This window comes from Pseudophryne corroboree, chromosome 1, assembly GCF_028390025.1.
Source record: "Pseudophryne corroboree isolate aPseCor3 chromosome 1, aPseCor3.hap2, whole genome shotgun sequence".
Classification (NCBI taxonomy): Eukaryota; Metazoa; Chordata; class Amphibia; order Anura; family Myobatrachidae; genus Pseudophryne; species Pseudophryne corroboree.
The window spans coordinates 504,126,279-504,244,630 of record NC_086444.1 but is presented as its reverse complement, the minus strand read 5'-3'; the positions used below and the strand labels follow the sequence as shown (position 1 = coordinate 504,244,630).

The 118,352-nt window shown below is 45.3% G+C and overlaps 1 protein-coding gene across 2 annotated transcripts; it reads left to right on the top strand.

Annotated features, from left to right (window-relative positions):
- The first annotated feature begins 5,840 nt into the window (after nucleotides 1–5,840).
- On the top strand, nucleotides 5,841–52,256 carry LOC134895820 (annexin A1-like). Of its 2 annotated transcripts, none has more exons than XM_063913867.1 (13): nucleotides 5,841–5,948; nucleotides 10,542–10,615; nucleotides 16,634–16,721; nucleotides 18,393–18,487; nucleotides 23,908–24,021; nucleotides 28,103–28,193; nucleotides 30,408–30,487; nucleotides 31,784–31,840; nucleotides 39,680–39,773; nucleotides 41,568–41,663; nucleotides 44,201–44,259; nucleotides 44,430–44,552; nucleotides 52,049–52,256. In XM_063913867.1, exons 2-13 carry the CDS (start codon nucleotides 10,556–10,558, stop codon nucleotides 52,103–52,105), a joined length of 1,014 nt encoding a protein of 337 aa, XP_063769937.1. In that variant the 5' UTR covers nucleotides 5,841–5,948; nucleotides 10,542–10,555; the 3' UTR covers nucleotides 52,106–52,256. The 2 variants fall into 2 exon arrangements, with proteins under 2 accessions (XP_063769937.1, XP_063769938.1); XM_063913868.1 differs by lacking the exon at nucleotides 5,841–5,948 and adding an exon at nucleotides 7,968–8,020.
- The last annotated feature ends 66,096 nt before the right edge of the window (nucleotides 52,257–118,352 follow it).

Below are 118,352 nucleotides of genomic sequence, written 5' to 3'. Positions count from 1 at the left end.
GTATATAATGGTTTCTTTCTAGTTTCTACCAACTCGGTGGGATTCCTTATTTTTCCCCCAAGGGAGTGTTGGTGTCCAGTATAAAATATATGTAGGTTTATAAACACATAAATAAGATTATAGACTGTAAAATACAGAGTGGCTGAAGGGGCTATGATATTGGTAAGGATACGAGTGGTCCCACCACACTCCACAACAAAATCCCCAGTAGAGGTACAGTAAAGACAGAGGTAAAGGGGGTGATTCAGAGCTGATCATAGATGTGCTAAACTTAGCAAATCTGCGATCAGTTTCTCTGACATGCGGGAGGACGCCCACCACAGTGCTAGTCTGCCCCATATTTCAGGCCCTGCCCCTCCACCCCCCGCAATGCGGCATTGCTTTCGCTTCCGCCAAGTAGCACCCTGTCTGCACTGGCAGATGCCTACCTGCCGCATCTGGGTAGCAGTGGCTGAGTGTGATGTTATGCAGCCGCCTCGGCTTGCCCTGCATCGGTCCAGACAAGCCTTCATTGTCTGGACCACGCCCCACCAACAACGTTCTAACGCTGTTGGCACGCCCCCTCCCCCCCAGCGACTGCCTCTGCCTGTCAATCAAGCAGAGGCGATCGCACCAGTGAGATGCTTTTGCATCTCACTGGCTGTTCATGCGCACGTGCGCACTGCGCAAAGGGATTCAGAATGCAATCGCTATTGAAGCAGCGATCAGCTCTGAGGGGATGATTCAGAGCTGATCGTAGATGTGCTAAATTTAGCACATCTACGATCAGTTTCTCTGGCATGCAGGGGGACGCCCAGCACAGGGCCTGTCCGGCCCACATGTCAGGCTTTGTCCCCCCCCGCGCGCGGGTGCAAAGGCATCGCACGGCAGCGATGCTTTTGCACCCGCCAAGTAGATCCCTGCCTGCACAGCCTAACTGCGCTGGCAGGCGTCTACCTGCAGCATTCTGGGTCGCAGTGGCTGCGTGTGACATCACGCTGCCGCCGTATCCCGCACGTGCGCACTGCGCAAGGGGCTTCAGAGTGCGATCGCTGTTGTAGCAGCAGTTGGCTCTGAATTAGGCCCTAAATTAGGCCCAAATATTTTTAACACGTGTGTTGTTATGCAAATTTTTCTGCATTATTTTTGGCACATTACCGTTTACATATGTATCTCTTTAATAAATAATAGTTTAACCCATTATATCATATTATTATATCATCTAAGTATTGTGTTTTTTTAATTAGTTTTTAGATAACTCAACTACTCTGGTGTTATTTATATAATTATTGTACATTTTTGGAGATTCAGGGGTAAATTTACAAAAGCTTCTAAATCAAACTATTGGTGATGTTGCCCATAGCAACCAATCAGATGATGGCTTTCATTTCTCTGTTGCCGTTTAGAAAATGATAGACAGCATCTGATTGGTTGCTATGGGCAACATCACCAATTCTCTGTTTTAGAAGCTTTAGAAAATGTACCCCTCAGTGCAGGGACGGACTGGGGACTCCGTCCAGCCCTGGCATTCGTGCGCGTGTGTGCCGAAGACACGCGTGCACAAGAAAGGGGGCGCACGCTCCATGTAAAGGGCGCGCGGACACTGTAAATGGGGGCGTGACGCGAGTCAGGGGGCGTGGACTCGCAGCACGCCCCCATATTGCTTAGCAACGGGACATGCCTTGCGGCGACGGCAGCAGCTGGGGACAAACCAGAGAGCCGGTAGCTGCACTGAACTCAGCCTTCCCAGCTCTCTGTGGACCGGATCGGCCCACTAGACCATCAGCCCTTCTGGCATGTGCCAGAAGTGCCAGATGGCCAGTCCGGCCCTGCCTCAGTGCCTGATTTATTACATCCTTTTTTTTCTTTGCTACAGTAGAATGGTAAAGTACCCAGATCTGAATCTGTGGCCCTGCCAATGGTAATGGCTTAACCGTGCTGTCTTTGTAACACTGGGTTTGAATGTCAGGTTTGGTGACCTCATAAACAGAGGCGGGCTGGCCCAGGAGGCATGGTGCCATGTGCCTCCCGGGACATGCTACTGCCAAGGGTCACGGGCTGGCCGCCACCTTCCACTAAACCAGCGGTGGCGAATCTGCGGTTCTTACTATCTCCGCATGCGGCTTGTAAGCTCCTGCGGCGCCTCCCGCTACCCTAGTCTGCAGTGCCCGGCGCTGGCCCATGAGCCAATCAGAGCTCATGGACCGGCAGCCAATCAGGAGTCTTAGCTGCTGGTCTGCGAACTCTGATTGGCTCACGGACTGGCACCTAATTTGAGAGAATCAACGCCGCCGGAGAGTGGAGACTGAGGGGCAGGAGAGACGCACGCTGCGCTCTCCTCCCCTCACAAGCAGCAGACTGAGCAGAGCAGCAGCGCGGTGGTGAGCAGCACTTGGGGGGGGGGGGGCGCACTGTGGGGATATGTTTATCTTACACTGGCAGCATATCTGGCACTAGGGGGACGTGTATCTGGCACTGGGGGCATATCTGGCACTGGGGGGACACGTATCTGGCACTGGGGGCATATCTGGCACTGGGGGGGACATGTGTTTCTGGCACTGGGGGCATATCTGGCACTTGGGGGGACGTGTATCAGGCACTGGGGGCATATCTGGCACTGGGGAGATGTGTAGCTGGCAGTGGGGGCATATTTAGAACTGGGGGCATATCTGGCACTGGGGGAACATGTGTATCTGGCACTGGGGGGATGTGTATCTGGCAGTGGGGGGCATATTTGGCACTGGGGGCATATATGGCACTGAAGAGACGTGTAGTTATCAGTGGGGGCATATCTGGCACTGGGGGCATATTTGGCACTGGGGGGACATGTATCTGGCTCTGGGGAGACGTGTAGCTGGCAGTGGGGGCATATCTGGCACTGGGGAGACGTGTAGCTGACAGTGGGGGCATATTTGGCACTGGGGGCATATCTGGCACTGGGGGGACATGTGTATCTGGCACTGGGGGGAATGTATCTGGCAGTGGGGGCATATTTGGCACTGGGGGCATATCTGGCACTGGGGAGACATGTAGCTAGCAGTGGGGGCATATCTGGTACTGGGGGCATATTTGGCACTGGGGGCATATCTGGCACTGGCAGAGCTGTCCCTAACCAATATGATGCCCTAGGCAAAATTTTGGCTGGTGCCCCCTAGCACCACCGATGGTTCCGCCTCTGACCTTGCACCTCTTTCCCAGCACCAAAACAGGGGTGTGTTTTTGCTGGCAAGGGGCATGGCCACACAATAGTAACCCCAATTCCAATTACGCCACACAGTACTGCAACTTTATTCACATTTTATCTTGCCATAGTGTCCATAATTCATATTACATCCCACATTAGTATCACTTTACCTTATAAACGTTACTCCTCACAGTAGAGCCCCTTATTCACATTACATCACACTGAATTGCTCCTTATTCACATTACACCACACTCTATTGCTCTTTATTCACATTAGATGACACAGTAGTGCCCTTTCTATATGCAACGCCACAGAGTAGAGCACCTTATACACATAATGCCACACATTAGTAATGCATTTATACACCTAATTCCACACATTAATGCCCCTTATACATATGAGACACCTTATTAATGTCCTCATAAACATAATGCGCCTTACACATTATGACAACCTTTATTAATGCCCTTTTACACATAATGTCCCTTACACATATGCCGCACATTACTAATGCCCTTATACACATAATGACAAACATAGTGTCCCCTACACATTTGCTGCACATTATTAATGCCCCTATACACATAATGACACACATACAGTAGTACCCTGTTACACATATGCCGCACATTATTAATGACCTTATACACATAATAACACAAATAGTGCCCCTTACACATATGTTGCACATTATTAATGCATTACATGACACACATAATGCTCCTTACAATATTCCGAACACTACTGTACAACCAACCCACTCACATGCACACAGCACTCACACTGCCACTAACACTGTGACCTCTGCCTCTGCTTGGATATAGATGTGTCCCCATAAATCTTGCCTCAATGCTAACATCGGGCACACCTTTTTTTATGAAAATGCATCTTATTTGCATTGCTATGTGGCTAGGATGCACAAGCAGCTTCTGCTGATTAAAATGATATGCAGCATGCCTATATACTGTGTGAGACTGTGGCTGTATCTGCATATGAAATGCTACACACAGAATATAGGCATGCCGCATATCATTTTAATCAGCAGAAGCTGCTGATGCCCCTAGGCATATCAAATGCCCTAGGCAATTGCCTAGTTTGCCTATGCCTATGGCCGGCTCTGGGCACTGGGGGTACATGTGTATCTGGCACTTTGGACATATCTGGTACTATGGACATATCTGTCACTGGGGGACATGTATATCTGGCACTGGGGGAATATCTGGCACTGGGGGGACATGTGTATCTTACACTGGGGGCATATCTGGCACTGGGGAGATGTGTATCTGGCAGTGGGGGCATATCTGGCAATGGGGAGATGTGTATCTGGCACTGTGGGGGCATATATGTATCTGGCACTGTGGAGGAATATATGTATCTGGCACTGTGGAGGAATACAGTATATGTATCTGGCACTGTGGGGACATACTGTATATGTATTTGGCACTGTGGAGGCACCCATTTTTTGGTGTTTTTATATGTATGTGGCACTGTACATGGGCTTTATTTGTATGTGGTACTGTACAACATGAGTAAAAATGGGGTTATGACACAAGGTCATACTCCTACAAACGTCAAACCGAAAGGTGTGCGCATAAAAATGGGGTGTGGCTTTGTGACAACTATACCACGCCCCCATTTTTGCTTGCGCGCCTTCGGTGCACACATGATATGGCTCTTACCCTTGACTACAGATCTTTTCTGGCTCTTTGACACTGACTGGTTAGCCACCCCTGCACTACACAGCTCTGCTGAAGCCGCAGCTGTACTGATAAATTTATAATAAAGTATCTTTGGGATAATTTACACCAGGCCTAATTTTTTTTTATTAATAAATATTTTTTAAACAAAAAAACATCCATTTAAGATGGCGCCATTACTTATGGGCCAGTGCTCTGGACTTGCCCCCCAGGCTAAAAGTTGCCATCCAGCCCCTGCTCATAAATATTGTATTTTATATACAGTACATACTGTATCATTCACGCATACAAACAGGGCCACAGCCAGAACTTTCTGGGCCCTGTAGCAATATTTTGAAGGAGCTCCTGCCTCAATATTATTAGAGAGACACCTCTCTCTGCAGCTGTTGTACATTTTATTCCCCATAGTAGTACAATAGTTCAGTTTATGCCCCATTCAGTGGTAGCTCCCTAGTTCACATGCTGCCACAGTTCACATTATACCACAGTGCCTCCAGTTCACATTATGCCACACAGTGCCCCTAGGACGTATTATGCCACACTGTAGTGCCTCAGTTTGTATTGGTAGGCAATGTGGGAGACAACTATACAACCTGGGTGCAGGTGATCCGGTCACCCTAAGACTCCCATAGTAATGCACCCACTATAGCTACACCCATGCATACAAATAACATAAAAGAGCAGATGTAAGTATCCCATCCACAGCAACCTCCTCAGTGAGTGGCAGGGTTTTGCTAGTTACATGTTACATAAACACTTTGTTACGATTCTTGTGCTTTCCATGAGAAATGACTTAGTGATAATGAAAAAATATTGAGAAAAGTCTACTGCATTCCAAAACATTAGCAGTTTACAATGCAACAGGCAAGAAAGAAGAAAACACTAACATTTTACTGTACATGGAGTTTACTTCATAGGGAGTGATTTGCATGGCATCTAGACAATGCAACAACCAATCACAGGGCTGAAGAAAATATTCTTGTGTTGCTAGGTGTGGTTTTGTAACCTCCTTAAAATCAAAAGCCAAGGGCTGCATTCTTCTGCTTAGCAATTTGTGAAGCAACTCCACAGTCCCTCTTCTTGTCCAGTAAGTTTTAACTTTTTTTTTTGTTACTTTTTAAGCTCTGTTTCAGTCTTTCAGTAACTATTTTATTTTGTTCTTAACACATGTCATTTGTGTAGTTTATTAATTAACTGGATATAAGTCTAGTTGTTTTACATCGATCTATACATTTTTAAATGATAATAATATGTGTAGCTTTCTATGTATAGTAGTTTTATAGATATATAGCGTTAAGCAATGTTAAAATGACTGTTTAGAATGTTGGCATTGGTTCCTCTTTCTGAGGTTTCTTTCCATGGAAACCGTTTCGGGATATAAACCATACGATGACTCACCATGTCCAGGCTCAGAACTTGGAAAATTATTTAAAAGTCATATTTTCCTGTTTTTGATTGCAGTATCCCAAAGAATGTAACTCTGTACACTCCTTATTCAGTTAGATTTAAAAAAGTAGATAATGCATGTATTTACTTGTGAGAACATTGAGCAAGGTAGATCTTAAAGTTAAAACAAGCAGACTCTTGTTTGTATTGTCAGTAAACTGGTTTTTCAACTTGTGAGCAACATTGCTAAATCTGCTGCTAAAAAAGCAATGACTGGGAATGTTATTATTACTGCTACATAGCACATACTTTCCACTTCCAATAATCCTTTAAACAAGTCTGCAAATGGGTGAATATAGGGGGTAATTCCAAGTTGATCGCAGCAGGAAATTTTTTAGCAGTTGGGCAAAACCATGTGCACTGCAGGAGAGGCAGATATAACATTTGCAGAGAGAGTTAGATTTGGGTGTGGTGAGTTCAATCTGAAATCTAAATTGCAGTGTAAAAATAAAGCAGCCAGTATTTACCCTGCACAGAAACAAAATAACCCACACAAATCTAACTCTCTCTGCACATGTTATATCTGCCTCCCCTGCAGTGCACATGGTTTTTCCCAATTGCTATCAAAAATCCTTCTGCGATCAACTCAGAATTACCCCCATAGTACTTTATTTATGTGCACACAAAGCTTGTATCTACGTTGTGTATTCAGACAGACAGTTTGGCAAGGCAGGGGGTGTGGCAGAACTGCAGAACTGGACTGTGTGGGGGCATGATGGTGTGATCACTTTACCGGGTGGGGCCACCATAATGTGATTCAGTGCAAATCACGCCAACAGCGGCCTGGACTGCCCACTTCACTCGAGAAGTGGGCAGCTTCCGGGAGACTTGACTTGAGTCTAGGAAAGACACACACGATTCTAAAGCACCCTGGACTTTGAGGGAGATTAGGCAAGTTAAAGTTATTGGGTGGTGTTATGTAGTGACGTGAGGTGAGGTTAATGTTGATGGCTAGATTTATACACACATATATGAATCCAAGGGCTCATATGGGCATTATACAAAGGTGCAGCATTATATACTGCTGGTTATTTGGTGAGTTTTAAACAGTGATGTGCGGGAACGGTAGGCAGATGAGGCACTGCCTCACTTCTCATAGACCAGTACACTCCAGAGTTTTGACAATAAAAATGATTAGAATAATACAAAGAAAATATTAAATTTTTCTTTTTATTTTTTTAGTCAAAACTCTGGGGAGTACTGGAGTATGACAGGAGAGGCTCTGCCTTACCTGACTCCACATCACTGCTGCTATGTATGTGTTCTCCATAAATTTAAGCACAGTTGTGAAACACAGGTAGCAAGAAGTTCTCTCAGGCTGATCCTCCTGCTCACACACCCCTCTGACACCAATTTTCAAGTTGGTAAATGAGATTGATTTACCTGTTATGCATGATAGAATTGGCTTCTTACCAAGCAAAATCATAGCATGTAATGGCCATGGGGTCTGGCCAGAGAGAGGGCAGAGAGGGCAGCGTCTTAGTAAAATATTTTATGTACGTGACTGTGCAGCTGTAAAGTGAACAAAGACTTTTTTTTACAATGTAAAAGCTCTTACCTATATCTCTTTCAATGTTAGTAGCTGTTACATGTGAGGAAATTAGATACAGTTGTCCATTATGATGTATGACTTTTTTCTCTCTCTCTGTACAGGCTGAGGAAATGGTGGTATGAGCAGGAAATGAGTCACTTCTTCTATCACAGCTATATACTGTATAAAGAGAATACATGTTAACTAAAATGTTGTTGGATATAGGTTTAGGGTGTTAAAAGAAAATTCTAAATTAGTAAAGTTGTTTTTATGGAGATGAGTCTTGTTCATTTGCAGATTAGGCTCTAAGTATCCAGCCCATTGGTAAAATGGAATAGCCTGCGAGAAGCAGGCTGTGTGAGATTTCGTCCGAGCCTGCCCAGACTTTTTATGTGGCAATCATTTACATGGCAAAACTATTCTGGTTTTGCCATGTACTGTAAATGATTGCCAATTTAAAAATCTGGGCAGACGTTTTCCCCAACTGTGTTCTATATACACACGCTAGTAAATCCTGAAGCTCCTGTCATCTCCTGGGACCTGGCTGCAGTAAGTTATTTCCCTAGAGCTATCTCCACTGCATCAAGCCAAGTCATCAGAGTTAGGGGGAAACAGTGGCCTATCAATAATGGGTGTTTGGTGCACATGGGCACCTGGGTCCAGGGGGGCCTACACCACACAATGGGCATCTATTTCTTCAATACTTACCGCTCTGGATTCCCACGCCGGTAGCTGCAGCGTTGTACAAATCACCAGGAAAATGGTGCAATGGCTCTCTATGGCGTGATACATACCCCCTTAGAGTACTGTAACTAAAAATTGTCTCAAACCATTCGGTTCAAATAGATGGCAAGCCAAAGACAAGGGACGTCTATGGCCACTGACTATGACAGCAGCATTGAGACCAGTTAGTCATACTGTATATGTACTATATTTGAGAGAGCATACTGAGAATATTTAAAAGATACAATATGTAAGGGCAATATATGCAAAACAGAACCCCCAGTATGCAATTACAATTCCCCCCATCTTCCCCTCCCTGACTACAAATAAATAAATATTCACTTTAGTGAATAAATCAGTTAACATCCACATTTTATGACTAATAAAAAGTACTGTGTAAACTTATTGTTTATATAGTTGCCTGATTAAATTTACAGAGTAAACGGTAGCTATTTACAAGACACACACAATCATTTCCATTTCTGCAATATGTGGTAAAGGTCAGCGACAGTGATAGCATGTGATATTGCACAAAGTTAGACAAATAATGCACATACTGTACAGTACAGTATACAGTAGTCAGTCAATATTTGCTAGCATAGGTCACTGTATAAGATACTTCTGTAGGAGTCTCAGACATGGATAATTAACCACTTAACTGACATTTTTCTTATACATAATGGCCCTAAAAATGTATTTAAAAAAATATGCCTATTGTAACAGAAGTCTTCCCCCCCCACCCCCATGACCCTATAGACCCCCACTGACTTTTTACCTTCCACCACCTAGTAGCAATATATCCCCAGTCAAGGGCATAGCCAGAACTTTGTGGGCCCCAATATTTTCTACATGCCCCTGTCCAAATACTTCTAGAGAGACACCTGTTTGCAGCAGTTGTTAATTTTATACCCCATAATAGTGCCTTAGTATATTTTATAAAACCATAATAATGCCTGATTAATATTATGCCTCATAATAGTGCCCTAGTATATTTTATGAACCATAGTAATGTACTAGTTCACATTATTTCACATTGTAGGGCTGCCAGTACACATTATTCCACACAGTACCGCCAATTCACATTATGAAACAGAGTGCCTCAACTTCATAATGTGCCACATTACAGTGTCCAAGTTCATATTATTTAACATAATGCTCTCCAGTTAATTTTATACCAAATTATAATGAGCAGGTCCAGGGGCGTAACTAGATGTATTGTAGGCCCCAAGGCAAAAGATTATAAGTTCCCCAATATACAACCAAATGGTGAAAAATTTATATGACACATGTAACTGTGACAAGGAAGGTGTGCCAGTCTCAGTTTTGGGCCCCACATCAGCTGCACTCCCTGTACCTATGGTACCTATGCACTTGTCCCCAGTAGCATTACCACCAATTGATACCTCACAACATGACCATTTTCAGGAGGGACAAAATGCTCTGCTCCTGGAGTTCCCTCTTTAAATCATCTGTGGTGAAACACCTTTCTTCTCATTTAACTAGTTCCACACAGGTGACAGCAATCCTAAATTTAGAGGGAAGTCTAGGAACAGAGCAATTTGTCCCTCCTGGAATGTTAAGAGGTATGCCAATTCGCTAGTGGTAATAGATCCCTAGTGCCATAACCTCTACCCAGCCACCCACCATTATCCATAGATCTCCATTATTTAATTGCCCCTCCCACCCCCATCCAGTGCCCTCTAATTAAGTATTTTACACCCCAATCCCACCCCCAGCATCCTCTATGTAGAGTATAAAGTAGACTTGCAATAAGAAGATTGGTGTATAAAGGAAATTAGAGGTACATTGGTTTATAAAAGCAATCTGATTAATTGTATTTGAAGAAATGATGTACTTAAAAATGTACTGCTGGCCCTTGCCTAGTGGTGTAACTTGGGTGGGTGTCACTCAGTGCGCAGTACTTGCCCAAAATTTTGCTTTATCCTTTTTATTCAGAAAACTGTGTTTTTGTTTCTACAGAAGCTCAATTTACCATGTCTATCATACAAGAGTTCCTGAGACAAGCCTGTTTCCTGGAGACTAATTCTGAAACGGTATGTATTTAATTCTATTGAAATAGACAAATGATCATAATCGTTTTGCTTTCTGTTAACAATCTTTACATGCTTTTCATGTTGTAGAAATAGTCTTATTGAAGTCTACAAATTGCACCCACTGAAACTGAATGCCTGAGTAAATATATATATGTTACATGCTCCATCTTCACTAATTATTCAAATGACAAAACAAGTACAGTACATCTAAAAGCAGAATTACAACACTAAATATTGAAACACACTGTTGACTTTATAAATGCTGAGTGCCTTTGAGAAATTACGAGAGTGGTTCAATAAGTTAGATAACAAGTCTTCTCATGTGTGTAATGTTCTCTATTTCATTCTAATTCCCACCAGGCCAGAGCAGGTAGACCACTGCTTTCCCTCACAGCCATTAGCCCGCACCTCAGTTCAGTCATATATTCCCAATGCCAGTTGTAAGATTGCTGGACTGGCGGAAACATGATCAAACATTGAGGTGTGTAGTGTGATCCGATTTCCACGTCTAAAAGGCACATCAGCAGCTGAAATTCATCAACAACTTGTCAAGGTGTATGGTGATAATGTCATGTCAAGGAAACAGGTTTAGGTTTGGTGCACTGTCTTTGATAATGGGAGGACAGCTGTTAAAAATGAGCAGCGATCCAGTAGGCCAATCACGTCCACCAAACCCATACTTGTTTCTGTGACATGACGTTATCACTGTACACCTCCACAAACTAGCAATGAATTTTAGCTTCTGATGTGCACTTTAGATGCAGAAATCCACAGCCCACTTCAACCAACCAATGTATACCAGCACAGGGGATCTTCCTAACTACCTTCAGTAGTGGGTGCCAGAAAAATACTTCAGTAAGTGAAAAAGAGACATACTGTAGTATTATTTTTCTGCAAGCACTGGAGGTCATTGACTGCTTAGGCACACCAGTGCTTGTAGAACTACAAGACCAGCATGTGATTTCTATCAGGGCAGTGGAACATGTAGTTCCACAATGGGTTTGGTACGAAATACCATCAGTTGTGATCCCAACGGCCAGAATCCTGCTACATTCCGGTAAGTATTTTTACACTACCCTTACCCCTATCCTTAACCCAAACCTCCTCCTCCTGCAGCCTAACCATCCACCACCCACAGCCTAGACCTAACCCTCCCCCAGAGCCGGCCCTAACCATTATGATGCCCTAGGCAAGATTTTGGCTGGTGCCCCCTAGCACCACCGCTGGTTCCGCCTCTGACCTTGCACCTCTTTCTCAGCACCCCCACCCCTCATCCATAGCAGTCCTTATTTTGGTGTTTGTACCCCCTATATTTTAAATAGGAACAGTTCGCACATTTGGCACACAGCCCAAAAAGGGGTGTGTTTTTGCTGGCAAGGGGCATGGCCACACAATAGTAACCCCAATTCCAATTACGCCACACAGTACTGCAACTTTATCCACATTTGATCATGCAATAGTGTCCATAATTCATATTACATCCCAAAGTAGTATCACTTTACCTTATAAACGTTACTCCTCACAGTAGAGCCCCTTATTCACATTATATCACACTGAATTGCTCCTTATTCACATTACACCCCACCCTATTGCTCTTTATTTACATTAGCCGACACAGTAGTGCCCTTTCTATATGCAATGCCACATAGTAGAGCACCTTATACACATAATGCCACACAGTAATGTCCCTTACACATATGAGACATATTATTAATGTCCTTATAAACATAATGTGCCTTACACATTATGACAACCTTTATTAATGCCCTTTTACACATAATGTCCCTTACACATATGCTGCACATTATTAATGCCCTTATACACATAATGACACACATAGTGCCCCCTAGACATTTGCTGCACATTATTAGTGCCCCTATACACATAATGACACACATACAGTAGTACCCTGTTACACATATGCCGCACATTATTAATGCCCTTATACACATAATGACACACATAGAGCCCCTTACACATATGTTGCACATTTTTAATGCATTTTTACATAACACACATAATGCTCCTTACACATATTCCGAACACTACTGCACAACCAACCCACTCACATGCACACAGCACTCACACTGCCACTAGCACTGTGACCTCTGCCTCTGCTTGGATACAGATGTGTCCTCATTCATCTTGCTTCAATATGTCATGCAGCTCCCACCCAGCTCTGCTAATGCTGTGTGCCTTTTTTTTGCAGAAAATGCATCTAATTTGCATTGCTATGTGGCTAGGATGCAGAAGCAGCTTCTGCTGATTAAAATGATATGCAGCATGCCTATATACTGTGTGAGACTGAGGCTGTATCTGCATATGAAATGCTACACACAGAATATAGGCATGCCACATATCATTTTAATCAGCAGAAGCTGCTGATGCCCATAGGCATATCAAATGCCCTAGGCAATTGCCTAGTTTGCCTATGCATATGGCCGGCTCTGCCCTCCCCCTAGTGCTTAGCTATAACCCCAACCCCTGTACTTAAGTCCGGGATCCATTGGGATACTGACTGGATCCTGCAGTTGGCCTCTGACTGTTGAAATTCCGGCTGCCAGTATTTTGACCTAAGCCCTCCACAATGGTATCTAAGAAAACACACAGATTTTTAAGCACTTTAAAATAAAGATTCCATCAAAACCCTCATTTACCTCTTTATTAGACTCCTAAATGGATTAAAACTAAAGAGAACAATGCGATCTGAGAATAAAGCTATTTGCTCAGAGACACAAATGAATGATTATGTATATTGACCCCACAAAAGTAGCCAATCAGGAGCAAGCCAGTCTGGCTTTATACTTGTTGACCCTTTTAGTTTTATATGGCAAGCACCAGTCAATGGCTGCCAGTGATTGCTATGAATTGACATGCTACTATATGTAGAACTATATGCATGAGTCGCATACACTAGAAGCATTAGCTGCAGGCTGACATTCCCGAGGGTTGGTGGTACCCACTACCCACACATTTTTTGTGGCCTGATTTCCTCCATAAAATGTGTGTACTCAATTCTGTTGCTCTTACATGCATAATGTGCCCAGTGTGGAACAGGTTGGTGCTAGTTTCCACACAGGGTGACCTCATATTAATAATATTAATAATCTCCCTGTTTTAGTGCTAACCCACCCAGAGAAAAGCTCTGGTGCTGGTCACTAAATTTAAGAAGTGGACTGCATCATTTATTTCATAAAAAAATGTAAACAGTAAAGATACATTTTAATGCTGTCATAAGTACATATCTCTACACTAGGAGGCACACCCGGGGATGCAGCAAGTGATATTATTCTGCATCTCCAGTGGTATGCTTTCATGTGCATGCCCCTACTGAACGTCCGTCTGCATGATCCCAACCTTTGTTTCCAGGCACAGTATAGGTGTCCCAAGTGTGAGTTACTTCATAGTAAAAAAAAAAAAAACAACAACACAATTTTATCATATGTGTGTAGTAAAGAAAAGTAGATTTTTGCACACATGCCCCAATCTGTCCGCCTGATCCATCAGTCAACATTTTGGCCACTTGTGCTTTGCCAAATCTGATACTTGGCTTCTGTGTTCATGTCACTGGCTGGATAATTCCTCAATTGTGGCTGAAAGAGGATAACACAGAGGCCTATAGTGGCCTCTGAATTTTGCACAATGCAAAAATATAAGATTATTATTTATTATTTTATCATTGTAACATTGTGATACTATAGATGCTCTCATGGGATCTGGTCTGAAGATCGACAGTGTCTAGGTCGACAATGTTTAGGTCGACCACTATAGGTCGACAGGGTTTGAAGGTCGACATGGTATCTAGGTCGACATGTTCTAGGTCGACAGGTCAAAAGGTCGACATGAGTTGTTTTTTTAAATTCTTTTTTAAAACTTTTTCATACTTAACGATCCATGCGGACTACGATTGGGAATAGTAACTTGTGCCGAGCGCAGCGGTAGCGGAGCAAGGCACCTTGCCTGAAGCATGGCGAGCAAAGTGAGCCATGCGAGCCATGCAAGGGGACACGGTGCACTAATTGGGCTTCCTGGTCACTGTACGGAGAAAACGACACAAAAAACACATGAAAAACTCATGTCGACATTTTGACCTGTCGACCTAGAACATGTCGACCTAGAAACCCTGTCAACCTTCAAACCCTGTCGACCTAGTGACTGTCAACCTATAGTGGTCGACCTAAACATTGTCGACCTAGACACTGTCGATCTAATGATCCACACCCGCTCTCATAATGGCCAAATTGCCTTTTATCTCATATTTTATCTCATATATTGCAGTGTGTGGGTTTTAAATTCTGTAATGACTGCCAGGGCCTGAGTTAAACTAAACTGACACAGTGTAACCGTCTAAATATAGTATGTCCAAAAAAGTAGAAAATAGTTAGAAATGAAGTAACTGAAAGTGTCTAGAGATGGTAGATTAGAAAAATGTAATCCCAGTAAATAAGGGGCAAAGAGGGAATTTTTTAAAAAAAGGAATCAACACAGGTGAGGCTTAGTCATCATGCAATTAGCAACCCAGCATGGTCATTAACGTGATCAAAAATGCTGGATGGCCCTTGTTACCAAGAATTACTGTTTGTCTAGCATTGCTGTAATAGAAGACCACACTGACCTTGGAAGAAGACTAGTTACTGAGGCACATTTAGCTCAAGCATCAGTGACCAAGCAACTCAAGTTGATTATGTATGAACAACAGTGTGTCAAAGGAGATATCACCATGGAACACTGTCCACCACTTTCTTCTGGAATAAAGCTGCCATTTAGCTTCTGCAGAATTCAGGCAATGATAGATTCTATGCCTTGACACATACAGCCTCAAGCAGCTGCTCTGTTTCCATGGGGGAAGGGCAACTCTAAGTTACTTTTCACATTCTGCAACCTCCCCTTCTCTTCCTTACCTCTGCTCCTCCCCCTCAGTGATCCCTTCCTGCTCTCCTTCAGTGTCTTGCTCACAGGTTGCGGCCCGGCACTCTATTAATTATCCTTTCTCCAATATCTGATGATGCACTCTGATGATGATATCTGGATGATGCACTCTTCTTGCAGCTTATGGAATTTGTCACAAACAAGTATTACTGGAACATGGAAATCCCTGCTGTTAGTTTTGGCTCATTTCATAAAAAGGAAGTTGTGCTATATATATAAATGTGACATTTGTATTCAATTTCTAAGCTGCACTAGCAGAAGAACACAGAGAAAGTGATTGCAGGTTACAGCACATTTGTACAGATGTGACCTCCTAGACCTAACCTCAATACGCCATTCGGCTCAAGATGCCCGATGCAATGGAGCCTATCTGTGAAATATGTAGCTTAGCATCTTTTTTTATTTTAACTTGTTTGTGTTATTTGCATCACAGGCACAGTTAAATACCACTCAAAGTATACTAGAGATGCTGGGCTGCAACTCTAACTGCTCAGGTGTTAGTTTTAAAAATGTGCAAAGTCGCAGATGAAGAACAACGGAACTTGGTGTGAGAAAAAGCTACAGATGCTGCATTGAAGCACTTCTTACACAGATTCAGACTCATTCTGTCAAACATCAAATTGATCAGCGTAGTCTAACAAAGCAGATTGGTTGCTTCCAGTTGTGTTAGTGGGCAAATAAGACCCACAGTTTGAATGAAAAAGATGCTTGGCATGGCCAAATCACACAGAACATGGTGCTTTTTCGAGCAATTAAAGCCACAGTGTGTGACACATCTGTACAGAAAGGCAATAGAGAGGAGGGGGAAGCAGTGCAATATATCATTCCTATTTCACAGATAACTTACATACTGTAATGTATCATAATTTGAATATTCTGTAACAATAGAAAATGATAATGAAAATACAGGGAGTCTGGTCTATGGATATCAGGCAATATGTATCCATAGAACTTGAATGAAATTTGTCGTGGGGGGGGGGGGGGGGGGTCGGGTGTGGGGGGGTGGGGGGGGGGGTGGGGGGGGGGGGGGGGGGTGGGGGGGGTGGGGGATCTGCCTTTTATTTAATGTCTAATGTAATCGCTTTCCAGCAAAAAGCTACTGGTGGCCTTAAGGGAGCTCCAGGTTATGATGCATCAGCAGATGCTGCCGCCTTAGACAAAGCCATGAAAGCTAAAGGTATGTCAAACTTTTACTTCACATTTGCTTTCTCAATTAAAAATAAATAAGAGTTGTCCAAATTTGACACCCATAGAAATACTTAAAGAATGAATAGCCTGTGGTTCCATTTGCCATTATAGTTAGTGCATATTTCATTCCCCACTCCCCCCTTATTTTTAGTTTATTACTTATTGATCAAACAACTGACTACACCTTGGATGCAAAATAGATGTTTTTAATTTCAAAGTTATAGAAGTTGAGTTCCCACTAGACCTTGTAGAGTATTGATAAGGTTGCAGGAACATAACCCACAAAAAGAGAAATAAAATATTCTTACTATACACAGGTGCTTAAGTGTACAAAATCCGACTCTCCATGGTATTGTTAACTCCATTGTTAAAAATATCAAGTTGTAGCTTAAGATACGGCTAAAAACTGTCTAAACCTCATATGAAACAAATAACAATGAAATAAAAGCTGACATTAATAAATGGAAGTGATTAGACTAATATAAAATACAATTGTAAAGTCCAACCTAACTATATCAGCTTAGTATAAACTTCACTGATTCATTAAAATTTAAAAAGATATACTAATCATCAAACTTCTAATAATCAAGTGATATATGCAATATAATCAGTCAGTTAATAACAACGATAATACAGGGTGAGTATCCCTTATCCAAAATGCTTGGGACCAGAAGTATTTTGGATATCGGATTATTCCGTATTTTAGAATAATTGCATACCATAATGAGATATCATGGCGATAGGACCCAAGTCTAAGCACAGAATGCATTTATGTTTCATACACACCTTATACACACAGCCTGAAGGTCATTTTAGCCAATATTTTTAATAACTTTGTGCATTAAGCAAAGTGTGCATACATTCACACAATTCATTTATGTTTTATATACAGCTTATGCACACAGCCTGAAGGTCATTTAATATAATATTTTTAATAACTTTGTGTATTAAACAAAGTGTGAGTACATTGAGCCATCAGAAAACAAAAGCTTCACTATCTCACTCAAAAAAGTCTGTATTTCGGAATATTCCGTATTTCGGAATATTTGGATATGGGATACTCAACCTGTAATATATCCTCATTAAGATAACGATCACTCTTTACATTTTAAAATAGGAGCAAATGTATTTATTTAAATTACACAGGAACATAACATGTGCTGTTAAATTGCAATATACATTACTGTATAACATTATTGCTCTTGAAGATATCGCCTGTAAGAAAATATCAGCAATCTAACACAGTGATGGGTATTTTTAATAAACACATTAATACCAATGGCAGCAAGATTAGATTTTGTATTAATCAATCAATCAATCAATCAATCAATCAATCAATCAAATCAATACCCAAATTTTTGGTATTGCAATTTAATAAATAGATAGAATAACTGTAAACAACAGTTAGTAAAATAATGCTAATGATGTTTTTTTTTTTTTTTAATATAAATTTCCAAAACCATTGCCAATGCTTGTTTGTACCATGCATTGTTTTGCAGTTCTAAAAGCAAAATCCCAGTTTGGTAAGAGGGCACAGTGATTTTATAATTTGCATGTGTTTTCCAGTTAACTACATATACGATCAAGTACAGTATATTGTAAGTTTTAAGTTCTGCACACCAGCATTATACATCAACTCATTCAACTCTTAATTTTTAAGGTGTTGATGAGGTAACTATTATTGACATTGTGTCTAAAAGAAGTAACGCTCAGCGCCAAGCCATCAAGAGTGCGTACCAGAGTTCTACTGGAAAGGTGAGCAATGAGCATCTCTCTCTCCCAGTAACCAAACTGCTTTACATTGGGAAGATATAGTCTCAGGCAGCCGATGAAAGCTATCACTGGCGATACCAGGAATAAGGACTCTTCTCCCTATAATAAATAGACTGAATGCTGAATCTTGTCTAGATCTAGTTTCTATCACTACACCAGACGAGTAAAGTGCACATGGAGGATCTGATTCAGTTAGGTGCAGGATATATAGGATATACAGGATATACAGGTAATCCAACTTTTGTCTTTCTTAGGGCAGAATTTTTCACAAACTGCATTTTTAATACAGATGTGATAAACTATTTTAACCTAAAAGGTGAAAATGTAAATTTTAAAGCAAATTTAGTAATTTTCTCTTGCTGGGAAGAGCTAGAAGAGCTTATGCTATCACGATGCTTCCTGCTTTGGGTCCACTAAGGATGATGATTATACGCAACCATCAGCCAGCACATTCATCATTGGGGTCAACAGAGAAGGATCTGGTGATAGCACATGGAGGGGCAGATGTATTAACCTGGAGAAGGCATAAGGAAGTGATAAACCAGTGATATGTGCAAGGTGATAAACCCACCAGCCAATCAGATCCTAACTGTTAATTTACATAATGGATCTGATTGGCTGGTACCTTTATCACCTTGCACATATCACTGGTTTATCACTTCCTTATGCCTTCTCCAGGTTAATACATCTGCCCCGGAGTGTGCTACTGTGATTCCTTCATGATGCTTCTGTGTGAAGCATTTCATCCTTTACCACGATGGCCACCATTCTTTAGTCTGTGCATGCACTGCACCATCTTGTCAACGGTTTTGAGAGCAACAGTAGTAAATAGAGATATACGGCTTAGCTTTGTGGGATACCCTGAGTAATACTGTGATCCTGCCTTCATACATAACCAAATGGTCTGCTGTGTGCTCCACTCCATCTCTGTTAGCTGTGCACATAACTGTGAGTACAGCTGTACTGAAACTGTGCAATAATAAATCCAAGCTTCCGGTTAAGTTTATCTGGCTGGTGTTTCTACCAAACTTTCTGCTGGTGTCTACTATTTAATAATTGTGTACAACACAAAACAGTACACATATCAGACACCCTAGATGCCATAGAATGCTGCATGACAGAAAGGTTGATCTGGAAGCTGCAGAGTGTCTCAGTGTATAAATATATATACAGTAACTGAATCCATGATGGGCTTTTTTCAACTTAATGACTCAGACAACAACAGTATGCCACATAGATGTTCCCAATGGAAAATGCAACTTAAGTGAGAGAAGCATTGGAAAGTTACAATTAATCCAGGTTTCAGTACAAATCAAGATAATGTAGAAAAAGCCATGGAAACAATAAGTCTAAGTGTTTCCTGGGAAATGTCAGCATGTGACATGTGGACATCACTGCAGGTAGCATATGAGGGTAAGGGTCTCATGATAAGAATTAATCTGAGCCGAATACTGTATAACACTAAGTAGAGTGAATGCACAAGTTTTAGGGACTACATTGATAAGATGACTTCCATACTTGGACAATTAATGTCTATATGGGTCCCAGTCAATGACAAGGAGATTGTTATAGTGATGCTACAGAGACAAAACTGTTACAGTTTCAAGAATGTATGCCAGATGAATTAAGTGCTTAGAATACTGCATTATACACTATAGATGCAAAGCTCAGAAAACTCAAATACAAGTGCTATATGTATGTAATAAGGCCATAAAGCATTTGAATGCAAACTAAGAAATGTCAATGCTGCCCAGAAAAGGAAGTGTAACAGCAGAAATTAGTCAGCTTTAAGAGTCACAGATGGTCATAAAAGAGATTTCTGGTATATTGATCTAGCTGAGGCACCCCTGGAACTGGTGTATACTTTATACAGAGGTGGTTTATGAAAAGGGGGCCCATGAGCAGGCTTCCTCTCAGTGTTAGAGTAGTGCCAGAGTCTACAGTCTATGGGGTATATGCAATTACGGTCGAATTCCCGAAAATGTCGAAAAACGGGACATTTTCGCCAAAAAAAAAATTCGACAATGCAATTCAGTACTTTTCGTCAAAAAAACGGACTTTCCAAATTCGACTTTTATGAAATTCGACATTTGTCAAATTCGACATTTCTGCAATGGTACAAATGCGGCAATTCGACAAAAGTATATTCAATTGAAGTTTGTAAATTCGACAACAGTGCTTTTAGACAGTAAATTCGTCATTTTCAATCCGCCACACTTTGCTGGCGTTTTTTTTATTGGTAATAGCATATCTATTTATATTAGAAGGGATTAGGTACTTGGGGGGTAATTCCAAGTTGATCGCAGCAGGATTTTTGATAGCAATTGGGCAAAACCATGTGCACTGCAGGGGAGGCAGATATAACATGTGAAGAGAGAGTTAGATTTGGGTGGGTTATTTTATTTCTGTGCAGGGTAAATACTGGCTGCTTTATTTTTACACTGCAAATTAGATTGCAGATTGAACACACCCCACCCAAATCTAACTCTCTCTGCACATGTTATATCTGCCTCCCCTGCAGTGCACATGGTTTTGCCCAATTGCAAGCAAAAATCCTGCTGCGATCAACTTGGAATTACCCCCTTGGTTTGTCTATTTTGGAGGCACAAGTATTATTTATATATTTTTAAAAATATTTTTTTTATTTTTATTTTTTTATTTTTAAATGGAATGTTAAAAATCAGAAAAAAAAATTGCGTGGGGTGATCCCCTCCTAAGCATAACCAGCCTCGGGCTCTTCGAGCCGGTCCTGGTTCTAAAAATCTGGGGAAAAAACTGACAGGGGATCCCCCGTATTTTTAAAACCAGCACCGGGCTCTGCGCCTGGTGCTGGTGCAAAAAATATGGGGGACAAAAAGCGTAGGGGTCCCCCGTATTTTTTACACCAGCATCGGGCTCCACTAGCTGGACAGATAATGCCACAGCCGGGGGTCACTTTTATACAGCGCCCTGCGGCTGTGGCATTAAATATCCAACTAGTCACCCCTGGCCGGGGTACCCTGGGGGAGTGGGGACCCCTTCAATCAAGGGGTCCCCCCCAGCCACCCAAGGGCTAGGGGTGAAGCCCGAGGCTGTCCCCCCCCATCCAAAGGCTGCGGATGGGGGGCTGATAGCCTTGAGAAAATTGAAAGAATATTGTTTTTTCCATTAGTACTACAAGTCCCAGCAAGCTTCCCCTGCAAGCTGGTACTTGGAGAACCACAAGTACCAGCATGCGGGAGAAAAACGGGCCCGCTGGTACCTGTAGTTCTACTGAAAAAAAAAAACCAAATAAAAACAGGACACGCACACCGTGAGAGTAAAACTTTATTTCACACATGTCGACACACACATACTTACCTATGTTCACACGCCGACCTCTGTCCACTTGTCCAAGTAGAATCCACGGTGTACCTGAAAATAAAATTATACTCACGTGATCTAGTGTCCTGTGGTCTTTTATTATAATCCACGTACTTGGCAAAAAAAAAAAAAACGAACACCCGGACCAGGCGGACTGAAAGGGGTCCCATGTTTACACATGGGACCCCTTTCCCCGAATGCAAACCCCCCCCCCCCCCCCCGTGACTCCTGTCACAGAAAGGTCTCTTCAGCCAATCAGGAAGCGCCACTTCGTGGCACTCTCCTGATTGGTTGTATGCGCGTCTGCTGGCAGACAGCGCATCGCACAGCTCCCTCCATTAGTTTCAATGGTGGGAACATTGCGGTCAGAGGTGGGGTTACCCGCGGCCAGCCGCTGACCGCGGGTGACCTCACCGCTGACCGCAAAGTTCCCACCATTGAATATAATGGTAAGGCTTTGCGATGCGCTGTCTGACAGCTCAGACGTGCATAGCCAATCAGCAGAGTGCCACGACGTTGCGCTCGCTGATTGGCTGAAGGGACCCTCTGTGACAGGAGTCACGTGGGGTCCCGGCATTTGTGGAAAGGGGTCCCATGTGTAAACATGGGACCCCTTTCAGTCCGTTTGGTCCGGGTTGCCGTTTTGTTGTTTGGCCAAGTACGAGGATTATTTAAAAAGATCCGGACGCTGGATCAGGTGAGTATAATTTTATTCACAGGTACCCCGGATTCTTCAGTGACGAGGGGGGCGTGGCAGTCGGCGGGTCAACATAGGCAAGTATGTATGTGTCGGCATGTATGAAATAAACTTTTACTTTCAAGGTGTGTGTCTACTGTTTTTATTTGGGTATTTTTTTTCCAGTAGAACTACAGGTACCAGCGGGCCCGTTTTTCCACCCGCATGCTGGTACTTGTGGTTCTCCAAGTACCAGCTTGCGGGGGAGGCTTGCTGGGACTTGTAGTACTACTGGAAAAAACAATATTCTTTCAATTTTCTCAAGGCTATCAGCCCCCCATCCGCAGCCCTTAGATGGGGGGGCAGCCTCGGGCTTCACCCCTGGCCCTTGGGTGGCTGGGGGGGGACCCCTTGATTGAAGGGGTCCCCACTCCCCCAGGGTACCCCGGCCAGGGGTGACTAGTTGGATATTTAATGCCACGGCCGCAGGGCGCTGTATAAAAGTGACCCCAGGCTGTGGCATTATCTGTCCAGCTAGTAGAGCCCGATGCTGGTGTAAAAAATACGGGGGACCCCTACGCTTTTTGTCCCCCGTATTTTTTGCACCAGCACCAGGCGCAGAGCCCGGTGCTGGTTTTAAAAATACGGGGGATCCCCTGTCAGTTTTTTCCCCGGATTTTTAGAACCTGGACCAGCTCGAAGAGCCCGAGGCTGGTTAAGCTTAGGAGGGGGGACCCCACGCAATTTTTTTTCGTGGTTTTTACCGTTTTTCACGTTTTTTTTTACATTTTTACAAGTCTAATCAAAATCCGTCAAATCGACCGTTTTTCGACAGCGGGACTGTCGAATCCGTTTTTTATTGAATGTGTTGAATTCCGGCACCCACTTGCCGGAATTCGACGGTCGAATTGTGTCGAATTAAAAAACGGGCGAAAAATTACCGCGATTCGCCGGCAATTGCATATACCCCTATGTCTCTGTAACATGGCACCAATCATGTTTCCTAGTGACTAATGTCTACAATGCATATGCAAATCATTGTGAAAATGGACACTACATCATTTTCCGGGTGATTTCTGCTGCGGCACTGACACGAGACTGCGGTAAGATAGGTAATTAAACTTTGGTGCAGGGTGTGCAGTGTGGGTTCCCCTGGACCTGGAGGACCTGATGAACCACACACACTGCACCCATTATAGATACGCCAATGTGCATATTGATGTGTGTGGTCCAATGGAAGACAAATATTTTCTCCAGCTGGGGAAAATACATTTGTACATTTAATAAACAGAGCCCTTAAGCCTTAATTCTTTTTGACTGCCATGTCATGCATATTTATTATTATTATTATTATTATTATTATTATATCATCTTTTGTTTCAAGCCTCTGGAGGAAGCTCTAAAAAAAGCTCTCTCAGGAAACTTAGAGGAAGTTGTTTTGGCTTTGCTGAAAACCCATGCTGAATTTGATGCCCAGGAACTTAAGCACGCCACAAAGGTACAGTAAATAATAATTTAAAACAAATAGTTGGTTATACACTATGTTAACATAACTTTTTTTTATCATTTTTTATTGAGACATTAGAAATCAATTGAATAACAGTATTTAAGAAATATTGGTGTCACAGCAAAATATTGACATAATTTGTTCATCAGAGTACAATAAACATTTTTATTACAGCAAATTTGTGCTAATTGTTGTATAATCCATCACAATTACATTGTGGGTGGACCTGAATGAACCAAAAAGAATACATAGCTTACATAGAATTTTACTTTAACTAAAGACTAAAACAGTGGTATAAACTCCTGTCCATAAGGACAAATCCATTCTGTGTATACAAAAGAGAAAAAAAAATTATATATTTGAAAGCAATAACAATTATTTTAGCTGCAGCTCTAAATCATATTGGGGGCCCTGAAGGGAGATGCCAACTAGTACCATATCTGTTTCGAGAGATGGGTGGATCTTGTACCACCACTCTTGTAAGACACCAGGTGGTATTTTTAAGAATATGGTGGATTTGTTGTCTAGTAGTGAGGGGGAGAGTGCCAATTTATGATTCTCATAGTGTAAAAAAGTTCCACCTGTTTCTCTTTATTCAGAATATTTTCCACCCAATCCATCCTCAACAGAAAGTAAAGTTTATACAAAAATAAAGGTTTCTTAAGGGGTGTACTGTCAGTCCAGGCCTGTAGTATTGTCTTCTTGCATGCAGCACTTAGGGCTAGCAATAACTTCTTACTCTCCAAGGTCATTCTAAGGTTTGGGTAAAAAAAGGCTAAATATCGCCTATCTGGAGTGAAGGGTACAAAGTTTACAAGTTTAGCTTCCTCATAATGACGGATGAGGTGCCAGAAATATTGAATGATGGGTCAAGCCCAAAGGCAGTGATATGTATCTGCCTCCTTTTGATGGCATCTAGGGCAAGATTGGGTCTCGGAGGTTCACGTATGGAAACGTCTAAATGTCTGAGTGGAGAAATATAACTACTGTATTATATGTTTAGGAAAAGTTCAGTGTACATACTAGCCAGTAATGTTTTCTGTGAAAACCAAAGAGCTTTTTCCAGAATAGGTAAAGATAGGGTATAAAAATGGACTAACCACTTGGACATGCCTCCAGATATCTCAGTATAGTCTAGAATATTCCTATAATGGACAGATATGGCTTTATAATTTAGGCACTAGGTGTGTCAAAAGGCAGTCCAATGAGTTACTGCAGTGCCCCTTTGAAAAATGGCCCTGCACAGAATCATGTAAAAACGTGCTTACAGAAAGGCTAAAGGATAGGGGCTAACCATAGCAAATTGCGAGGATACTTAAGCAACGGTCAAAAGCTGCTGATTATCTATAGAAACTAAAGATCAAATATTATTGATCCCAGTCAACTTCCACATAGTGAAGGGGCAAGCAGCCATGCCATCCAGAAAGTTGGGATTTTGAATTAAGGGTAAATGTAGGGAATTAATTGGATTCAAACCAGTCTTATGACGCTGGATATGGCACATTTTTCTAGTTGTCCACAAAAGTGGGTTCAGTTTCAGGACATCTGGTACCTCCTGTTCATGTTGGCAAAGAAAGCATATTAAATCCATGTTACCCAGGAAACCCTACTCCAAGGGGGGTTTTAGTATACATGGATCTTTACAAAGCCAATCATGTAGATGTCTTAAGAGGGCCGCATGATTATAGGCCACAATATCGGGAAATTTATGCCTCCATTTGATTTTGGTTGGCTAAGTTTCTGTAGAGCTATATGGGCACGACTTCCCTTCAAGATAAAGTAGCAAAATAATGTATTAAATTGGTGCATGTCTGCTATTATCAAAAGTTCCTGGAGTGATTGCAGTGGGTATAACAGACAGGGAATAGATACCATCTTGAGCAGATTGGCTCTCCCTTAATAGGACAATGGGAGGTTTTCCTCCCAACTAAGGTTGACCATGGCAGTGCAGCTCAGCTGCTCTATCAGGCGGTCTGACGCCATTTTTAAAATCAGAGTGGCTGCGTCTGATGTCACACAGCCACCCCGAAAATGTTCCTGCCCTGCAAATGCCTGCCTCTGTCAATCACATTGCGGTCGCATCCATTGGGGATGGGATCGCAATGTGTGTGCCTGCGCAGCCACAATACAGCTACTGCACTGCAGGCCACACCAACGGCCAGATCTGAATGACCCCATATGTACCGTATAAATACAAATATAAAGCATATTGCTGAGATAAGCAAATATTACGGCAGCATTTTGCCTAAATAGCATTAGTGATTAAATCTTCAATTTCCTTTTTTACTATGCTACTCCACATACTATTTGTCAATGTGCATTTTGTGAAATGAAAAGAGTAGGAATTAGGATGACAACTTTCAATTTTGAAGGTGATTCGGGTAAGACAGGGAACGCTGAAAGTCTTATTTCCCCCGTAAAACATACGTAATTTGGACAATGTAGAATTAAGTGAATATTTTGTGAAACAAATTTGAAGAGTTTGCTCGGCTCTCCTAATATACCATATTTATAAAGCAATCAAATAAACAAGTTATAATCTAGTGTAAATTGGTTTTATGGCCACATGTGAGATATAGACCTTTTGTATTCTGAAATTAAATGCTTAACATTGTTGTATATACTGTTATGTACTTTCAGAGCTGGCCCTAATCAATATGATACCCTAGGCAAGATTTTGGCTGGTGCCCCCTAGCACCGCTGCTAGTCCCTCCTCTGACCCTGCACCCCTTTCCCAGCACCATCACCCCTCACCCATAGAAGTCCTCATTTTGGTGCTCCTACCCCCTATATTTTAAATAGGAACAGTGTACGCATTCGGCGCACAGTCCAAAAAGGGAGCATGTTCTTTTGGGAAGGGGCATGGCCACACAATAGTAGCCCCAGTTCAAATTACGCCACACAGTAGTACAACTTTATTCACATTATATCATGCAATAGTGTCCCTTCTTCACGTTACATCACACAGTAGTACCACGTTACTCCTCACAGTACTGCCCCTTATTCACATTATACCACATGGAATTGCTTCTTATTCTATAAATTTTGTCACACAGTAAAGCACCGTATACACATAATGCCACATATTAGTAATGCATTTATACACATAATACCACACAGTAATGCCCCTTACACATATGACACACATTGTTAATGTCCTTATAAATATAATGCACCTTACACATTATGCCAAACTCTATTAATGCCCTTATATACATAATGACACACAGAATGCCCCTTACACATGTCGCACATCATTAATTCATTTATACACATGACAGACATAATGCCCCTTACACATATGCCGAACACTGAGGATAATTCAGATTTGGGTTGGTTATTTTATTTCTGTGCAGGATAAATACTGGCTGCTTTATTTTTACACTGCAATTTAGATTTCAGTTTGAACACACCCCACCCATATCTAACTCTCTCTGCACATGTTATATCTTCCCCACCTGCAGTGCACATGGTTTTGCCCATTAGCTAACAAATTTGCTGCAGATCTGAATTAGGCCCACTCTTGTAGAACAAACCTACCCACGCACAGCACTCACACAGCTGCTAACACTGTGACCTCTGCCCCTGCTTGGATACAGATGTGTCCTCATTCATCTTGCTTCAATATGTCATGCAGCTCCCACCCAGCTCTGCTAATGTTGGGTGCCTTTTTTTTGCAGAAAATGCATCTTATTTTCATTGCTATGTGACTAGGACCTACAAGCAGCTTCTGCTGATTAAAATGATAATTAGCATGCCTATATTCTGTGTGCGCCTGTGGCTGTATCTGCATACAAAATACTACATTACAGTGATTTCCAGGAATACACTGTAATGTATCATTTCATATGCAGATACAGCCGTAGTCACACAGAATATAGGCATGCTAATTATCATTTTAATCAGCAGAAGCTGCTTGTGCCCCCAGGCATTCCAAATGCCCTATGCATTTGCCTAGTTTGCCTATGCCTAGGTCCGGCTTTGTGTACTTTTCTTAACTGGCTACAAGCAATCTTTTTATGAAAAAATGTGCTTTATTGTACAGGGTACGTAAACCTGTCGATTTTTTTAGGGATTGGGAACTGATGAGGATACACTTATTGAAATCCTTGTATCAAGGTCAAACTCTGAACTCAGGGATATCAACAGAGTTTACAGAGAATGTAAGTATTAAAGAGGACTTTTTCTAAATCTTCTTCCCTCCAAAATAAAAGAAATGTAGTGTTTTTTCCCCCATTATCAGTGCCCCATCCCTCCCATATGTGCTAAGTGTTGGGGCTTAAAGAATTTGGTTTGGGTACGTTTGTTGGAGAATATAATGGACATACACAACAGCCATTCATCAAGATTTGTCTCTGGTATCCTTGAACAGACCCACTCACAGTCAAAATGCTTTGTAGTTAGAGCAGAAGTTGTTGTTCGCAAACATTTTAACTGTCATCTCCTTATCTTAATATATGCAACACTGAACTTATTCCAGACCATCTTGGTTTTTGGGGTAGTGGATAAGTAGGACTCCTCTGTGTACCTGTATCAAACAAGTGGACTCTAAAGAGCTGTGTTGGGTGTAAAGATACACACACCTTGTTATAAGACTACATGTATTGTTCTTATGCTATGCAGTAGATGTGGCTTAGTCCAAAGGTTCAGAAAGAAGCTTCTGATAGATATTAGCTGCAACCAGAGGCGTCAGAACGGGGGGGAGGGGGGGGCAAGGGGGCAGCATGACCCCCCCAAATGAGATGCAGGCGCAGCTGAGGGGGAATGCTGTCCAGGCGCTACCCGCTCAGCAGGGTCTGCAAAGCAGGGAGGCGTTCTCCCCACTCTGCGACCTTGCTGATGTGCGCCGCAGCATGAAGAGCAGCTCCCCTCTCTCTACTGCCCTACTCATGGAGCCGCACTGTACTGCCTGCCTGCTGCTGCCGGCTGCCGCTGCTGCCACTGCTTGTCACACACTTATCACAGGCAGCAGCGGCACCAGCAGCATGATGAGTGGTGCATGCGCCGCCCTCACCAGTGTTCCAGGAAGACCACAAAAGCACAGGTCCACCTCCGAGTCCTGTCCCAAGCCCCGCCTCCTCTGTGGGCTGCTTTAGAAGGGAGCTACAGCACGCAGTAGCTGAGACTCACGTGTGGGTGGGTGAGAAGGCACAAATATCTGGTAACGTAAGTGACAATTGGGGGGGATTTACAGCATTTGTTTATGTACCCTCCATGTAGCTCCCCCCTCAGCATCCATGCCCTCTCCCTCCCTCTAAATCCCCAGTCAGCATCCCTGCCTTCACCCTCCCTGTAACTCTCCCTCAGCGTCCATGCCATCACCCTCCCTGTAGCTCCCCCATCAGGTGCCCACACCATCCCTCTAACTCCCTGTCTGCCATAATATGTAAAAAGGGGGACTCTGTCTGCCATAATGTGTAAAAAGGGGGACGCTGTCTGCCGTAATGTGTAAAAAGGGGACGCTGTCTGCCGTAATGTGTAAAAAGGGGACTCTGTCTGCCGTAATGTGTAAAAAGGGGACGCTGTCTGCCGTAATGTGTAAAAAAGGAACGCTGTCTGCCTTAATGTGTAAAAAGGGGATGCTGTCTGCCATAATGTGTAAAAAGGGGGATGCTGTCTGCCGTAATGTGTAAAAAGGGGGACTGTCTGCTGTAATGTATAAAAGGGGCTCTACCTGGAGTAGTGGCGCTACTGTGCAGCGTAATTTGAATAATGGAGACTACTGTGCACCGTAGTATGAATTGGTATTATTTTGTGGCCACACCCCTTCCCCATGAAGCCAAACCCCTATATAATTTTTGCACACCTACGGCGCACACTGCCCCTATCTTGCATGGGGGGGCGCCAATGCAGTTTCTTGCACACAGCGCTAAAATGCCTAGTTACGGCACTGGTCTCCACCCTCAGTGCCCCTACCCTCACACTTCTTGTAACTCCCCCCTTAGCGTCCATGCCTTCACCCTCTCTCTTAATCCGCCATCAGCGTCCCTGCCCTCACCATCCCTGTAACTCCTCCCTAGCATCCCTGCCCTCACCCTCCCTGTAACTCTCAAAGTAGTGGGAGTAAGAAGAGAAAAGAGGTGATAGAAAATAGGGACATGGGGCACAGCAGGCAGCACACTGATTTTACAAGAGGAGTCGCCTGGAGGTAAGCGCTCACCTGCACTTGGGAAGTTGGTGAGGTTTGGGGGGGGGGGGGGGAGCCAAAATGTAATTTTTACTACGCTCCCCCCCCACCCCCCCCAACCTCAAAACATTCCAGCACCCCTGGCTGCAACACAGTGCAATAAAATGTGTCCCAGCTCAGTAAACATACCTTCATTATTAAATTCATAGCATGTCACAGTATGACTAAGTGTCCATAATCTTTGTTACAGTGTATAAGAATGATTTAGCAAAGGATATAACTTCAGATACATCTGGAGACTTCCAAAAAGCATTACTGGCACTTGCAAAGGTAGGTATGTATGTATGTATGTATGTATGTATGTATGAATGCATGGTTATACAAATCAACAAACTGCTCACTTTCTTCTTTTATGTTCACAAACAGAAAATTGAGACTGGTGATCTTATGGATTCCGTTACACATGCAGAAGTGCTAACATAGTAATGGCCCATTCATTATTACTGGCATGATGGGGCCACCTAATGTTGAACAAACTTTGAAAACTTATGCTTACCTAGCAGTACCTATACCATCCTCACATAGCACTGATTCCTAGAGCCACACTCTTCCTATTGGCTGGAGCGCCAAGTTGCAAAGAGGGTCCCTTTAGACACTCTACACTGCATGCCCTCTAGCAGTGAACATGCGCACTAACTAACACTGCCATGTACAGTTCTGCTAGCAATTAGTGGTGGAGTCAGGGATCACAGGTATAGCACCTTTTTAGACCATTCTCTTTATCAAATTGATTACATACATGTATACTGTATCAGTGAGCACTATTGGAATAATAATAATAATAATAATAATAATAATAATAATAATAATAAAAAAACAACCATAAATAAATAAATAAATATAGTAATACAGGTTGAGTATCCCATATCCAAATATTCCGAAATACGGAATATTCCAAAATACGGACTTTTTTGAGTGAGAGTGAGATAGTGAAACCTTTGTTTTTTGATGGCTCAATGTACACAAACTTTGTTTAATACACAAAGTTATTAAAAATATTGTATTAAATGACCTTCAGGCTGTGTGTATAAGGTGTATATGAAACATAAATGAATTGTGTGAATGTAGACACACTTTGTTTAATGCACAAAGTTATTAAAAAAATATTGGCTAAAATGACCTTCAGGCTGTGTGTATAAGGTGTATATGAAACATGAATGCATTCTGTGCTTAGACTTAGGTCCCATCACCTGATATCTCATTATGGTATGCAACTATTCCAAAATACGGAAAAATCCCATATCCAAAATACCTCTGGTCCCAAGCATTTTGGATAAGGGATACTCAACCTGTAGTAGTATTTGGCTGCAGTCTAGAATCCGTGTGGTTCTCTTGCAATTAAATATTTAGTCTATTAAATAGTTAAAGTGTGTTCTGTATTTATAAGGAATGGGTTCAAATTACAACAACATTATTAACCACGGAGACAAGGCAGACTACTAATGATTTCTTTATGATACAGTAAAAAGTAATCTAGGCAGACATCAGTTAAGTAAAACAATAACAGATGTTTTATATATATTTCTAAATATTATTTGTCATAAACAAAATCTCTATGTATTATAGGGGGACCGTAGTGAAGATACCCGTGTGAACGATGAACTTGTTGATAATGATGCCAGGGTAAGAGATTTGTTGGGCTCATTTGTATTTGAATGTTTGTGTCAATGAAACACCTTTAGATCCAACATGTTGTATATGACATTCAAATGACTCCTCTGTATCTTGTTACCAATTGTTTACTTGCTGATACATGTTTGAGGTCATAATAATAACTACAACTGATAATGACCTGAGTCAATTGGATTTAGTCATTTCATTAGAACCTGCATATTACTAATAAAGCTGATTTTACTGTAAATGCTGTGTTCATGGCTTATAAGAAGATTATGGGGTAAATTTACTAAGATGGGAGTTCTATTTAAGATGGGATGTTGCCCATAGCAACCACTCAGATTCCAGGTATTATCTTCTAGAACAGGGGCGGGGAACCTCCAGCCCACAGGCCTTATCCGGCCCAGACAGGCATTTTGACCATCCTGGAGGCAGCCACTGAGTGTAAAGCCGTACACGGCGCACGGCTTCCTGGGAGATGTAGTTTTCTCACACTGTGCCCTGTATTCAGAGTACAGTGTGAGAACACTACATCTCCCATGATGTAGTGTGCCATAGACGGCTCCGAGAGATATGAGGCAGCTGTGTAAAGCCATCTGCGGTGCATGGCTTCCTGGGAGATGCAGTTGTCTCACACTATGCACAGTACTCCTTTGATGCAGTCTGCGGCAGATGGCTCTGGTGCAGTAGATTGCTCTGGGAGATGTACCTGCTCATTTACATTCATCAGTTTTGGAGAGAGACAGCTTTGGAGAGAGAGGGAGCTCTGCTGGCTCTGGGCAGGAGGAATGGCTTTCCTGCAGTGGTGGTGAGTACATATTCTATGCCATTATGAGGGTCATTCCGAGTTGATTGCTCGTTAGCTGTTTTTAGCAGCCATCATAAGTGTGCGCAGGGGGGGTGCCTGGTGTGCATAGGCACCCCCTAATGTCTGGCACCCTGATCTCACATGCCTGATGCAGCGATCGCCGAGCAGGCTGATTACTGTCCCCTCTGCGCTGCAGCCTGTCAGGACTGCATTACTGACCGGACGCCTGGGTTAATCAAGGGTGCCACTGCCACTGGCTTTCAAACTCGCGGCTCCACCTCCATGTACAAAAACAGCGTGATGTGATGTGATTACGTCATGCTGCTCGCACGCCCACCTGCCACACCCGCCACATGCCCACCTCTCTCCTATGCTATGCCAATGCCAGCCACTGATGAGGAGCAGCATGCAGCCAGCATTCCTCTTAGGAAGACAAATTCAATACTGGCAGGCGGTCGGCAGTAGCATTGACACGTCACCTGTTTTTCCAGCAGCAGCAGTACTAGTCTGCGACTGTCAGTGACAGTGAGTGGCTGACTTGTAAGTAAGCTGCTGCAGCTTGCAGGGGAAAGAGAGGGGGAGCCAGACCAGGCTGAGGAGGAGCAGTGTAATTACAGTGAGTGCCATCAGGGGTTTGTTTGGTGCACACCACAACATCTGACAAAGGCCCTCATTCCGAGTTGTTCGCTCGCAAGCTGCTTTTAGCAGCTTTGCACACGCTAAGCCGCCGCCTACTGGGAGTGAATCTTAGCATTGTAAAATTGCGAACGAAAGATTAGTAGAATTGCGAATAGACACTTCTTAGCAGTTTCTGAGTAGCTCCAGACTTACTCGGCAACTGCGATCAGTTCAGTCAGTTTCGTTCCTGGTTTGACGTCACAAACACTCCCAGCGTTCGCCCAGACACTCCCCCGTTTCTTCAGACACTCCCGCGTTTTTCCCAGAAACGGCAACGTTTTTTCACACACACCCATAAAACGGCCAGTTTCCGCCCAGAAACACCCACTTCCTGTCAATCACATTACGATCACCACAACGAAGAAAAAACCTCGTAATGCCGTGAGTAAAATTCCTAACTGCAGAGCAAATTTACTTGGCGCAGTCGCAGTGCGAACATTGCGCATGCGCAATTAGCGGAAAATTGCTGCGATGCGAAGAAAATTACCGAGCGAACAACTCGGAATGACCATCAATGTACCTACTTTATTAGGATTGGCAGTGGCGGAACTAGCGAGCGGTGGGCCCAGGTGCGACAAAATGCTTTGGCTACCCCCCCCTACACATCCCATCCAAGTCCACCCCCTCACCCCTGGAGAGGATCTGGTGAGGGGGACCTGCTCAGGGCCGGAGAAATGGATACCTAGCAACAGTGCCGTAACTAGACATTTTAGCACTGTGTGCAAGAAACGGCATCGGAGCCCCACCCCTGCATGCAAAACAGGGGCAGTGCGCGCCGTAGGCGCGTGCAAAAATACATAGCGGCGTGGCTTCGTGGGGAAGGGGTGTGGCCACAAAATAATACCAATTCACAAAACGGTGCACAGTAGTCTCCATTCTTCAAATTACGCCGCACAGTAGCACCACTACACCAGGTAGAGACCCTTTTACACCTTACAGCGGACAGATTCCTCTTTTTACACATTACGGCAGACAGCGTCCCCTTTTTACACATTACGGCAGACAGCGTCCCCCTTTTTACACATTACGGCAGACAGCGTCCCCCTTTTTACACATTACGGCAGACAGCGTGCACTTTTTACACATAACGGCAGACAGCGTCCCCTTTTTACACATAACGGCAGACAGCGTGCCCTTGTTACACATAACGGCAGACAGCGTGCCCTTGTTAAACATAGCGGCAGACAGCGTACACTTTTTACACATAACGGCAGACAGCGTCCCCCTTTTTACACATTACGGCAGACAGCATGCACTTTTTACACATAATGGCAGACAGCGTCCCCTTTTTACACATTACGGCAGACAGCGTGCCCTTGTTACACATTACGGCAGACAGCGTCCCCCTTTTTACACATTACGGCAGGCAGATTCCCCCTTTTTACACATAGCGGCAGGCAGATTCCCCATTTTTACACATAGCGGCAGGCAGTCCCCCCTTTTTACACATTGCGGCAGGCAGATTCCCCCTTTTACACATTGCGGCAGGCAGTCCCCCGTTTTTACACATTGCGGCTGGCAGATTCCCCATTTTTACACATTGCGGCAGGCAGATTCCCCCTTTTTACACATTGCGGCAGGCAGTCCCCCTTTTTACACATTACGGCAGGCAGATTCCCCCTTTTTACACACAGCGGCAGGCAGATTCCCCATTTTTACACATAGCAGCAGGCAGTCCCCCCTTTTTACACATTGCGGCAGGCAGTCCCCCGTTTTTACACATTGCGGCAGGCAGTCCCCCATTTTTACACATTGCGGCAGGCAGGTTCCCCCTTTTTACACATTGCGGCAGGCAGTCCCCCATTTTTACACATTGCGGCAGGCAGATTCCCCATTTTTACACATTGCGGCAGGCGGATTCCCATTTTTTACACATAGCGGCAGGCAGTCCCCCATTTTTACACATTGCGGCAGGCAGTACCCCATTTTTACACATAGCGACAGGCAGTCCCAACAAAGAAAGAAAGAGACAGAAAGAAAGAATTATACTTACCCTCTCCGGCGTCTCCGCTGGCTCAGGCTCCTCGGTGCAGCGTCAGACGATTCCTGGGCTGGAGAGAAGGAGGAGGGAGGTGGAGGAGGGAGCAGCAGCAGTGCTGTGTCATTGGTGGAGGCGCTGCTGCTGCTGCCCCTCTGCTTCACTGTAGGCTGTTCTCGGAAGACAGCCTATAGTGAAGCAGAGGGGCAGCAGCAGCAGCGCCTCCACCAGTAGTAAAGCGCTGCTGCGGCTCCCTCCTTCGGCTCCCTCCTCCTCCTTCTCCCCTGTACCGCTGCTCCTCTCCTCTCTCCGGGCGGCTGTGCGCTGCGGGCAGCGGTTGCCCGCAGCGCACAGCGGCATGTAATGAGTCAGTTTGACTCATTACATGCTTTGGGCCCCTGGACAGAGGCGGGCCCCAGTGCAACGCACTGGTTGCACTGGCGGTAGTTCCGCCTCTGAGGATTGGTACAAATATGGATATTTTATATTGCGTTGACCGTCAATAGATGGTGTTAGACACGCCCAAAAGGCGGTGCTAGACACACCATTCCGACAGTGCACCCCCTAATAAAATGTGCTGCGCACGCCAATGGCAGCCATGCAAACGCATAGTCGCCGCCCACGGGGGAGTGTATTTTCGCTTTGCAAGGGTGCGAACGCCTGTGCAGCCGAGCTCTGCAAAAACATTTTGTGGAGTTTCAGACTAGGTCTAGACTTACTCAGCCCTTGCGATCACTTCAGTCTTTTTGGTGCCGGAATTGATGTCAGACACCCGTCCTCCAAACGCCCGGACACGCCTGCGTTTTCCCTACCACTCCCAGAAAACAGTCAGTTGACACCCATAAACGCCCTCTTTCTGTCAATCTTCTTGCAATCAGCTGTGCGTATGGATTCTTCGTTAAATCCATAGCTCTGCAACGATCCGCATTGTACCCATACATTGCGGTGCATACGCATGTGCAGTAGAGACCTGATCGCAGCACAGCGAAAATCGGCAGCGTGCGATGAACTCGGAATGACCCCCTATGTGTGAGCAGCTAATAAGGTAGCCACGCCCACTTTCCTAAGAGAGAGCACACATTGGTGGTGGTGGTGTGTGTGTGTGTGTGTGGGGGGCGCTTAAAAAATGGCCCGCAAATGATTCTGAAAAAATACACATGGCTCTTGGCAGGAAAAAGGATCCCCACCCCTGTTCTAGAAGATGCTAGATAAATGAGAAATAAAATCTGGTTGGTTACTGTGGGCAACATCCCATCTTAAATAGAACTCCCATCTTAGTAAAGTTACCCCAATGTGTGGAGTTTTTAAAGATTCTCTTTACAATTTTATATGTCATTTGTGAATATGAAGGGTAGAGGTGTCTTAATATAGCTATGCTCAAATTCCGATCTTGTCCCCTCTGCATAAGACACAAATGACCACGTTTTTACATCACATTGTCATCCATCCAGTAAGCATCTACACACAGAGCAACTGCTGGGTGACAGTGTACCAGTCTATCAGTGTTGTAGATCTGCCAAAGAATACTACCTTGTGATAACTTACGATCATTCAAAGTCAGAATTGTTATGTGAAGCCAAAATGACTGTTAATGGATGACATTAGAGCCCTCATTCCGAGTTGTTCGCTCGTTGCCAATTTTCGCTATGCTGCGATTTGTTGCAAAATGCGCATGTGCAAGCCACATAGGGCGCATGCGCTTAGTTATTTAACTAAAAACTTAGTAGATTTGCTGTGGATTCTGCAGCGCTTTTCAGTCGCACTCTGATCGGTGAATGATTGACAGGAAAGGGGCGTTTCTGGGTGGTAACTGAGCGTTTTCCGGGAGTGTGTTAAAAAACACAGGCGTGTCAGGGAAAAACACGGGAGTGTCTGGAGAAACGGGGGAGTGGCTGGCCGAACGCAGGGCGTGTTTGTGACGTCAAACCAGGAACTAAACGGACTGAGCTGATCGCAATCTGTGAGTAGGTCTGGAGCTACTCAGAAACTGCAAGGAATTATTTAGTAGCAGTTCTGCTAATCTTTCGTTTGCTATTCTGCTAAGCTAAGATACACTCCCAGAGGGCGGTGGCCTAGCGTGTGCAATGCTGCTAAAATCTGCTAGCGAGCGAATAACTCGGAATTAGTGCCTATATACAAAGAAATCACCTCTAACTTTGTATTACTTCAAACTATCATAAACTCTTTTGGTCTGACCCATGTAGTTTTATAGCTTTGTGCTGAGACATATATTATCTAGGTTATCTGCAATCACTAATAATAGGCCATCATATCACTTAGTATTAGTTCTTTCCCCAGGATCATATCATGTCACTAATTCTGAGTTGGATGCTGCAGCACCTGTGTCTTCTTTTTTACCAGTTGTACATTTGTGACTTGGGGGAGATTTATCAGATCTTTGAGAGCTATAAAATACCAACCAATCAGCTCCTTATTGCCATATTAAAGGGTGAGTTCCAAAAATGACAGAAGTTGGCTAGTTGGTATTTTATCATTATCTACTTTATTCAAGATTTGATAAATCACCTCCTTTTTGCTATTGCAACTACAAAGCCCTACCCTGGTGTACAGCCATGCATCTGAATGTGCAAGGACTTAAGTCAGGGATAGAGAATGTTTGGCCCTCCAGCTGTTGTTGAACTACACATCCCAGCATGCCCTGCAACAGTTTTAGCAAAGCGGTAGCAGGGCATGCTGGTATGTGTAGTTCAACACCAGCTGGAGGGCTAAATGTTCCCCATCCCTGACTTAAATGATCACTTTCAGTGTCTATAGATGTAGCAATCTTGCTCGGTGCGTCTTTAGATGCCACCATCGGCCGCACCATCGAAACTTGCACCAACCCTATGGCTGGTACATATTTTCTACCTGAAATGACCTCCAATGTGTGAGCAATTAAAGGCCTGATTCAGACCTGATCGTAGCAGCAAATTTGTTAGCAGATGGGCAAAACCATGTTGCACTGCAGGTGGGGCAGATGTAATATGTGCAGAGAGAGTTAGCTTTGGCAAACTGCAATTTGCCAAATGCTCAAAAATGGGCAAAAATTATTTTGATCTGTTGATTTTATTTTATGACATATATGATCTGCCTGACCCTCAATCAGCTGCTATCTTCCACATTTTTCAAGCGTATGGTACTTCACGATAACGTCCATATGAAATGTCACCTTTGCAGGTGTACATATGTAAATATCCACCTACAGTATGTATATTACACTGTAGGTTTTGAAAAAAATAATAATAATAAAATGCATATGGACACTTCCTAAATTATAACCAGCACTAACGCTTTTAGTCTAGAAGTGGTTACCCAAAAATAAGGGGAAAAACCAAAGTGAGGTCCCGCTCAATTTTTTGGCTTACCAGACGTAACTAGTGGAACCATAGATATGAGACTCGTAGTGTGGGGGACCCAACAACTTGATTCCAACCAACCCTAGACCAATTGGCACCAGGACTGGCTTCAGTAGATGGATCAGGTCCGCCAAAAAACATGTGGGCTGCCCTTCCGAGGTATTCCTTGCCCTAGTGCCATTAGCACTAATGCTCTTTCCTTACCATATAGTAGTGGATAGGGAGTAATAGTTGTAGAAAGAAGAATAAATACACTTGGAAAACAACAAGTGCTAACGAGCACCAGGGCCCACTGGCACTTGCAATGAGCCAATTCCAAAACAGATCTTGTCTTCCCTCCTCCCCAAGTAACTACCTCTACTCAATCTTATTTACCCTCAACAATAACTCTATTTCCTCAGTCTCATAGGTCCTCTGCATTGGTGCTGACCTTGATACTAACCTAATTTTTTCTCTCTGTGCTCTACATTTGTCACAGTAATGTGCAAATCACATTTCTAAAAAACTAAAGTTTCCAAAATCTAATCACTCTCCATCACCTAAAAAGCTCTCCACAACACTACCCCTTTATATAGTACATCTCAAATGTAATCCCAAAATATATTTCTTCATGCCCTCTTAGATTTAACTGTGATATCATATCCTTTCTAACCTTCTCTTACTCCAAACTTCAAGACTACTACTTTACAGCTACCCACTTGTAGAACTCCCTACCATATCCAGTCAGACTCTGCCCAGCCTTCCAATATTTATATACTCTCCGAAATCCCAACTCTTCATTAGATCTCACCCAATTCTCACCTACACTACTCACACTAGTATACCTTCACAACAGTCCCAGTCTCCACTATGAGCAATACTCTCTCCTCTGCATCCTGGGCCCATTTCCCAATAGATTGTAAGATAATTCAGCAACAGTGCCCTTCCTTCTCTCTGTTTTCTTGTCTATGTTTATTTAGTTATCTTGCATATGTCTGTTCTCATTAGGGCATTGGGGCACATTTCAAATCAAAATTTTTTTCCCCTAGGCGCTCTATGAAGCTGGTGAAAAGAGAAAAGGAGCAGATGTTACAGTGTTCATCAACATTCTAACCACTAGGAGTTATAACCATCTCCAGAAAGGTGCGTTTATCAGTTTAGAATGGATTGTAGTATTTTTGCAGACAGTGTATACAAGGGAAGTGGATTACCAGGGTACATATTTCAAATTGGATTCAGTGGCGCTACATCTAAAGTTGCTACATGGCATCTGCTCCATTTGTGAAGCCAAACTTAGCAGAAGTAGGGACAATTAATAACAAGCAGTCCAGTATAAGCTTCAAGCAATTTGGACTAGCTCATGCAATCTCTACCACCAGCATCCTCATCATCAATGTCCTCATTAGTGATCGGAGGTAGTCCTTCCAAAAATTGATTGGGGGGGCAAAACAAACCAAGCACTTCAGCCACAAAAGTGGCTTAGTTTGTTAAACTGTGCATGTCCTTTTTAATATCCAACATAAGGGTGGGTGGGAGGGCCAAAAGACTGTTCCATTTTGCACTGCTTTTCATTTCTGCCACTGCTGTGTGGCAGTGTTTCATAGATGTGCTAAAAACTTTGCTGAAAACAATATTATGAGCTGTGAGATGGTCAAAGTTGACTGGAAATGAACGTTATTGAGGTTAATAATACTGTAGGAACAAAAAAGGCCCAAATTAAGTTATTTTAGCAGTTTTCATCAATTTAAAAAAAATATAGATCTAAAGCCAAAACACGTGAGGGCAGTTTTGGAAAACCCAAAACTCGATGACAAATTAGAACCAAAACAACAAAAATGGTTGGCGGACATCTCTTATATTTTGTTAATATCAAAACAATGTAGATAAAACTAACAAAAAAAGTGAGTCAGACACAGTGTTGATGCAGCACATGGTTGACTGGCTAGCACGTGTCCTGATTGTCTGCACTTAGAGACACAGTACAGCATTGGATGCAGACTCTGTAGATTTTAGTACGAGTTCCTGGGAAGTAACAGGGGATGGCAAAGCCAATGTGGACATGTTGTGGGTGCATCACTGAAAGCGGCTGCATCCAAAGGCACAAATCCACTCACACAGGACACCATATCCAGACAATCTCCATTGGGCTGATGCAAGATTCGATGGTGCGACTAATAGTGCATCTAAATACATACAGAGACAGAAATACACAGTCTAAAGACGTTGCAAGTGGGCATCTCGGTTATGTAAATCGGCAGTGGCATGAGCATAAGACACAGATGCGACTGTGGCAAAATATGTCGCCACAATCTCTGTCTGACTCAGAATCAGACCCGTAGTGTATAACATCATTTACTAGTCTTGTGTCAGAGTGCAGTGGCAGAACTTCCTGTATGATGCCAGTATGTGACCAAATAGATCTAACATATTTTCTCCTCAGTTATCTTAATGGAAGTTTGAATTCTCAAGAGGCATCACAATTCAGTAATTTAATTATTCTCAGATAATGAAATGGTGCTCTTGGACTGACTGACACTACTGGTTGAACATGGCCAACCACTAGCAAAGGAATTCCCACAAAGTCTATAGCCTATAGTCAGTACAACATCCGAATATGCCTATCGCTGATTGGGTGGCCTGGTGACCACAAGCGATGGTACTGCAGTTCCTTTTAGGGGATATGATAGGAAATCTAGCAGAGCCTAAGAAACCACTTGGAGACATTTAAAAACAAAACTGTACAACACTTCATATTACAGATACAGTAGACAAATCAACATGTATCAACTACCACAGAGCAGGCAAAATCATTGCCAAGTGTGAACAGACTTTTTTTTTTTAACCTAAACCCAGCACGCTGATCTCACCGAAACCCTCAGGAATATATAAGCAAGTAATTAACAAAAGTGTAAACATTTCAAAATGCTCTTATTCCAGTTCTACAGAAATACACAAAATACAGTAAGCATGATGTGAACAAAGCCCTGGACCTGGAGCTTAAAGGAGACATTGAAAAATGTCTTTCAGCTATTGGTATGTGTTCATCTTTACTTTCGAATGTATTCTAATGTTTCAAATAAAGGGTGATTCTAAGATAAGGGTGTAAAACACTCATGTACAGTAACTACATAAAAAGGAGAATTATTTTTTTAGTACAGAAAAATAAAATGATATAATTTACTTACCACGGCAAATGGTTCTTTGAAGGATTCCAGTTCCTTTTATATCCTATGCACATTCCCATGTCAGCATAATTTACTATTTTATAATAGGGGATCCACCTAATAAAGTAATTGAAATACTGCTCCCTCTTTTAACATTAGTAACTGATTTTATTATGACTTAAACTTTACAGGAATAGTTTGTATTGGCATCAGACACTTTAGCTTTACATGCAGGCTGCCATGGCAAATGTATTAGCTAGTCCAAGCCTAGGAGGACTGAAGATAAAACAAATAGCATTGAACTGAGGTTAGCTGCTACTTTGGCAGTGTAGGAGTGATACTGTTGAGTTCTACATGAGTAAGGGAGGAGATCTCACCTGTGGGTAAATTCACTATGTAGCGCCTTTCAAAGAAACCACTTCTGAATATTTGCTTGTTGGATTTAAAGGCGTAATTTTTTTCAATATAAAATTAAGGCATGTTTAAATCAAGCTGCCCAATCCGCCATAGATGTGATAGATTTGGAAAGCGCTGTATAGTAAATTTAGCTCCTGGAGTATTTGGAGCAGAGAGACGCAGAGCTTAGACTGTACACTGGGAGGAAAAAGAGATTGTGACTGTGGAGCAGAGGGTGATAATAGGCAGGAAGAGGAGCACACATCCAATGTCTTCTTTCCCATCCTATTGGCTACCAGTAATTAATGTTCCCTACTGTATCATTATGCTACATAATATTGGTTATTGATTGGTTGTAACACCAAGATTGGAATTAAAAATAAGTGGAGAGAAAAAAATTGCATACCCACAGATTTTTTGATTTGCCTAAAATAGAATTTTCCCTCTTTTTAAGAATGTGGGTATATTGGTCTTACTTTCACTAGGATCCAAATGATGGTTTTCACTTATAGGATGTTCATATCAAAATAATATCATTGCTCTAAAGACAACTTTCTCCATGATTTTCCGAATAGACTCTACCTAAATATTTTATATAACAGAATTGCTGTTCTTGAGTTAGATGCATGCTGAGATACTGTACTGTATGTGTGTCTTGGTGAATGCATGGAGATATGCCTTTTAGCTATAAACTTTCTGCCTAGACTCAGGCTGCAAATATACTTAATTAGTTTTCTACTTTTTTTTTTTTTAAATAAACAACAGAACTATAAACCCAAGTAAAATATGTATAGTCTCTACCAGTGTTTTTTTTAATCTGGACTGTTCAAGAGACGTTTTTTACTGTACATGTATGATTTCTAATATCAGTGGTTCAATTGTCCACCAGAATTCTATATTCCTCTTTCAAACTTAGCCCAGCTAATAATTATTCTTATCTCCCATTGTATATCCATCAATAACTGCTAAAGTAATGAGAGTCCCTATACAGGTTGCTCAAGTCGTAGCTAGTATGCATCAGAAGAAATATTTCTCCATCAACTGTGTTAAGTAATCAAAAGTGTTCTGCCATGAATCACATATGGGGGAACATGTGACCCCTTTAAGATGATGTGGCTTTTTAGAAACCAAACACTCTGTTAACATAATCATATTGAATGGACAGGCAGTTATTGATTTTACTCCCATTACAGGAGAAGTTTACAAAACATGTGGGCATACCTGTATATTAAAACTTAGAGAGAGATAAAGTAGAGAGATCAGCTCCTGTCATTTTTAAAACACAGGGTAGATATATGATTTGTCGGTATGGAGGAGAAACGGTATCAGTGCACAATATGTGCGCTGATACCTTTTCTCCCCCATGTATGACTGTGGTGGTGTGTGCTCGATAGCGCCCCTGTCTATCAGCGCTGCTATCTAAAAGATATCATGCCGATTTGCTAGTGTTCCGACACCTGCAGCTATCAATTTTGACAGCAGCATGTGTCATTACCCAATCACCACAGAAGGGATAGCTCTGTCCCTGGCTGCGGCGGCGGCCAGCTCTGGGCTAGCGAGACATCACGCAAGCGTACTGAGAGACACAGCGCATCAGGTGCTGCAGGAAGAGCTATAGCATCACAATATGTGCCACTATAATACATCTACCCCTCAGCCTATAACATGGCAGTTAGAAACTGATTGGTTGGCACTTTACCTCTCTTTAAGCTTTTATACATATGCCCGATGGAGAGGATAAGGGTTGGTTTTCAGGTCAGTACAGTATGCAGATTGTTTTCTGTATTGGAATCCCTAGTTTAAACACAATACACTATTACAATATGTACTCTTTTTTGTTTATTGACATGCTTTATACGAGCTCATTTTAAAACTTGTGTACGAGAACCAGCACTATCAATTAAGTGGTAAAAATATTGTGTTTGAGTAGGATTACATTAGTCAGGACTATTTTTTATATACTGTATTTATATGTATAACTTTTCATTTTTCCTTTCTTTTTTTTTATAGTGAAGTGTGCTGTAAGCAAAGCAGCTTTCTTTGCAGAGAAACTGTATTTGTCAATGAAGGTATAGTATTTTGAAAACTGTGTATACTTGTCTAGAATGATAACTTCCCAGTAAACAATTTGATAGATATTTGCATTTTTTTTAAAAGAATTATATGATATAAAACTCGGTTTCATAAGCAATACTCATTTCTATCTTACTAAACAACATTTCCTTTATATTATAAACAGGGCTCTGGAACTCGGCACAGAGAATTAATTCGAGTCATGGTCTCCCGTTCAGAAATAGACATGAATGAAATCAAGTTCCATTACAACAGAATGTATAAAAAATCTCTGCGCCAAGATATTCTGGTATGTATAACAAGTATTTCACTATTAGTAATGGGTATGGTTCATTAGGTCAACCCTATTTTGGTCAACAGTCACTAGGTTGACCCTATATGGTCGACATTGAAAAGGGTCTACATGCTGAAAAGGTTGACAGGTAAAAAGTAGACAGTGGAAAAGGTCAACAGGTACAGGCGTGTGCTCAGGTCTCCGGGAACATTGCACCCATGCTGCGTTCCTGGGGACATCTTTATTGTGCATGCCCGGATCAAAAAGCCATTTTCTGAGTGATGTTTGCCGCTCTGGAGCAAGCGATGGACCAACGGAGAGGTGAGTATAGTTAAATGGGTGCAGGGTGTGCCGTGTGTGTGCACCGCACTCCTTGCACCCATTATAGATACACCAGTGTCAGCAGGTACAAAAGGTTGATACTTGAAAAGGTCTACAGAAAAAAGGCTGACACAACATTTTTATGATTTTTTAGTGTAATTTTCGCCGTCAAAGCACGTAGAACCCACATTAGTGTACAGCGTCCACTTGCATAGCTGCGGGCAAGGTGCCTCATCAGCTACCGCTGCGCTTGCTTGGGTTACTATTCCCAATCATAGTCCACGTAAATGGCAAAGTATGAAAAAGTTGAAAAAAATGCAAAAAACCCTAAAAAAAGCTGTGTCAACCATATGTGTCGACCATTGGCATGTCGATGATTTGAACCTGTCAACTATTTTACCTGATGATCATAAGCACTGTCGACCTAATGACCATGTCCACCTAATGCATGTCAACCATTAGCGGTCGACATATTTGACTGTTGACCTTTTTATTGTCGACCTGTAGTCCGGATAACATTAGTAATAAAAACAAACATGCATTAAAGTATGTGTCAGAAAAATCGACCATGATAAATGTTTAATATATTCTGGCTTACATAAAATAACATATTTAATATATTTTTTACAAAAACAAGACAAATTAGAGTACTCCATGTTTATAGAGTGGCAATCTTAAAACTAATTGTTCTATTCTTTTGATTGAATAACAGTCTAACAATAATATACATAAAAATATATATGTTACTCTCTCACATTTATGGGTAAATGTATTATCTTTCGCTATGGGGGAGAAGCAGTATCAGCGCACGCTATGTGCACTGATACCGCTTCTCCCCATGTATGGCAGCGGCGCTGCTATCCAACTGATAGCACACGGATATAAGGCAGCATTGTAACATAAGGGTAGATGTATTAACCTGGAGAAGGCATAAGGAAGTGATAAACCAGTGATATGTGCAAGGTGATAAAGGCACCAGCCAATCAGATCCTAAGTGTTAATTTGCATATTGGAACTGATTGGCTGGAGCCTTTATCACCTTGCACATATCACTGGTTTATCACTTCCTTATGCCTTCTCCAGGTTAATACATCTACCCCATAGTAACATAGTTACATAGTTAATGAGGTTGAAAAGAGGCAAAATGCCCATCGGGTTCAACCTGTATTCTGTATTAAGCTGTGCACATTATAATGCACCAGCTGATGTAGTGGTTTCGTACCAATTGACAACTATATTTCGTACCACTCCCAGATACTTAATGACAATATATTAAATGCTATAGCCTTGGATACTTTTTTCAGCTAGAAAACTGTCCAATCCATTTTTAAATGCATTTACAGAGTCCGCCATTATTACCTTCCCCGGCAGGGAATTCCAAATCTTTATTCCCCTTACAGTGAAGAACCCTTTCCTACGATTTGTACGGAATTTTCTCTCCTCTAGCCTCAGTGAGTGCCCACGTGTTCTATACAGAGTTCTATTAATAAACAAATCCCCTGCTAGCTCCTTGTAATGACCCTTTACATATTTGAAGATATTAATAATGTCTCCTCTTAGTCGCCTCTTTTCTAGTGTATACATATTTAACCTAGTGAGCCTTTCCTCATACTCCAGTGTCTCTAAGCCTTTAATTAGTTTATTAGCTCACCTTTGAACTCTTTCGAGCTCCCCGATATCTTTTTTATAATATGGTGCCCAAAAGTGAACACAATATTCCAGGTGCGGACGTACCAATGATTTGTACAGCGGCAGAATTACATCCTTGTCCCTTGTCTCAATACCCCGTTTTATGAACACAAGGACTTTACTTGCCTTCTTTGCTGCATTTTGACATTGTGTACTGTTATTAAGCCTATAATTTATGAGCACCCCCAAATCTTTTTCCACTACTGTTACCCCTATATTTTCCCCATTAAGTGTGTAGGATGCAAGTTTGTTTTTAATCCCAAAATGCACAAGTTTGCATTTTTCAATATTGAACCTCATTCCCATTTAGACGCCCAGGTTTCAAGTTTATATAAGTCATTCTGTAGAGACTCCACATCTATTTCTGAATTAATTACCTTACACAGTTTGGTATCATCTGCAAAGATTGATACTGTGTTTCCCAGGCCTATTCCTAGATCATTAATAAATATATTGAACAGTAGCGGGTCAATTACGGACCCTTGTGGTATTCCGCTGACTACTGGTGCCCAGCTGGAGAACATCCCATTGACCACTACTCATTGTACCCTGTTATCCAGCCAATTACCTATCCATGTACAAATAGTATTTCCTAGGCCAAGTTCCCTTAATTTGATGATCAGTCTCCTGTGAGGCACTGTATCGAAGACTTTTGCAAAATTTTAATATACCACATCCACTGCTTTTCCCTGGTCAAGATTATCGCTCACTTACTCATAGATTCTTATTAAGTTAGTTTGACATGATCTATCCCTCACAAACCCATGCTGACTTTTGCTAATAAACTTACTATTCCGCAGATAAACCTCTACGCTATCCCTCAAAATTCCTTCCAATATTTTACCTAATATAGACTAACTGGTCTATAGTTCCCAGGATGATTTTTAGATCACTTTTTAAATAATGGCACTACCTCAGCTATACGCCAATCCCTTGGTACCGTACCTGATTGAACTATAGAAAATCAAGTATAAGGGTCTTGCAAACTGTGCCCTAAGCTCCATAATAACCCTCGGGTGAAAACCATCTGGGCCTGGTGATTTATTAATCTTTATGTTGCTTAGTCTCTCCAGGACTACTTCCTCACTTATACAAGCATCTAGCCAAGAATCTTTACCTTCACTGTCGTTATGCACTACTATCACAGTCTGATCCTCCCTGGTGAATACTGATGAAAAAAAGTTGTTCAGTATATCCGCTTTTATTTTGTCATCGTTTATCAAGGTTCTCAGTTCATCTTTTAATGGGCCTATGTTCTCCTTTTTTAACCTTTTACTGCTTATGTATTTATAAAACTTTTAGGATTGGCTTTACTCTCTGTAGCGATTTGCATTTCTTTACAATTTTAGCTGCTCTTATTACTTTTTTGCATCCTTTATTGCATTCCTTGTAATACTGGAATGACTCCTCCCCTCCAATAGATTTAAATGTTTTGAAAGCACACCTCTTTTTAGCAATTTCTTTTTTGACCTCCTTATTAAGCCACATTGTTTTGTGTTTAGTACTCCTGCATTCACTGCCCATTGTAATGAATTTGTGAATATTGCTATCAAGCAACCCTTTTAAAGCACCACACACATCCGATGTGTCCTTACCATGAAACAAAACCTCCCAGTCCATGTCGTTTAGTGCCTGTCTCAGCATATTGAAGTTAGCTTTTCTAAAGTTTAATGTTTTGGTTGATCCCTTATAGCTATATTTCTTGAAACTGATGTTGAATGTAATCATATAGTGATCACTGTTTCCCAAGGTCTCCCCAACTCTAATGTTTGATATAATGTCCACATTTTTGGTTATAAGTAGGTCCAGAATATTATTACCTCTAGTTGGGTCCTCGACTAATTGAGACAAGTATTGATCCTTTAATGAGTTTAGGAACCTGCTGCTCCTAGCTTTTACACATGAATCGTTATTCCAATTTATATCAGGATAATTGAAATCCCCTATCACGAGGATGTCTCTCATTCCCGCAGCTTTTTCAGTTTGCTGCAAGAGTTGTTCCTCCTCATGTATGCTAATATCCGGTTGTTTGTAGCATGTGCCAATGACTAGTTTTTTTTGCTTCAATGTCTCCACTTGTGATCTCAACCCATAGTGATTCCGCGTTATCTCCAGTCCCCTCATAAATAACATCTATTAAGTTTGGTTTTAGAGATGGTTTTACATGGAGACATACCTCTCCTCCCCTTTTGGTAGCCCTATCCCTCCTGAAAAGTGAATATCCTTCCAAACTTGAAACCCAGTCGTGAGAGTCGTCCCACCATGTTTCATTACAAGCTATTCCAATTCCCCCATTTTACCTGATAGGCTTCTTGCATTTGCAAGCATACATTTTAGCTTAATATATCCTTTGCCATATGTCTTAATTGTATCTTATCATTATTTACAAGTGCCTAGAATTTCTCTTACCGACTGTTATTCTCTTCCATCCCTTACCACCCCCATCATACTTAATACAGCCTTTCTTACTACTATCCCTATTTGACCTATTAGGTATTTCTAACCACCCCCCCTTCCCCCCATGATGTAGGTATTTTCCTGTATTCTATGAACATCATTTTCTATATACCGTACTGTTGAACCAAAGTCATCATAAATTAATAATTTGGGCATACCATGGGCAATACCTACTGTATGTCAGTAATTCCTGTGTCAATGCCCCTGCAAATACCCTTGCCGGCTGATCTTCCCCTCCCCCCTTCACCACCCTCATTTTGTTCACTACCCTCATTCTTACTGTTCTCACTGTTTGACCCATTGCTTCTAGCTAAACCCTCTCCCCAGGCTCCTAGTTTAAAAGCTCATCCAACCTTCTAACCATCCTGCCCCGCAGGGCCGCAGCCCCCTCCTCATTCAGGTGCAATCCATCGTGTCAAAAAAGATGGCTCCTTACAGAGAAGTCCACCCAGTGTTCCAAGAACACAAACCCCTCCTTCCTACACCAGGCTCTAGGCCACACATTTACCTCACTAATCTACCTCTGTCTCCCTGGGCTAGCACATGGCACTGGTAATATTTCGGAGAATATTACCCTAGATGTCCTTGCCTTAAATGTCTTGCCTAATTCCCTATAGTCTTTATTATGGACATCCCACCTACCACTAACTTTGTTATTGGTGCAGACATGCACCAAGACTGCCGGGTCTTTACCAGCCCCTCCCAACAATCTATCTACCCTGTCCGCAATGTGCCGTACCCGAGCACCCGGGAGACAACAGACCATACGGTGATCTCTGTCCCGGTAGCAGATTTCCCTGTCTGTCTTCCTGGTAATAGAATCCCCTACCACCACAATCTGACTAGGTACCTCACTATCTTTTTTCCCAGCTGTACCAGAGGGACCGCTCCTCCGGTTGCTAGAGGGAACAGTCTCCTCCGGCTCCGTCATTTCCTCACTGCCATCTTCAGAATCCTCGTCCAGTCGGGTGAATTTATTGCGGTTTAGCAGATCAGAAATGTCCTGTCTCCCCCTCCCCCTCTTCTTCTTCCTTCTAACCATGACCCAGCTGTCTACCTGATCATCCTCGTCTACCAGTGTTCCTCCCTGCAACTCCTCCACCATTCTATCTGAACTTTGCTCGAGATTGTGAATTCTCCTCAGTCACGTAACGGTCTACATCAGTTACCTGGGCTTCCAGGGCAGCCGTTCGCTCACATCTCGCACAGATGTACCCACACTCAGACTGTTGTTCCAGGTGCGCATACATCATGCACGACACGCACTGAGTGAGATTCTCAATCTCAGCCACCCCCATTTTTGATAAGTGCTAACTCCCTGTTACCTTCAGAAAATCAAGAAAAAAGAATACAGAATGAGAATAAAAAACGATATATATATATATATATGTATATATATATATATATATATAAAGGACAATAAAGGACAATAATAAATAAAGGACAAATTAATTACAATGAAATACAGAAACAGACAAAGGGAGAACAATCAATTATATAAAAAGGTGGGAAAGCTAATACTCATCTGCTCTCTGCACCTCTGACACCACTTGCTGGTGAGCACTTCTGCCAGTCTCACTGGTCCTTCTCTGTTGCAGGCAGCCCCCTTTTCGGCTTGCGCAGATCTTGCTCAGGCAACTCTGTTCCTCGCACCTTGACCCGGCTCCCTCACTATCCGACTAGCAGTTGCTAGTAGTTGCGGCTCAGGCTGTGGGAAGTGCTGGATGCCCACTACCCGCTCGGTTTACGCCACCCTGTCCCTCCGTCCGGTGCCTTGCTCCCCTGTTCCTGGCTCCTGGCTCACAGCACTCGCTCCGTCCTGAGCCCTGCGCTGTCCCACGTGTACACTTGCATGTGCGCATGCTCATCACTTCCGGTTCCGGTCAATGTTGTGTCTTCTCAGTGTCTCTGTGACAGCAGTAATGACAGCATTTTTGGGAACTTTCATGAAAATGAAGCCTCCATGATGCTGCTACCATCGCTGACCATTCCGACACCTGCAGCTATTTATTTTGATAGCTTAACTCTTTTCACTGCTTGATATGTCATCCTCTTATTTGCTTTAAGTGATGCAGCTCATTAATATAGTAGCATACTTAGCGACACAGCACAGACATAAACAGCACATAATAGTACACAATGAAACCTCACGGTAATACTTCTTGTTTAATACACACAGGAAAGCAGGAAAGTTTATTTGAGACTGTACTTTTAAAAGACACGTGGGGCAGCTGCGTCTAAAAGACAGAAACCATGTAACAAGGATCATTTGAAACATCAGTTTTGCAAAGTCATCGTTTCACACTAAGGGGGTCATTCCGAATTGATCGCTAGCTGCTTTCGGTCGCTGCGATCAGGCAAAAAAAAAGGCACTTCTGCGCATGCGTATACGGCACAATGCGCACGCACGTCATACTATTACAATGAAGAATGTAGTTTCACACAAGGTCTAGCGAAGCTTTTCAGTCGCACTACTGGCCACAGAGTGATTGACAGGAAAAGGGCGTTTCTGGGTGTCAACTGACTGTTTTCAGGGAGTGTTTGAAAAAACGCAGGCGTGCCAGGAAAAACGCAGTCATGGCTGGCTGAACGCAGGGCGTGTTCGTGACGTCAAAACAGGAACTGAACAGTCTGAAGTGATCGCAGGAGCTGAGTAGGTCTGAAGCTACTCTGAAACTGCACAAAATTATTTTGTAGCTGCTCTGCGATCCTTCGGTCGCACTTCTGCTAAGCTAAAATACACTCCCAGTGGGAGGCGGCATAGCGTTTGCACAGCTGCTAAAAACTGCTAGCGAGCGACCAATTCGGAATGACCACCTAAACTGGTTGCACCTTTATTCTTTCTGTTCCCTGTCAGTTATTTATCCTCTTTTGACACATAAACATTATACAGTCATTACTATATTGATGAACAAAATTTGTTGCAAAGGACAAAAATATGAGCAAGTACAGTCTCAAATAAATATTGGTTTTAGCTCTTGTAACTGTATTTTACTTTATTCTTTTTTTTAATGTCATTAACTGTGTTATTCTTTAATTTGTAGGATGATACCAAAGGAGATTATCAAACCATTTTGCTCAATCTTACTCTAGGTGATTAAACAATATCTGAATATCACCTTAAAGAAGAATACAATATACTTACTGCAGCCACTGCATGAAAACAAACAGCTTCAATGCGATAATACTGTACATTTCAAGAGCTCGAAAAAGCCCCCAAAAACATTCCATTAAAATTTGTTTTGAAACATATTTTATTATTTGCCTTAATCGTACATTGTTGTATGAGGTTGGGTATAAAATGTCGGCTGTCGGGATGCCGGCGGTCAGGAGACCGACAGCGGCATCTCGACAGTCGTAATCAATGAACATTGTATTTTTACCAGAAAGAAGTTGCATGTTCAACCTACAGACTAAGGGGAATATTCATCATCACTTAATTTCTACAAAAGTAGGTGAAAATGAACATTTTCACCTACTTTTGTAAAAATTAAGTTTTGGGGCTATTTATCATGAAGGTAACACACGATATATCGATATCTCCTGCTTAACTTTCACTTTTGATCCGGCCCGAGATCCCCATACACTAGTATGGGGACCTCATTCATCAAGCTCCGAAAATACAATACTGTGGGAGCATTTGCCGTCTACAGAAGGCGAATGCTCCCTCACCCCCGCTGCTTACCTATTGGAAGCAGTCCCGGCTTGTGAAGAAGGATCCGTCTGGATCCCTCCATCCCTGCTCGGCTTCTTCCACTGTATACTGGGAGATTTGTGCATCTGCGCGTACAAAAGTAGCATTGAAAGAATTTGTGGAGACAGCTGATTTTCGGATTAGCTGCCTCTGCGTCAGAGCAATGATGAATTGCTGTGGCGCTCGCGACAAGTTAGAATGTTTATTATCGGAGGCCGCTCGGCCCCCAATAATTAACATGGTAAATATGTCCCTAAAAGGTGTGATGCAGGGTGATTCTACACCAGCTTTAATTTCTGTATAAGTATATCATTAAGCACATGCTAAAAAATGCAGACCTATATACATCTGACCAGGGATGGGTTGGGCTGCTTTACAGCGCTGGCATGTGAGTATGTGCATGCGCTGCATACATATCAGGGGGCATGGCCACGGCTCACAGGGCATGCCATGAGTCAGGGGGGCTGTCCTCGCAGCACATCTTCATCTATCCTTGTGCCACTGACGGTCGGGTGAAGGGGAGAACGAGCAGTGAGCCGGAAGGCTGCGCCATGCGCGACCAGCCCGGCTCTCTGTGTGGCCAGACCTGACCTTCTGGCATTTGCCAGTCTGCCCCTGCATCTGACTGAAGTCTCCCAGCTACTCACTGAGCAGGATTTTTGTCAGCATATTTTATAGACCATAAATTAGGATATCTTAAAAACCTTACAGATACAGAGGGATGAAGATTATTCTACTATTAAATAAATAAGATATATTCCTCTCTATGGTAGGTAGAAAGTGTAAAAAGTTATCTCATTATTTAGTTTTATGGTATTATCTCCTCTATCCAAACAAAAAAACTTAATAAGACAAAATTATTTTTATTATTTTCAGGAACCATTGCAAATAAATATATAAAAACTGGTGGGAAATAACTGTTATGGTCTGTATCTACTATCTAAATACATAATAGCAAATATACCATTTACATTTAGTACTCCATGCTTTTTAAATGAGTTGTTTGTGAGCAGGGGTGTATTGGGATGGAAAAGCAGCCCAGGAAATGTATGGAAGCAGCCCTAATAGGACGCAGTCTTTCAAGGGTGTGGAGTCTGTTGAAGGGGGCGGGATACTCATTCCTCATAGGGCCTGATTCTGAGTTGGGTGCAGTTGCGGCCTTCCTTGCCACTTTTGCTGCAGTTGCATCTGTGACTTTGGCCCCCATTTATCAAGCTTTGGAGATTGATTAAACATCCTAGTGATATTTGGTGAACCCCCTTCTTTTAAAGTAAAGCATTCATTACCTTTAAACCAGAAATAAAGACACGGAGACTTGAATTTTGGCAGAAAAATTGCTAGCTATTTATTTGTCCCTAACCAATAGCAAACCTGTAATAGAGAATTAATTAAGATGCCGATCCAGCCGGCATATGGTGGCAGCAAAAAGAACGGCTCAATTAACCTAATTTAACCTTAAATTACTAAACATTCGAACCGATCCTAATTTTACTAAAACTATCACAAACCCCCACAGTGACTACCCACCGCTCCTGGGTGCCCTGCCGCTGCCTTCCCGGACGGGTGGTCAAGCGGCCAATAAGTCGATGGAGGTGAGTGCACCTAAACCACACCAAACTGTAAAACACTACAGTTTACCCTACAAATACCAAACTGCCGTTCTTTTCCGCCAACAGCGAAAGACTCATCCCCAAAGTCTTCGCACCGCCACCATAAACCTACCCTAACTCCTGCAAAACGAAACCCAGATCCTCCAGGAAAAACATCATCCCCTCATTGGATAGATGTACCCCATCAGGCCGGAAAAGGTGGCTGTCTCTGAACCGAATCCTAGGGTGGCGAACCACCCTCCCTCCGTGGGACAGCACCCACTTTGCCACCGCCCCGTTCACCTTTTTCCGGGCCTCATCAATCTGGCGACCATCCGCCACACCCCTCCAACTCAACCTCGGCACCATCAATGAAAAAACCAACACACAATTGGTCCATGCCGCGGCCACACTTGCCAGATCTTGTATCATGGCCCACCGCAGATCCAAGGATGTCCTCTTCCCCAGGTCGTTGCCACCTAGATGGACAACCAAGACCCTAGGGACTCCATGCTTGCTGGCCTGACTAACTAGCCTACTCTTCAGCTCACTCCACATCATCCCTCGCCAGCCAAGCCATCTGACACCCTGTGCTCCAGGCAACGCCTGAGCCCCCTCCGAGGCCACAAACTTGGCTGCCCAGTATACATAAGAGTGGCCGACCACCCAAATAGCCAAATTGTCTTCAAACCAACCTGAAGGGGAAAAGAGGGGTAAAATTGATTACTAAAAGGCTTCATTAATTGCTTTCACCTGAAGGATCTGCCAAAAAGAAAAAACTTTAGCTCTCGCTATTGCAGCAGTCACGGCCTAGCCGATCTGCACCATGCTTCTTGCCAATTTGAAGCGAACACAGAAACACAAAGGGGAAGTTCAAAATAAAATCAAACGAAATTAAAAAGGGGGGGGGGGGGGTATAAAATGGGAAACACATGTAATAACTCAGCTGGAGGTAAAAGCGTAAAGACCTGCTGAGGGACTCTGATTAGAACAGATTAGCTGAATTGTAGATTAGAATTCAGTCCGTCAAGTCAGGCAAAAAAATCGCAAAATAACTCCAGACCCCCGCTGCCGACTCATGCCAGCAACGACGAGTAGCTAATCCCTGAGTAGGATAAAAAGGGGGGGGGGAACACCAACAGACGAACAATACATAACTTACGGCACTGTAACACATAATACAACGCAAATAAACACAGCACCAAGCGCAATCCGACCTCTCATGCGACGGGGCGAATATATCGTCTGTAACTTGACGACTTCCATCGCCCCACCGCCTGGATTTCAGTTCTGGACAAGCCCGCCGCCGCAGCCGACGTCGCAGCGCCTATTCGAAAGGAATGGGTACCGAACGCAGTGGGTGGAAGGCCCAAGCTCACCAAACAACGACTCAGCATCCAATGAAACTGATATTTCGTCACCGGCAGCCCGTCATAATGCAATAGCCATGACCCCTTCCCAACTGGTCGCACCGCCACATATTGCACAGCCAGGCCTACCGGGCAAACGCTCTCCTCCTGCGCAGGAACCAAAGTGACCCAGCGCCCTCTCCCCATTTGGTCCGTCTTAGAGCGCCGCAATCTGCATAGCAAGGACCTCTCACCCACTACCACGTCTCCGACCAGCATGCGCGAATCTGCTTTCTTGGAAGGTGCTACCAACTCCGAAACCCTAAAGGCCCCGTGGTAAGCCATTGAGAACGCCAAACTGAACAAAAGCGTCTCAAACATGGACGACGCGACTCGCCCCACCGCCGCGATGACGGCCGGCAACAAAGCCGCATCGATGGGCCGCCTCCTATCCGGTGGCGTCGGCGCTACTCGCGCCCACCCTTTCATTGCCTTCCGCAGAACATCGCTTTTTGTCACATCGGGGACGCCCCGCAGCTTGCAGAAAAACGAGACCCCAGCCAAGTACCGGGATACCACCGCTCGGGACCTACCGGAAACATACAGCTGCCAAATAAAAGAAAGCATCAGCCGATGCCTGCTCTTACCTTGTTGCTGACGATCTTGGACAAACTCCTCCCACTCGCTCCAAGCTTGTCCGTAAGCCTTGAGCGTGGCTGGCGCGACTGACCGCAACGCTAGACCCTCCAGTCCGGCCCGATCACCTGCCAAACATAACCGGGACAATGAAAACCTTGTTCGTTGGCCTCAGGTGCCAACAACCAAAACCTCTCCCACTGCCCTCGCGACAAAGCGTCGGCAATTCCATTCTCCAAACCGGGCACGTGTTGTGCGCGGAACCATAGGTTCCTACGCAAGCATGTCAAAAGCAATTGCCCCAGCATCCGCAGGACCACCAACGATTTTGCCCTCTGGTTATTAATCGCATGCACCACGCCCAGATTATCGCATCTAAACAATATGCTGCGATTAGCCAGCCGATCGCCCCAGACCTCCAACGCTACCATAATGGGAAAAAGCTCCAGAAGCACCAGATCTTTTGTTAGACCCTCGCTATGCCATTTTGCCGGCCAGGATGCCGCGCACCAAGATCCCTCCAGAAAGCAACCGAATCCAGAGGCACCTGCTGCGTCGGTGAACAGCTGCAACCGCTCGCTGTCCACCGCTGGCGCTTGCCATATACACACTCCGTTGAAATCCTCCAGGAACGAGGCCCATACGGCCAAATCCCTTTTTATTTCGGAGGACAAACGCACAAAATGATGTGGCCTGGCACACCCCGCCGTCGCCCTTTCAAGCTTCCGGCAGAAAACCCTGCCCATCGGTATTACCCGACAAGCAAAGTTCAACATGCCCAGCAAAGACTGTGCCTGCCGCAGCGTGACTTTACCCGACCCTTCGAACCGGCAAATGGTGTCGCGGAGCTTCGAAACCTTGTCCCGGGGCAGGCGACATTCTCCCGCCACCGTGTCAATTTCAATCCCCAAAAATGACAAGCAGGAGGCCGGACCCTCTGTTTTGTCCACGGCCACGGGAACACCGAAGTGGTAAAAGAGAGCTCGGATGCTAAAAAGCATGTCGCCGCACCTTGTATCATTAGCCGGACCCGCACACAGAAAGTCATCGAGGTAATGGGCAACCCCGTGACCCCCTGACGAAGACTCCATGCACCAATGAAGAAACGTGCTAAAGCGCTCGAAAAATGAGCATGAAACGGAACATCCCAACGGCAAACATTTGTCGATGAAATACTCCGCCCCAATCCGGAAACCCATAAAACGGAATGAGTCCGGATGCAATGGCAATAACCTAAAAGCTGACTCAACATCGATCTTAGCCATAAGGGCCCCGGTCCCGTAGCTGCGGACCATCTCTAGCGCCTCGTCAAATGACTGATACACCACCGAGCAATGAGCCGGCGGTATTGCGTCGTTGACCGACGCCCCTAACGGGTAAGAAAGATGCTGAATGAGCCGGAAAGCGCCTGGAGTCTTATTCGGAACCACCCCGACCGGAGAGATGACCAAATCATCCACCGGGGGTGACATAAACGGTCCCTCCATCCTGCCCAACCTGACCTCCTTATCCACTTTCTCCCGTAGCACTACCGGCAAGGCTCGGGCAGATTGGAGGTTCCTCTGTGCCCGCACGGACACCTCACTCGCAACAGGCAAGCGAAAACCAAACTTAAAACCGTCAAACAAAAAATTTGCATCCCCTCTATTCGGATACAAGTCCAACCACCGTCCCATAGTCTCCAACTTAATTGGCGTTGGAGCTCTGCAGAGCGGTCCCGCTCGCGGCCTGCCTGGGGTACGCTTGCTTACCCCGCGCCCCCTGTCTCCCGCCTTTGAAACAGGAGGAGGCTGGGTGGGCTCCGCCACACTGCTGGCAGGAGTGTCGAAAACGACACTGCTTGCCAAAGGAACATGTTCCGCTGTTAAACGCGAAACACTTTCCTCGCGTGGCAGAACGCCCTCCTGCGCGAACGGCAGATCCACCTGTCCTGGCAAATCCTCCGTCCGCGCCGGACCCCTGGGCTGATGACCCTGCGCGTCGTCCGCCCGCCCCTTTGTTTCTGGGGTTCCTCCTCCTGGTGCGAGGCCTGGGTTACTTTGAGCCAGACCTCCACATCCTTGAATCCGAAGTCCATGACCCGCAAGCCGTCCTGCTTCTCCCGAAACTCCTGATCATACCGACGCCATTCCGAGCCCGAGGATGTGCGCTGCATGTCGTGTACGAGATGCAGATACCGGATAACATTCATGTGCTCTTCCGGCCTATCCTCCAAGTAGCATGCCGCAAATACCCAGAAACCGGCCAGCCAATTATCGAAGGACCGGAAAGCCTCCGCCCCCATGCCCTTCTTAGCGGCCGCCGCCTTATAATCCTTCTTCATGGCCTTTGTCAATATGAATATGTCCACGAAGTCACCCCTACGAATCTTCTTGCGGCAGCTGTCCCGCAGTCCCCGCATAACTGCGGTGTACTCGCAGCGCACAACCCCGGGCAGATCGCGCCGCTTCTTAGCCCTACGATCTTCCTCACTAACTCGCTTGCGCCGCTTACGCCTCTTCTGCTGCTTTGCTGCCCGCTTGGCAAATTTTGCCGCCCTCTTCCTCGCCCTAGTAGTGCTATCTACTTCGGACGCCTGCGACGACAGAGAAGATGAAGAGGAGGAAGAAGAAGAGCTGCGCGAACTCGAGCTCGTGGGGGAAACCGATACAGACTGCACCAACTCACCAGATGCCGTTGACCGCTCCGACCTGGAATCCTCATCCGCTTCAGCCCATACGTCGTCCTCCACGAAGTCCGCCATCTCCACTTCCTCGCGGTCCCCTGTAACAGACAAAGCAGAGGAGGACCCGGCCCGCGTGTGGGAGGCGCTGTGGGCGCGCGCCCTTGCCCATCCTGCTCCGGACCTAGCTCCAGCTCCGCAAAGGCCGCCCCAAGCTCTCGGCTGGCTCGTGCCACCCGCTGCGCCGCTGAGGCCCTCTGTCTGCCAGACCCGCCGGCTCTCGCAGACTGGCCGAAAACCCCCACCGCCCTCGGGGGAGGCTACTGCGGCTAGCGGCCCAAACGCTTCCACCACTGTGGCCAGAGCCGACGCCAGCGCCCCGGGAGGATCCCGCTTGCCGTGACCCCCGACAACGGCCCCCGAAGAACCCCCGGTCCGCGCCTGGGCGCGAACCCGCGCCCGCCGACCGTCAGACGTGACCCGGGTACCCGACGCCCTCCGACGCGACGGGAAAGCGGGGGCCCCCCCCGCCGGACCACTCACTCTCCCCTTCTGACAACGCCTCCTCCCCGAGCGGATCAGAAACATCACCCGATCCTGGGGAGGTCCCGCTGTAATGCGAAGGTCCCGCTGTATCCCGGCTCCGGTGGAGTGGTATGGGGAGACAGGGATTCCCCCGCGCACTGCACGGCCCGCGGTGGGCTCGCGCGCATACTGTGCGTGCTCCCCCCTCCCGCTCGCTGCTGTGGCCCCCTCCGCCTGTATAAACCGTCTCTGCCCAGCGTTGTCCTCTAGAGACAAACGCTGCACCCCCCTGCTCCTCCCCCTCCCCCTGCCGGAATCCGGCAGCCAGGGAGTTAATAGCGGGGACAGAGGTACTGGCGGCGCCGCTGCGCGCACCCGTGTGCAGCCGGCGCCCTCATTCCGAGTTGATCGCTCGCAAGGCGAATTTAGCAGAGTTGCTCACGCTAAGCCTACGCCTACTGGGAGTGTATCTTAGCTTCTTAAAATTGCGACCGATGTATTCGCAATATTGCGATTACAAACTACTTAGCAGTTTCAGAGTAGCTTCAGACTTACTCGGCATCTGCGATCAGTTCAGTGCTTGTCGTTCCTGGTTTGACGTCACAAACACACCCAGCGTTCGCCCAGACACTCCCCCGTTTCCCCGGCCACTCCTGCGTTTTTTCCGGAAACGGTAGCATTTTTTCCCGCACGCCCATAAAACGGCCTGTTTCCGCCCAGTAACACCCATTTCCTGTCAATCACATTACGATCGCCGGAGCGATGAAAAAGCCGTGAGTAAAAATACTATCTCCATTGTAAAATTACTTGGCGCAGTCGCAGTGCGATTATTGCGCATGCGTACTAAGCGGAATTTCACTGCGATGCGATGAAAAATACAGAGCGAACGACTCGGAATGAGGGCCCATGCTAATTATCACTCTGGGCCTTTATGTTAACACAGCCCTTCCCTGGTGTACATCTGGAGTATTTGCATAGTGGGCGGCATCCAGCAACTTCATAGCCGCGACTCTAGCCTGAGTTGCGGCAGCAGTTGTGGAAACAAATGAATCGGCCCAGCGTTGGCGAGGGGAGGGGGGGGGGAGAGTGAGTACAAACAACAAAGGAAAGGATGGAGCTCAGCCCACCGGCAATCCGTCCCGGCATCCCAGTGTACCAATCCGCCTCTGCTTTTTGATCACCTTTAGTTCAGTTGTGGAGTGATTCTACGCAGGGTTTACAATGTCTTGCTGGCTTATGTGACATCCAAAATCAGCCTGATACTCTTGTTTTACGAATACAGTTATATCTTTTCTTTCTTTTGCAACACTATATTAACCACAAATATGACAAACAACATCAGTTTTGTTAGTACAACATCTCTGAGAAGAACTAATTTTTACGATAAAAACATTTTGTTTCACACATTCACTGCTAACTCCTGACAAAAGCCGAGGACGTACTGAACAAAACAAGCCCAACCGGCGGGAAATCGGTAGTGGTGGGACAGAGAGAGGGCTGAACAAAGGAACAGGAGGTGTGCTAACTGCATCACTCGATCCTCTCTGTTGCTCCTCTCTGTATGCTGGTTGGAAGCGTAGCTGTGGTCTGAGGATGTCCCAGCAGGCTCAGCAGTGTACTGCCACGCCTCCTCCCAGAGATGGTGAGGAGATATGAATGTGTTATGTGTCTCAAACGTGACTACGTTATCTCAAATAAAACAAATTCTTGTTATTGTTGAAAGAGGGTAGTTGTTAAAAATGCAAAACTAAGTCAATTTTGTTAAGTAAAGTGGCCTAGAATAGTAAGGTACTTCAAATGGAGAAAATAATTGAATTTTATAATTTTTCATTAATTTGAAAACTGGAGCCAATTCAGCTATAACGAAGATCTAATGCGAAAAAGGACCAATGAGTACTCGCAAACCGATCCTTGGCAACAAAAAAATATATGTTATCTTACGTCCTAGAGGATGCTGGGGACTCTGTAAGGACCATGGGGTATAGACGGGCTCCGCAGGAGACATGGGCACTATAAAGAACTTTTAGTATGGGTGTGCACTGGCTCCTCCCTCTATGCCCCTCCTCCAGACCTCAGTTAGATCTTGTGCCCAGAGGAGATAGCGTGCATTACAGGGAGCTCTCCTGAGTTTCTCTGTTAAAAGTATATTTGTTAGGATTTTTATTTTCAGGGAGCACTGCTGGCAACAGGCTCCCTGCATCGCGGGACTGAGGAGAGAGAAGCAGACCTACTTAAATGATAGGCTCTGCTTCTTAGGCTACTGGACCAATGGCGTCACAAGGCGGGTGCGGGGGGTGCGGCCCGCACCCGGGTGTGACACCTGGAGGGGGTGACACCAAATGTCAGCTCCTCCGCAGTGACAGGAGCCAGGTGCTGCAGTGTGAAATTCCGTTACAGCACCCGGCTCCTGTCATAGCAGAGGAGCCGACAGCACACTGAGACCGTCTCTGGGGGAAGCCCAGCATCTCCGGAGATGCTGGGCAAGCCCCCAGAGTGACGATCCCGGTATCCCCGCGAAGCCACGCCCCCTAGCTGTAAGGCCACGCCCCTTTTTTGCCGCGATCGCGGCAGTACATCAGGGGTGCGCACCGGGTGTCACCACACCTGGTGGCGCCTCTGTACTGGACACCATTAGCTCCAGAGGGAGTCGGAACGCAGGTCTCACCCTGCCGTTCGTACCGGAGCCGCGCCGCCGTCCTCCTCGCAGAGCCGGAAGATAGAAGCCGGGTGAGTATTAGAAGAAAAGAAGACTTTAAGGCGGCAGAAGGCTTCAGATCTTCACTGAGGTAAGCGTGCAGCTGTAACGCTGCGCGCCATTGCTCCCACACAACACACACAGAGCAGGCACAGATGGGTGCAGGGTGCAGGGGGGGGGGCACCCTGGGCAGCAATAAACCTCAAGATTGGCATGTTGGTGTATATTAGGCTGCGGAGGCAGTAAATAGATAAGCCCCCATTATTTGTAAATTGAAGCGGGACCGAAGCCCGCCGCTGGAGGGGGCGGAGCTTGATCCCTCAGCACTAACCAGCGCCATTTTCTCCACAGAAGCTGCCGAGAACGTTGGCTCCCCGGACTCTCCCCTGCTGAACAGATAAGAGGGCTGAAAAAGAGGAGGGGGGCACAATTGTTGGCGCAGTGAGTGTGGAAGTTATTATTATAACATAAAAGCGCTATCTGGGTTTATTCCAGTGTCAGTTTGGCGCTGAATGTGTGCTGGCATACTCTCTCTCTGTCTCTCCAAAGGGCCTGGTTGGGGAATTGTCCCCTTATAGTTATATCCCGGTGTGTGTGGGGTGTCGGTATGTGCGTGTCGGCATGTTTGAAGCGGAAGGCTCGTCCAAGGAGGAGGTGGAGCAGATGAGTGGTGAGTCCCCGTCGGTGGTGCCGACTCAAGAATGGATGGATATGTGGCATATGTTAAATGCGAGTGTAGCATCCTTACATAAGAGACTGGACAAAGCAGAGTCCAGGGAGACAACAGGGGGTCAATCCATGGATTGGACCGACTCACAGGGCCCTTCGGGGTCTCAGAAACGTCCCTTGTCACAAATAGTAGACACGGATACCGACACGGACTCTGACTCCAGTGTCGACTATGATGAAGCAAGATTGCACCCTAGGGTGACAAAAAGTATTCAGTGTATGATTATTGCAATAAAGGATGTTTTGCATATCACTGATGAACCCTGTGTTCCTGACACGAGGGTACACATGTTTAGGGGAAAGAAGCAGGTAGTAACCTTTCCCCCATCTCATGAACTTAACAAGTTATTTGAAATAGCTTGGGAAACTCCAGAGAAGAAACTGCAGATTCCCAAAAGGGTTCTTATGTCATACCCTTTCCCTACGCAGGACAGGGTACGTTGGAAATACTCTCCCAGCGTGGACAAGGCTTTAACACGCCTGTCCAAGAAGGTGGCGCTGCTGATATGGAGGTTTTACAGTACAAGGGTGAAGTGTTGTTTGGGGAGGGTCTCGCGGACCTGGTTTCCACAGCTACAGCGGGTAAATCTACCTTTTTACCTTTTGTTCCCCAACAGCAAAAGAAAACTCCACAGTATCAGATGCAGTCCTTTCGGTCGCATAAGTCCAGAAGAGGTCGGGGCTCCTCTTTCCTTGGCAGAGGTAAGGGTAGAGGAAAGAGAACGCCTGCTTAGGCTAGTACCCAGGAGCAGAAGTCCTCCCCGGCTTCTACAAAATCCACCGCATGACACTGGGGCTCCCCTACGGGAGTCCGCACCGGTGGGGGCACGCCTTCGACTCTTCAGCCAAGTCTGGATTCGGTCAGACGTGGATCCTTGGGCGATAGAAATTGTTTCCCAGGGCTACAAGCTGGAATTCGAGGAGGTGCCCCCGCGCCGGTTTTTCAAGTCAGCCTTACCAGCTTCTTCCCCAGAGAGGGAAGTAGTGTTAACTGCAATTCAAACGCTGTGTCAACAGCAAGTGATTGTCAGGGTTCCCCTGGTCCAACAGGGAAAAGGATATTATTTGACCCTGTTTGTGGTCCCGAAGCCGTATGGTTCGGTCAGACCCATTTTAAATCTAAAATCCCTAAACCTGTACTTGAAAAGATTCAAATTCAAGATGGAATCGCTCCGAGCTGTAATATCCAGCCTGGAAGGGGGGGGATTTTATGGTGTCGCTAGACATAAAGGATGTTTAACTTCATGTCCCCATATATCACTCTCATCAGGAGTATCTGAGATTCGCTGTACAGGATTGTCATTACCAGTTTCAGACGTTGCCATTTGGGCTTTCCACGGCCCCGAGGATTTTCACCACGGTGGTGGCGGAAATGATGGTGATCCTGCGCAGGCAGGGAGTCACAATTATCCCATACTTGGACGATCTCATGATAAAGGCGAGATCAAGAGATCAATTGCTGAAGAAAGTATCAAACTCCCTGAGAGTGCTCCAACAGCACGGTTGGATTCTCAATCTGCCAAAGTCGCAATTGGTTCTAACAACTCGACTATCGTTCCTAGGCATGATACTGGACACGGAACGAAAGAAGGTTTTTCTCCCGTTGGAAAAAGCCCAGGACCTCCAGAACTTGGTCAGAGACCTGCTAAAGCCAAAAAGAGTGTCAGTTCATCAATGCACTCGAGTTCTGGGAAAAATGGTGGCCTCCTACGAGGCCATTCCCTTCGGCAGGTTTCATGCGAGGACGTTTCAGTGGGACCTTCTGGACAAGTGGTCCGTGTCCCATCTTCAAATACATCAGAAAATAACACTATCCCACAGGGCTAGGGTGTCTCTCCTATGGTGACTGCAAAGTCCTCACCTTCTAGAGGGTTGCAGGTTCGGCATTCAGGACTGGGTTCTCGTAACCACGGACGCGAGTCTCCGAGGATGGGGAGCAGTCACCCAAGGAAGGAATTTTCAGGGACTCTGGTCAAGCCAGGAGTCTTGTCTGCACATCAACGTGCTGGAATTAAGGGCCATATACAACGGCCTTCAACAAGCGGAGAGTCTTCTTCGCGACCTACCGGTTCTGATTCAATCAGACAATGTCACAGCCGTGGCTCATGTGAACCGCCAAGGCGGGACAAGGAGCAGAGTCGCAATGGCGGAAGCCACCAGGATTCTTCGCTGGGCGGAAAATCACGTAAGCACTCTGTCAGCTGTCTTCATTCCGGGAGTGGACAACTGTGAAGCGGACTTCCTCAGCAGACACGATCTCCATCCAGGAGAGTGGGGACTTCATCAAGAAGTCTTTGCAGAGATAACGGGTCTCTGGGGAATTCCTCAAATAGACATGATGGCGTCACGCCTCAACAAGAAGCTTCGGAGGTATTGTGCCAGGTCCCGGGACCCTCAGGCAATAGCAGTAGATGCCCTGGTAACACCATGGGTGTTTCAGTCGGTCTATGTGTTTCCTCCTCTTCCTCTCATCGCAAAAGTTTTGAGGATCATAAGACAAAAAAGAGTACAGACAATACTCATTGTTCCAGATTGGCCTCGAAGGGCCTGGTACTCAGATCTTAAGGACATGCTCACAGAAGATCCTTGGCGTCTTCCTCTCAGGGAGGACCTGTTGCAGCAGGGGCCCTGCGTGTTCCAAGACTTACCGCGGTTAAGTTTGACGGCATGGCGGCTGAACGCCGGATCCTAGCTGGGAAAGGTATTCCGGAGGAGGTCATACCTACTCTAATAAAGGCTAGGAAGGAGGTGACGGCGAAACATTATCACCGTATCTGGAGGAAGTATGTCTCTTGGTGTGAAACCAAGAATGCTTCTATAGAAGATTTCCATCTGGGCCGTTTTCTCCACTTCCTACAGACAGGAGTGGATATGGGCCTGAAGTTAGGCTCCGTTAAGGTACAGATTTCGTCCCTATCTGTATTCTTTCAGAAAGAATTGGCTTCTCTCCCAGAAGCCCAAACTTTTGTGAAGGGAGTGCTGCACATCCAACCTCCTTTTGTGCCCCCAGTGGCACCCTGGGACCTGAACGTAGTGTTACAGTTACTTAAATCACACTGGTTTGAACCCCTTCAAATGGTTGAATTGAAATTTCTCACCTGCAAGGTGGTCATGTTATTAACCTTGGCTTCGGCAAGGCCGGTGTCAGAATTGGCGGCCTTGTCTCACAAGAGCCCCTACTTGATTTTTCATGTGGATAGAGCGGAATTGAGGACTCATCCTCAGTTTTTACCTAAGGTGGTGTCTTCATTTCATATGAACCAACCTATCGTGGTGCCTGTAGCTACAAGTGACTTGGAGGACTCCAAGCCCCTGGATGTAGTCAGGGCATTAAAGATTTATGTAGCCAGGACAGCTAGGATTAGGAAAACAAAGGCTCTGTTTGTCCTGTATGCAGCCAACAAGATTGGCGCGCCTGCTTCGAAGCAGACTATTGCTCGCTGGATCTGTAACACGATTCAGCAGGCTTATTCTACGGCTGGATTGCCGTTACCAAATTCGGTAAAGGCCCATTCCACTAGGAAGGTGGGCTCTTCTTGGGCAGCTGCCCGAGGCGTCTCGGCTTTGCAGTTATGCCGAGCAGCTACTTGGTCGGGTTCAAACGCTTTTGCAAAATTCTACTAGTTTGATACCCTGGCTGATGAGGACCTCGCGTTTGCTCAATCATCCGCACTCTCCCGCCCGGTTTGGAGCTTTGGTATAAACCCCATGGTCCTTACGGAGTCCCCAGCATCCTCTAGGACGTAAGAGAAAATAAGATTTTAAACCTACCGGTAAATCTTTTTCTCCTAGTCCGTAGAGGATGCTGGGCGCCCGTCCCAGTGCGGACATATTTCTGCAAGGCTTGTATATAGTTGTTGCTTACATAAGGGTTATGTTACAGTTAAGATCAGTCTTTGGCTGATACTGTTCTTTGTTCATACTGTCGACTGGTTACGTGTATTCCAGGTTATATGGTATGATTGGTGTGGGCTGGTATGAATCTTGCCCTTAGATTAACAAAATCCTTTCCTCATATTGTCCATCTCCTCTGGGCACAGTTCTCTAACTGAGGTCTGGAGGAGGGGCATAGATGGAGGAGCCAGTGCACACCCATACTAAAAGTTCGTTATAGTGCCCATGTCTCCTGCGGAGCCCATCTGTACCCCATGGTCCTTACGGAGTCCCCAGCATCCTCTACGGACTAGGATAAAAAGATTTACCGGTAGGTTTAAAATCTTATTTTTTTTGTTACCCAGTGTTATAGAATTTTAGCAATTTTAAAGGAATCCAAAACCGAACCAAAAACTAAATCTGAACCAAAACACTTGATGGTGATTTTGCCAAAACATGATGATGAATTATACCACTTCCACGCCGCCAAAACCTTGTACACGGGTCCAACACGGTGCGACCCGGCTTTGGCCCCTTCAACACTGCGCGGCTACACCCGGCTTATTGCCAGGTCAGCCGCTTCAGTGGTCACGTGCCCTTGGAGATAATCTCCAAGCGCCAGTTTTCCTATAGTGTGAACGGGTCTTAGGTTGCATCAAACCGGTTTACCCATTCACGCTGCACTGCGACCCGGGTCGCCCCCGGTTATTTCTCTTGACCCCTTTCACACTGCACAACAACCTGGGTTGCTGTGCGTTCACATGCAATAACCCAGGTTATTTTTGGCCGTGTGAAAGGGGTATAAGAACCAAAACACGGGGGTCTGTGGTGCCACATCTCTCTGCACCTTGGACATACTGGTGCCACATCTCGCTGCACCTTGGACATACTGTAGTTACCCACTCTGGAAGTCTCCCAAAAAGGGTTTTATAGCAATAGGCAAGTACTGTATGTGGTAAGGTGTAAAACATATCCTAGAGAATGTCGGCTGACACTTGGGCCTATATACAGTATGGGGGTCAAATGGTCTTCGGTGCCATGACAAACTATTGAACAATCCCCTAATGTCGAGTTCTACAGAATGGTGAGTGATGCACAAGACTAAGGGGTATATTTAGTAAAGTGCGGGTTAACAGAAGTGGAGATGTTGCCCAATGCAACCAATCAGATTTTATATATCCTGTATTTAGCACCTTCTAGAAGATAATAGCCAGAATCTGACTGGTTGCCAGAAGGGCCGATGGGCTGGTCCAGTCCACAGAGAGCCGGGAACACCGCTTGCAGTGCAGCTCCCGGCTCTCTGTTTTGTCCTCCACGGTCGCCGCCGCCATAGTGCCCTGTTGCTAAGCAATTTTCAATGTTTTCTTTAATTGGTCTGTTTTAAAAATGTTTCTAATCTTCAAAAAAAGTTTGTGTGCTGCTGTAAGTAAGAAACTAAAAATCAAGAAGTAGCTAAGTGCCAATTAGAACTATTAGCACATGATGCTACCTAATCAAATGACTCTATGCTAAAATGTCTGAATGATTCTCCACAGGCATTTCTTAAGCAGTGGTAGAACGATATAAGAAATGGGTCATATAAGGTAATGTCACAAACAAGCCTGAGGAGTGAGCTGATATACGAGTAGAATACCTTTAGCAGATAATTGTCAATTAAAAGATTAGACATACCAACTAAGTAAATCTTGATTAGAGGATGGCAGAATGTCAAAATACTTAAAATGGTATTGGTGGGAAATAAAGGTTTATACTGGTAACAGAATGGTGGCCTGAGACCTCTCTAGTCTAATGTGTTTTCCACAATTACATTTGTGCAACCTCTGTGCTTTTTTAAAATAAGAAGCACTTCTAACAGGCAATCCTAATCAGCAGATACTGTATCTCAGAGATGAAAACTATAATTATATGGCCATCTTTAGCCAATTATAGCAGCCAAGGGATAAACATTTGGTTACTTCACTAATGGAATAATACCATGAAGAGTGGGAACACTAAGTGGAATTTTCCATTTAAAATAATATCAGTTCTAAACCGAGTCCAACAGCAATCCAAAAAGTGCTGCTGGAACATGGAACATCATTTGTTGGCCCCAGAATGATTGTCACTATAAGCAAACAATGCTTTGATATCACAAGTTCCACCTGTGGTTGCTTAGATGATCAGATGGCTAAAGTGACCTATAAGTAGAGATGTGCGCCGACCCTATGTTCTGGATTTGGTTTTGGATCTGCATTAATTTTGTGTTTTGGTTCTTGTTTGACAAAACCACCCTCACGTGTTTTGGTTTTGGGTTTGGGTCTATATGTATATTTTTAAATGCTATAAACTGCTAAAATCATGTAATTCCGGCCGACAGTATTAGTATCCTTAATAACATTAATTTCCAGACAATTCTGACCACATCACAACTCATAAAATTGTTTTCACACAGTTTAGACCAAAAGGTTGCACCGAGATACAGTAGCTGGCTGACTAAGCTCAGCGACAGCATTGGGTGGCACAAAGACGTGGCAGTTCACCTTCAAACCTGGTACGTCTAGGAAACAGAGTGGCACTGCAGTGGCAGATAGGATGACAGTTTAATAAGCTATACGACCCCATAGAAAGTAATCAATAATGTTTTAATTAATCAAGAACTAGATAAGAGGCCAGAGGGAGGTGGGCTATGTATGGAGTGGAAGGCAGGTAGAGGAAAGAAGGATTGATTTGTAAATTAATTGAATTTAATTGATTTGATTGATTCCGAAAACTTTAATCAATGGTGGCATTTGGGACAGTATTAATTATCAAAATTTTTTTCTTCTTTTATGGCCTTTTTTCTACTCATTTGCTGTAAAATAAAGAAGGATTGATTGGTTAGTTAATTTAATTTGTTTTATTGACTAAGGATATTTATGAGGGAGTAGTATGGCCTGCAGGACATCAATACATTTGGTTTCAGATGGTTAATTGATGACCTGAGTTCCTGCTACTAAATTCCATCTTGATTACATTTTACCAGAACAACAATTCCTCGCCTGTACTGGGAGGTTAAAAAACCAAAACCAAAACTAATTTTCTCATATGTCCTAGAGGATGCTGGGGTCCATTTCATAACCATGGGGTATAGATGGTTCCGCAGGAGCCATGGGCACTTTAAGACTTTTCAAGGGTGTGAACTGGCTCCTCCCTCTATGCCCCTCCTCCAGACCTCAGTTTTAGAAATGTGCCCAGGCAGACTGGATGCACTCCAGAGGAGCTCTACTGAGTTTCTCTGAAAAGACTTATGTTAGGTTTTTTATTTTCAGGGAGAACTGCTGGCAACAGTCTCCCTGCTTCATGGGACTGAGGGGTCAGAAGTAGGAACCAACTTCCTAAAGAGTTTCATGGCTCTGCTTCTGGCTGACAGGACACCATTAGCTCCTGAAGGGAAATGAACGCTAGCCGTGCATAGATGCTCACTCCCACACCATGCCGTCACCTCCCTCACAGAGCCAGAAGTCAGAAGACAGGTGAGTGTTAGAAGACAGATCTTCAATCAAGAAAGTGACGGCTAAAGGTACTGCGCGGCTGGCGGGAGTGCAGCGCTCCATGTTGCCCACACATACACAGGCACTGCAGGGGGGGGGCGCCCTGGGCAGCATGAAATCTATGGAAACTGGCATAAATAAGGGGCATAAGTTGCTGAGGCACAGTCCTACCCCCGCCAGTATAGAAAAATGACCTCATAAAAGCTGAGGAGAAACACACTATTGAAGAGTGGAGCTTCCTCCTCAGTCAGCCAGCACACTGCTCAGCGCCATTTTCTCTCTCTCCTCAGGCTGCAGAGACAACGCTGGTCCTCCTCCACTACTGAACAAGTATCAGGCTGCAAAACAGGGGGGGCCACAGTGAATTTGGTGCTATATAATTGTGTGATTAGCATTATAAAAGCGCTGCATGTCAGTGGGCATTTTGTGTTCACAGACATTGTGTTACTGGCGCTGGGTTGTGAACTGGCAAATCCTCAAATCCTATCTGTGTCCCTCTGACAGATTTTATTGTGGGTCTGTCCCCTATAAGTCCTAGAGTGTCTGTGGTGTGGTTTAGCACATGTGTGACATGTCTGTGGCAGGGAATCTCTTCCTCTGTGGAAGACATGTTAGAGACACAGAGGTGTAATATGACACCAAGAGCCTGACTGGGTGAAAGGTTACATGATAGTGTGAATCACTACTGAATCTCATGCAGAAAACTGAATATAATCTGTTGAATATGTGATTTTTAATACTTCTGCCTTTCATCCACAGGGACCCCTCTGGGTCACATACAAATTTGCAAGTAAGTAAATATAAGTAAGTATACTAATATACTTACTATATAATATAATAATAATATATATATAATAATATAATATAATAATAATATACTTAATATAAGTAAGTAAGTATACTGACACGGACTCTGTTTCCTGTGTCGACACTAGTGATTCCAGGGGAATAGGTCCTAAATTAGCAAAAAAGCATTCAAAACATGTTTTAGCTATAAAGGTGGTGTTAGAAGTTACGAAGCCCCTCTTTTACCACAAGGAGAGAGTTTACTTTAGTAAAGAAGTAATGTAATTTTCCCTCCACCTCAGGAACAGTCTCTTGGAGGGAGTCTGATTTAACCTGAAAAGAAATTTCAGATTCCCAAAAGGAATTAAGGCAGCTTACCATTTTCCAAAAGGTGGGAGTCATCCCGCATTTTAGACAGGGCCCTGTCATAAAACAGAAAAGGTGTTTTTCCCTGCGCCTGGAATGGCTTCACTTAATCAGCCGACAGGCGCAAGTGAGTGAGGTGATCTATTGATGTGGCCAATGGGACACTACTCAGGCCTACCATTGTCTGTGTGTGGGTGAGTAGTGCTATTGAGAAGTAGTCAGAAAACTTGCTGCTGCGTACGTTCTAGAAACCATGAAATATATTGGTCTCTTGGGATCAAGAACCACTACCATGGCAGTATCGGCTCGGAGGGCGTTGTGGATTCGCCAGTGGAATGCTGATGCAGATTCCAAAAGAAATATGGAGGCTCTCCCGTATAAAGGTGAGGCCTTGTTTGGTGATGGGCTGAATGCGTTAGTCTCGGCGGCTACCGCAGGTAAGTCGACATTCTTGCCTTGTGCTCCTACACCGGCGAAAAAGACACATCACTTTCACATGCAGTCCTTTCGGCCAACAAATACAAAAAGGCCAAAGGTTTCCCCTTTTTTGCAGGTAGGGGAATGGGAAAAGGAAAGAAATCTGCAGCGTCTACCGGATCGCAGGAGCAGAAGTCCACCCCTGCTTCTGCCAAATCTGCAGCATTATGCTGGGGTTCCCTTGCGGGAGTCCGCTCGGGTGGGAGCACGTCTGAAACTTTTCAGTCAAATCTGGATTCAATCTGGCCTGGACCCATGGGTCTTACAAATAGTCTCTCATGGGTACAAACTAGAGTTTCAAGACGTCCCCCCATGCCGATTTTTCAAATCGACCTTGCCAGCTTCTCTTCCAGAAAGAGAGGCAGTAGCAACGGCAATTCAAAAATTATATTAGGATCAGGTCATTGTCCTGGTACCCTTGTCACAGCAAGGAGGAGGTTTTTATTCAAGCCTCTTCGTAGTTCCGAAGCCGGACGGCTCGGTCAGACCGATTTTAAACCTGAAAAATCTGAATCTCTACCTGAAAAGGTTCAAGTTCAAGATGGAATCCCTGAGGGTAGTGATTTCCAGTATGGAGGAGGGGGACTTCATGGAGTCAGTAGACATAAAGGATGCTTACTTGCATGTTCCCATTTATCCTCCTCACCAAGCTTATCTGATATTCGCAGTACAGGATTGCCGTTACCAGTTCCAGACATTTGCCGTTTGGACTCTCCACAGCACCGAGGGTATTCACCAAGGTGATGGAGGAGATGCTGGTCCTCCTTCGTCAAAAAGGAGTCAATATAATCCTTATCTGAATGATCTCCTGATAAAAGCGAGATCCAGGGAACAGTCGGTGCAGAACATCGCACTCTCCCTGTCAATACTCCAACAACACGGTTGGATCATGAATTTTCCAAAGACACAGTTGGAACCGACGACAAGATTGTCCTTTTTAGGGATGATTCTGGACACAGAAGTATGGAGAGTATTTCTTCCAGTGGAAAAGGCTCTGGAAATCCAGAAAATGGTCAAACAAATATTGAAACCAACAAGCGTGTCGATCCATCAATGCATTCGGTTGTTGGGGAAAATGGTAGCGGCCTACGAGGCCATACAGTTTGGCCGATTTCATGCCAGAGTATTCCAGTGGGACCTGTTGGACTAGTGGTCTGGATCCCACCTACACATGCACCGGAATAATCCTGTCCCCCAAAGCCAGGATTTTGCTCCTGTGGTGGCTACACAGTTCTCACCTACTAGAGGGATGCAGGTTTGGGATTCACGACTGGGTCCTAATAACCATGGGTTGCAAGTCTCCGAGGCTGGGGAGCTGTCACACAGGGGGAAAGCTTCCAAGGAAAATGGTCAAGTCAGGAAGCCAGCCTTCACATAAACATTGAGAGCCATTTACAATGGCCTTCTACAAGCGGTACATCTTCTTCAAGGTCATCCCGTGCAGATCCAGTCGGACAATGTAACAGCAGTCGCGTACATAAACAGGCAAGGTGGAACGAAAAGCAGAGTGGCAATAGCAGAGTGACAAGGATTCTCCTCTGGGCAGAAAGACATGTAAGAGCTGTCAAAGTCAGAAAAATATCACGCTACACATTGCCATATTTGCACCTCATGCGTGTCCCCGCTGCGAGTGCATGGGCTCTCCCGTGCGTGCGCATACTCGCTGTTGCGTGCACCCGCAGGCGCACGGTATGCGCATTTACGGTAAAGTTTATGTGCGTCTGGCGGGCGACTCAATCATTACATATTTTAACCATATAATGTATTTTGAAGATTATGGTCCCTTTGATAGAATCTGAAAGTTTAGTTAATGTAGCATGTTCATAGACAAAGAGATCCCTCTTTGTTTGATACGAAGGGTCAGACAGGGGTTATACATTGGTGTTTAGTATCCATCGGAAGAGTATTTAATTAGCAATATTCCGGTGTTGGTTTGAAGCGGATTAATCGCTCGTGCGAATAGTTATGGACATAAGAAGTTTATGGACATTTACTATTATTTGCACTTTATTATCCATGCGGCGGGAAACCTAGTTTCCCACCCACCTGAGCAGTTGGAAATAGTCACAGCCCACCTGTATGAATCAACCTATGACCTTTTGTTATAATGCGAAGACGAATTCCTGTGTCCAATGAACAATAAGAATATAGGGACCATTGTACTGTATTGTGTGTAGTGTATAAAAGGACAAGCCGATCTAGGCCAGCTCTCTATTCTCTTCAACGGTTCTCATTGCTGATAATCGGGAGCTGGATATCCAGAAGGCGCATGCGATTGTTTCCCTTTGTGCGTAAGTTTCTCTGCAACCATATTGCCTTTATTGTTATTGTGAGCCATATCTCTCTCTCTCTCTCTCTCTTCTCCTCTTTCTCTCTCTTTCTCTTAAGTGTTATTGTACTGCTATTGTATTTCATGTGTAGTTATCTGGTTAGGTAGTCAATGTTATTTTGGTAGTGTATGACTTGTATTGTATTATTCTTTTGCAAATAGAACGTTCATATAAGGTGTTAGAACCTAATACCGGTATCTGTGTATTTATTGTATTTCTAAGTATTCTCAGAGCGTCGGAGACGCTCGTACAGCTTTCAAGTTAACAAGGTTACACTGTGTTGCATTTACACCTTATCACTGCACAAGGATTTACATTATAAGTACATTGTTTATGGTATAGTTATAAAGGTTTAACATTGTGAGCATCAGCGCCGTTTGTGATCTCCTCGTGGTCTCAAGCGTCCGCTACGCTAGTAACATATCATTACGTTAGTCGGCAGCCTATAGCGTGCCTGCCTGTGATCTCTTGGCCGTGAGCGAACGTGACGCTCGAGCGTCTCGACTACGGCTAAGCGATTGTTACGCAACGTGCGTACCCTTACGGTATACCATACGCCAATAGCGTACTGTGTTCTTTCACCTTTTAAAGGGTTTTAAGTAAGATAAATATTAGGCTTTATCAATTGGCGGCTCGTCCATCCTTCACATATCTGCACTAGGTAATTTCAGCAGACATTATCCATCAGCAAAGGGCGGGAGGTCATATTCCTCGTAGTGCTGACTGGATAAGCATCTGCTTCGCTTAGTAAAGGGTGCTGAAGGAATCCGGAACCGGAGGTAAGAACAATACGCTAGTGTCTTTTAAAACTGTTTATTTCTGTCTTGCGTACGCACACACGCATATATCTGCATTTCTTTTCATTTGTGTATTTTCATATATCACTCTCCTGTTTGCCATTTCACAATTGATAACGTGCTAAGAAAGATTTGCTGCTATTAGTAGTTAAAGAGTAAAAGTAATACATTTAAGGGGTAATTTGTAAAGCACGCACACAGCTTTGCCTAAGATACAAGGAGAGACTTGTGTGGTGCTCGGTAGATGAATACAATTAAAGATCATCTACATTGATAAACGTGTTAACTGTATTTCTGTGGACATATCTGGCTGGCATACACGTGTTTCTAACAAAAGGGTTAGACTAGTGTACGCAACGTAAAGGCCGACGCACGCAGCGTATATTACGCAACGGAGCGTCTGGGTATGCCCACGTAACTCAAATCACACTATAGTATTATTTTAACAGGCGAAAAGGTGGCAACGCGATAAATAGCGCAAGTCAATTTTAGCGTCCGAAATTTAAACTAATAGATCCTTCTCTAAATTTACGACTCATCTGGTCTAAAGGAAAGAAATTTCTGCGCAGAAATAGAAACAAAAGTAAAGTGTACATGTGGTGAGTGAGTGTTTGTATATATATGTTTTACAATTTTTGGGTTGAACCACAAGAAATCGAGTTCTCGTGAGGTACATACATGTAAGTGACGTGCATGGTGGCTGCGGAGGCATTCCCTGTTAAACATAAAATTGAGCATTAGAGTATAGCAGACCAGGAGTTCTACTGTAGCACAGACCAGGAGGTCCGGAACAGACCAGGAGGTCTAGGTACAGCAGACTAAGAAGTCCGCTATAGAGCACAACACCAAGAAGGGTTGGTGCGGAACCCATATAGGCCATTGAAGCTCAGGCTGAAGGAATTCGCAGCCGCAATTTTCGATTCCACTGGTCGCTCCGCACATAAGATTAGTTGCTTATGTGCCGAACGATTGTACCGCACGTAATTGTGTGCATTAGTTAGTAACCAGACCAGTACCATTTGCGTACGAAAAGGGTCATAAACGCTATTTGTACACTCTACACTCTACGTGATTTGTGTAATTTTTTTTATTTTAAGGGAGGTTCGCTGGTCACTCGGGAACTATCCAACAACCGATACTTGCTGGGGACTGGTAGGTCCAACACGCCCCAGTAAGTAAAGGTTCATAGGGGCCCTAGGTTGGGTACAACAGCTCTGGATACAGTGATTGCAGTACTGGCCAACATGGGCGAGGAGTGAGTGGAGTACTCGGTAAACTTCGCCGCCGGCCTGCCCCGGACATCTTGGTTTTTGTAAGGGTTCGCTGAAGACCCTGATTTGAAGGTCAGAGGTAGTGAAAGCAACACCTGCAAGTTATGGGGGCCAGTTGTTCAGGTAGGGGGCGATCAACCTCGGTTCGGGTTGACTCAGTAAACCGGCCAATCGGGTCGGCAAGGTATGTAATGTGTGAAAAATACGGTTCACACACAGAGGTTTTATGTAATGAATGGGAAAGAATGACTGTGCATGACGGGGAGAAGTTTCCCCGGGTAGGTAGCTTTAGCCCAGATGTGTTACAAAATCTTAGGAGAAGGATATGTCTCATTAAATCAGCAAAGAGACGGATCAAACATTATGATTATTTACAGTTATGGCAACAGGAGGGTGAAATACAGAGAGGATTGGCTCAGGCGGCGGGATCTAACCCTATCAGGAAACTGATAGCTACGGCACCACCGCCACCTTACATAACGGGAGAGAATTGGTTGCGGAGAATGACGCACTAATGTGTAATAAACAGGCACTTAGTAACTGTATAAATGTTAAGGATAATATGAATAAGATGAGTAATGCAAGTATTAACCCGTGCAAGTTGTACCCTGTTTTAAACTTTCCCCAGGAGTGTGATCAAGAGGACGAATCGGCAACAATATCGGCGCTCTCTTTAGCAGCCACCATATCAGAAACAGCAGTAGGCACGTCCCAACCCCCGAGATTAGTATCAAAGGCCCCTAGCGGAGGGACAGGTGAGGTCGTATCAACGGGTAAGTACGGCACCATACACTATGCTGAAACCATATCACCACAGGCTGTAGAATCTACTCAGAATGATGTTATTAAACTTAATCCCGTTAGGGTAATAGCAGTGCCAAATGGGAAAACGGACACTTCAGGAGTCACTCCTGTCAGAAACATTGCCATGCACTGTCCATTTTCCCGAATGGAATTAAGAGCAATAGTGTCTGAATTCCCTGATCCTAGGAAGGATCTAGTTGCTAGTCAGAAATACATTAGAGACCTAGGGAATACGGTAGAGCCCAATAACAAAGACTGGCAGATATTGCTGAGGGCATGTTTACCCTCCAATGTCGACTCAGCACAATTCTTAGCTGACTGTAAATTAGATGAGGATGTACCCCTTACGGATGTGTACAACCAAGACAATGTAAAGAGGATAAATTTACAGTTAAAAGAGTATTTTCCAGCTGTAGTTAAATGGAACAAAATTTTCTCCATTAAGCAAAAAGAGTCAGAAACAGCTGCTGAGTATTTTCATAGGGCACTACTGGAAATGGCTAAATACACAGGCATAGAAGACATTAAAACAAATGCAAATCATAGAGAGGTAGCAGTATCTGTGTTAATGGATGGTTTAAAGGAGGTATTGAAGACAAGGGTACAGACCACGCAACCATGTTGGCGAGGTCTGTCGGTGGCTACTTTGAGAGAGGCTGCTATTGATCATGATCGCAATATAACCAGACACAGGGAGTCACAAAGTGATAAGTTAATGGCCGTAAGTATACAGGCCCTGACCACAAGGCCACCTTTGTATAAATCTCCAAACTCTGTGGGTAAGTCAAATGTGGTAACCTGTTATTACTGTCATAAAGAAGGACATTTTGCACGAGACTGTAGATCGAAAAACACACAAAAATCATATCAACCCCCTAGACAATGACATGACACACGAAATTGGGATCAGGGACCGCAGAGACGGAGTCATGAGCCACATGCAGGGGAAACAAAAAGGTATCCCCCAAAAAGAGACTGGCAAGTCTCTGGTAGTTCCCATTTACCCCCTTCTCAAGTAGTTGCTTCCAGCGCGATTCAGGGAGGTCAGCATACCCAATAGGGGTGTGGCCATACCTGTAATCTGCAGCCAGTGAAATTGATTGCAAGCCTTGGAAGTGAACCCGAGGTCACAATCGATGTAGCTGGTAAATCATTAAACTTCCTTGTAGATACGGGGGCAGCCAAATCAGTGATAAATTCGACAGTGGGCATGAGAACCACTGGTAAGACAATTCCAGCCATGGGAGTAACGGGAGTAGTCCAGCACTACCCTGTTAGCAAACCAGCAGAGATTACAATAGGGCCTTTGCATACCAAGCATTCCTTTTTGCTGGTGGCATCGGCACCGACTAATCTCCTGGGATGAGATTTATTGTGTAAAATGGGGTGCGTCATTTATTGCACTCCTGAAGGTGTATTCTTAGACATACCTGAGAATCACGCTCAGGAAGTGCGAGACATGTTAGACTCCCCATCAAAATTAATGTCCCACACTGTTATATTAAATAGGAATCCATCCCAGGTAGAAGAAATTACATCCCAAATACCAGAGTCACTGTGGACTAAAGATGGACAAGACACTGGATTAATGGCAAACGTAGCTCCAGTAGTTGTGCAAGTAAAAGATGGTAGGATAGCTCCAAAAATCCCACAATACCCTCTGAAGCCAGAGGTGGAATTAGGAGTATACCCCGTAATAGAGCGCTTGCTACAACAGGGCATTCTGGTAAGAACATCCAGCACTGCCAATAGTCCCATCTTCCCTGTGAAAAAGAGTGGGGGGAGGGGTTACAGGCTAGTACAGGATCTAAGGGGGATTAACAAAATAGTTGAGAGTCAATTCCCCGTAGTGCCAAATCCAGCTGTCATCCTTATGCAGATCCCTCCCACTGCGAAATTTTTCACTGTTATTGACCTCTGCTCCGCCTTCTTTTCGGTACCCCTGCATCCTGACAGCCAATATTTGTTTGCATTTACATACAGAGGAGTCCAATACACATGGACTCGATTGCCGCAAGGTTTCATAGACAGTCCAAGTATATTTTCACAGGCTTTGCATGATTGTTTACAGTCTTTCCAACCAGAGAGTGGATCAATATTGATACAGTATGTGGACGATTTACTCCTGTGTTCAGATTCACTGGAAGCGTCCCTGAAGGATACGAAACAGCTCCTGTTTCATCTGTCAGACACAGGACACAAGGTTTCCAAAGACAAGTTGCAATTATGCCAGCCTAAAGTAAAATATCTGGGACACTCTCTAACACAAGGACTGAGACACCTGACCGCTTATAGAATTCAAGCAATTAGAGACATGACTCTGCCACAAACCCAGCAACAGATCAGAACGTTTTTAGGAATGTGTGGGTATTGCCGTAACTGGATCCCAGGGTTTTCCATTCTAGCATTACCTTTGCAGGAGATGGTGTCATCAAACAAACCTGATCGGATTTCGCATACAGACGAATCCGAGATGGCATTTGAGAGACTCAAACAGTGCCTAACGCAGGCACCAGCATTAGGTATGCCAGACTATGGGAAACCCTTTGAGCTGTACGGAACAGAAAGTGCTGGTTGCGCGGCAGGCGTCCTAACCCAAAAGCACGGTGATACCAGCAGGCCGGTAGCATACTACAGCGCTCAGCTAGATACGGTAGCGCGATCCCTCCCTACATGCTTGCGAAGTGTCGCTGCGATAGCATTGCTAGTCACAAAAAGCGAAGATGTAGTGCTAGGACACAACCTCACAATTCATACACCACATGCAGTGTCAGCCTTGCTGAATTCTGCCCAAACCAGGCACGTCTCATCAGCGCGGTTTACAAGATGGGAATTGGCATTAATGGTCCCCGTAAACATCACCATAAGGAGATGCAGTGCATTAAATCCTGCAACATATCTCCCAGGTGTGCCTGGACAGGCACAAAGGGTGGAGGATGAGAGTGATGGGGAAGGAGGATTTAATACAAGGGATGACACACATGATTGTATGGAATATTTGACCCAAAATTTCACGGCAAGGCCTGACATCAGTGACAACCCACTGGAAGATGTAGATTTTACTTTCTACACTGACGGTAGTTGTCACAGACAGACAGACAGACTCGGGAGACTTGTGTACTGGATACGCAGTCGTAGATGACCAAGGCACCATAGAAGCAGAACCGCTAGGCCCACCTCACTCAGCCCAGGTTGCTGAACTGGTTGCCCTAACCAGAGCATGTGAATTGGCTAAGGGAAAGTCAGCCAATATCTACACCGATTCTAGATACGCCTTCGGGGTAGTCCATGATTTCGGAGCCCTATGGCGCCTCAGAAATTTCATGACGGCAGCTGGTACACCGATAGCGCATGCAGCTCACATCAAAAGACTTCTAACAGCGATACAGGAACCCGACAGAGTGGCTGTTATCAAGTGTAAAGCACATACATATAGCCAAGACCCAGTATCACTTGGTAACAGCCGAGCAGACGAAGCTGCTAAGTTAGCAGCTGGTACCCCCAGACAGACAGACACCACACAACTGATGGTATTCAATACCATCAACACACAGAAGTTGTGTGAAATGCAAAATTTGTGTTCCACACAGGAAAAGGCAGTTTGGAGGTCAAAAGGATATGGCCAGGAGTCCTCAGGACTCTGGACAGATGGACAGGGTAAACCAGTGGCCCCCAGAACATATCTTCCATGTTTAGCTGAAGCAGCACATGGGCTGACTCATCTGGGCAAGGAAGGAATGTGCAAGTTGGTAAGAGCATATTGGTGCACCCCAGGATCCTCATCCCATGCAGGTAAGAGAGCAATGTCATGCCTTACCTGCTTGAGGAAGAATATCGGAAAGGCAATACCAATAGAACCATCTCATATCCCATCTACAAGCGGCCCTTTTCAGGTAATACAGATTGACTTTATACAATTACCCCCTTGTCGAAATTTGAAATATGTACTTGTTTGTATAGATGTGTTCTCAAATTGGGTCGAAGCATTTCCGGCGGCCACAAATACCGCTATGTTTACTGCTAAGAAAATTGTGCAGGAATTTGTGTGTAGATATGGTATCCCTAGAATAATTGAAAGTGATAGGGGTACCCATTTTACAGGTGATGTCTTTCAAGGAATGTGTAAGTTGATGGGAATTGATAGTAAGCTGCACACTCCGTACCGCCCCCAGGCGAGTGCGAAGGTAGAAAGAGTGAACAGCACTATTAAAAATAAATTGAGCAAAGTTATGGCAGAAACAGGATTAACATGGCCAGAAGCTTTACCCATTGTACTATACAGCATCAGAACCACTCCCAGGTCCCCTCTTAATCTGTCCCCCTTTGAAATTCTGTTTGGTTGACAACCGCATGTTATGATTAACCCTCAGGATGATTTGAAGTGTAACAATGAAGTGACTGTAAAATACCTGGTTAACATGAGTAAACAGCTAAGGAATCAGAATGACAATCTGAAGTTAGTGATTCCTGATTTGCCAGATAGTAATTGTCATGACATTGAACCTGGGGATTATGTAATGATACGGAATTTTCTACGCTCAGGTTGCCTTATTGACAGATGGGAGGGACCATACCAAGTCTTATTGATTAGCACGACAGCATTGAAGGTTGCCGAGAGAGAGACTTGGGTTCATTCGTCCCATTGTAAGAAGGTTGCTGATCCAGAGAGGTCCCGTGATAAAGAACAGACGGTAGAGGAAGTTGTATCACTGGAGTGTCTGTTTCAGGAGGACTGAGACGGCACCTGAGCATTGAGAATAATAAGATCAGAGGCAGTTGTCGATTCCCTGTTCCCTTTTATTGTTTTTCTCCACTTCCCATCCCATCTCCCTCAATTGTTTCTTTCCCCCTTCTCATCCTTCTCCATTTCCTCCAATAAGATGGACTTGCCCCAAGAGACTGTGATCCGGATTTTCCTGTTGACCATGATGTTGACCAGAGCAGTCTGTTCCGGCGAGAGTACCATGGAGGTCGAGAGAGGTTCTGGAATGGGTTCTGATGACAGAAATGGAGGCGTAGTTTTCCAAGAACAACATAATCAACAAGCAAAGGCGAGTATCAGAAAACGATCCGATAGCATTGACAATAGAAGAAATTGTGAAGGATTGTTAGCTGAAGAGAACTGTATCTGTAGGCTCTGTGACAGTGTAGTTGAGGATGGGTGTATCAAGAAATGCCAATCTAGTTTTAATATCCACATGGACCGGCATCCATTGAGTGACTATCACTCCTTAGTGTGTAAAGTGTTAAATCAGACAGATTGTTGGGTATGCTCTCAAGTACCTCAAGGCCATAGCAAATCAGGATTAGTGCCCTTCCCTTTAACTATAGGGGAGGTACTTGAGCTAAGTGGTGGGAGGCCGGTGGACAGGAGGTTTAATATCTCCAGTCCTCCTAGTTTGAAGCTCCACCAATATCATGTGGATAGATCCCTAGTATGTTTTAACATTTCCAATCCCCGAAAGCCGGGAAATTGGGAAGTGTCATGGAATAACCAAACCATGACCTTTTCATACAGAGCCGATAGAATGCCAACAGATACAGAACTTATACGCCACATAGCCGGTAGTGGAAAATATTTCCGATATAGGTATACCCTAGGAAGTAGGACCATGAGAGTTGGAGAGGTATCACCAGGATACTGTGCACACATCGTACAAACCGATATGTGTACTAAACAGATGGGAGAATTAGGGTTAGGAAATTTCATATGGAAAATGTGTAATATGGTTATGTCCTACTCCGTCCCATATGTTCTCCCCGATGATGCATATTTCATATGCGGGAGGAAGGCGTATAAGTGGCTTGCCCCAAACTCAGAAGGGTTATGTTATATTGGAAAAGTATTGCCTGAAGTAATGACTGTATCACATACTAAAATGAAAGATATTCACCGCAGTGCCCAAGCTCCTTATACTCACACTCATTACGAGCACATCGTTAAAAGGCACCTGATAGAGAGAACAGAGCATCCGGCCTCTGACCTGATCAGTGAATCCACCGGGAGTCAATTCCTAATCGCGTTAGATATCACTCGTACCACCAGAGGAGTGATAAATTATAAATATATATCTGCGCTTGCAAATTTATTAGACAACATCACTGAAATGTATGATGACACATTTAGGTATACTGGAAGGGAGCTCCAAGCTTATAAAACAGAACTGGTTCAGCATAGGATGATTCTCAATTATCTCACAGCTGTGACGGGTGGGTATTGTGTCACCCTAGCAACTCAGTATGGAATAAAGTGCTGCACGTATATCACAAACAGCACCGAGGACCCGGTCGAGGTCATAGACCAAAAGATGGACGACATTCTCCAATTAAAATGGGAGTTCCGAAGGAAACACAATCTCACCCTTGCCGCTGTGGGTAATGAGCTGACCAGTTGGGTGTCATGGTTGAACCCGCGAAATTGGTTTTCTGGTTTAGGAGAATGGACCCAAGGTATTATCATGAATGTAGGGAAATTCCTTTTGTGTGTTCTGGGTGTCATCATATTGGTCGGTCTGATATTTAGATGCGTTCGGGTTTTAACAAAGTGTAAACGTAGCGCCCGAGTGATGAGTTTAAGGAGTGAAGATACTGTAATAACAACGACTGATGTGATTTATGACCCAACGATAGAGACAATGTTGTGATGAAAATGTGATTCCACGGTCCGTTTCTTTTACCCGTTTCTCCTTTGTTTTTCTCCAAGGTAAAAAGACCCGCTTGGAAGAGGAATTTGACGACCTTGTATGCAGACAACAGATGGATTAAAGAAGAAGTTTGACAACCTTTTACACAGACAACTGATGGACTATGCCATAGACCCCCCATGTCCCTAGTACTTTTAATTTTACGCTAGCCCAACACTTTTTGTAAGTCTATGGACATTGATAAAGCTTTGCTTGCGTTTATTGGCAAAAGCACAAAGAGACTACAGTCAACATGTGCATCGAGACAAGACAAGACAAGACACAAGACAAGACCTCAATCGGCAAATGTATATTAAACTCACATAGTTTATTACTGCATTTACCATAATTGTTCTTTATCTTCATCTCTACAACCTTCAGGTAATAACACACATAGTCGATAGGGAATACAGGCACAGATATCAGCATTCACATATTCCCCCATTCATGTATCATCAACTAAAATGTGCTCGCCCATTTTGTTGCAACCAAAAGCCGAAGAGAGCTCGGTAAAGTTTGACAGCCCATCCACAGACCCGTACCACGGGATAAGAAGGAATTCAAATGTATACTTCGCAATACCTCGAAGCTTGATTTAAGACACGTACGGCACGATGATACATGACCCCCCAAACATGGATTCATACACACATGCTTCTGCTATCTCACTAGGTCATACCCGTTTCCTACCTTCTCCTCTCCTCCCCTACCCAATCATAGAAATGTATTTACACATGACATATATTTTTCTCCTTTTGAAATGTTTTAGAAAGTGGCAGTTATTGTTGACTGCCAAAGGGTGGACTGTCAAAGTCAGAAAAATATCACGCTACACATTGCCATATTTGCACCTCATGCGTGTCCCCGCTGCGAGTGCATGGGCTCTCCCGTGTGTGCGCATACTCGCTGTTGCGTGCACCCGCAGGCGCACGGTATGCGCATTTACGGTAAAGTTTATGTGCGTCTGGCGGGCGACTCAATCATTACATATTTTAACCATATAATGTATTTTGAAGATTATGGTCCCTTTGATAGAATCTGAAAGTTTAGTTAATGTAGCATGTTCATAGACAAAGAGATCCCTCTTTGTTTGATACGAAGGGTCAGACAGGGGTTATACAGTGGTGTTTAGTATCCATCGGAAGAGTATTTAATTAGCAATATTCCGGTGTTGGTTTGAAGCGGATTAATCGCTCGTGCGAATAGTTATGGACATAAGAAGTTTATGGACATTTACTATTATTTGCACTTTATTATCCATGCGGCGGAAAACCTAGTTTCCCACCCACCTGAGCAGTTGGAAATAGTCACAGCCCACCTGTATGAATCAACCTATGACCTTTTGTTATAATGCGAAGACGAATTCCTGTGTCCAATGAACAATAAGAATATAGGGACCATTGTACTGTATTGTGTGTAGTGTATAAAAGGACAAGCCGATCTGGGCCAGCTCTCTATTCTCTTCAACGGTTCTCATTGCTGATAATCGGGAGCTGGATATCCAGAAGGCGCATGCGATTGTTTCCCTTTGTGCGTAAGTTTCTCTGCAACCATATTGCCTTTATTGTTATTGTGAGCCATATCTCTCTCTCTCTCTCTCTCTTCTCCTCTTTCTCTCTCTTTCTCTTAAGTGTTATTGTACTGCTATTGTATTTCATGTGTAGTTATCTGGTTAGGTAGTCAATGTTATTTTGGTAGTGTATGACTTGTATTGTATTATTCTTTTGCAAATAGAACGTTCATATAAGGTGTTAGAACCTAATACCGGTATCTGTGTATTTATTATATTTCTAAGTATTCTCAGAGCGTCGGAGACGCTCGTACAGCTTTCAAGTTAACAAGGTTACACTGTGTTGCATTTACACCTTATCACTGCACAAGGATTTACATTATAAGTACATTGTTTATGGTATAGTTATAAAGGTTTAACATTGTGAGCATCAGCGCCGTTTGTGATCTCCTCGTGATCTCAAGCGTCCGCTACGCTAGTAGCATATCATTACGTTAGTCGGCAGCCTATAGCGTGCCTGCCTGTGATCTCTTGGCCGTGAGCGAACGCGACGCTCGAGCGTCTCGACTACGGCTAAGCGATTGTTACGCAACGTGCGTACCCTTACGGTATACCATACGCCAATAGCGTACTGTGTTCTTTCACCTTTTAAAGGGTTTTAAGTAAGATAAATATTAGGCTTTATCAGAGCTCTGTCAGTAATTTTCATTCTGGGAGTGGACAACTGGGAAGCAGACTTCCTCAGCAGACACGATCTCCATACAGGAGAGTGGGGCCTCCACCAAGAAGTCTTCGCAGAGGTGACAAGTCTTTGGGGAGTTCCTCAAGTAGACATGATGGCATCTCGATTAAAAAAGAAGCTTCAGAGATATTGTTCCAGGTGGAGAGACCCTCAAGCAATAGCAGTGGATGCACCAGTGACCCAGTGGGTGTTTCGGTCGGTATATGTTTTCCCTCCACTTCCACTGATTCTAAAAGTTCTCAAAATAATAAGAAGAACAAGAGTTTGAGCAATCTTCATTGCCCCAGACTGGCCATGGAGGGCTTGGTATCCAGATCTTCAGGAGTTGCTCATAGAAGATCCTCGGCCTCTTCTTCCTCGAGAGGACCTACTACAGCAGGGGCCGTGTGTGTATCAAGACTTGCCGCGGCTACGTTTGACGGCATGGCTGTTGAGCGCTGGATCCTAGCCCGAAAGGGTATTCCCAAGGAAGTCATCCCCACTCTTATTCAGGCCAGGAAAGGAGTAACGTCTTCACTTGGTGTGAATCCAAGAAAGCTCCTACGGAAGAGTTTGAGTTGGGACGTTTTCTCTATTTTCTGCAGGCTGGTGTGGATGCGGGCCTTAGATTGGGGTCAATCAAGGTCCAGATTTCGGCCTTATCAGTATTCTTTCAAAAACAATTGGCCTCCTTTCCAGAAGTTCAGACGTTCGTGAAAGGGGTTCTGCACATCCAGCCTCCATTTGTGCCTCCAGTGGCACCTTGGGACCTTAATGTGGTGTTGCAGATCCTTCAATCAGATTGGTTTGAACCTCTGCAGGAGATAGAATTGAAGTTTCTCACTTGGAAAGTGGTGATGCTTTTGGCCTTGGCATCCGTAAGGCGGTGTCTGAGTTGGGGGCCTTGTCTAACAAGAGCCCTTACCTGATCTTCCATGAAGATGTGGCAGAGTTGAGAACTCGTCAACAATTTCTTCCAAAGGTGGTTTCGTCCCACATAAACCAACCTATTGTGGTGCCAGTAGCTACTGACACTTTCACTGAGTCACAGTCTCTAGATGTGGTTAGAGCTTTGAAGATTTATGTCGCAAGAACAGCTTGGTTATGGAAAACAGAGGCTCTGTTTGTCCTGTATGCTCCCAGCAAGATTGGGTGTCCTGCTTCTAAGAAGACTATTGCGCACTGGATCAGGGGAACGATTCAGCATGCTCATTCTATGGCTGGATTGCCGTTACCTACGTCGGTGAAGGCCCATTCTACTAGGAAGGTGGGCTCATCCTGGGTGGCTGTCCGGGGGGTCTCGGCATTGCAACTTTGCTGAGCAGCTACTTGGTCAGGGTCAAACACTTTTGCTAAATTTTATAAGTTTGACACTTTGGCCGATGAGGACCTCAAGTTTGGTCAATCGGTGCTGCAGGGTCATCCGCACTCTCCCGTCCGTACTGGAGCTTTGGTATAAACCCCATGGTCATGAAATGGACCCCAGCATCCTCTAGGACATATGAGAAAACAGGATTTTAATACCTACCGATAAATCCTTTTCTCCTAGTCCGTAGAGGATGCTGGGCGCCCAACCCAGTGCGTACTTTACCTGCAGTTTTGTTCAGTTAGTTACACAAGTGTGTTAAATTTGTTTACAGCATGTTGCTGTAAATGGTTCATGCCTTTTGGCGTGTGTTATGTTGAATGCCATGTTGTGCGGCATGGTTAAGGTGTGAGCTGGTATGAATCTCACCATTAGTATAAAAGTAAATCCTTTCCTCTAAATGTCCGTCTCCCTAGGCATAGTTCCTATAACTGAGGTCTGGAGGAGGGGCATAGAGGGAAGAGCCAGTTCACACCCTTGAAAAGTCTTAAAGTGCCCATGGCTCCTGCGAAACCGTCTATACCCCATGGTCATGAAATGGACCCCAGCATCCTCTACGGACTAGGAGAAAAGGATTTACCGGTAGGTATTAAAATCCTGTTATTTGCCTACAAAATGCCATTGTATCCACTATCCACTCAACCAAAGATACAGTATGTGGACAAGCAGTACTGGTCAAACTAAAGATTACATGACTGTGACAGCACATTGGGTGGGTGTATCTCCTTCAGCAGCAGTAGCAGTATTTAACACACAATGCCAATATATTCACAGGCAGGGTACTCTCTGTATCATCAGATTCACTAAGAGGCATACCAGTGTCAACCTATTAGAAAAACTCAAGGATGTCATAGCAAGATGGCTTACCCCACTAAGATTCTCCTGAGGATTTGTCATGTCTGATAATGCATGTAACATTGTGAGAGCATTACAACTGAGTGAATTTAAACACATCCCATGTTTTGCCCAATCAATAAACTTGATGGTTTAGAATTATTTTTTTAAAGTACAGGGGTGTATAGAATATGCTGTCTGTGAGCCAAAAAAATTCTGGACATTTTTGTCATTCATTCAGCAACCACATGTATTACAACAGCTGCAAGAACATTTCCATTTGCCATGCCACTAACTGAAGCACAAGGTAGTGACCATTGCACTCTTTATATGCTTCAGCGAATGGAGGAACAGCAACAAGACATCAAAACATACATAAGGTGCTATAACATTGGGAGAGTGAGGGGAATGTACTTTACTCTAACACACTGGGGAATTCTCTCTGATTTATGCAAGCTACTGAAACCATTTGAGGTAGCAACTAATGAAATGTGAAAAAAGACTCATGTTCATAAAATATGAACTACAAATTCTATGAGGAAGAATGGTTGATTCCAGTGCTGGTAATTTTATATTTTTTGGCAGTAGGCTTTCCTATTATTAGAGGTGATGTGGCAGTGACAAAAAAAACCCCCAGTGTACACCAATGGTTAATGCTGCCCCTGTATTATGAGCTCTGGGCTGCACTGTAGGCAGTTACAGCACCAGTGTGCATAAATAATGGGTCAATGCTTCCCTGTATTAGGAACTCTGGGCAGCCCTGTGGGCACTGACACAAAAAACAACACCAATGTGCACCAAGGGTAAAAGCTGCCACTGTATTATATATATTAGGAGCTCTAGGCTGCAGTGTGGGCAGTGACAAAAAAACAAACAATAATACCATTGTGCAGTTGCATCAAGGGTTAATCCTCAGTTAAGTACAGCACCAGTGTGACACACATAGACAATACAATATAGATGTTCCTGCACTGTCCTGTAAGGGACATGTGGGTGCCACTGCCCATCAAACAGTGTTCTCTTGTGCACTTTGAATATTGATTGTAGTCTTCTCTGAATGCCTGACATCCAACACCTTAGACGTTTTGTCTTGTCTTGCAATCCGAGCAAGGCGGGAAAACATGAGCCGGTGCCCGGATTCCCTTGGCTCCATGAAGTTCGGGCAGGTTCGGTTTACAGGAAACCAAGTTAGCACATCTCTACTTATAAGATATGATTTTACCACGGTTATGACCAGTTTTGACTTCTGTTTGCAAGACCTGTTGCTCTAATTGAAAGGTTTTGGGCTGGTTTCATGGTCAGCCTCTAATGTGAATAGCACACACATCACAGCTTCAGAAGTTATTAATCCTGGTAGGTAACGACTTGATAACAGGAGTAGCCTATTCTAACATTGCATGCCTCCAATTGTAGGAGAATACTGCTGGGTGGGTCTATCTGCTGCAGCGGATTCAGTATGATATCACGATGGACGGGATGCCGGTGGTCAGAATACCGACAGCAGCATCCCAACCATCAGTATCCCGACAGCCCCCCAGAAAGTACTCTAACCCTCCCCTGTCCCCTACCCTAACTCTGACCCTCCCTTGTGAATGCCTAACCTTAACCCTCCCCAGTGGTGCCAAACCCTAACCCTCCCTGGTGGTACCTAACCCTAACCCTCCCGTCCCTGCTGTCTATACCTAACCCTCCCCGCCTGGTGCCTAACCATAACCTTCCCTTGTAAGTGCCTATTCCTAAATCCCTCTCCCCGGTACCTAACCATACCCTTCCCATCCCTGCACCCTAACCTTAACCTCCCTTCTGATGTCTAAACCTAATCTCCCACACCCCATGGCAGGACACGAGCGTGTCCCTCTGAAAAAATGTTCAGGAATCCAGGCTGCACCGTCTGTATTTAGACGCCGGGCTTATGCCATCGGTCGGGATTCCTGTGTCAGGATTTCAACCACCAGGATCCCATCCAGCGGCATTTTAACTGCATCGTGCTGCAGCACATCTTGCAGGAATATAACAGTTACACTCCAAGAAAAGACTATGAAAACAGAAAATACTGTAGATGCAGACTGATATACTCTACATGGTGCTTTGGTGCCTTTTTATACAGTGTTTTTACACACATCTTATCCCCACTGAACCATTGGGATGAGTTTTCTTAATTTTTTTTAATTTTAAGCATGCTTTGAAGTACAGATGAGCGGGTTCGGTTCCCTGAGAACCGAACACGCCCGAACTTGGGGATCTGGTTTTCCACGCCCAACTCGTATCCGAAAATGAGGCAAAACATTATCAGCCTGCTGTCGGATTTTGTGGGTTTTGGATTCTATATAAACTGTAGTCCCGGTGATCGGCGCCATCTTCACTCCGGACATGGAAAGTGCACAGTAAGGACATGTTCCTTCTGTGCTGTATTCTGTGCTGTAATTGGATAGACAGGTTAGGGAAGGGGTGCAGGAGTGAGCATAGGGGTTGCAGCAGGAGAGTTGAGTTAATCTGGGGTGCTGCTTGTGTAGGTGTGCTGTGACTTTTACTGTGTTAGGGCTCTGCAAAGTAGACCGTGCATTGCATATAGCATTATGTGGCTGTGTATAGGACCAGGTGTTGTTCTCTGTTTAAGTGGCTGTGTACTGCTGTACACTACTGCTATATATCCTCTGTATGTGTACAAAGCAAAAAATATATTTCTATTAGTGAGTCACTCTGACTACTAGTACATCGGCTGCCATACACTACTGCTATTTTTCCCCTTTGTGTGATCCAGAGCAAAAAATATATGTCTCTTGGTGCGTCACTCAGTTACTGCTACCAGTACTGCCGTACACTACTGCAATATATCCTCTGTGTGTGATCCATAGCAAAAAATATATTTCTATTGGTGCGTCACTATGTGACGACTACCAGTACTGCCGAACACTACTGCTATATATCCTCTGTGTGTGATCCAGAGCAAAAAAAAATATTTTTATTGCTGCGTCACTCAGTGACGACTACTAGTTCTGCCATACACTACTGCTATATATCCTCTGTGTGTGATCCACTATTGGTGTGTCACTTAGTGATGACTACCAGTACTGTTGTACACTACTGCTATATATCCTCTGTGTGTGATCCAGAGAAAAAAATATATTTCTATTGGTGTGTCACTACTACTAGTACAGTGGCTGTCGTTCACTACTGCTTTATATCCTCTGAATGTGATCAGGAGCAAAAAATATATTTCTATTATGTATTTGAAAGGCGTGCTCTGTCTGCTGTACCTGAAAGGGGCGATCTGTCCGTCCATCCAAGGGCTCCGTCCCAGTGTAAAATTAAAATAATAAAAGCTAAAAACAAAAAGCCTAAAATTATAATTATAAAAAAAATAAAAAAAAATTGTTTGTGCTGTGCCCTAGTGTACTATACAATTTTTATTTTATTTTCAGTACTGTGACACTGCCGGTCAGACTGCAGTATATTATTTCCTAATCATAAACGCATTGTGCGATACTGTTGGTGTAGTCAACCACAATGTGTAATTACTAGTGATGAGCGGGTTCGGTTTCTCGGAAACTGAACCCCCCCGAACTTCAGCCTTTTTACACTGGTCCGAGCCGTACTCGGATTCTCCCATGTGGCTCGGGTAAACCGAGCGCGCCCGAGCGTCATCATCCCGCTGTCGGATTCTCGCGAGATTCGTATTCTATATAAGCAGCCGCGCGTCGCCGCCATTTTCACACGTGCATTGAGATTGATAGGGAGAGGACGTGGCTGGCGTCCTCTCCGTTTATATAGTTAGTTGATCTGATTGCTAGTGCTACTGCTTAGCTTATTGTGGGGAGGATTGGGGAGCAGCTGCTAGGAGGAGTACAGTCCGTTCTTTGCCTGAAAAAAACGCTCCATAGCCTTAGTGTGCTGCATGATATATCTGACTGTGCTGAGTGCTCACACTGCTAATTGTGGGGGAGACTGGGGAGCAGCTATAGCAGGAGTACAGTGCACAGTTTTGCTGACAGTGACCACCAGTATACGTTTGTCTGCCTGAAAAACACTCCTGTGGTGTCTTTTTTTTTATACTATAAATAAACGCAGTCTGCTGACAGTGTCCACCAGGTCCATTATACTGTATATAGCAGTACGGTAGGCCACTGCTGTACCTACCTCTGTGTCGTCAGTCACTCGTCCATAAGTATTCTATCCATCCATCTACATTGTATACCTGTGGTGTCTTTTTTTCTTTATACTATAAACGCAGTCTGCTGACAGTGTCCACCAGGTCCATTATACTGTATATAGCAGTGCGGTAGGCCACTGCTGTACCTACCTCTGTGACGTCACTCGTCGTCCATAAGTATACTATCCATCCATCTACATTGTATACCTGTGGTGTCTTTTTTTCTTTATACTATAAACGCAGTCTGCTGACAGTGTCCACCAGGTCCATTATACTGTATATAGCAGTACGGTAGGCCACTGCTGTACCTACCTCTGTGTTGTCAGTCACTCGTCCATAAGTATACTATCCATCCATCTACATTGTATACCTGTGGTGTCTTTTTTTCTTTATACTATAAACGCAGTCTACTGACAGTGTCCACCAGGTCCATTATACTGTATATAGCAGTACGGTAGGCCACTGCTGTACCTACCTCTGTGTCGTCAGTCACTCGTCCATAAGTATACTATCCATCCATCTACATTGTATACCTGTGGTGTCTTTTTTTCTTTATACTATAAACGCAGTCTGCTGACAGTGTCCACCAGGTCCATTATACTGTATATAGCAGTACGGTAGGCCACTGCTGTACCTACCTCTGTGTCGTCAGTCACTCGTCCATAAGTATACTATCCATCCATCTACATTGTATACCTGTGGTGTCTTTTTTTCTTTATACTATAAACGCAGTCTGCTGACAGTGTCCACCGGGTCCATTATACTGTATATACTGTATATATCATGTGCTGTTTCCTGCATGACACTGCAGTGCCACTCCTAGATGGGCCAGGTGTTTGTGTCGGCCACTTGCGTCGCTTAGCTTAGTCACACAGCTACGTCATTGCGCCTCTTTTTTTCTTTGCGTCATGTGCTGTTTGGGGAGTATTTTTTTGAAGGGCCATCCTGCGTGACACTGCAGTGCCACTCCTAGATGGGCCAGGTGTTTGTGTCGGCCACTTGTGTCGCTTAGCTTAGTCACACAGCGACCTTGGTGCGCCTCTTTTTTTCTTTGCGTCATGTGCTGTTTTGGGAGTATTTTTTTCAAGTGCCATCCTGTCTGACACTGCAGTGCCACTCCTAGATGGGCCAGGTGTTTGTGTCGGCCACTTGGGTCGCTTAGCTTAGCCATCCAGCGACCTCGGTGCAAATTTTAGGACTAAAAATAATATTGTGAGGTGTTCAGAATAGACTGAAAATGAGTGGAAATTATGGTTATTGAGGTTAATAATACTATGGGATCAAAATGACCCCCAAATTCTATTATTTAAGCTGTTTTTTAGGGTTTTTTGAAAAAACACCCGAATCCAAAACACACCCGAATCCGACAAAAAAATTTCGGTGAGGTTTTGCCAAAACGCGTCCGAACCCAAAACACGGCCGCGGAACCGAACCCAAAACCAAAACACAAAACCCGAAAAATTTTCGGTGCACATCACTAATTACTATATATATTTCTGATTCATTTGTGTGACCCTGTAAAGGGCCCCATACACTAGTGCGATATTGCACGTTTTTGTGCAATTGTGATGAGTTCCTGAGATGGATAGTATGAAAAATTTCAAATTGCGTGTACTTTTCTTACGAATGCGTGCTCCCGTGTGTCACCCATCACAATCGCAGATCACACCTTCTGCACGTGAGATTTATCTCAATTGTATGGAAATAGGTTTAATAACATTAGATTGCCTGAGATAAATCACATGTATAAATACACTCAAGTATGAAATCGCAATTGCAGGCCTCCAGGGAAACTCCAGGCCAGATTGCAGGAAAATTGCATGGAAGTCATTGCTGAGATACATCTCCCTAGTGTATGGGCCCCTTTACCTCCGGTGTGTGATATAAAAGATACTTCTACATATTTTTGACTAATTTTGTTACACTGTATCCGTGTGTGATATAAAAAGTAATATATACTGTATCATTTGGTTGTGGTTCTCCAAGTACCAGCTTGCGGGGGAGGCTTGCTGGGACTTGTAGTTCTGCTACAAAAAACAATATTCTTTTTTTTGACACTTGGCTATCAGCCTCCCATCCGCCGCCCTTGGATGGGGGCAGGCCCGGCGACAGGGGGGGTCAAAGGGGACACCCGTCCCAGGCCCTGACGTTGTGAGGGGCCCCAAGGTCCAGCGATGGCATAGGCAGCTTGTCATAGATTAAAATAATTATATAAATCGCGGTATCGCGCTAGCCGCGGGCCACCCGCTGAGTAGTTAGACGTAATCAGTAACTAACTACTCTTTTTTTTACAACGTTCCTCCCGGCCCTGTGGTCACCACAGTGCCCCAAGCGCAGCCCCAGGTCAGCCAGTCCCCGTCCCGATCTCCCCTCCTCTCCGAGTCTTCCCCGCCCACCCGCTGTCTCTGATGTGGCTGCTACGCCTGTCAGGCGGCGCCGGCAGCTGTGTGGCTATAAAGTGCGGCTCCTCTCCGGCACTTACAGTGCAGCAGCCCGGGCTTCAGCAAGCACCCTCTCCCCCCGGAGAGTGCGGTAAGCCCCGCCCCCTTACTCCCTGCAGCGCCTCATATTGCTGCTGCGGCCCTCATCAGCATTCAGGGGGGCACAACAAGTGCACTCTCCTGGGCACCAGTCAGTCAGACAGACAGCGCCGGAGCCAGTAACTCAGTCTTCCTATGTGGTGGATGCAGGTTTGATCTGTGCAGCACTTCAGGTCACTGGGCTGGGGGAGGGCACAGGAGCACAATGGTTAGCATAACCACTGAGACTGTGTGATCAGTGGTCACTGTTTCAATCCCCCCCCCGCTTTCTGTCCCAGCCTTTGTCAACCCCCTCATGCTCTGTCACTATTCCATCCCCCCATGTTCTGTCCATATTACATCCACCCCCCCCTCCACCCCCGTGTTCAGTCCCAGCCATTGTGTCACCCCCCCTCTGTGTACTGTCCCCCCTGTGTTCTGTACCTATTCCCCCCCCCTCCCCCCCATGTTCAGTCCCAGCCAATGTGTCGCCCCCCCTCTGTGTACTATCCCCGCTGTGTTCGGTAACTATCCCCACCCCCATGTTCAGTCCCAGCCAATGTGTCACCCCCACATGTTCTGTTACAATTCCATCCCCCCAGTCAGTGGTTAAAGTGGGCCGGAACGAGGCGGAACTGCGTTCCGTCACCTCTAATTGCAGGCGGAACCAGTTCCGCCTCCGTCCGGCCACAGCATCAGGTCCCCACTGCATTGTAAAGGTGGCAGCGGCCGCCAGCCAATCCTGGCTCGCTGACCGGCTGCTGCACCAATCAAAAGAAGGGGCGGCATTTTTAAAATCGGGCGTGAGCCAATCACGGCTCGCGGACCGCCAGCCAATGAGAAGCTGCCAAGTGTCAGCTTCTCATTAGCTGGCGGTCTGGGAGCCGTGAATGGCGCACAATCAAAGTGCAGCCTCGCTTTCTCCAATAGCAGCCCTGCCCGGTCCTCTCACATCACATCTCACACCCCACCCCCCCCCCAGCCGTCACTCAGTCACACCGCATCTCCTCCCCCAGCCGCTACTAACACCGCATCTCCTACGGGGTCCCACCTCCACCCCTCTCCTGCCAGGGGAAGCCAAGTCGTGGGATTACTAATGTATTACATGGTGGCACAGTTTTCCAGCAGGATTTGTGACTGTCTGCTGCTGCTTATCGGAGGTGACCACCTAGTAGCTGCTAATCGGGGATGGGGTCCGTGTCCTGCAGCTTCAGTCTATTAGGGCAGTGCCTCTGAAAAAGGTATGAGTGCACCTGCCACTGACTGTGAATACTTTAATGTTTATAATGTTTCATGTGTCAGAAAGGGGTGTGACCTTACAAGGAAGGGGCGTGGCCACACAAAAGTTGCAGTTGGAAAAAAGCACAGGGGGTGAGTACCCGGGTGGCATGGGGGTTGCCTGGGGTGCACTGTGAGTCACAGTGCACCCCAGGCAACCCCCATGCCACCCGGGTACTCACCTCCTGCGCTTTTTTCCAACTGCAACTTTTGTGTGGCCACGCCCCTTCCTTGTAAGGTCACACCCATTTCTGCGCCGCGCGCGCCTTCGGCGCACGGGGTCGTGGGGGAGGTGAGTTCCCCCACCTCTCCAGGACCACTTTAAGCCCTGCCCCCAGTGTTCTGTCCCTACTCCACCCCCCCATTTTCAGTCCCACCTATTGTCACCCCCCTGTGTTCTGTCACTAATTAACCCCCCCTCTGTGTACTGTCCCAGCCGTTGTGTCACATCCCCCATGCTCTGTCACTATTTCATCCCACTCTGTGTTATGTCCCTATTCCACCCCCCCATGTTCAGTCCCAGCCAATGTGTCACCCCCCCCATGTTCTGTCACAATTCCCCCCCCCCCGTGTTCTGTCCCTATTCCATCCCCCCCTCCGTATTCAGGCCCAGCTATTGTGTCACCCCCTTGTGTTCTGTCACTATTTCACCCCCACTCTGTGTACTGTCCAGCCATTGTGTCACCACTCTCTCTCTGTGTTCTGTCATTATTTCACAACCACCTCTGTGTTCTGCCCCAGCCTCTGTCACCCCTCTCTGTGTTCTGCCACTATTACAAAACCCCCCTCCCATTGTGAAATATGGTAAGGCGCAAATTTGCAGGGGGGGGCGCAGTACACTAGAGATGAGCGGGTTCGGTTCCTCGGAATCCGAACCCGCCCGAACTTCAGCTTTTTTTACACGGATCAGAGCGACTCGGATCTTCCCGCCTTGCTCGGTTAACCCGAGCGCGCCCGAACGTCATCATGACGCTGTCGGATTCTCGCGAGGCTCGGATTCTATCGCGAGACTCGGATTCTATATAAGGAGCCGCGCGTCGCCGCCATTTTCACACGTGCATTGAGATTGATAGGGAGAGGACGTGGCTGGCGTCCTCTCCATTTAGATTAGAAGAGAGAGAGTGAGATTGAGACAGAGACACTTGATTTACTGGAGCTTAGGAGTACTAGAGAGTGCAGAGTTTACTAGTGACTGACCACTGACCAGTGACCACCAGTGCAGTTTTATTTAATATAATCCGTTCTCTGCCTGAAAAAAACGATACACAGTGACTCAGTCACATACCATATCTGTGCTCAGCCCAGTGTGCTGCATCATCTATGTATAATATCTGACTGTGCTCACACAGCTTAATTGTGGGGGAGACTGGGGAGCAGTTATAGGTTATAGCAGGAGCCAGGAGTACATATTATTAAAATTAAACAGTGCACACTTTTGCTGCAGGAGTGCCACTGCCAGTGTGACTGACCAGTGACCTGACCACACTGACCACCAGTATAGTATACTATATTGTGATTGCCTGAAAAAGTTAAACACTCGTCGTGTGACTTGTGTGGTGTTTTTTTATTCTATAAAAAACTCATTCTGCTGACAGACAGTGTCCAGCAGGTCCGTCATTATATAATATATACCTGTCCGGCTGCAGTAGTGATATATATATATTTTTTATATCATTATTTATCATCCAGTCGCAGCAGACACAGTACGGTAGTTCACGGCTGTAGCTACCTCTGTGTCGGCACTCGGCAGTCCATCCATAATTGTATACCACCTACCCGTGGTTTTTTTTTCTTTCTTCTTTATACATACTACATCTCATTATCATCCAGTCTATATTAGCAGCAGACACAGTACAGTACGGTAGTCCACGGCTGTAGCTACCTCTGTGTCGGCACTCGGCAGTCCATCCATAATTGTATACCACCTACCCGTGGTTTTTTTTCCCTTCTTTATACATACTACATCTCATTATCATCCAGTCTATATTAGCAGCAGACACAGTACAGTACGGTAGTCCACGGCTGTAGCTACCTCTGTGTCGGCACTCGGCAGTCCATCCATAATTGTATACCACCTACCCGTGGTTTTTTTTTTCTTTCTTCTTTATACATACTACATCTCATTATCATCCAGTCTATATTAGCAGCAGACACAGTACAGTACGGTAGTCCACGGCTGTAGCTACCTCTGTGTCGGCACTCGGCAGTCCGTCCATAATTGTATACCACCTACCCGTGTTTTTTTTTTTCTTCTTTATACATACTACATCTCATTATCATCCAGTCTATATTAGCAGCAGACACAGTACAGTACGGTAGTCCACGGCTGTAGCTACCTCTGTGTCGGCACTCGGCAGTCCATCCATAATTGTATACCACCTACCCGTGGTTTTTTTTTTCTTCTTTATACATACTACATCTCATTATCATCCAGTCTATATTAGCAGCAGACACAGTACAGTACGGTAGTCCACGGCTGTAGCTACCTCTGTGTCGGCACTCGGCAGTCCATCCATAATTGTATACCACCTACCCGTGGTTTTTTTTTCTTTCTTCTTTATACATACTACATCTCATTAACATCCAGTCTATATTAGCAGCAGACACAGTACAGTACGGTAGTCCACGGCTGTAGCTACCTCTGTGTCGGCACTCGGCAGTCCATCCATAATTGTATACCACCTACCCGTGGTTTTTTTTTCTTTCTTCTTTATACATACTACATCTCATTATCATCCAGTCTATATTAGCAGCAGACACAGTACAGTACGGTAGTCCACGGCTGTAGCTACCTCTGTGTCGGCACTCGGCAGTCCGTCCATAATTGTATACCACCTACCCGTGGTTTTTTTTTCTTTCTTCTTTATACATACATACTACATCTCATTATCAACCAGTCTATATTAGCAGCAGACACAGTACAGTACGGTAGTCCACGGCTGTAGCTACCTCTGTGTCGGCACTCGGCAGTCCATCCATAATTGTATACCACCTACCCGTGGTTTTTTTTTCTTTCTTCTTTATACATACTACATCTCATTATCATCCAGTCTATATTAGCAGCAGACACAGTACAGTACGGTAGTCCACGGCTGTAGCTACCTCTGTGTCGGCACTCGGCAGTCCGTCCATAATTGTATACCACCTACCCGTGGTTTTTTTTTCTTTCTTCTTTATACATACATACTACATCTCTTTATCAACCAGTCTATATTAGCAGCAGACACAGTACGGTAGTCCACGGCTGTAGCTACCTCTGTGTCGGCACTCGGCAGTCCGTCCATAATTGTATACCACCTACCCGTGGTTTTTTTTTCTTTCTTCTTTATACATACATACTACATCTCTTTATCAACCAGTCTATATTAGCAGCAGACACAGTACAGTACGGTAGTCCACGGCTGTAGCTACCTCTGTGTCGGCACTCGGCAGTCCATCCATAATTGTATACTAGTATCCATCCATCTCCATTGTTTACCGGAGGTGCCTTTTAGTTGTGCCTATTAAAATATGGAGAACAAAAATGTTGAGGTTCCAAAATTAGGGAAAGATCAAGATCCACTTCCACCTCGTGCTGAAGCTGCTGCCACTAGTCATGGCCGAGACGATGAAATGCCAGCAACGTCGTCTGCCAAGGCCGATGCCCAATGTCATAGTACAGAGCATGTCAAATCCAAAACACCAAATATCAGTAAAAAAAGGACTCCAAAACCTAAAATAAAATTGTCGGAGGAGAAGCGTAAACTTGCCAATATGCCATTTACCACACGGAGTGGCAAGGAACGGCTGAGGCCCTGGCCTATGTTCATGGCTAGTGGTTCAGCTTCACATGAGGATGGAAGCACTCAGCCTCTCGCTAGAAAAATGAAAAGACTCAAGCTGGAAAAAGCACAGCAAAGAACTGTGCGTTCTTCGAAATCCCAAATCCACAAGGAGAGTCCAATTGTGTCGGTTGCGATGCCTGACCTTCCCAACACTGGACGTGAAGAGCATGCGCCTTCCACCATTTGCACGCCCCCTGCAAGTGCTGGAAGGAGCACCCGCAGTCCAGTTCCTGATAGTCAGATTGAAGATGTCAGTGTTGAAGTACACCAGGATGAGGAGGATATGGGTGTTGCTGGCGCTGGGGAGGAAATTGACCAGGAGGATTCTGATGGTGAGGTGGTTTGTTTAAGTCAGGCACCCGGGGAGACACCTGTTGTCCGTGGGAGGAATATGGCCGTTGACATGCCTGGTGAAAATACCAAAAAAATCAGCTCTTCGGTGTGGAAGTATTTCACCAGAAATGCGGACAACATTTGTCAAGCCGTGTGTTACCTTTGTCAAGCTGTAATAAGTAGGGGTAAGGACGTTAACCACCTCGGAACATCCTCCCTTATACGTCACCTGCAGCGCATTCATAATAAGTCAGTGACAAGTTCAAAAACTTTGGCCGACAGCGGAAGCAGTCCACTGACCAGTAAATCCCTTCCTCTTGTAACCAAGCTCACGCAAACCACCCCACCAACTCCCTCAGTGTCAATTTCCTCCTTCCCCAGGAATGCCAATAGTCCTGCAGGCCATGTCACTGGCAATTCTGATGATTCCTCTCCTGCCTGGGATTCCTCCGATGCATCCTTGCGTGTAACGCCTACTGCTGCTGGCGCTGCTGTTGTTGCTGCTGGGAGTCGATGGTCATCCCAGAGGGGAAGTCGTAAGCCCACTTGTACTACTTCCAGTAAGCAATTGACTGTTCAACAGTCCTTTGCGAGGAAGATGAAATATCACAGCAGTCATCCTGCTGCAAAGCGGATAACTGAGGCCTTGACAACTATGTTGGTGTTAGATGTGCGTCCGGTATCTGCCGTTAGTTCACAGGGAACTAGACAATTTATTGAGGCAGTGTGCCCCCGTTACCAAATACCATCTAGGTTCCACTTCTCTAGGCAGGCGATACCGAGAATGTACACGTGCGTCAGAAAAAGACTCACCAGTGTCCTAAAAAATGCAGTTGTACCCAATGTCCACTTAACCACGGACATGTGGACAAGTGGAGCAGGGCAGGGTCAGGACTATATGACTGTGACAGCCCACTGGGTAGATGTATGGACTCCCGCCGCAAGAACAGAAGCGGCGGCACCAGTAGCAGCATCTCGCAAACGCCAACTCTTTCCTAGGCAGGCTACGCTTTGTATCACCGGTTTCCAGAATACGCACACAGCTGAAAACCTCTTACGGCAACTGAGGAAGATCATCGCGGAATGGCTTACCCCAATTGGACTCTCCTGTGGATTTGTGGCATCGGACAACGCCAGCAATATTGTGTGTGCATTAAATATGGGCAAATTCCAGCACGTCCCATGTTTTGCACATACCTTGAATTTGGTGGTGCAGAATTTTTTAAAAAACGACAGGGGCGTGCAAGAGATGCTGTCGGTGGCCAGAAGAATTGCGGGACACTTTCGGCGTACAGGCACCACGTACAGAAGACTGGAGCACCACCAAAAACTACTGAACCTGCCCTGCCATCATCTGAAGCAAGAAGTGGTAACGAGGTGGAATTCAACCCTCTATATGCTTCAGAGGTTGGAGGAGCAGCAAAAGGCCATTCAAGCCTATACAATTGAGCACGATATAGGAGGTGGAATGCACCTGTCTCAAGCGCAGTGGAGAATGATTTCAACGTTGTGCAAGGTTCTGATGCCCTTTGAACTTGCCACACGTGAAGTCAGTTCAGACACTGCCAGCCTGAGTCAGGTCATTCCCCTCATCAGGCTTTTGCAGAAGAAGCTGGAGACATTGAAGGAGGAGCTAACACGGAGCGATTCCGCTAGGCATGTGGGACTTGTGGATGGAGCCCTTAATTCGCTTAACAAGGATTCAAGGGTGGTCAATCTGTTGAAATCAGAGCACTACATTTTGTCCACCATGCTCGATCCTAGATTTAAAGCCTACCTTGGATCTCTCTTTCCGGCAGACACAAGTCTGCTAGGGTTGAAAGACCTGCTGGTGAGAAAATTGTCAAGTCAAGCGGAACGCGACCTGTCAACATCTCCTCCTTCACATTCTCCCGCAACTGGGGGTGCGAGGAAAAGGCTCAGAATTCCGAGCCCACCCGCTGGCGGTGATGCAGGGCAGTCTGGAGCGACTGCTGATGCTGACATCTGGTCCGGACTGAAGGACCTGACAACGATTACGGACATGTCGTCTACTGTCACTGCATATGATTCTCTCAACATTGAAAGAATGGTGGAGGATTATATGAGTGACCGCATCCAAGTAGGCACGTCACACAGTCCGTACTTATACTGGCAGGAAAAAGAGGCAATTTGGAGGCCCTTGCACAAACTGGCTTTATTCTACCTAAGTTGCCCTCCCACAAGTGTGTACTCCGAAAGAGTGTTTAGTGCCGCCGCTCACCTTGTCAGCAATCAATCGGCGTACGAGGTTACATCCAGAAAATGTGGAGAAGATGATGTTCATTAAAATGAATTATAATCAATTCCTCCGCGGAGACATTGACCAGCAGCAATTGCCTCCACAAAGTACACAGGGAGCTGAGATGGTGGATTCCAGTGGGGACGAATTGATAATCTGTGAGGAGGGGGATGTACACGGTGATATATCGGAGGATGATGATGAGGTGGACATCTTGCCTCTGTAGAGCCAGTTTGTGCAAGGAGAGATTAATTGCTTCTTTTTTGGGGGGGGTCCAAACCAACCCGTCATATCAGTCACAGTCGTGTGGCAGACCCTGTCACTGAAATGATGGGTTGGTTAAAGTGTGCATGTCCTGTTTTGTTTATACAACATAAGGGTGGGTGGGAGGGCCCAAGGACAATTCCATCTTGCACCTCTTTTTTCTTTTATTTTTCTTTGCGTCATGTGCTGTTTGGGGAGGTTTTTTTGGAAGGGCCATCCTGCGTGACACTGCAGTGACACTCCTAGATGGGCCCGGTGTTTGTGTCGGCCACTAGGGTCGCTTATCTTACTCACACAGTCAGCTACCTCATTGCGCCTCTTTTTTTCTTTGCGTCATGTGCTGTTTGGGGAGGGTTTTTTGGAAGGGACATCCTGCGTGACACTGCAGTGCCACTCCTAGATGGGCCCGGTGTTTGTGTCGGCCACTAGGGTCGCTTATCTTACTCACACAGTCAGCTACCTCATTGCGCCTCTTTTTTTCTTTGCGTCATGTGCTGTTTGGGGAGGGTTTTTTGGAAGGGACATCCTGCGTGACACTGCAGTGCCACTCCTAGATGGGCCCGGTGTTTGTGTCGGCCACTAGGGTCGCTTATCTTACTCACACAGCTACCTCATTGCGCCTCTTTTTTTCTTTGCGTCATGTGCTGTTTGGGGAGGGTTTTTTGGAAGGGACATCCTGCGTGACACTGCAGTGCCACTCCTAGATGGGCCCGGTGTTTGTGTCGGCCACTAGGGTCGCTTATCTTACTCACACAGCGACCTCGGTGCAAATTTTAGGACTAAAAATAATATTGTGAGGTGTGAGGTATTCAGAATAGACTGAAAATGAGTGGAAATTATGGTTTTTGAGGTTAATAATACTTTGGGATCAAAATGACCCCCAAATTCTATGATTTAAGCTGTTTTTTAGGGTTTTTTGAAAAAAACACCCGAATCCAAAACACACCCGAATCCGACAAAAAAAATTCGGTGAGGTTTTGCCAAAACGCGGTCGAACCCAAAACACGGCCGCGGAACCGAACCCAAAACCAAAACACAAAACCCGAAAAATTTCCAGCGCTCATCTCTACAGTACACCCTAGCACCGGCACTGTATGCATTGCCTCTGCCCTTTTTTAATCAGTATTCAGAACACTGTAAACCTGGTATTACTGTAGAATGCATATTTAGCTGTGTCTTAGACATTTTCAGATAATCAGACATGGCCCATGAGCCATCATCTTCATGAGATCACATTTGGCCTGTTATGTGGCCATCTTGGAAGTATTTTGCATTTACTGTACAATTGCTGCCTCGACACGCTCCTACCAACCCCTGTCCTGATCCCCTTGGAGCATGGGAGTACAAAATATTATGGGCATGTGTGTGTGTGTGTGTGTTGGGGAAGGGGGGGGGGCACAAATATCAGTGTACCGGCGGGCCCACAGAGATATCAGTCTACCGGGGGGGCCCACAGAGATATCAGTGTACCGGGCCCCAAGATTTCTGTTGCCGGCCCTGGATGGGGGGGACAGCCTCGGGCTTCACCCCTGGCCATTGGGTGGCTGAAGGGGGGACCCCTTGATTTAAGGGATCCCCACTCCTTCAGGGTACCCCGGCCAGGGGTGACTAGTTGGGGATTTAATGCCACGGCCGCAGGGACCGGTATAAAAGTGTCCCCCGTCTGTGGCATTATCTCTCTAGCTAATGGAGCCCGGTGCTGGTGTTAAAATATGGGGGACCCCTACCTTTGTCCCCCATATTTTTGGCACCAGGACCGGACGCAGAGCCCGGTGCTGGTTGTTAAAATACGGGAGATCCCCTGTCATTCCCCCCCCCCGTATTTTTACAACCAGGACCGGCTCAAAGAGCCAGAGGCTGGTTATGCTTAGGAGGGGGGACCCTATGCAATTTTTACCAGGAATTTTAACCCATTCCCACACCTTCCCACTGAAAAACATGCACTGATCTCTCCATATTATTTTAGTCAATTAAAAAAAAATATATATATTTTAAAAAATATATTAAATAATACTTGTGGCTCCTAAATAGACAAACCAAGTAGATAATCCCTTCTAATATAAATAGAATTTGCTATTAGCAATCAAAAAAACACGAAAAAAAAGTTTAAATTTTTTTTTATTAGATCACGACAGCAAAATGAAGCAAAATGAAATTGACAAAATGACTGTCGAAAAAGCCGCATTGAATATACTTTTGTCGAAAAGCTGCATTTTTACCATTGCAGACATGTCGAATTTGAGAAATGTCGAATTGCAAAAATTCAAATCTGAAACGGCAGCTTTTTTGTCGAAAAGTACTGTATTGCATTGTCGAATCCAATTCGACAGGTTTTTTTTGTCGAAAATGCCCCGTTTTTTGACATTTGCGGCAATTCGACTGCAATTGCATATACCCCTTTGTCCTCCCAGTATATACATCCAAGGACTGCTGGTCCAGCCACCTCGGTGCAACCTTTTGGCCAAAACTGGATAAAAGCAATATTGTGAGCTGTGAGGTGTTCAGAATAGTCTGGAAATGAGTGGAAATTAATGTTATTGAGGTTAATAATACTATAGGAACAAAAACACCCCCAAATTCTGTTATTTTAGCTGTTTTGATTATAATAAGAATTTACTCACCGGTAATTCTATTTCTCGTAGTCCGTAGTGGATGCTGGGGACTCCGTAAGGACCATGGGGAATAGACGGGCTCCGCAGGAGACTGGGCACTCTAAACAAAGATTAGGTACTATCTGGTGTGCACTGGCTCCTCCCTCTAAGCCCCTCCTCCAGACTCCTGTTAGGGAAACTGTGCCCGGAAGAGCAGACATTACAAGGAAAGGATTTTGGAATCCAGGGTAAGACTCATACCAGCCACACCAATCACACTGTACAACTTGTGATAACCTTACCCAGTTAACAGTATGAACAACAACTGAGCCTTACTCAACGGATGGCTCATAACAATAACCCTTTATTAAGCAATAACTATATACACGTATTGCAGAGAGTCCGCACTTGGGACGGGCGCCCAGCATCCACTACAAGCTACGAGAAATAGAATTACCGGTGAGTAAATTCTTATTTTCTCTAACGTCCTAGTGGATGCTGGGGACTCCGTAAGGACCATGGGGATTATACCAAAGCTCCCAAACGGGCGGGAGAGTGCGGATGACTCTGCAGCACCGAATGGGCAAACACAAGGTCCTCCTCAGCCAGGGTATCAAACTTGTAGAACTTAGCAAAGGTGTTTGAACCCGACCAAGTAGCAGCTCGGCAAAGCTGTAAAGCCGAGACCCCTCGGGCAGTTGCCCAAGAAGAGCCCACCTTCCTTGTGGAATGGGCTTTCACTGATTTTGGATGCGGCAATCCAGTCGCAGAATGAGCCTGCTGAATCGTGCTACAGATCCAGTGAGCAATAGTTTGCTTTGAAGCAGGAGCACCCAGCTTATTGGGTGCATACAGGATAACCAGCGAGTCAGTCTTCCTGACTCCAGCCATTCTGGATATATATATTTTCAAAGCCCGGAATACGTCCAGCAACTTGGAGTCCTCCAAGTCCCGAGTAGCCGCAGGCACCACAATAGGTTGGTTCAAATGAAACGATGATACCACCTTTGGCAGAAATTGGGGACGAGTCCGCAATTCTGCTCTGTCCATATGGAAAACCAGATAGGGGCTTTTACACGACAAAGCCGCCAATTCCGACACACGCCTAGCCAAAGCTAAAGCCAACAGCATGACCACTTTCCACGTGAGATACTTTAGCTCCACGGTCTTAAGTGGCTCAAACCAGTGAGATTTCAGGAAATCCAACACCACGTTAAGATCCCAAGGTGCCACTGGTGGCACAAAAGGGGGACTGAATATGCAGCACTCCCTTAACAAACGTCTGAACCTCAGGCAGTGAAGCCAGTTCTTTTTGAAAGAAAATGGATAGGGCAGAAATCTGGACCTTTATGGACCCTAATTTTAGGCCCATAGTCACCCCTGACTGTAGGAAGTGCAGGATTCGACCCAGCTGGAATTCCTCTGTAGGGGCCTTCCTCGCCTCACACCAGGCAACATATTTTCGCCATATACGGTGATAATGCTTTGCTGTTACGTCCTTCCTAGCTCTTTTCAGCGTAGGAATAACTTCATCCGGAATGCCCTTTTCTGTTAGGATCCGGCGTTCAACCGCCATGCCGTCAAACGCAGCCGCGGTAAGTCTTGGAACAGACAGGGCCCCTGTTGCAACAGGTCCTGTCTGAGAGGCAGAGGCCATGGGTCCTCTGTGATCATCTCTTGTAGTTCTGGGTACCAAGTCCTTCTTGGCCAATCCGGAACAATGAGTATTGTTCTCACTCCTCTTTTTCTTACTATTCTCAGTACCTTGGGTATGAGAGGAAGAGGAGGAAACACATAGACCGACTGGAACACCCACGATGTTACTAGTGCGTCCACAGCTATCGCCTGAGGGTCCCTTGACCTGGCCCAATATCTTTTTAGCTTTTTGTTGAGGTGGGACGCCATCATGTCCCCCTGTGTGCAGTTCCCACCGATTTGCAATCTGTGTGAAGACTTTTTGATGAAGTCCCCACTCTCCCGGGAGGAGGTCGTGTCTGCTGAGGAAATCTGCTTCCCAGTTGTCCACTCCCGGAATGAACACTGCTGACAGTGCTTGCACGTGATTCTCCGCCCAACGAAGAATCTTTGTGGCTTCCGCCATTGCCACCCTGCTTCTTGTGCCGCCCTGGCGGTTTACATGGGCGACCGCCGTGATGTTGTCTGACTGAATCAGCACTGGTTGGTCTCGAAGCAGGGGCTCCGCTTGACTCAGGGCGTTGCATATGGCCCTTAGTTCCAGTATATATATGTGCAGACAAGTCTCCTGACTTGACCACAGCCCTTGGAAGTTTCTTCCCTGAGTGACTGCCCCCCATCCGCGGAGGCTTGCATCCGTGGTCACCAGGACCCAGTCCTGTATGCCGAACCTGCGGCCCTCGATAAGGTGAGCACTTTGCAGCCACCACAGAAGAGACACCCTGGCCCTGGGGGACAGGGTGATCAGCCGATGCATCTGAAGATGCGATCCGGACCACTTGTCCAACAGATCCCACTGAAAGATCCTTGCATGGAACCTGCCGAAGGGAATGGCTTCGTATGAGGCCACCATCTTTCCCAGGACTCGCGTGCAGTGATGCACTGACACCTGTTTTGGTTTTAGGAGGTCCCTGACCAGAGTCACGAGCTCCTGAGCCGTCTCCGCCGGGAGAAACACCTTCTTCTGGTCTGTGTCCAGAATCATGCCCAGGAAGGGCAGACGCGTCGTAGGAATCAGCTGCGACTTTGGAATATTCAGAATCCAGCCGTGCTGTTGCAACACTTCCTGAGAGTGTGCTACGCTGATCAACAACTGCTCCCTGGACCTCGCCTTTATGAGGAGATCGGCCAAGTACGGGGTAACTCCTTGCTTCCGAAGGAGTACCATCATTTCCGCCATTACCTTGGTAAATATTCTCGGTGCCGTGGACAGGCCAAACGGCAACGTCTGGAACTGGTAATGACAGTCCTGTACCACAAACCTGAGGTACTCCTGATGGGGCGGATAAATGGGGACATGCAATTAAGCATCCTTGATGTCCAGAGATACCATAAAATCCCCTTTTTCCAGGCTTGCAATGACCGCTCTGAGCGATTCCATTTTGAACTTGAATTTCTTCAAATAAGTGTTCAGGGATTTTAAATTCAGAATGGGTCTTACCGAACAGTCCGGCTTCGGTACCACAAACATTGTGGAATAGTAACCCCTTCCCTGTTGAAGGAGGGGAACCATTATTATCACTTGCTGGAGGTACAGCTTGTGAATGGCCGCCTGCACTACCTCCCTTTCCATGGGGGAAGCTGGCAAGGCTGATTTTAGGTAACGGTGAGGGGGAGTCACTTCGAATTCCAGCTTTTATCCCTGAGATACAATTTGTACAGCCCAAGGATCCACTTGCGAGCGAACCCACTGGTTGCTGAATTTTCGGAGACGCACCCCCACCGCTCCTGGCTCCGCCTGTGGAGCCCCAGCGTCATGCGGTGGACTTAGTGGAAGCCGGGGAGGACTTTTGTTCCTGGGAACTAGCTGCATGGTGCAGCTTCTTTCCTCTACCCCTGCCTCTGGCAAGAAAGGATGCACCTCTGACCTTCTTGCTTTTCTGAGAACGAAAGGACTGCATTTGATAATACGGTGCTTTCTTAGGCTGTGAGGAAACCTGAGGCAAGAAAGTTGACTTTCCAGCTGTCGCTGTGGACACGAGGTCCGAGAGACCGTCCCCAAACAATTCCTCACCCTTATAAGGCAAAACCTCCATGTGTTTTTTAGAATCGGCATCCCCTGTCCATTGCCGAGTCCATAAGACCCTTCTGGCAGAAATGGACATTGCATTTATTCTAGAGCCCAGCAGGCAAATGTCCCTCTGGGCATCCCGCATATATAAGACGGCGTCTTTTATATGGCCCAGGGTTAGCAAAACAGTGTCTCTGTCCAGGGCATCTATTTCCTCTGACAGAGTATCTGTCCATGCTGCTACAGCACTACACATCCAGGCCGAAGCAATAGCAGGTCTCAGTAGAGTACCAGAGTGTGTATAAACTGACTTCAGGATAGCTTCCTGCTTCCTATCCGCAGGATCCTTTAGGGCGGCCGTATCCTGAGACGGCAGGGCCACCTTCTTAGATAAGCGTGTCAGCGCCTTGTCTTCCCTAGGGGAGGATTCCCAACGTAACCTGTCCGTTGGCGGGAAAGGGTACGCCATAAGTAGCTTTTTGGAAATCACTGCTTTCTTATCAGGGGAACTCCACGCTTCTTCACATAATTCATTTAATTCATGTGAAGGGGGAAAAGTCACTGCCTGCTTTTTCTCCCCAAACATATACACCCTCTTGTCAGGGACAGGGTTAACCTCTGAAATGTGCAATACATCCTTCATTGCAATAATCATGTAGCGGATGGCCTTGGTCATCTTAGGCTGTAAATGTGCCTCATCATCGTCGACATTGGAGTCGGACTCCGTGTCGGCATCTGTGTCAACCATCTGAGATAGTGGGCGTTTATGAGACCCTGACGGCCTCTGAGTCGCCTGGGCAGGCCCGGGTTGAGACCCCGGCTGTCCCAAGGCTGCAGCGTCATCAAACCTTCTATGTAAGGAGCTTACATTATCATTTAAGACCTTCCACATATCCATCCAATCAGGTGTCGGCCCCGACACCACATTTATCTGCACTTGCTCCGCCTCCACATAACCCTCCTCATCAAACATGTCGACACAGCCGTACCGACACACTGCACACACATAGGGAATGCTCTGACTGAGGACAGGACCCCACAAAGGCCTTTGGGGAGACAGAGAGAGAGTATGCCAGCACACACCACAGCGCTATATAACCCAGGGATTTTCACTATAATAAGTGATTACCCAATAGCTGCCAATTTTATGTCTTTTGCGCCTAAATTTATGTGCCCCCCCTCTCTTTTTCCCTTTCTGTACCTGGATACTGCAGGGGAGAGCCTGGGGAGCTGCTTCCAGCGGAGCTGTGAAGAGAAAATGGCGCTGGTTAGTGCTGAGGAAGAAGGCCCCGTCCCCTCAGCGGCGGGCTTCTGTCCCGCTTTCAATGTGTAAAAATGGCGGGGGCTCGGACATATATACAGTCCCTGACTGTATATATGTCTATTTCTTGCCAAAAAGGTATATAATTGCTGCCCAGGGCACCCCCCCCCCTGCGCCCTGCACCCTACAGTGACCGGAGTGTGCGGTGTGCTGTGGGAGCAATGGCGCACAGCTGCAGTGCTGTGCGCTACCTTAAGTGAAGACAGGAGTCTTCTGCCGCCGATTTCGATGTCTTCTTGCTTCTGCTGCTGCTGTCTTCTGGTTCTGCGAGGGGGACGGCGGCGCGGCTCCGGGAACGGACGATCAAGGTCAGGTACCTGTGTTCGATCCCTCTGGAGCTAATGGTGTCCAGTAGCCTAAGAAGCTCAACCTAGCTTCAGTGAGTAGGTTTGCTTCTCTCCCCTCAGTCCCACGTAGCAGAGAGTCTGTTGCCAGCAGAAGCTCTCTGAACATAAAAAAACCTAACAAAATACTTTCTTTACTAGTAAGCTCAGGAGAGCCCACTAGGAGCACCCAGCTCTGGCCGGGCACAGATTCTAACTGGGGTCTGGAGGAGGGGCATAGAGGGAGGAGCCAGTGCACACCAGATAGTACCTAATCTTTCTTTAGAGTGCCCAGTCTCCTGCGGAGCCTGTCTATTCCCCATGGTCCTTACGGAGTCCCCAGCATCCACTAGGATGTTAGAGAAATATTTTTTAAACATCCAGATCCAAAACAAAAACAAAAACTCGCAAGGGTGGTTTTGGCAAAACCAATCCAGATCCAAAACAGTGAAAACACAAAGGAGATCCATATTCAAACACAAAACACAAAAAATGGCCCGGTGCACACCCCTACTTTGAACACTTACAGTATAATATTTATTTCTTACAAATAATGATGCCCTGCAGGGGTGTATCTAGGAGTCTGAGCGCCCCTGGCAAAGTAAGGGCATGGACGCCCCCCCATATTTGAAATAGGGAAGGCGTGTGTGCTGAAAACAGGGCATGGCCACAAAATAGTACCACAAATTCAAATTACAACACACAGTAGTGCCACTTACTTATGTTACACCACACAGTAGTGCCCCTTATACCCATTATGCCACACAGTAGTGCTCCTTACAGTGTGAGCCTAATTCAGACCTGATCGCTGTGCTACAAATTTGGTTGTCCTACGATCAGGAAGTCGCCGCCCAAGGGGGAGTGTTAATTCGCCCGTGCAAGTGTGTGATTGCATGTGTAAAATATCCCACAGTCAGCGGACAGCTGCAAATCCGTTTACAACTCACTCACCACTGAATGTTTTTTCCAGTGTGTGCAGTCCAGGACTAACTCCTACAGTGCGAAAAGAACAGGTTGATCGGGTTAGGAGCTAACGTCACACACCCTCCCAGAAAACGCTTGGGCACGCCTGTGTTTTCCCTGACACTCCCAGAAAACCACCAGTTACCACCCACAAAAGGTCTCTTCCTGTCAATCAGCTTGTGAATGGCTGTGTAATCAAAATTTCCGCACCAGCTTGTTGCTGTTTGGTGACACATGTGTGCATTGTGGTGCATACCCATGCACAGTCAATCGATCATTTCCCGCTGTGCCCACAGCAGCAATCAGGTCTGAATCAGGCCCTGTGGCCAGTATTTAGCAGCAGCAATTTACCATGATTTATTAACCTGCCCAGGAAAGTATTTATGGTCAATGTAGTAGGGAATACCAGAGCTGGTGGCTGCCAATCATATGTGAACAAACAGAAGCAAATCCTGTCCCTCACCACACAACTGACCCTAAGGATGACATATAAACACAATTTACTTAATGTAATATTTCTTCTAAATTTCTGAATAATAAACTTTTGGCCTAGCGGTGCCTCCACAGTGTGCAGTGTGCTCCTACTCACAAAAGGATCCGTTTGAACAGCGCATTTTCCCTGGGCAGGGGGGCTGATGCTTGTCACCTCCCGGCCGCTTCTCACCACTCCAGCTGGACCTGCAGGAGCTGCTGCGCCCCGCTCCCCTCATCAAGCACTGTGGCACACTGGTTGGCTGGAACGGGACGGGTGTCACCGCATGTACTTACCGTTAACAGCGCCGGTGCCGTTACCGCACTACCGTGATAAAGCGCTAAATAAACTACAGCTTCCAGCAGCCCTTGCTGCCGGTAGCTCCCAGCAGCAAGGGCTGCTGGGAGCTGTAGTTTTAGAGCGTCCTTACTGTAGTGCGGTACTGAGCACCAGCGCTGTTAACAGTAAGTAGATGCGGTGCGAGTCTCCGTCCTGGCCAGGCACTGCTCAGGGGGACTGGGGCACACTAGGTTCTACCCCTGGCCGCGGATGACACTGCCTGGTGGCGCCCCTCCTCAGCTGGCGCCCCTGGCAAGTGCCATCCTGGCCAATGGGTAGATACACCCCTGATGCCCTGGTACAATGCTAACTACCTATAATCTCCCTCACCATCAACAATTTGTCTCTCAGAATGATGTCTTGGTATCATCATTGAGTCCACCCTATGCTTTACTCTTCTCATCCAGTCTCTTGCAGTCTTGTCAGATCCACTTTCAAAATATTGCTAGAATTTGCATTTTTCTTGCTCAAGAGTAACCAGTATCTGGAGCAGTAACAGCCTAACCCTAATGTCGACATTCTGATGATATCAACATTTCACCTGTCGATATTCTGGGAGTGTCGACCTGTGGTCTGTTGACATTTTAATAATGTTGACATCATAACTGTTGACATTGTTGTGTTGACATTATGAATGTCGACATTGTTATTGTTGACATTTTTACTACATCCCATTTTGCACTAACTAGAGCATTGTTTCCCAACCTTGGTCCTCAGGGATTAGGATTAGGGTTATAACCATAAATCCAAGTTTTACTTATATCCATGTTTGAGCACAGAAGGTTAAATCAAAATAACTGACATACCAACTAAGTCACCTGTGCTCAACTATGGCTATGCTTAAAAACCTGGACTGTTGATGTGCCTTGAGGAAGGTGGTTGGGAACCCTTGAACTAGAGATATATAAATATACACATGATGATGATGACTGGTCATAAAGTGGGTGCTTATGCTGCTAATGAGGAGACATATACATCTACAGTTTTGCATTTGTACAAAAATGTGTTCTTTTTCACTTTTCTACTAAAAATGTGTATTGTTCATATACAGATGTGTCCTCTTGCAGATGTATTTTCTGGCATAGCGTACCATACACATGCTCCCGCTACTTGGTATGGGGAAACACTATGGGGGTCATTCAGATCTGATCGCTTACGTGCGTTTTGAACTGTGCATGCTTCTGAGCCACAATGAGCTGGCACTTTGGACGGCTACAATGGGCATCGGCGGTCAGCGGCGGGATGGTGCGAAGAATCCATTTGCACGGGTGTTCACAAGGTGATTGACGGGAAGATGCCTTTTGTGGGTGGCAACTGACCGTTTTCAGGGAGTGTCCGGAAAAACGCAGACAGGCTCAAGCGTTTTCAGGGAGGGTGTCAGCTCCAGCCCCGATAAGCAGGATTCAATCGCACTGGAAGAATAAGTCCTGGGCTGCACAGAGACTGCACAAACTGATTTTAAGTAGAGATGAGCGGGTTCAGTTCTCAGAGAACCGAACCCCCTGAACTTCACCACCCAAGCCCGGATCTGAAACAGGCTCGGGTTTTCCCGCCCGACTCGGAAACCAGAATGAGGAAAAACGTCATTGTCCCGCTGTCGGATTCTCGTGGGGTTTGGATACCATACAAGGAGCTACACGTCTCCGCCATTTTCACTCTGGCATTGGAGAGTGTAGCGAAAGGACGTGTCTCCGTCCTTAGTGTCCTGCATCAGTTCAGTCTTGTGTCTTGTGCTGCATCAGTCCTGTCAAAGTGGTGGTGTCCTCTGCTGCCATATGTCCAGTGCTGCTGTATAAGTCCAGCCCAGTGGTACTGTGTTGTGCTGAATCAGTCCAGTGGGGGTGTCTTGTGATGCATCAGTGCTGTCAAAGTGGTGGTGTCCTCTGCTGCCATATGTCCAGTGCTGCTGTATAAGTCCAGCCCAGTGGTACTGTGCTGTGCTGAATCAGTCCAGTGGGGGTGTCTTGTGATGCATCAGTCCAGTCACAGTGGTGATGTCCTCTGCTGCCATATGTCCAGTGCTGCTGTATAAGTCCAGCCCAGTGGTACTGTGTTGTGCTGCATCAGTCCAGTGGTGGTGTCTTGTGATGCATCAGTCCAGTCACAGTGGTGGTGTCCTCTGCTGCCATATGTCCAATGCTGCTGTATAAGTCCAGCCCAGTGTTACTGTGTTGTGCTGCATCAGTCCAGTGGTGGTGTCTTGTGATGCATCAGTCCAGTCACAGTGGTGGTGTCCTTTGCTGCCATATGTCCAGTGCTGCTGTATAAGTCCAGTACAGTGGTGCTGTGCTGCATCAGTCCAGTGGTGGTGGCTTGTGCTGCATCAGTCCAGTCACAGTGGTGGTGTCCTCTGCTGCCATATGTCCAGTGCTGCTGTATAAATCCAATTGAGTGTTGCTGTGTTGTGCTGCATCAGTTCAATGGGGTTGTATTGTGCTGCATCAGTCCAGTCACAGTGGTGGTGTCCTCTGCTGCCATATGTCCAGTGCTGCTGTATAAATCCAATCCAGTCGTGCTGTGTTGTGCTGCATCAGTTCAATGGGGTTGTATTGTGCTGCATCAGTCCAGTCATAGTGGTGGTGTCCTCTGCTGCCATATGTCCAGTGCTGCTGTATAAGTCCAGTCCATTGCAGTGGTGCTGTGTTGTCCTGCATCAGTCCAGTGTGGGTGTCCCTGTGCTGCTGTACATGTCCAGTGGTACTGCCGTATATGTCTAGTGATACTGTCGTATATGTCCATTGATACTGCTGTATATGTCTAGCGGTTCTACCGTATAAATCCATATAATTCCAGTGAACCTGCCATATAATTCCAGTGGTACTGGCGTATAAGTCCAGTCCAGTGATACTGCCGTATATATCTAGTGGTACTAACATATAAACCCATTGGTACTGCCATATAATTCCAGTGATACTGGCGTAAAAGTACAGTGATCCTGCCGTATAATTCCAGTGGTACTGGCGTATAAATTCACTGATCCTGCCGTATATTCCATTGGTACTGGCATATAACTCCAGTGATCCTGCTGTATAATTCCAGTGATCCTGCCGTATAATTCCAGTGGTACTGGCGTATAATTCCAGTCCAGTGATACTGCTGTATAAATCCAGTGGTACTGCCATATAATTCCAGTGGTACTGGCGTAAAAGTACAGTGATCCTGCCGTATAATTCCAGTGGTACTGGCGTATAAATTCACTGATCCTGCTGTATAATTCCATTGGTGCTGGCATGTAACTCCAGTGATCCTGCTGTATAATTCCAGTGATCCTGCCGTATAATTCCAGTGGTGCTGGCGTATAATTCCAGTCCAGAGATACTGCCGTATATGTCCAGTGGTACTGCTGTATAAATCCAGTGGTACTGCCATATAATTCCAGTGATCCTGCCATATAATTCCAGTGGTACTAGCGTCTAAGTCCAGTGATCCTGCCGTATAAATCCAGTGATCCTGATGTATAATTCCAGTGATCCTGCTGTATAAATCCAGTGGTACTGCTGTATAATTCCAGTGATTCTGCCAGATAATTCCAGTAGTACTGGTGTATAAATCCAGTCCAGTGATACTGTCTTATATGTCCAGTGGTACTGCCATATAATTCCAGTGGTACTGCCGTTTAATTCCAGTGATCCTGCCGTATAATTCCAGTGATCCTGCCATATAATTCCAGTGATCCTGATGTATAATTCCAGTGGTACTGGCAAATAAATCCAGTGATCCTGCCATATAATCCCAGTGGTACTGTCGTATAGGTCCAGTGATCCTGCCGTATAATTCCAGTGATCCTACCGTATAATTCCAGTGGTCCTGCCATATAATTCCAGTGATCCTGCCGTATAATTCCAGTGGTACTGGCGTATAAATCTAGTGATCCTGCCGTATAATTCCAGTGGTACTGGCGTATAAATACAGTCCAGTGATACTGTCATATATGTCCAGTGGTACTGCCATATAAATCCAGTGGTAGTGGCGTATAATTCCAGTGATCCTGCTGTATAATTCTAGTGGTACTGGCGTATAACTCCAGTGATCCTGCTGTATAATTCCAGTGATCCTGCCATATAATTCTAATGATCCTGTCGTATAATTCCAGTGATCCTGCTGTATAATTCTAGTGGTACTGGCGTATAACTCCAGTGATCCTGCTGTATAATTCCAGTGATCCTGCCATATAATTCTAATGATCCTGTCGTATAATTCCAGTGATCCTGCCAATTAAGTCCAGTGGTACTGCCGTATAATTCCAGTGATCCTGCTTTATAATTCCAGTGGTACTGGCGTATAAATCCAGTCCAGTGATACGGCCATATATGTCTAGTGGTACTGCCATATTAATCCAGTGGTACTGTCGTATAATTCCAGTGATCCTGCCGTATAATTCCTGTGATCCTGCCGTATAATTCCTGTGATCCTGCAGTATAATTCCAGTGATCCTGCTGTATAATTCCAGTGGTACTGACGTATACGTCCAGTGATCCTGCCGTATAATTCCAGTGGTATTGGCGTATAGGTCCAGTGATCCTGCCGCATAATTCCAGCGATCCTGCCGTATAATTCCAGTGATCCTGCTGTATAATTCCAGTGATCCTGCTGTTTAAGTACAGTGGTACTGCTGTATAATTCCAGTGATCCTGCCATATAATTCCTGTGATTCTGCCGTATAATTCCAGTGATCCTGCTGTATAATTCCAGTGGTACTGACGTATAAATACAGTGATCCTGCCGTATAATTCCAGTGGTACTGGCTTATAGGTCCAGTGATCCTGCCGTATAATTCCAGTGATCCTGCCGTATAATTCCAATGATCCTGCTGTATAATTCCAGTGATCCTGCCATATAATTCCAGTGATCCTGTCGCTTAAATCCAGTGGTACTGCCATATATTCCAGTGATCCTGCTGTATAATTCCAGTGGTACTGACGTATAAATCCAGTGATCCTGCCGTATAATTCCAGTGGTACTGTCTTATAAATCCAGTAATCCTGCCTTATAATTCCAGTGATCCAGTGGTACTGGCATATAAATCCAGTGAACCTGCCATGTAAATCCAGTGATCCTGCAGTATAATTCCAGTGATCCTGTAGTATAAGTCCAGTGGTACTGCCATATAATTCTAGTGATACTGCCATATATATATATATATATATATATATATATATATAGAGATGAGCGCCTGAAATTTTTCGGGTTTTGTGTTTTGGTTTTGGGTTCGGTTCCGCGGCCGTGTTTTGGGTTCGACCGCGTTTTGGCAAAACCTCACCGAATTTTTTTTGTCGGATTCGGGTGTGTTTTGAATTCGGGTGTTTTTTTAAAAAAACACTAAAAAACAGCTTAAATCATAGAATTTGGGGGTCATTTTGATCCCATATTATTATTAACCTCAAAAACCATAATTTCCACTCATTTTCAGTCTATTCTGAATACCTCACACCTCACAATATTATTTTTAGTCCTAAAATTTGCACCAAGGTCGCTGGATGACTAAGCTAAGCGACACTAGTGGCCGACACAAACACCTGGCCCATCTAGGAGTGGCACTGCAGTGTCACGCAGGATGTCCCTTCCAAAAAACCCTCCCCAATCAGCACATGACGCAAAGAAAAAAAGAGGCGCAATGAGGTAGCTGACTGTGTGAGTAAGATAAGCGACCCTAGTGGCCGACACAAACACCGGGCCCATTTAGGAGTGGCACTGCAGTGTCACGCAGGATGTCCCTTCCAAAAAACCCTCCCCAATCAGCACATGACGCAAAGAAAAAAAGAGGCGCAATGAGGTAGCTGACTGTGTGAGTAAGATTAG

Excerpts from the sequence above, each read along its gene's own strand:
- LOC134895820 (XM_063913867.1), top strand. The coding sequence starts at position 10,556 with ATGTCTATCATACAAGAGTTCCTGAGACAAGCCTGTTTCCTGGAGACT. Across the intron at positions 24,022-28,102 it reads AACTTAAGCACGCCACAAAG|GGATTGGGAACTGATGAGGA; the intron begins GTACAGTAAATA and ends CGATTTTTTTAG. Across the intron at positions 44,260-44,429 it reads AACTGTATTTGTCAATGAAG|GGCTCTGGAACTCGGCACAG; the intron begins GTATAGTATTTT and ends TATTATAAACAG.